A 144,179-nucleotide genomic window follows, 5' to 3' on the forward strand; every position below is an offset into this window, starting at 1 on the left:
GCCCATTTCGGGTTCCTTTGGGAAAAATTTGTAATGAAGTGGAAAGCACATTTTTAACTATCCCAATCTAATGTCCTCCTTGCTCACTAAAATTTCACTAGAAATATAGCAGTCTATTATTATTATTACTTATGGGAAATCAAGACAATTGCTAACTCCCATGATATGGCATTGCCATGGCCACAAAATTAAAGGATCTGCCAGCATAGCAGTTGCTATGTGAGCACTCATTAGAATTACTAATTTGTCACAGAACTGGAGTGGGAATGAACACCTGGAGTGTGACTTCATAAAGACTGAGCTCTATTTCAATAATTAACCTGCTGCCTTAATGTCTTTTTCATAACTTCAGATATCTAAAGAAGAAACCACCATCCACTAATGTTGATAACATAAATATATATATTTATGTTTTTAACTTTAATATGTATATATACATACATATTACATATATAAAAGAAGTTATCTTACAACTTCAAGACAATAGCAAAGCAAGAGAAAGAGCACAAGAAGGCTACATGAGTTTGCTTCCCTTTAAAAAAGGGCAAATGTGCCCCATGGCAATTATATTTACCACATTCATAAGAGAAAAATAAAAGTAAAGACACAACCATGGTGAAGCCTATTTAGAATAACAAAACAAAAGCACAAAACAGCTTGACAGACTTCATAAAAAAGGTTGAGGTGCAGAAGGACATGATGTTCTGGTGTGTTTACACATGGCGTGTGTAGTCTCTCAGCTTCCTTAACTGTTGTGAGAGAATGGTCAATTTAGTAGGAGAGCCAGTTGGTTGTGGGTCCACTGCAGGCCCACTGCTCTGAGGACATGTCCTGGGTTTAGCTGAACCAGCTACTAAGCAGAATTAAAAATAACTGCTACAGCTGAACCCAGGACAGGAGGACCAACTCAAAATGCCTCACTGGTGGGTCTTCATTTATACCCTAGTTAAACCTTATCTGCGGTCAAATATGGTCAGGTAGCCCTGCACTGGTTGAGGACCCCAGTTTCCTCACCTTTGTACCTGCTAACCACCACTGTGTGGGTGAGATAAGAGCTGCAGTGGGGAGTTTTCATGGGCTTTTGTCATGTCTTTTTTAGGGCTTTGTTAGAGGAGGTGCACCTGCCACAATGTATTACACAACTTTACAAGCAGATCTGTATGTCTGCTTTCCATATTGTTGTGTGACCACATATATATTTTTCATAAATACACAGATGTATTTTTAGAAATTTAGAAATGATGACACAAAAAATCATGAAATTAGCTAGATCTTAATTTGTCTTATGCAATGCTACCATGTCTAAATTCACAAGCAGACTTACACTGGCTACTCATAACTTTTATCTTCTTGAAGATATAAGTGTGATTTTGGCTAAAGAGTTTCTCTTTCAGTTCATAAGTATTCAAAGCATTTTAGAAAGATTTATTACTTTTACATTTTCTTTCCCTTCAAAGATTTTCACTCAGCTTTAACAACCAGTGTGAAAAATGCTTCCTTTCCCCAGTTACAGCAGGACTGAAGCACATACGGGCAGGCCACAGTGGGAAACCATCCTACGTTTGTCCTGTATTTGCTCTGCTTTGCCCATGAGGTGGACAAATCATCCCACTCTCCCAAGCCTTAGTTTTCCCAAATGTAAGCTGAAAAAAATTACACAGACCTTTTTTTCCACAATGTTATGAGATGCATGGATGAAAAGTGATACTGAGACACACATCTTCCACATGTAGAGGACTACTGCAGCTCTCTATACGATTAAAATAGAGGAGTTGAGATAGTAAAGAGCTGAAGCTTGTTAAGTACCTAGTCTACAAGAACAAAGTCTCATATTTCTAAAGGCATTCCTGATTTCATTTCCAGTAAATGGCTACTGAAATTTTGTCTGTGAAACTCAGCAATCCCTAAACACTCTGGCCACCTAGAATAGCCTAGTTTAACAGCTTCAGAATTCCCATTAAGTTAAGGGAAAGCCATATCTGAAATGAAGTCTAGTACATAATAGGCAATACTGAAACAGCTTACAATTACTGCAATTTAACATTCAATTCACATCCAACTTATAGAAAAAAATAAAGACCTAGCTATTTGTGCTGTATACCTTTGTGCATCTTCCATTTAAAAACTTGCAAACAACCTTATTATGAGACACAAAACCGAATACTTAAATGTCATATAAAACTCATTACTACACGAATGAAAAAGCTCTCTAATGTGATTGTTCTTTCTTCATAACAAAGGCAAAAATTACCAGTTCCTCAGAGTCTAAAATGAGTTCTGAGTGGAGTTAGATGAACTGATGTTGATGAATATTCACATGCACTGGTTATATGTGTAAAAGGCATACTAAACTGTAAGTTTCATACTCCTACTCATGAGATGAAATATTTTTTCTGTTACATACTTAGAGATTCATCTTACGTTAATGACAAGCATTACACAAAGCAACTTGTAGACATAACTGATGACATCCTTTTTTGAAAACAAAATATTCTTGCAACTTATAATGGTAGTTATTAGTTTAGTTTGAGTAAATTGAACTGTGTCTTCAGATTGTTCATTGCACAACTATAATGTGAGAAGACACCTTCTATGTCAAAAAAAAAATAGCTTAATACAATCATGGAATCATAAAACTGTTTCGGTTGAAAAGGGCCTTAAGATCATCTAGTTCCAATCCCTCTGCCATGGACAGGGAGGCCTCACACTAGACCAGGTTGCTCAATGTCCTTTCCAGCCTGGCTTTGAACACTGCCAGGGATGGGGCATTCACTGCTGCTTTGGGCAACCTATTCCAGTGCCTTACCACTCTCACAATAAAGAATTTTTTCCTTATATTTAAACTAAATCTACCCTCTTTCAGTTTAAATGCATTACCTCTCATTCTGTAACTACAGACTTTGACAAATAGTCCCTCTCCAGTATCATTGTAGGCCCCCTTCAGATACTGGAAGGCTGCTATGAGGCCTCCACCCAGCCTTCTCTTCTCCAAGCTGAACAGCCCCAACATTCTCAGCCATTCTCTTCATGGTAGGTGCTCCAGCCCCCTTATCATCCTCGTGGCCCTCCTCTGGACTTGCTCCAACAGCTCCATGTTCTTATGTGGGGACATCAGGACTAGTTTTGTCTCATTTGTGCACATGGCATGAATATACAAACCACAATGCTGAAGGGAATTCACAAAAGTCATCCCAGACTGGACCACCTACTCAGATACAACAGCATTTCCACAACTAGGGAAATTCAGAAATACTGAGTTTGGAATACAGTCCAGATGGCCCTTCCTGGTTGCTCTCCATATACCTGTGGGATATTCACATTCATAGATTCAAGATACAGTGTATGGGTAGCCAAGTAACAAATAAATCTGGAGAAACTGGAATACCACTGATACTTGTGGACAGCACAGCTAGTAAAGGTTTCTGGTCTCCAGAGGACCCTCCATGAGGAAATAATACACAGATTGTCCTTTGAGTGGGTATGATAATAAAAAAAATGCACTAAGTTAGGCTGTGGAAGTTGGGGCTGTTCAGCCTGGAGAAGAGAAGGCTGCAGGGAGACCTCATAGCAGCCTTCCAATACCTGAAGGGGGCCTATAGGGATGCTGGGGAGGGATTCTTCGTCAGGGACTGTAGTGAAAGGACAAGGGGTAACAGGTTAAAACTTAAACAGGGGAAGTTTAGATTGGAGATAAGGAGGAAATTCTTTCCTGTTAGGGTGGTGAGGCACTGGAATGGGTTGCCCAGGGAGGTTCTGAGTGCTCCATTCCTGGCAGTGTTCAAGGCCAGGTTGGGTGAAGCCTTGGTTGGGATGGTTTAGTGTGAGGTGTCCATGGCCATGGCAGGGGGGTTGGAACTAGATGATCTTGAGGTCCTTTCCAACCCTAACTATTCTATGATTCTAAGTTACATAGTCAGGGGCCTGGTAGCCAAGAAGAAGTAACTTGAAAAAAAAAAGAAAAAGAAAATTTATTGGAATTTCACATCTCTGAAAGAAGCAGAAAGTCCAAGATTATGCCAAAGCATAACCTATAAACACTATGAAGTGGTTTATTTACCCTTCATCACCCCTGTGTTCAATTCTGTCCAATCCTCTCTTTGATGCACCATTGTGCTGATCGTAAAATAAGACCTATTATTCAGAGAAGATACTCAATGACTATTAACATCTAGGTTAGGGCAACACTGCCTTGATTTTTCTTGATTTTAAGCTGGATGCTTCCTTATTTGGTGTTTGCTTTGGCATAAGGATATAAAACCACATTTTTAAGAATATAACAAAAAATACAGAACAGAAACTGAAAACCCATTTGTGAATACTTTAGAAGATGAAGCTATATAAATGATTCTATAGCTTTTTAGAAAAAACACAAAATTTTTGAAAGTTTTTCCTGGATTGGGTTTTGCATGCTTTTCACGTAATGCTAAGCTGCTTCAAAAAATATTTTCACAATATGGGATTCTTTAATTCAAAGCAAAAAAAAAATAAAAAATAAACTGCTATAACAATAAAAATATTTAGCTGAATAGAAACCCCATTAACACTGCCTGATTTTAGATTAGTCTATCAGTTCCAGCTGTTGTGCCTCCTCTTACCTGTGACGTAGTTTTTAATAAGGTGAAAATAGTAAGGATCAAGCAGGGTCAGATGAAAATTCAGGCTGAGACAAAAATATATATCCCTGAGTTCAATGTAATTAAGACTACTATGTGCTAACCACAGAAATGAAACTAGTATTAAAATAAGAATGTTATTTTCCATGACATAATAAGCAACATGCATATTTTAATAAATACTAACTTAATGAGTTTAGAAGCAATGAAATCCCTTACTACTATTAGGAAAACAGAAGAATTATGTTTACTTCATGTGTATTTCACTTCCAATGTTAACTATAAAACTAAAGGGAAAAGAAGGGAAAATACTAATATGGAATGAAATTCATTGCATATTTATTCTTGAGAAAATGATAAAAACCTTATTAAACAGTTAGGGCAAATGCTGTATACTAAAATACTATGTGTTTTACATTCTGAATGGAAGGAAGAGATTAATGATAAGCACTTAAATTACACAGGGCAGGTGCTCTCCGTCGGATACTAGCCTAGTCAGGATAAAATAGTATTCTGCATTTAAAAAACAGTGCGCCCATACACTCATTTCTGTTCATCGAAGGACTGCTGAAATATCATTTTAAAATAATATTTTTAAAAATTGCCACTCTTTAGCTCTTCCATGAAGGTGGAAAAACACCCTTTTCTCATCTCTTCATCATGTATTGGGCAATCCATAAGAAGAGGAAACAGAGGGTTTTACTAACCAGGTACGTATTTCAAGAGAAAAAGATCAATCTTTGGTGCTGGCAGTGCCCTTACTTGGCCAGTATCCAAATTTTGAGCTGCTATATGTCAGCATAATGCTACCTATTAAGTGAATTTTTTATCCTAAATATTTCAGTTTTCTAATTTTATCTTTGATAACATATAAGACTTTTTACAACATTTAACAATGTTGGGGTTTGAATTTTCAAAATGTTTAGGAATAGGTAAGAGTATACTTGCCAGACAAAAACATCTGGGTAATATTTTCCCCTTTAAAAGTGATAGATTGATATCTAATGATTTTCCAAAGAACTCTTTTTTATGTTTAATTTGTTCAGCATAAGATTTGCACATATTGATTTTTATATGAGTTTTAACTTGTTGCTTCTTTGATCCTGTTGATCCTGACAGTTGCACTAAAATTAATTACATCATGATTTTACACTAAAATGAAGTATGGAAGCTCTCCTTCATCTCAGTAAGAGAACAATTGTATTCTAAACCTGACTCTTGTTCCACAAACATCACAGAGATATGCCATGTTATTGGTAATTCTATTATGTTTTTTTGTTTCTTCGGCAACAAGAAAATATGCAACATGTTATCCTTGAAATTTGACACATTTTTCTCTCACACTTGCATGCTTCACAGGAAGTATGTAGGTATTTGACCTTATCTTGCTCAGGTGCTCCATTACCCCATGCGTCGCCTATTACAACCTGAGTTTCCCATGAGATAGAATGTGTTTTGACTTTTATTACAGGAATCAGTTCTAGGGCTAAAATATCTCTTTAAAGAAGTGTTATGATTCAACCTTGGCAGCTCATTTATTCTCAGTCTACTCCTCTTTCCAAGAGCATCTATAAGCGCATTCATAAATAATATTTTACCCTGAAACTGCTTGAAAAGGATGCAGAACAGAGCACCCTGTTTTCATTCTGAAAAATATGCATCTAAAATAGGCTTACTCACTTGTTCAGAGTTTCCAGGAGTTGCACATACCATTCTGTAATGACATTTTTTATCCATGGTCTTGTCACTGAATGCATTACAGAACAGTAACAATATTAATTAGCTACAGATGTAGTAGCACCGGGCTAACCTAGCCACCATCAGAAATTAAAACTTCTATCATTATGTTGTAAAGAATGAAAAGTTTTTCGGGAAAAGAGAGAGATTGATGTTTGTAATATAGGATAAAGAAAATGCATGTACAAGTATGGTCCTTAATCATTCTCTGCAGTGTGTTGCTGAGGTACTTTATTTCCAGGTGCTGTTTCTCATTTCTCCTTCTTTCAGAAGTCCTATTACTTTAGCTTCAGAGGGCTTGCTTACTTAAGGGTCATATACTGTGAGTTCAGCTGAATGAATTCTATGTAATAAAAGATGAGAGTCCCTCTGGACTTCATTTAAAGTTTGCTGCTCAAGAGGCTGGAAACTTGCTATGTCTTTGCTCTTTCTTCAAGTATTCCCCAAAGCTCAAATCACAATAGATCACTTGGGAGCTTGAAATGATATGTCTGTTGCCTACAAACCTTGGAGCAGAGAGGAGGGAAATTGAGGTCTTGACCTGTAAGTCCAAGTCTGTGTGGAAAAGCCTACTCACCAAATGCCATCTATATTAGAATCTCTCCTGCTTATTTCAGTTTGTTGGTAAATTACATGTTCAGCAACTGTTGTCCTTGAAGTCTCTCCAAGACTTACTGAACCTCAGTGTTAACCTTTTGCAAGCCTGAAAATCAACCATTTATTTCTTATTTTTGTTTTCTACCTCTTTTAGCTAGTTTCTAATCCATGGCAGACCTTTACCTTTTACCTCAGGACTACTTAGTTCCCATAATAGCCTTCTGTGAAGGACTTTTCTGAAGCCCTTTTGAAAGTCCAGACAAATTATTCCTACCATTTAATTTCATCCACTCCCAGGCATCCAGGGAACTGTAGCAGATTGGTGGCAAGGCGTGATGTTCAATGCTGAGTTCTCAGAACAGCCAAACCATCAGTAATCCTTTGTGAATGGAAATGGGTGACAGAGGAGAAAGCAGAGCCTAGGGATGAAAATGTGAAGGAGGAACTAAATTGCATCTGATGAATGACCTTTCCTCCTGGTAAAATAAAAGCTGGAGTTTGGATCAGATATGTAATTTCTCTGAGAAAATAAGTTGGGGAGTTTCTTAGAATCCAAACATAGCTAAAGTTTTCTTCTGCTTGATTATAGTCTGAAGCAGAGCAAAGGCACTAGATACTAACAGAAAACATCAAGAGCCCTCTTGTTATGGTAGTGGAATGTATTGGTGGACAAGTAATATGCCAGTTAGATTAGATTAGTCAAAAGCATGGGTTTTAAACAGATCTTAAAGTTTTCCAGTAGAGAATAAAAAAAGAACCATAAACATTCATCACCAAATCAGTGCTGTAGCAGAAGAGAAAAAACAGAAAAACGACAAGAATGGAAGAACTTAGATATCTCATTCTATGTGTTATGAATCTGCCCAGAAATAGCACGAACTTTTCACTTTTCTGTAATTAGTGGTATGTATTCCCTACTTGCTTCCTAGGGACAAGAACGGAAATCTGGATTCCTGAATGTTATATTCAGCAAGGAAACCACACAGCTATGAGCAACAGCTCTGTCAGTATGTCCTGCGAGTGTATATAGGAATGAGGAATAAGGAAGCACTAAGAGCAATAAGAGGTCTTTATTGCCTGTCACACACTCACCAGTGAAAGTGAAGTACCTTCTGAAAAGTACTTAGATCCAAATTTCAAAATTTGTATAAAAAGATCTGATTCTATTTCTTCTTCCAGACTGAGCTTGCTCAGATGACTCTTCCTGAGGTGTCTTTCTTCTCAGCTTTGCACAGGGTCTTTGCTGAGGTATCATTCAGCAATTTTTCATCACTAACGAGGACAGAGTCTGAACAGAGAATCTCCAGTAGTAATGTCAAGAGATGACATATGCCTGGCAAGGTGCAGAAAAAATGCTTTGTGGACGTGGACTAGAAGCAGCTGAATTGACTTTTTCTGAAATGTGTTACGGTGAGTCTGTCTTCAGCAGCCAGCATGACAAAGTGAACACACACTTGGGTAAAGAGGCCTTGCACAAGTCATGCATGAGTGCAAAAGGGCAAAATATTCATTTCTGAAAAACACTGGAAAGATGCCATTTGCCTGAGCTATTTTTACAGCCCTCAAATTCAGAATTTTGGATGCTTTTTCCTTCCAAAGGCATTCAATCCAATCTCCCTGCCTCCCATTTTATAACTGACATGCCTCTTCTCAGGAAAGCAGAACACCATAAAATGCTACTATTTTTATAGCCTCTATTCACTTCTCCTAAAGTTATTCGTTATGCTGTACCACATTTTCTATACTTGCCAAACTCTAAACCTTTCAAAAAAAAGCCATGAAAACATAGGGGTTGGCATACTGTTTGCCCTGTAACTCTGTCACTTGCAGATTAGCAGTTTGTCACACAGCAGCAGGAACAGGTAGGTATCACAGTAGACACTGAGGTTTTCTAGAAGTAGTGTTCTTGAAAGCTGTGTATAAACAATGCACTATCTTCTGTGAGCACCTTAAGCAAAGTGCATGTTTTTAAGCTTGTTGACAGGGATGTGAAAAGTGTTTTTAAAGGTCAATTTGCTTTGTTTTTTTTGGTTGTGTTTTTTTTTTTTTTTTTTTTTGAATGCATATTAAATCCCAGAACTGGACACAACTCTCTACATGAGGCCTCACCAGTGCTGAGTAGAAGGGAATGATTCCTTCCTCTCACCTGCTGTCAGCACTTCTAATGTAGCCGAGGACAGCACCAGCCTTCTGTGCAAAAAAACACACTGCTGGTTCATGTTCAACTTGGTAGGCACCAGAAACTCCGAGTAATTTTCTGTCAATCTGCTATGCAGCTGGGTGGCCTGCAGCATGTCCTAGTGTCTGAGGTTGTTCCTCCCCAGAAGCACGACTTGGCACTTCTTGAACTGTATGAGGTTCCATTTTTCCAGCCTTTTGGGGTCTCTCTGGATAGTAGCCCAACCCTCTGGCATATCAGTCACTTCTCCACTAGTTACTGGCCCCCAGCTAGACTTTGTGTTATTAGTCATCACCCAGAGACCCAGCTGGGCAGGACTGGGAAACGTTTGGGTTTTTTGAGTAAGTAAATGCTACTTTATTTTTCCCCTGATCACTGAACTCCTGCTTTGGTATTAGGGAGTACTTAAGTCCCTGTGCTATGGTCTCTTGTGATGTGCTAGCTTACCCTTTCTTCTAGCTGCTGCAGGATTTTTGAGCTTTATTTAGAGGGTGAGTGAAGTGACTTCACTCTTGTCTGCTGCAGTTACCATGAACTGTCCTCACAGTTGTACATCTTCAGTGACAATTTCCTCAACTTTCAGACAGTTTCCAAAGCAGTGTGAAGAAAAACATTGCCCTTTCCTACCTATTTTTTTTAAAAGCATACAGGAACAGAAAACTAAAACATATGTGCACCTCTGTAGCCTAGTGAAATTGTAGTGTTAAATAAATTTACGAGGTGCACGTGGAAGCTGCCTATTTTTCAATCAGAAATTCAAAGACATCATTGAACTTACCCTGCTCTCCCCTGTGGGGAGGGAAAAAGCAACTGTTAGTGCTTTGAAATGCTACATTAATTCATTTCGGTTTTGTTTTTATGGCCCTCTGAAAAATAACTCAAAGAGAGCAGGGAGACAAGGTTTTACTTTTGTGGTTCTTCTATATATCTAAACTGTCATGAATGGTAAAGTGGCACAGCTGTGATTAGAATGAAGAGTATGGGAGATGGGGTCATCGTAATGTATTTATAGCAGCAAGTTGTGTATTTTCCCTGTCAGAGAAGAATGGATGGGAAAGCAGTAAAGCTGAATTAAGTTAAAAATATGAAATGTCAGTTAGTATTGAGAACCCTTGATGATAGGTGGATTGATTTGAATAAATAAAAAGCAGTACAAAAGTGTTTGAGGAGAAAATATCATAGTTCCTTTCTTTCTAGTGACTGGTGAATTTATCTAAATTAAAAGTTGCACATTTTGACCTGTATTTTTCTGGTGCTTCAGATAACCAGCTTCTGAGGTTTAGTCCACATATGCTAAATAAGTGTTCTAATGAAACACTAGATGTTGGAAGGGAGAAAAGTGAAAACAAACTTAAAATGCTACATGAAATATTTGTGTGGGTGTGTTAAAAAAAGGGTAGATGAAACATTATGATTAAAATATTTTAAGCACTGCAGCAAAGGGTTTGGCAAGATCTTAAAATATTTTACTATTTCAAGTGTAGGGAACTATACTTATTTGTTAGTCACTTGCTAAGGTTTGTAACAAAGGCTTTAAAACCTGTATGTCAATTGGTCATTCCAAGCTTCCTAGAATAAGTCAGGAACTATGACTCTAAATATTTCAATTATCTGATTATAAAATAATTCAGTTATCTCAGGAGTTTCCAAAATGATTTTTTTCTTTTTGTGTTGTGTATTTTGATAATAAGGAAAGATAGGCTTCTGTTAGTCGCTCCTACACACATGATTTTGCGTATTACTGTGAAGTTGCTAAGAAAGCATTGAGTAGATGTGAAAATATTTGCAGGCTCAGAACAGAAGTGATTCACAGCAGCACGGCTGCAGCCAGGAGAAGGACTGAGGTAAAAGTGCTTTGTCATTCATATTGAATATTCAGATTTCTTTAAAAACATGTAAATTGGCAACTACAAAGCAAAAGTGATATACTGTAGGCTATATCACAAATACACTCCCAAGTACTATAGTATTGGCATCCCAGTTGTCACTTCTAATAGGCTAAAAATGCCAGCTATGATTAAAAGCTATTATTCAATACAGTTCAAGGGAAGCATAGATGATGAAAACTACTTTTAACCTTTGAACATTCTGTTTGACAGATTCAGCAGTAAGAGATACAATTTCCTCCTAACGGGATTACAGAATCACAGAATCACAGAATCCCAAGGGTTGGAAGGGACCTAAAAAGATCATCTAGTCCAACCCCCCTGCAAGAGCAGGGTAACCTACAGTACATCACACAGGAACTTGTCCAGGCGGGCCTTGAATATCTCCAGTGTAGGAGACTCCACAACCCCCCTGGGCAACCTGTTCCAGTGCTCTGTCACTCTTACAGTAAAGAAGTTCTTCCTGATGTTAACGTGGAACTTCCTATGCTCCAGTTTACACCCATTGCCCCTTGTCCTATCACTGGATATCACTGAAAAAAGCCTCGCTCCATCATCCTGACACCTACCCTTTACATATTTGTAAACATTGATGAGGTCACCCCTCAGTCTCCTCTTCTCCAAGCTAAAGAGACCCAGCTCCCTCAGCCTCTCCTCATAAGGGAGATGTTCCACTCCCTTAATCATCTTTGTGGCTCTGCGCTGGACTCCTTCAAGCAATTCCCTGTCCTTCTTGAATTGAGGGGCCCAGAACTGGACACAATATTCCAGATGCGGCCTCACCAAGGCTGAGTAGAGGGGGAGGAGAACCTCTCTTGACCTACTAACCACTCCCTTTCTAATGCACCCTAAGATGCCATTTGCCTTCTTGGCCACAAGAGCACATTGCTGGCTCATGGTCATCCTCCTATCCACCAGGACCCCCAGGTCCCTTTCCCCTTCACTACTTTCCAGCAGGTCAACCCCCAACCTGTACTGGTACATGGGGTTGTTCTTCCCCAGATGCAAGACTCTACACTTGCCCTTGTTAAATTTCATCAAGTTTCTCCCCGCCCAACTCTCCAGCCTGTCCAGGTCTCGCTGAATGGCAGCACAGTCCTCTGGTGTGTCAGCCACTCCTCCCAGTTTTGTGTCATCAGCAAATTTGCTGAGGGTGCACTCAGTTCCCTCATCCAGGTCATTGATGAAAATATTAAACAGCACCGGTCCCAGCACCGACCCCTGAGGAACTCCACTAGTCACAGACCTCCAGCTAGATTCTGCGCCATTGACCACAACTCTCTGCCTTCTTCCTTTCAACCAGTTCTCGATCCACCTCACTACTTGATCGTCAAGCCCACACTTCCTTAGCTTATCTATGAGGATGCTGTGGGAGACAGTATCAAATGCCTTACTGAAATCAAGAAAAACTACATCTACCGCTCTACCATCATCCCTCCACCTAGTCACTTCCTCATAGAAGGCTATAAGGTTGGTCATACATGACTTCCCCCTCATAAAACCATGTTGGCTGTTCTTAATGACCCCCTCATCCTTGATATGCCTAGTGATGGAGTCAAGAATAAGTTGTTCCATCACCTTTCCAGGGATGGAGGTAAGGCTGACCGGTCTATAATTACCCGGGTCCTCCTTCTTGCCCTTCTTATAGATTGGTGTGACCTTTGCCATCCGCCAATCCTCAGGCACCTCGCCCGTTTCCCACGACTTACCAAAGATGATGGAAAGTGGCCTAGCAATGACCTCCGCCAGCTCCCTCAGCACCCGTGGGTGCATTCCATCCGGACCCATCGATTTACAGATGTCCAGTTTGCATAGCTGATCCCTAACCCAATCCTCATCTACCAAAGCAAACTCCTCCTTTGTCCTGACTCCTTCTGGGGCTATAGAAATCCGGGGCCCTCGGGGAGAGTCTGCAGGAGTAAAGACAGAGGCAAAGAAGGCATTCAGCACCTCTGCCTTCTTTATATCCTCTGTCTCCAGGGTACCCACTTCGTTCAGCAGTGGGCCTATATTGCCTCTTGTGTTAGTTTTATTTGCTATGTATTTGAAGAAGCCCTTTCTATTGTCTTTAACCCGACTAGCAAGATTGAGTTCCAAGGAGGCCTTAGCTGTCCTAATTGCCTCCCTACATCCTCTAACAACTGTCCTATATTCCTCCCAAGCGGCCAGCCCCTCCTTCCATAATCCATAGATTCTCCTTTTCCACTTGAGTTTGCCCAGCAGCTCCTTGTTTAACCACGCCGGTCTCCTAGATCCCTTACTTGACTTCCTACTCATTGGGACGCTCCGATCCTGAGCTTGGAAGAAGCGGTCCTTGAATGCTAACCAACTATCTTGAGCCCCTTTACCGCCTAGTACACTTTCCCATGAGACTTCCCTTAGCAGTTGACTGAAGAGGCCAAAGTTGGCCCTTCGGAAATCCAGAACTGTGGCTTTGCTAGGTATTCTATTCCTCCCACACAGGATCCTAAATTCCACCATCTCATGGTCACTGCAGCCAAGGCTGCCATTGACCGTCACCACTTCGACCAAACCCTCCTTGTTGGCGAGTACTAAATCTAGCAGCGCTGCTCCCCTAGTTGGTACGTCCACCATTTGCATTAAGAAATTATCATCAATGCACTCGAGGAACCTCCTAGACTGTGAATGACTGGCTGTGTGAGTCTTCCAGCAAATATCGGGGTAATTAAAGTCCCCCACGACGACTAAGGCATGTAGTCGCGAGGCTACTTCCAGTTGCCTGTAGAAAGCCTCATCAACTCCTTCGTCCTGATCAGGAGGTCTGTAATAGACCCCCACAACTGTATCACCCGTGCCAGTCAGCCCCTTGATTCGTACCCACAGACATTCCACTTGCTCCTCATCCGACCCCGGACAGAATTCAATACATTCTAGTTGCTCTCTCACGTAAAGAGCCACTCCACCACCTCGCTTTGCCGACCTATCTTTCCTAAAAAGGACATAGCCATCCATGACCACATTCCAGTCATGTGAACTGTCCCACCATGTCTCTGTAATCGCCACTAGATCATAACCTTTAGCCCGCACACAGACTTCTAACTCCTCCTGTTTATTCCCCATGCTGCGTGCATTGGTGTACAGACATTTCAGGGAGCCAGTCCTAGTACCCTTTTTCCCCTGCGGGACAGGGTCTAAAAAGCTATCCTTTCCCACAAGTGAAACAAGAGATTGATAGTCCTCCTTAGCCCGCCATCCTTCAATCCCTAGCATGTTCCTCTTGGGCTTGTCCCCAACAGGCCCTGTTAAATCCCCTCCCCCCTTCCTAACTAGTTTAAAGCCCTGTCAATAAGCCCTGCTAACTCCTGCCCCAAAACCCTTTTTCTTCTCTGGGACTGGTGTATCCCGCCTGTCACCAGCAAACCAGGTGTCCCATACAGCAGCCCGTGACTGAAAAACCCAAACCCCTGCCTTTGGCACCAGTCACGTAGCCATACATTAACCTGCAGAGTCTTCTTATATATCCCTTCACCCTCGCTTGCAACAGGTACGGAGGCAAACACCACTTGCGCTCCAGACCCTTTAACCAGCCGTCCCAGGGCCCTGTAGTCTCTCTTCATTGCCCTTACGTTCCTCGTAATAATTTCGTCACTGCCAACCTGAAAAACCAGCAGTGGGTAGTAGTCAGACGGCTGCACCAGTTCAGAGAGCTTCTTTTTAACATCTCTAATCCGAGCCCCAGGCAGGCAGCAGACCTCCCTGTGGGGTGGATCCGGTCGACAAATGGGCCCTTCTGTTCCCCTCAGAAGGGAGTCACCCACCACAATTACTCTTCTTTTCTTCTTGGTTGGAGAAGTTCTGAGGTATGTGGGTGAGTGACTAGCCCTGGGTGACTCACTAGATAGATTTGCCTCACCATCTCCATTCACCTGGCCCTGAAGTTCCAAGACCTCGTACCTGTTATTCAAGGGCAACTGGGAGGGAGGAAGGGATTGTGAGGGTTTTCGCTTACCTCTCCGAGGAGGAACCTCCCTCCATCCATCCTTGTCCATTAAGCTCTCTCCTTCTGTCTGATGGTAGGAGGGAAGGGGATCCATATCTTGTTGAACCACTTCCCTCTGCCCTTGCCTTAGGGTGTGGTTCCACCAATCTATTTCACTTTCACACTCTCTAATGGCTCTCAACCTTTCTACCTCCTCCCTCAGTTCAGCCACCTGCCTGAGCAGGTCATTTATTTGCTCACAGCGAACACAAGCAGTATCACTGGCTCCCTCCAACACAAGTGCCAGGCTCAGGCATTCGCTGCAGCCAGAGACCTGCACAGCTGCATGTCTGCAGGAAGGCTCAGTCTGGATACCCACATTAGTACTCACTGCAGCTTTCGATCGTGTTGTAACCATGATCTATCTGGTCAATCAATCCGTCTACGTCCCTCAGCACTCCTTCCCCCTCCTGTACTCCAGGCGAGTCCTCTCGATGAGGAGGTTGGAACGCTTCCCTGCCCGCTCGAACTGCCGCGCAAACTGCCTCGACCCTCTGCCTCGACGCTCTCTGTTTGCCGGCTCTGTTCGCCGCGCTCCTGGTCGCCGCGCTCCTTGGGAAAGATTTTTAGCCACTCCCAGCTGGTGCCACTCCTCCTGGCTCCGCCCCCTGTGAGTCAGCCCCTCGCGGGAGCTGAGCTTCCGAGTCCTGGGCAAGTCCTGTTGAGGACTTGAGGCTCCCTCCTCAGTGGCTCTTGTCGCTCTGAGGTGAGGCTCCTGGACGCTGATCTCTCCCCTCTCCGCTCCGGTGTTGCAGGCGTCCTCTCTCAAGCTACTCACCTCAGCAACTGATCGAGAGTGGCTGTTGGTGGCCGGTTTGAATCTGATTGCTAGTGGATCTGGCACTGGTATTACGTGCTGAATATAGTCTGGTTTTAATTGCTGTTATTTTATTATACTACTGGGGATTAGATAATCTATTTAGTTGGAATATGTACATGCTTTGGACAAAATAAGTACTTTCCATTAACAGTGGTAAATCCCTTAATAAGGGCAAAATTACAATGAAGTTAATTACATCCTGAACTTGTCAGGGATTTCTGCTCATATTCCCTAAAATACATGTCTTCTGACTTTGATTTTCTTGGAAAACACATACTCATTTGAAAGAGAAAGCTTTGTGTCTAAGGAGAGAAAATGTTGAAGGGGAGCATGCAAGAGATAGGTTTTATTCTAAAAACTGTCTCTGATCAAGTAATTTCATCATCCTGTGCTTTTTGCACTTTAGATCCATTCACTAGTCTCTTGTCTATTTAGGTTGCAAATTCTTTGGGGCCAGAAGTTTTTCTGTACTGACCTCCAAAACTGAGAAACTGCTTCTGTTTCTCACATATTCAGAATGTGCAGAATCCTGTTTCATCAAATCTCCTTTGCCAAAAGTCTCTTTTTTTCTGGAGTGATTTAAGAAAAGAAACAAACACCAACATTTACTTTAATTTTATATATTTTTCTGCCAGAGTGATACTACTGGAACAGTTTACTTCCTCTTGTACTTCCCATAGGGTGCCTGCTCTTTCTTTCAGATGCATATATATATGCTCCTTTAGCAATCCTGGGGCCTGATCTTGCATTTGCCCATCAGACTTCATGGCAGAAGTTCAGGTAAGATTCATGCATTGAGCATGAATCACAAAGTCATAGGCATTTTGTGGAGGCCCCTGCTGTTTCTGCTACTATGTTCTAGAAAACAACCTTATTGTTTCTTAGATTTTTTTCTGAACATTGCTATTAACAGTCAGGATTTCACTGAGGAGTTTTGCACAAACTCTCATGGTATACTTTATTACTATTTATAACCATAACTAGCAGTTTTCTTGCTGATGAATAAATATTACTGGAAGACTTATTGTGATGAAACCGGAATTTTACTCTTCATTCCTAGAGATACAGGGATATAAGCATTTAATCTTACAGTAATGAATTATTTGATTTACCAATCACAGCAGCAGAATGTAAGCCAGTGCTTAAGAAACTGTGGAAAAAATTCCCATGGCTTTCAATGATCTGTTGCTGGAGCTCTAAGAAGGAAACTACGTTTACAAAAAGTCAGGAAATCATAGGATTATTTTTTTAATTAGTTGGGACGCTCCAAAAGTTTCATTACTTGTCTGGTTGGTGTTCAGTCACACATCCTGAAATTAATAATATTAAATACAATAAATCCAGGTTACATTGAGATTACACCAGTTAAATCAGTGCTAATATGGCTTGCAGATTTTGTTTGCTTTATTTATTAAACACTGCAGTAAAATCCTAGTGGAATTTGCCCTTCAAAAGGGCAAATTCAGAGTAGCACTGTTAATGATAGTAGAGAATTATGATTCAAAAGACATAGCTTAATTTTTTTCTTGTTTGTTATTACTTAGTGTTTTGATGAGATACAATTGTATTATTATTAATATCAAAACTATTCACTGTAAGTTATAATAAAAATGTTCAGTTCATGTGTTTGCAAATTGTTTGTAACTGGCAGCACACTGTGCTGAAAAAAAGACCCTCTTGATACTCTTTTTTTGCTACTTAATGTTTTTAATTAAACACATTTCTTTCTTAAAAAAGATAACCCAAGAAAAGACAGGAATTCAGGGATAATCTGAAAAAATAAATATGCATGTGTATTTAAATGTAGCTATTTTATTACACATTTACAAAGACAGCATACCTATAAATTACAAGCTCATAATATCTTTTAAAAGTACTGTTGTTCTATTCAACAGACAGGTAGAAATGTATTTGATACATAGGGTTTAAGATTTATCATAATCTTTCAGAATTAATTCCTTTTGCTCTGTAATAAGCTGAATTTAATTAAATTAATGGAATATTGGCATCAATGCACATAGTGTAAACATCCAACAGCTGAGCAAACAACCAACGAAAGTAGCTGCAGTAGAACCACTATGTACTGAACAAGCTGATAGTACAATATATTCTTTCTCCATTGAAATATATGTACTGATAATTGCATGTACAGACATTTTGCTGAAAAGAAGCTTTGATTACTGCACTGGCAGAAAGTCCTGGAACCAGAGAGAGCTCTTCTCCCCTCCACTGCTTTCTTCTCCACAGGTGAAAGGATAGATTATTTTGATTTATCAGGTGCCACATTTGTAACTAACATTTTTATTTTTTTTCTCTCTGACATATAGAATATCAGTTGAGTAAGTCTGGGGAAAAAAAAAAAGCAGCAAATGGCGAGTGATTAAATTAAAAGCGTAAAACAAAAATAATCTTGCAAGTTTAGGAAAAGAAAAAGAAATTACAGTTAATGCTGATCTGTGTAAAATTTAAATCAGATGCAGACTACAGAGCCAGCTCTGAGGACCTGCAAGATTACTTCATCTGGCTGTTACAGACAAAGTTCTTCTTTCAGAAACCAAATCCAGATCAGCCTGGTATCTACCAGTCCCTATATATATATATACACCATAACAGTAAAAAATGCATGCCACCATTTTGATAATTCACTAACCACCCAAGTTATTTCATAAGTACATATTTTATAAATTTATATATCTTGAGGAAGCCCAACTTCCTATAGTCTCATTGACAAAAAAGAGGGATGAGTACCTCTCAGAGGTACTGCTGGGCAACAAAAACACCTTATATGTGACACACAAAAAATATTTGGCTATTGATATCCTCACAGCAGTCACTTCTGGGAAAAGTATTTTCATTAATGACCTTCCTATAAAAAAAAAATACGCTGGAGGCAAGGGATGGCATCCAGAGGGACCTTGACACGCTTGTGAGGTGGGCTGATGCCAATCTCATGAAGTTTAACCATGACAAGTGCAAAGTCCTACACCTGGGTGGGAGCAATCCCAGGCACAGCTACAGATTGGGCAAAGAAGAGATTCAGAGCAGCCCTGTGGAGAAGGACTTGGGGGTGCCGGTCGATGAGAAAATGAACATGAGCTGGCAGTGTGCACTTGCAGCCCAGAAAGCCAACCGTATCCTGGGCTGCATCAAAAGAAGCGTGACCAGCAGGTTGAAGGAGGTAATTGTGCCCCTCTACTCTGCTCTTGTGAGACCTCACCTGGAGTATTGTGTGCAGTTCTGGTGTCCTCAACATAAAAAGGACATGGAACTGCTGGAACAAGTCCAGAGAAGGACCACGAGGATGATCAGGGGACTGGAGCACCTCCCGTATGAAGATAGGCTGAGAAAGTTGGGGCTGTTCAGCCTGGAGAAGAGAAGGCTGTGTGGAGACCTCATAGCAGCCTTCCAGTACCTGAAGGGGGCCTATAGGGATGCTGGGGAGGGACTCTTCGTCAGGGACTGTAGTGACAGGACAAGGGGTAATGGGTTAAAACTTACATAGGGGAAGTTTAGATTGGATATAAGGAGGAAGTTCTTTCCTGTTAGGGTGGTGAGGCACTGGAATGGGTTGCTCAGGGGGGTTGTGAGTGCTCCATCCCTGGCAGTGTTCAAGGCCAGGTTGGATGAAGCCTTGGGTGGGATGGTTTAGTGTGGGGTGTCCTTGCCCATGGCAGGGGGTTGGAACTAGACGATCTTGAGGTCCTTTCCAACCCTAACTATTCTATGATTCTATGATTCTATAATCATCTTTGCTTTTGCTGAGAATAAATACTAATAAACTTCAGCTGAGGAGATCTCCTGACCCAGTTCTTTGCCATTCATTTAGTCTCTGCATGTGTGTGTTTCTATCACCTAAGTGCTATTACCAGATTTATGGCAAAAATCATTGTGTTCCTATTCCTTAGAAATAGCTTTTCTATTGCATCAACACTTACATTTGGATTTTTTAATTGTAAAACCTGCTGCATACGTATCGGCATCAGTCAAAATACTCATTCTGGAAAGTAATCACATTCTACTTCCCTAAAATTGCATTTCACTAGATTCACAGGAAATTCTGTTTAGTGGTTATTATTATGAAGCATGAGGCTGTTCACAGAGTTAACTTGAGTCTTTTGGCATTTTTGTTTTCCTCTTATAAACTTCCTCAGCCACATAATTAATCCTTTTCTCTGACATATAGAATATATTACCAGAGAAAGAAACTTAATTCAAGTATCAATAGAGTATAAGATCTCTCCCTGTTATTTATTTTCAAATAAAAGTTGAATATTTTCTTACATGATTACACTGATTGTAGAAGATCAGGTGTTGATCAGATACCACATATATTATCCCAGTAACAAGAAACAGAAGAGAGAGCACTGAAAACACAACCATGAGAAAGACCTGAAGAATTCTTTAGTAGTGTTTTCTTTTTATCCAGCTGATACCAAAGCAAACTTCTATATTCACTACATTAAATACTGATTAAAATATCTTATTAAATTTTAAATGAAAATATGTGTAATTAATGTTTGGCATTGGAATTTCATGGAAAGTGAGGTAATCAGAAAAAGTACAAGTGACTCTTTTGAACAGTGAGTTTATGTAGAAAAATAGTGTTTATAAGCACTGGATGAATAATCAGTTTGGCCATCATTGAAATCTCCTGCTTGTCCACAGCATGAAATATTCTGAGAAATACATGCAGAATATTTTGGTTAGGACATAGCAGGAGAGAGAGTGGCTCCAACAAACTAAAATTTTTATTCTTTTATCTGTCAACTTATGAAGTAATACATTAAATGAAATATTGAAAACATTAATTTATACAGTGGTATAGTTAGATTTTTGGGATGTTTCACAATATAATCTTTAAAGTATTGAAATAATGAATTGTGGTGGCAGAAAAAAAAAAAAGGAAAAGAAAATTTGTGATACCATTGCAAATAGTGTGTGGTAACTTGGGTTATTATTTTATCCCTGGCTTAAAACTAACCTTCTAGACTATCATCGAGAATGCTTCCTTGCTTTCAGACTTATGCTGTAACACAGATTTTTTTGCAATCATTTTTTGGTTTAATCAATTTGATAAGTCTACAACAGATTTTTTAATAAGTGTTTCTATGGAGGTTTCACATTGCAGATGCATTACTAAAGTCATAGAAAAAATAAATGCCAGTGGTTATTAGTACAGAGTGAAAATCTTTTTTTTCATTATTTTAATTATTAAAGGTAAAAAGAAGGATGGACATTTTTATATCATCTGAAAACAAGGTACTAATTGTCTGAAGGAGAAACTAACGCAGATACAAATTATATTGGCTGCTGCAGTGAAAAAAGTGAAGTTATATACTCAAAATTCTATTTGAATTTTATGTTTTTCAGAAGCTTCAGCTATGCAAGAAAATGTAAGATGTACAGATGCTAACAATATTTTTGATTCTGCAGAAACTGACAATTCTTTTCATTTTTCACACTTGTCTTTGCGTAAGAAACAGAAAGTGGGAATATTAAGTAGATTACCCAATTTCCTATGAAATAGCAATAAGAATGGAGACACAGAAATATGTTTCTTCCTCATATTTTTATTTTTAAGCTTATTTTCAAAGTTCACATTTTTTATTCATTTCATTAATTTTTTAATTGTATTTTGCAGAGAATGGTAGCTTTGATGCCTGTTTTTACCCACCCACCCCCAGAGTACCCTGTTTTTTTTACCCATGGTTTGCAACTTACAATGTATCATTACAATGTATTTGGTGTTAGAATGCATATCATAAAATGATTATTTGTAAGAGGTATGTCCTTAAAACTTCTAGCTGAAAACCAAAAAATAGCTAAGAGATACATTTCTATATAGTTGTACCTCACTGGTAACCTACTATTTCAGTTCAGTGAGCTTGAAAATATGCAAAATAAAATATTCTAGTTCAGAGTAAAAAATAATTATTTCAGCCTGATTTTCCCAACAGACTCATAACCTATTGTCATAAAAAATCCAACCCCCAAAACACCCAACATCTGAAATTTATTCCAGCACATTTCTAGTCAGATAACTTTTAAGGATGTATCTGTTATTAAAGCATAGGACTAGCTGCGCTGATTTTTTATATGGTAAGCCTTTTTATAATCTGCTTTTAGTATAAGACTATAGTGGAGGTTTTGAAACTGCCCTGTAGGTTTTGTCAGATCGACCTATCTCACCATAGTACAACAACTGCGGTCTAACGAGAGTAGAGAACTTTAATTCCCTTGTGCACCACAGACTAGGGAATAGTTCTTATTCTGTGTTAATAGCTGTTCAGCACATGCTGCAAAGAATTATTGAAAGTTAGAGATGCGCTATCCATCTGAATACACCTGTCAGTTGTGGTACTCTTCACAGTTATCTTAATTTCGTGCTAAAGCTACCATGTCACAGATGAACCCAAAGCTATTCCTGCAAGTAGCCCATCAAGCTGGCAAAGAAAAATTATCTTCCCCAGTTCATTCTGTGGATCACAAATTCTCAGGTTTGTCTCATGGATTTTCTGGCTGGAAAGCAGTGCAAGTCATTCCCTCAGGAGCCCGATGTCATTGTTAATGCAGGACCTTGAGGTCTAAAATTGTTTAAAATCCAAATTTGCTTACAGTTACAGGGGAAAAGGCCATTTGGCACAACAAGCCTGCACTTTAAGGTTTATTAATCCATCCTCCACCCTACTTCTTCCCTCCATCCTTCAATTAATTCCCTTTACAAATAACCAGTTGTCTTGAACTCATTTATTGTATTTGCTTTAATGGCTTTTGGAATCACTTTGCATGTATTAACTGAAGAGAGTAAGTGTGAACACTTTAAGAATGGCATGCTGTTTTGGCCACAGAAAGCTGTTATTTTAATGAAAGTCTTGTGGTTATAGCCAAATGAATCACTGCCATGGTACTGGGTTTAAAATGATACTTCTTAAGTAAACAGATGTATCTCCTGGGTGTAGGATAGATTCTCTTATTTTTTTTTTTAATGTTTTTAATACAAAAATTATTCTTCAGTTGAAATAATCTCCATCTACAACATAAGAACCCTTAGTTATAAGCTTATTAATTGATTAACTCACTAATTAGAGTATGATTGCTGTTGTACAGCTTCAAATTAATTTTAAACTACTTGAATTAAAAAAAAATGCTCACAGATTGCATCTATTGCAATTCTGAATACAAATATAATAGCAAGAGATATGAATTACAATTACCAATTTAATTAGCCTTTCAGTACAGAAATGAATGTAGATAGGACACATTACATATCGAAATGTTCATATTTGGTATTTTGGTAAGAGTATGAATCACTGAGGGTAACTGGCGCTATATGAAGAAGATAGCTACAGCATATCTGGCTTGTCTCCATATCAGTGTGCTGTCAGTTGTTCACTTACTTGCTTCACTGCACTGAGCTAAATGCCCATGTGTGCAGATCTTAATACATACTTATTAATTATTTTTGGATTTCGCCTTAGGAACAAAGTACAGCTTTCTTATTAAAATGCTTTCTCTAAAGAAAACATTCATAATAATCTGATGCAGTTGGGATGCTCCCAGAAGAAATTTAAAAAGAACAGTTTTCTTGAGTATTGAAATACATTCTTATTTAAATTTCAGAAGTGTATTTTCTCTTTCTCTCTCACAAGCAAGCATATGCTCATTTGGATGAGCTGCGATATTACAGGATCTTAGATGCTGAATTTTGCTGGTATATGTATCCTTAGACATATAAGAGGAAATATATAAAGAAATTACTTCCTAAATCAGTAGCTGGCAGGTCTTCCTCTAAAGAATCATCCTGGAGGTTAGAGGACTTGTTCTTATGTCTCAGAGCTTACAAACTCTATGTCGCTTAAATATGGCACTGTTTATCAAATTCAGAAAACCAGATAATTTTATGGAGGAAAACATTTTCGGATATTTAACAGACATCTTCTCAAGAAGATGTGCTAGTGAGGAGGTGTGCAGTAGTCAGTGATGCAAAATCACACATTATCATGATTGTAATTTTGGTGCACAATTTTTGCTACCACATTGCATCCAGGACAGAGGCATGATAGAGCCAGGGTTGTCTTGGAATATCTTTGGTTTCTAATCAGATCCCAAACCATTGGTGATCATTTATCAGAGTGTCATCCCTACATCTCAGCATTCTAATAAGTAATTTTTCTTTTCACCTTTCTTCCCTGCTCTGTCTACTGGTGTGCCAAAGTCTGAGACACCAGACTGGTGACTAGAATGAGGCTTTGTTTCTGCTCCAGCTTTATCAGCAGTAGTGTAATACAAATATAAAAGTATTTCTAATGTTGCAAACATTTTTTAGGTATGCTGCCATTTGATTCTTGCAAACTTCAAAATCATAGAATCATAGAATAGTTAGGGTTGGAAAGGACCTCAAGATCATCTAGTTCCAACCCCCCTGCTATGGGCAGGGACACCTCACACTAAACCATCCCACACAAGGCTTCCATTATTATTTAGTATTAGTATTAATATTGTACTTTAATTACTAAACAGTTCTTATCTCAACCCATGGTTTTGACTTTCTTTTTTGATTCTCCTACCCATCCCATGGGGAGGATGGGTGAGTGAGAGGTTGTATGGCACTTAGTTGCTGTCTGGGGTTAAACTACGACAAGCATATCTATATTCAGTTTTAGAAAGGTTTTTATTTACAATTTCATTAAGATATTTATTAGGCTATTAGTTGTATTTTGGTTTTTGCTATGCTGACACTATCAGTTTAGTTCTTTTCACATCGAACCTGTCTAATGACACGTTAACCCAGTGAAACAACTTAGTGAGTATCTTCAGAAAAGAAAGTGGGTCAGTGTTCAGATATTCATTAATCTAATGAAGCATATGATAATTACAAACAGTTGAACTGTGAGTCTATAGCTATTCCCTTTAATACAAAAAGTCCCAAGACACTGAATCATGAGTTATATAATTCTATAACTGGATGTTTATGTAAGTTCAATAGCCTATTTCGTAAATCTTCTGCTCTCAAAAGGATACAGGTTGATGATATTTGCTACTAAGTTCTCAGATCAGCACTTACAAGGCATTTCTTAAATCTTTCTTGCCACTTGCTGTCTAGTCAATTGGAAAAATCTGTCCTGAGAGTAATTGAAAATTGCCCCAGATTGTCATTGAGTGATTTGCAGAAATACCCTTTGATTATGGTCACAGTCAGTTTTATATTTTACTGGCCATCATACTATGCTGAGAAAAAATAAATTGTCAGCTGTGGACATCTAGATAATTGGTGTAGTTTATTCAAAAAAAATATGTCTATTTCTGTAGGTGATCTTCTGCAAGGTTAGAAAAAAATCAGTACCATAAATCATGTTTCAATGGAAATATGATGGTCCTATAAGGTCTGCTAGACTGTATCCAAATGTTTATTTTGCTTCAGCAGTATAACTTTTCTTCAGGAGGTAAAAACAGCAGCTGAGTAGCACACTTTATATTACTCCCTTTCCTATTCTCCCTGCTCCCATTGTCTAAAAAATATATATATATTGTGTGTATATGTATATGATAAACACTATTTTAAGAGAATTAACCTTGAAAATGTTTGAAATGTAGTTTCATATGTCCTCCTGTTTGTGTACACACTTCACATGTCCAGTTTATCCTCAAGAACCTAGAAAGTCTTTTGCTCTGGATTTCTTGGTTAGAATGAAGGCACATTGTCACAAAGATAGGCTTGTTTTGGGATGCTGTAGTAGATATTGAGATATTGGACAATTTGCTTTACATAATTCTCTCTACCACTGAAAAACATCTACTCTGAGAATAACATAATTGGTCTGAGGTTCTTAAAAGTAAACACATGTTGAAGGGACTTTTGATTTGGAGGCCTATTAAAATCAGCGTCTCCTGATTTTTCTGAATCTGAGTATCCTGGTTATAATTAGATTTAAGTGCCCAGCACCAAGAAAACAGTTTTGAATCCTAGTTTGAGTATTTCATTTACCCAGTGGCTGATACTTGTGAAATAATTTTTTAGGGATGGGGAGGAGAATCAGAAAAAAAGGTAAAACACATGGGCTGAGATAAGAACAGTCTAATAATTGAAATAAAGAACATTACAATACTAATAAGGTAAAGGGAAATAGCAAAAAAAAAAAAAAAATTAAAAAAACCCCCAAGCAACAGTGAGGCACAGTATAATTTCTCACCACCCACTGACCAATATCCAACCTGTCTTGAGCAATGGCCCCAGTTTCTATACTGGGCATGATGTGCTGCGGTACCGAATATCCCTTTGCTAGTCTGGATCATGAATCCTGTCTTCTACCTCCCAGCTTCTTGTGCCCATCCTCACTGGCAGAGTACAAGAGACTGAAAAGTCCTTGATCAGGGTAAGTGCTACTGAGCAACAACTAAAACATCAGTGTGTTATCAGCATTATTCTCATGCTGAAGCAAAAACAGCCCTGCACCAGCAGCTGGGAAGAAAATTAACTCTATCCCAGCCAAATCCAATATAGAACAGAAGCCTAAAATTGCCCAGTATCCAGTTCTGTGTTGCATGTACAGCAGGAAAATATTGTCAGAATAAAACATCCTATAGCTACAGCTTAAAACATCTTTCAGAAGAAGAAACAGCCAACCAGTGAAAAGGATGTTTTGTAAGCCCAGTATCAGGCAAACCAGCTGCTTCAAAGTGACAAACAGGGTTAGATATTAATCACGCTTTTTAAAATGAAATGGGGAAACATTAATATTTCTCTTTTGACAACTTTCAGTATTCCAGCAAGAAAATTTTAGACAAGACTTGGGATATAAAATACTAGTAGGAAGATGGATAGTTTACTCTTAAAAGAAATATTTCCTATGCCACTTCAGTCCTTTCTTTTAGCACCTATCATTCACCAGACGCTAGTTCTGAAAATCTGCCCTAGCATTTGTTAGGCTGGCTTTGGTTTTGTTTTGAAATTGACACAGGAACATATGCAGAAAGCCTGTTATTGTTCGCACAAAGTACTGTATCTTCTGTTTATGATAATATTCTGAAAGCTGGTTTGTCCTGCCACATATAAGTAGAAAAATCACCAAAGATGTGTACCTTGAGAAAAAATCTGGTCTAAATAAAAATTCATTATAAAAGAGCTACTTATAACCAAGGTTAATTCTGTTAGCATAAATACATTAATGTGAATTGGTCTTCCTGCTTCATTTAGTATCATAATGTACCGATGGAATTAGGTGACAATAAAGGGAATGTCTTGAAGGTTTTCCCTTTTCAGTTTGGTGGTAAAAACCTCTTGAAGTAAATTTAATAACAACCACAAAACAAATGTGTTTTTGTTATTTGGTACAGCACGTGGAGTCTGGTAAGTAGTAATAAATTAAACTCTGAGACACTAATTATAAATAAACAAACAATTTTTATATTATCAAAGATGCCTGTTTTTTTGTTGTTTTTTTTTTTTTTTTTAAGGAGAAACTCCTTATATCTGAAGGAATGACACACAGTTGAATAAATCAGTTTAAATGAGCTGAATGTTGTGGGTTTTGGTACATTTTTTTGTTTGTTTTGCATTTCTTAAATCCTTAAAGAACTACAAACTGGAGAAGACTTTTAAGAATAGGAGAAATACCAAACCTTGAACTTCTGATCTAGAAGAAAGATCCACTTATTGATCCTGAACAAGTAATTTCAGGTGTCTCTGCCCAATTCTCAAAGTTTAAATACCTACTTCATACTTGTGAGACTGTTACTTACCGTCACTTTGCTCAAACATAGACACAGTAGGTACAAAATTGGAAGAAGTGCTCAAAGTTGGCATTGGATATGAGAACTGCTATCTGCAGGACTTCCTAGTATAACCCTGATAAACATATATGAAACCCTGACAAGTATATTGTGAAATTAATGACTTATTAGTGGCTTCAGTCTCTTTCTCCTTTCTTCCTACCAACAGTCTAATTATTTCAGGTCATGTAAAATCTGTGGGTTCCTTCAAGAGAAATGCCTTGCTCTTCTGACAAGTAGTGGGGGTCCACTTCCTAGTTTTCCCACATAAAATGTGTATGTTATGACTTTAAATGTCCATGAGGTAATACAACACCCTGACCAAACATTGCACACCATTTTCCATGAAGGGGAGAAGAGGATAGTCATAAGGTCTTCTATTAAATTGAAAACGCCTTTTAATGAGCTGTTTTCTGTGACATGTGATGATGCAGTTAGCAAAGCTCCTGTGCAGTAGCTGCTCTCTAAAGACAAATCTTCTTTCACCTCTGTGACATTTAATTAGTAGGTGCCATCAGTAATCTAGAAGTAAAGTGGCTCTCAATTATGTTCTGCTTATATACTCCAGGAAATGTATTCTGCCTGAAACCTAGACCTTTACAAAGATATCCTCCAGTGCCTATTTCCTGACAATCATAAAACATTAAAAGTTATTTCTGGGGGTTTTACTTCCTTTTTTTTATTTCATTTGACAACAGCAAGAAGATGCCTGTAGAGAGAAATAAAAGGCCAATATGAGAAAAATTACAAGGATTCCCATGAGAATGGTGAATAGTATAGAGAACGAATGTTGGTTTAGGCTTTGCCTAAGTCATACTTCCCTGTGGATAGGAGAAAGGTTTTAGCCAGTTAAGGCTGCCTTGGAAAAAGCTGTCATGGCAATTAGAATATTGGAAGAAGCAGGAGAAAAAGAATTAGGCCTTGGTCACCAGAGATGGGGTTCCACTGACAATCTCTTTGAACATAATGTTTCCTCTGAGGAGCTGCAGGAATCCACATTTCTAGAAAATCAGCAGGAATGGAACTTGCAGAGTAGACAATGCTTAAGTTTCAGAAGAAAGCCTGGACTAATATGAAAAAAAAAAAAACCAAAACGAACTTGTGGAAGATTTGCTTAAGCTTTGATGAAATTCTGACGTTTAGGGAAGCACAGATTTGTCAATTATTGAGCAGACAAATTGAGGTATGTGTATGGGTTCACAAGGTACAAAATTGCCTTTAAAGCCTTTAAAAATACATTTAAATTTAAATTACATTTTAAATGTAAATTACATTTACAATTTAAAAATACATGTATTTACTTCTTACTGTATCAATGAAGAAATGAATGAAGCGATTTCTGTCATCTTGTGGCTTCAAAGTGAAACATCATTTAAAATGGGATAATTCATTAGCTAATTAAAAATAAATTAATAGGAGATTAAGAAATTAATAAAAACAGGAAAAAATGTTATAATAGCTGCACCAGAAAAAATTCAGAAGCATGTATTTCTTCTTCTCTAATTATATGAGTTTTATCTGACCTATTTCTCAGCAAATACCCTACTCTTGAATAGTTTTGTTGGAGGAGACTACTAAACTGAAAGGGGTATTTCTTAAATAAAAGCCCGTTAAATACATTAATAGGAGCCAGTAACTGCAGCTAAAAGAGTATGTTTATTTCTCTTTTTGTTATGATTTATCAGACACACCTCAATAAATCTGAATCATAGCCTAAGCTGACAGGATAAGTAAACAATATGAGAATTAGACCTATAAAATCTGAGCAAACCCCCAACATTTCCATCAGCTGGAATAGAATGGCCTCCACTGCTTTTTCCTTTTCTATCGCTGTTACTGTTATAATTTGCTGGCAACGACTAAGGTAAGAACATTACAGCCAATATCCTCCCTGTAGGCATTTAAGCAGTTTACATAAATGATGCACATCACTTCTGCCAGCTTAAGGCCTTGAGCCTCAAAATCTTTTTCCTTGATGTTTGGTCGCTTGAACAAAAGCACAATACATTTGCAGCTGCACCAGAAGGCTGGCTGTCCTGCAGCTGGGGCCAAGAAATCACAGCTGTGTGAAGTGGCATGTATCATAAACAATTAGGCAAGGGGATCATGTTTTTTAAAGCCTTCATCCCTCAGATGCACAGTTGTCAGAAAATAATGAAATGCCTTCCTACCAAAGAATAAGGTACCTTGGAATCTGATTAAGCTGATGAGCTGGTTTAGTAACAGGTTGCAGTGACATTCACCTCCCTGGCATCACTACCTGTAATAAAGCTGCAAGAATTTAAAACCTCTGTGGATTATTGCTCCAGCTGCCACTGAGAAGAAATCCACTCCCCAAACCCTTGCTGGGACAGAGAAAAGAGAAAGAAAAGGCTAAGCTCTCCTCATGACTTTTCCAACTTAAAGGTTAAGCCAGATGATGAGAATGTGGGGGACTAAATATCTTCATAGCTCCCAATCTGTACAAGAACACAAGATATTTATTTTTAAAAATCATTTCTGAAACCTTTTGATTCGTGTTTCTACTTGTTAGTACTCTTCACCTAGGACAGCAGTTTTGTCAACAATTGGTTTAATAGCAAGAACAAAGCACATTACTGAATGGATACTCACTGCAAATGTTCCATACTAGGATCTCATTCAATCATCAGATGTTGAACTAGAAAGTCCCATGCTAGAATTCAGGTCCTCAGGAGAAGATCTGAAGGAAGGGGTCTCCTGGTGACTTTGGTGAAGTACTCTATCTATGAAGAGAGAACTAAGCCATGGATCAAGATGACTGCAGACGCAGTCATAACAGTAGCAGAAAGCTGAAATATACTTTAAAATACTAGCTGCCATGTAAGCATGAATGGTTATTTTCCAGACATACATATTCCATTCAGTTGGAGAATGTGATTTGTAGAACTGCATTTCAACAAATACATCAATGAAAGAAACCACTGCTTCAGAAAAATAAATTCTTGTACTGCTAGTTGCCTTAATAATAACAACAATCATAGCAACAGCAACAAGGTGGGAAATACACTTGTGATGGCTAATTCCGTTATTTCAGCACAACCATTAAGAATGACACCCGTTTGTGATGGTGAAGAGACCCTTCCTAGGTGCATCTCAAAACAACTCAAAAGACAGCAGAGCTGAAGGGAGACTGAGTGCCTGTTGGTGAGCAGCATCTTGTCTGTCTTGTGGGCAAACAGCCGCAGGGAAGGGACAGAGCACGGTTCGAGCTCCAAGAAATAGGGGATGGTTTTCCTGTGGTTTCTGCCCTGAGACCGCAAAGAATCAACTGTCCCAGGAGCAAACTGCCCAAAGACAACAGACACTGCAACCGCACCACACTGCGCCCTCTGGGGCACAACATTAATTAAAGGGGTCTGGGGCCTCACCTGACCTTATAAAAAAGGAGCAGCAGTCCTGCAGCTGGGTGGTGTGTAATGGTCTGCTTTGGGCTGCAACTGAAAGGTTTTCAGCTTGCAGACTGAGAAGATGTCTCTGGATTCATGGGGCGGTGAGCCGACTTCTTTTTTTCGTTTCTCCCTTTACTTCGGATCTTTTTGTGGGAATAAGAACTTGCCAAGGTTTTTGTTTCTCCTGACGCAGTTCAGGTGCGTTTACAACGAAATGAACTGTTGTTTCATTTTTCCACCTCTGGAGGGCCTGCCGCAGCTTCCGCGAACAGCGCAGTGCCGTAAACGATTTGTTCCTCACACACTCTCGGGGTGGGACGGACGCTGTTAAAAAGGGTGAGTGGAAAGTAGAACTGTGACGAAGTAGGAAGCTAAAGATAATAGATAGGTATTTAGTGGGAGAGCTCTTACACATGCACATTTTTATCTATGTAAGTATGAGCAGTACTCGGTTGTATCTTGAACTTCATTAGTCCTACTGCAGAAGAAAGATGCTATCAACTGAAAGTGACACACACCTGAAAATGTTTTTTTTAACTTTAGAAATATTCAAGTGTTTGCAGGCATGGCTTTTTTTTTTTTTTTTTTTTTTTAATTAAATTGCTTGTTGCCATTTCCACTTAGTAGAATACAGCTGTCATTATAAAGTATTAGAGAAAGGATGTGTATGATCATTAATTTTGAGAACTCAAATGTACAAGGTGAAATTGTAGACCCAGGGAAGTGAATGCAAGGTTCTTCACCCAGTGAAATCAGATCCTAACCCCTTCTGCTCTCTTTATCAAGAAATGTAGCCTGGTATCTGATTAAAATATCTTTGGATACCAGACTTTGATTATAATATTGCTTTTAAAGTAAACTTTATTTACTTATTTAATCACTGAGTATATCAAGACCAATTTTGAATATGTTGCTATATATCCTTCCTTAAAATACGGAGTGTGCTTAAGAACAGAAATCTAAAATTGATCTTTTTGCAACTCTGTTATATCTTTTCTTTGTGAATTTTTTACATTATATGCTGTATAGCACCTGATGGTCTTACTGACAAAGCAAGCTGCCCTGCCTCTGGTGTTAAAAAAGCAAAGATCAAAGTTATTCCTATTTGTTTTAGTAACAACAGAATTTTCCGCTGTGAGCTCTATGTTTTTTATTCTTGAAGGTGTTGTATGAAGCAGGAAAAACAGTTTGACTTTCAGATACTCAGCAGAGATTATGCTGAAAGCAAACAAAATCCTCTTTCAAACCACTGCAGGAAGGAAGCTTGGTTCAAAATTCACCAAGGAAAAAGGAACCTGGAATATAGGTTGTTAAAAAGAAAGCTATAGTTCCCAAATACCTTAAGGAACATGAAAAGAAAGATGATATGTCAATATTTGGATTTCCAGATTGTTATCTCTATGTGTTTTCCTATTCTGTTTGCAGTATACTGTTATCTCTATGTGTTTTCCTATTCTGTTTGCAGTATACATGTAGCAGTTTTGCAAACATTTACTCACCTGTTAAAAATTCAATGAATAAAATGTTTCCAGCTTCAAAGCAACATATGACAGTTGTCTAGTTCTTTTTCTGCAGAGTAAATATACATTATAATTGTAATAAGCTTCATCTAGTACACTATTCAACAGGTTTTTCTTTCTGAATTAAGAGGAAAAAAAAGTAAAATGTACAGTGAGTGGCTTTTAAAAATACCCATAAAAAAAGGCATAATAGCAATAGTTGTAATAGGCAATAGACATAGTAGTATATCTCTTGGTCTGTGAATTGATTCAGTAATTGCCAGGTAAATTCTTACCATGATATAAAATCAAAACTGTATTTGCAAAAGGATTTGCTTTAGGAAAGATTTCTAAGAGGAAGAAATAATACGCTTAAATCTACCATGATGTAGTTCAATGTCACTCATGAGAGTATTTCTTGTGTAAGGGATAAATCTTCAAAAATATAGTGCAGCAAAACTGTTATGAAATTGTGAGTTTTTCCCATTACAATAGTTTCAGAACATGTGAAAGTTTGGTTTTTTCATTTTTTTTGGGTTGTTTTTTTTTTTTTTTTGTCTGTAATGCAGGATAGAGTTTATCAGTATTCCTATTGATAATAAATGAGACCTCTTGTTTTAACTATGTGCTGTCATGCCTGTAGAGTTTTCCCATACAAAGCATGTGGGTTAAAGGATACACTGCTATTAACTTAGAAACTGGATAATATAAACGGTTCCCACCTTTTCCCTGATTCTTCAACCTGAGCTTCATAGACCACCTATATGATGTTATACATATAAATATGTATATGTGGACCAGAAACACTGTATTACTTTTGATCTTCTATACTGTGCCTCGCTCCATGAGAAATGATTGATGTTTGCTATTTTAATATTTTTATGTGAGTTGAGAAGTGAATTTGCTTCAAAAATGTATCTGACAGCAGGATTGCTAGCTTATCTGGGATATATAGATAGATAAGAAACTGATTTCCTTCTAATGCCCCCTTTGGATGTAGATGGTGAAAGGACCCAAAATGCAAATTGGGCATTTAGAGAAAAGGCAAAATCACAACACTGAATAACAAGACTGAAGTTACACAGTGATCTTGAAGCCTGAGCATCCTTTGGCTAGCGAAGTGCCTATACTGAGGAGAAAATCAATTCCCTCTCCTACAAAGTTATTTTCAGGTTTCATGAGTGTGGTTTAAGTTCTTGAGTAGAAAAAAAAAAAATTGCTTTCAAAACCTCTTGAAGAAAAATAAGTGGAAGAGCCCCACCTGCAATTCAGAAGGAATCGTCCAATAGCTCAGCCGTTAGCTCAATCTAACTGGAATAGGTGAAGCCAGTTCATACCAAAGATTTAAGCTACAGATCCCCATCTATGCAAGAAGTACAGACTCGATTGGTATCTCAGTTGGATTCAGGAAATATTTTACACTGCCAGCTTTGTTGCACTTAAAAAACCCCAACAAAACTAACAAAATTTAAATGCATTTTTTAGGGTGCTTTGTTGAGCGTCTCAATAGGTTCTAATCTTAATCCAAAGCAACTCCATTCTCTTCTGTATCATGAGTGCATGAAAAGAATTATTTTCTTTTTGCCATTCCTCAGGGCAAATTTGTCTTCAAAATATTCTTATATCCAGGCAAAAGAAATATTTTATGTAATAAGCTGTTCTTTAATATCTCTGGTCCTTTCTCCAAAGTAGGATTCTTATGACAGTGCAGGATGCTATGACTCTGACTGGCGTTTTACAATACATCCACTTTACCTGGCTGAGCAGAGCAAAGAATGAGTTGCTGTTGAACTCGCTACATCATTCTAAAATACTAGTCATATCAGCTTAATGTTGCAATAATTGTTCATTTTTTCCTGTTTGTACCATGCAGTTTCTCTAACTGTAGAACAATTCCATCATTTCTCATTTCATTTCATGGAAAGTGTTACTGTTAGAGTATGAGTTATCTCTATTTTATAGTGTCTATCATTCAGAATGAAGTTCAGTACCTGAACTTTGCAGCCTCCAGCATGTTACCAGGTGCCATCCAGGTAGATCAATCATTTCTAACACATTTAACTTCAGTCCTGCATTTTCCTTCATAAGTTGCAAGGTCACCTTAAACCCTGGAAAAGGCCTAAAGAGCAGTGGAAAGATGAATGAGCAAGGAGGTGGTACATTCACTGTTGCTATAGGCTGATTGTTTCCAAGCACAGTTCTATCTAAAATACTAATAGTGTATAATAAAAAAGTAAAGCGATTTGGCAAAATCCTACTCTGGTCAATCAGATCCTTCTATGCCAGGAATATGTTCTCAGGTCCTAGAAAATGCCATTGTAGCCGAGTACCATTTTGCCCTGACCCTATCCAGACCCACATGTGAGAAAGAATCTCTCCACAGCTTTCTGGTTCTTCCTTAGATTTTCAGGGAAAACCCAACAGTTTATTATTTCTAATCTATTGAGAAAGCCAAGTGTTAACCTGTATAACCTAGTATTAAATAAAGCTGTTGACTGGTGAGGTATGTATATTTGTGACATTTCCAGCTTCAGTGCTCCTTTCTGTACTCGAGTTTGTGGGGTTTTTTTGAACACTTGTGCCTGTTCTGGAAAGATGAGAGTAGTGGAATGGTAAATTTTCCATGAAACTATTTTCTCAAAACTATTGAGAGTAGGTTAATCTACAAAGGACAGAAGGTCTTCACAAAGCATGGTATCTCAGCAGCACAATAGGGGATGAAAGTCATTGTGACAGCTGCTAGGTAAGGCACACTGTAAGGAACAATTGATACATTGATGGGATCTAAATTAACTGTAAGTACTTGGGGAAAAATGTCCCAGCTGTCATTGTGAACAGTTCAGATGAAATCTTTCCCCTGTGTTCAGCCATGATTAAAAACGAAACAAGATGTTACAATGTGTTAAGGAGAGAATAGAGAATACTTCTGAAAATGCTGTAAGGCCATTCTATAAATCAGTGTGTGCGCTCACCTTGAACCATGTGCTCAGTATTATCACCCCATCCTGAAAAGGATGTATCAGAAATAAAGAATAGGAGCTCTGAAAGTCTGTCTTTTCAGGGAGATTGTTAGGTCAAATTCATTCTTTGATTTATACCTGGTGCTGTCCCTTTGAAATCAAATGTTTCCCCAGGTTATAAATCACTACACAATATGACCTATTTAATTTAGTGAAGGGATGCATGAAAATGCTTATGATGAAGATAGACAAACTAGTGAATGGCATACTGCAGACAGAAGCTTTTATTTGTCTTGCTGAGCAATCTTTGCTCTAAAATGATCAGCAACACATAAAAGCAAATACAAGGTTATCATTTTTACATGTAGAGTAGGCATCTGATACTTGCTCCATATGAAATATATTATCTTTCCCATCCTTTTCCTGCTGAACAGTAATTTGGGGGCACAGAAGTAGAAGAGGAAGAGGATTTAAATTTCCTTAATCAGAGGAATCAGACTTAAGAGTCAGCATGACAAACTGATTCTGGGAAAACGTGTAAAAATGAAGGGCATCTCAGAACGAAGCACAGGAAACTTTACAACAAACCTATTTGACACCATTGATCCAGAAGGAAAAGATAAGGTCATGCAGCAATGCAAAATAAACCAAGCAACACACCCAGGAGTTGATAAGCAGGGCAAAATGGACTTGAGCAAGATTTTGAGAAACTTTATAGTCTTTAAGCAACACAGGGAAACATTCTCAAATTGTACCCATTCCCATGTTGTGGTAGCAAATAAACATCCGGTCACTGAACAGATCAGTAAGTGTCTTTAGGTTTTTAAAAGCCTCTGCAACCTGTATTTACACTAATTTGTAGCTAGTGCAAGGTAGAATATTTAGGTACTAATTAGAAATCTTTGTTTTCTCCACTGTTTGAAATGTCTGAACTGAATCAGATGCTATTCCTCTAGCAAGTCACAATAAGGTGGTTATTAGTAATGAAAGCTGATCAGAGAGGGATATACTCAGACTGTGAATCTAATTCGTAACAGGCAGGAGAGCACAATTTCAGCAGGGCAGAAAAGGAACATTTCATTCTCTTGTTACATGCCTCGGCAGGGAGAAAGCCGGAACGGAGCATATCACAGAGATTCTGAATCTCTGTGCTGGATTATGTGATTTACTGGAGAAGGGAGGTGGAGAGGGGAGAGGAGGGAAAGCAAAAATAACCCTAAAGACACCGCGCTCCTGGTTTGATTAATAGATTCTGTGACCCGTTTATAATGATGGTTCATATTCGTGACTTCACTGAACAGAGGCAGAAAGGGGCAAGCCATGGTTCAAGTTTAGTCTTCCCACATCATCAGTTTTGTTTCCTGGAATACCAGAACCTGAGAGACCCCATCTCAGAGGGGCTGTTGTTCTGATTTCCTTTGCATGGGTGTATACAAGGTAAGGAAGTGTTTCCCATCTGCATTGAAGTTTAAACCACAATGGACAGGACTTTTAAATTTAGTTTGCTATCAGGTAACTTTAAGTAGAATTTAATATGGCTGTACATTTTTATTTCTCACTTTGGTTTACTGCTTGTCTAAGTTGTTGGATTTAAATTGCAAATAATTCTGGTTTGGGGTTGAAATAAAAACTGTGTGTTTCCTCCTGCTTTCCCACTAGGTCTTGGCTCAACTATTTATTACAGTGACAGGTATATTCATCATGTGTGTGTGAACAAATTTCATCCTGTGGGCTGTGCATAACAGTTGGTTATGGTCACAAGAGTCACACAGCCATGTGGCTGACTGTGGATGACATACCCTCTGTAACTGGAGAGAATGCCTGAACAATTCCAAGCAAGTTTGATTTGCTCAGGGGTCTTCAGGGAGCAAAAGGCAGTAGAACAGAAGCAGGCTTCCAAAATTTGTTTAGGGATCTAGGAAGTAGTTTCCTTTTTTATTGCAGGACCATGATACTATGTCTGTGTAAATGGCCTTGGTTGTCAAGTGAAGATTTGCATAGACTTTATAAACATTAATGATGCATTCCCTTGAGAACTGCATCAGTCCAACAGTGTGTGCTGCGAAAGTGAAATAGCCCTTGTGGCATTCTTAACAATGTCCCTTACCAAAACCAATTACACAAGTGTGCCTACTGTGTATGCAGAAAACTATAGCTAGATATCACTTGATAACTCTTGGCAAACGGACCATTCAAATATTTCTCATGGTAATTGTTGTCTTCCTCAGTAAGGTCACAGAAGGTTTGCAAGCTGTGTGTTAAATGTGCATCTCAGCTTCTCTTACACAGAATGTAGCACATTTTACATACACTTTTTCAACGTTCATGAAATTGAAAAAGTCACTAACTTTTCAGCACTAGTTTTGGGAAGTCAACCAGAGAAGTTTTGCATGACAACAATAATTGTTTCAGTTCCTAAAAGCAGGAACAAACTTGACAAAATATTAATAACCTTGACACCTCTAAAGTACTTCTGTTTTGTCTCCTCTGTTCTCCTTTCTTTGAAGCATTTATAAAGAAAATGTGACACCTTTGCATAAAATTAAAAAAAAAAAAAAAGTATTTTCTTAAGCTGTATTCTACTGTCTTCAACACAAATGTATTTTGGATAAAAACAAAAAATATTCATCAATGTTATTACAGTGAACTTAGCACTTAAACTGTGACAGCTGAGCTCTTGTAGTGAAGTGCCTAGGCAACAAGCTGTAGCAGGTGCAGACTATAAACCCAGTTGGGTACACCTCATACTATTTAAAATTCTTTATAGAACTGCTTTGTGAGTAAGATTTCAGGAGAAGGAAGCAAAAGGTGAAAAATCTCTATAATAAAGTTTCAACACAGTTTCTAGAGAGGGCAAGCATAAAAGTTTACAGTTCCCATTATGGCTTTCTCTGAACCAGAGAAACCCTTGAGATTATAGTAAGGCGGGTATGCCAGGGTTATAAATAGATTTATAGGAAGCACTGGTGCAGTGAGTAAATGGGCTGTTGCTTCCAGCAAGCTCCCAGGAGTAATCACATACGGGCTCTGCAGCTTCTCCAAGGGCAGGCATCTTGACTAGTGTGTCCTACCAACAGCAGATAGCAATGAACTGTCAGCAGGCTCCAGAAATGCCCTGAAGCAGTTAAATCACTCAAGCTCTTTCTTGCTGCAGCAAGTATCTAATCTACACAGCCAGATATGCTCTCTGTGTCAATATGTAACCTACACATGTACCTGTTGTTTTTGTGATGTCTATTTTTGTGACTTTTACGTGGGGATATCTCGTGGAAAACTTAGTTAAGTAGACTAATAATGAGAGAGTACATTTGTTTGTTTGTTTGTTTTTCTCCTTTCTTTCTTTTCCTGCTATCCTTAAAATAGTATCTTTTCTGCATATTAATTTTCGCATGGGTAGATGTTCAGTTCTGACTAACCATCATAATTTAAAACTGGGCAGTTTGTGTGGTAAGGATCCAGCTCCTTGCATTCCTTCTCTTTCTGAATTGCATTCAAGTTGTCAAGTGGATCTGAAACATCAAGAATAGGCCATGTTCTGTCCACGTTCCACTGTGAACCTGCAGCTGTGTCCTACAGCATCTCAGCTTTGATAAGAAACTCACACTGTGAAAGCCCCCAAGTAAATCTGTTAATACCATGAGCCTGAACAGAAACTCTCAACAACATAGGTTACTTTAACAGTTAAAAGAGCATTATAGAATCACAGAATCATAGAATAGTTAGGGTTGGAAAGGACCTCAAGATCATCTAGTTCCAACCCTCCTGCCATGGACAGGGACACCTCACACTAAACCATCCCCCCAAGGGCTTCATCCAACCTGGCCTTGAACACTGCCAGGAATGGAACACTCACAACCCCCCTGGGCAACCCATTCCAGTGCCTCACCACCCTAACAGGAAAGAATTTCCTCCTTATATCCAATCTAAACTTCCCCTATGTAAGTTTTAACCCATTACCCCTTGTCCTGTCACTACAGTCCCTAAGAAAGAGTCCCTCCCCAGCATCCCTATAGGCCCCCTTCAGGTACTGGAAGGCTGCTATGAGGTCTCCACACAGCCTTCTCTTCTCCAGGCTGAACAGCCCCAACTTTCTCAGCCTGTCTTCATACGGGAGGTGCTCCAGTCCCCTGATCATCCTCGTGGCCTTTCTCTGGACTTGTTCCAGCAGTTCCATGTCCTTTTTATGTTGAGGACACCAGAACTGCACACAATACTCCAAGTGAGGTCTCACAAGAGCAGAGTAGAGGGGCAGGATCACCTCCTTCGACCTGCTGGTCACACTCCTTTTGATACAGCCCAGGATATGATTGGCTTTCTGGGCTGCGAGCGCATACTGCCGTCTCATGTTCATTTTCTCATCGACCGGCACCCCCAAGTCCTTCTCTGCAGGGCCGCTCTGAATCTCTTCTTTGCCTAGTCTGTAGCTGTGCCTGCGATTGCTCCCACCCAGGTGTAGGACATTGCACTTGTCATGATTGAACTTCATAAGGTTGGCATCAGCCCACTTCACAAGCGTGTCAAGGTCCCTCTGGATGGCATCCCTTCCCTCCAGCATATCAACCGAACCACACAGCTTGGTGTCATTGGCTAACTTGCCGAGGGCACACTCAATCCCACTGTCCATGTCAGCGATGAAGATGTTAAACAAGACCGGTCCCATGCAGCTTGTTTACTTCTGTGGGTGTTTCATCACTGACAAAAGGATGCTCTTTTTAGCACTTCATGAGTTTCTGTTGCCCTGTTGGTTTTAGCCACCTATCATGTCATACTGGTGACGGGTGCTTATTGCCACCAGCACACTTTGATTTGATGCCTCTGATACCTTTTTGTACTATCACTTTTTTCTACTTGTTGTCTTAACTGAGGCTAAGTCCCTCTGAGATCAAGTATACCAGCTCAAGAAGGAACTGCATAAGCAGACTGTCAGTGGAGCAAACTGCCTCTTTGCTATAAACCAGGGAAGACAGGGAATTAACTGTTACAACACAAACAATGTATTTCTTTCTCTTACTTGCTCAGCTGTTTCTGCTGTTGCTGCTGGTGGTTGTTTCTCTCAGCTATAGAACTAACTGTGCTGCTACAACGAAGTATGATTTTGTTTATTAGCCTGAAAAAAACTGTGAGTGCACAAGAGGTGAAATACCATGCCTTTCTACAATACTAATGCATCCTGACTGAGTCCTTTTATCATATTCATAATAGGAATAAAAAAGAACATTTGCCTCACATAAGGGGAAAGCTCTTCATGTAACGGTGATGTTTTTCAGCTGTTACCCTAAGCATCCAGGGTGAATGGTATGGTTTGTTTGCACAGACAAGAAGTCTCAGTGCTACAAAAAACCTCTGGTAGCTAATGTACAAGAAGAATTTACTACAATTGCTATAAATAAGAGTTTTCCTGCTCAGAGTGAGCAATGTCTTGTTCAAGACTGTGTTAAGCTTCTTGGATATTTATTCCACTCAGGTGATATCTCGGTATAAAAATTTCCAGACAGCTAGCTGATTATGATAAATTGATTGCACTTGTGGACAATTTTTTATGTCCATTTCTTTTCTCTCTATAAGAAGACTCCAGCAATAACTTAGTTATTAAAATAAATGTGGAATTATTATGGGAAAATGCTTGCTTATTTGCTGCATTTATGCTAGGTCATGGCAAGGTCTGCATTGCTGAACGATTTGAACATCTCGTAATCTTGAAATTTTTATTCTCTCCACAAACCGTTGAACAGCATTAATATCCCACAGCTGTTACAGATAAGGAAAAGACAGGATGAAGTATTTAGAATTTAAAAAAGAAAATCGGCTACCATTAAGTCTTTAAAAATCAGAAAGTATTGTTGTTCAAGATAAAGATTAATAAGTCTCATTTAACAGGACTGATATTCACATATCATGTCTTAACATTTTCATGAAGAGTTTACTGTTGATGAAGTAATTTTTCAAAAGCATTAAGGATATTAATGAGTTACTTTCAAGTGTTTCAGAATTATCGGAGTTAGAATAAAATTCAGCAGCTGGGCAAAATATTAGGAAAATATCTGGTACACAGTATATAATTTTAAAATTTCTTTCTAAAAATAAAAGTGATGCTAATGTGAAATTCTTTTCTGAAAGTGTAGTGTATGTAGAGTGAGCTATGTGAAAAATAGAAAAACTGTTTTACCAGTTTCATTTGTTATCATTTCATATTTTGAACTGGGTTGTTTATGATCAGCTGTAGAAATCCAGGCTGCTGTTATTTCAGCGGTTTGGGGTGAGGATGACAGGATAAAAAGTGGCAGCTACTGTGGTTTAATTTTAGCAGTTTAAAAGATAGTAGGTATAAATAACTTTCTCCATGCAAGCCTTCTTATCTGGGAAAAAAACCATTTCCAGACAGGTTTAAGTAAGGATGTTAGGGGGAGAGGGGGAAATCATGCTGAGAGTCTTGTTTACCAAATAAGAGCTTTAAAACAGGAAAACAGGACAGAAAGAGATTAGACACAGAAAACAAAATGCAGTTTGCAGATCCTCCAAATATCAGTACATCCTTCAGGGTTTGGTTTAAAATGCGCTGTGGTTGTGTGTAATCCTACATCAGCAGAGGATTCTGGGACAATGCTGAGCAACTTTTCATCCATTAATTTTTTTTCCCCAGTCTTTCTCAATGGACCTTTTTTAGTTCTTTTGTAGTGGTTGAAGAGATCTAGTTTGTAATTAGTGTATCTGTAGGGATTTTGCAGATGAAACTTTTGCAATTCACACATTTGTCTTCTTCAGGAGGTTATTAGACTAGAGCACAGATCATTTATCTCCTTTTGCAAGTTTCTGACAAACCTTTCTTTGTTCCGTATGGGAGTGCGGGAATTGTAATATAGGCAGAAAATTGACCCTGCGTGAGTGAGTCTGTGAGAGTAGGAATACATCTTAAAACAACAAGGAAAATTCCAATTTGCAACATTTAATAAAGCATGTGAAATTGTCAAGAAAAAAAGAGAAAAGGAATTATACATTATAGTCCATTAAAAAGAAAAATAATGGATTAATCTTGAAATAATTTACCCTTGGTGTTGACATTGCTGCATCCTTTCTAAACATAAAACATTTGGGTCAGCCTTGAAGTAGAGGAGAGTAGACAACTCTTTGCTTGTGGTCTTACTGCTAGGGAAATGTGGCTGCTTTGTGCAGTGTCCTGCTCAGAGGTATATTTTGCTTTAAAAAAAAAAAGGTGGGGGGAACACAAACAAACAAACGCTAACCCAGCTCACTGGACCTGTGAGACATGATGTCTCTAAATTGTGCTATTGTGCTTTTCTATTCTCAGTTTACTGGAGCTTGTCCTTTCATATCTTAGGTACGAGCAACATCTACCAGCTATTGCATAGCTTCCTTAAATTGAGTCAAAGATCTTGTTGATGAAGCTCATGAAATTTACTGCTCTGTCCATCATATTTGAAAAATCATGGCAGTTGGGCGAAGTTCCCAACGACTGGAAAAAAGGGAAATGTAACCCCCATTTTCAAGAAGGGGAAAATGGATGATCCAGGGAGCTATAGACCAGTCAGTCTCACCTATGTGCCTGGCAAAATCTTGGAGAACGTTCTCCTGGATGGCATGCTAAGGCACATGAAAAACAACAAGGTGCTTGGTGACATCCTGTCTGACCAGTCTGGTGGCCTTCTCTGGTGGCGCTATGGAACTGATGGAGAGGGGTAGAGCAGCTGATGTCATCTACCTGGACTTGTGCAAAGCATTCGACACTGTCCCTTGTGACATCCTTGTCTCTAAATTGGAGAGAAGTCAATTTGATAGGTGGACCACCCGGTGGATAAAGAACTGGCTGGATGGCCACACGCAAAGAGTAATGGTCAATAGCTCAATGTTCAGCTGGAGACCAGTAACGAATGGTGTCTCTCAGGCATCTGTGTTGGGACTAGTCTTGTTCCATATCTTTGTTGGTGACACGCACAGTGGGATTGAGTGCACCCTCAGAAAGTTTGCCGATGACACCAAGCTGTGTGGTTTGGTTGATAGTGCCGGAGAGAAGGAATGCCATCCACAAGGACTTTGACATGCTTGTGAGGATGACTGATGCCAACCTTATGAAGTTTAACCATGCCAAGTGCAAGGTCCTACACCTGGGTGGGAGTAATCCCAGGCACAGCTACAGGTTGGGCAGAGAAGAGATTCAGAGCAGCCCTGCAGAGAAGGACTTGGGGGTGCCGGTTGATGAGAAAATGAACATGAGCCAGCTGCAGTGTGTGCTCGCAGCCCAGAGAGCCAACCGTATCCTGGGCTGCATCAAAAGAAGTGACCAGCAGGTCGAAGGAGGTGATCCTGCCCCTCTGCTCTCGTGAGACGTTACTTAGAGTATTGTGTACGTTTCTGGTGTCCTCAACAATAAAAAGGACATGGAACTGTTGGAACAAGCCCAGAGAAAGGCCACGAGGATGATCAGGGGACTGGAGCACCTCCCGTATGAATATAGGCTGAGGAAGTTGGGGCTGTTCAGCCTGGAGAAGAGAAGGCTGTGTGGAGACCTCATAGCAGCCTTCCAGTACCTGAAGGGGGCCTACAAGGATGCTGGAGAGGGACTATTTGTCAAAGACAGTAGTTATAGGATGAGGAGTAATGGGTTCAAACTGAAAGAGGGTGGACTTAGTTTAAATATAAGGAAGAAATTCCTTCCTGTGAGGGTGGTGAGGCGCTGGAATGATTTGCCCAGGGAAGTTGTGAATGCTCCATCCCTGGCAGTGTTCAAGGCCAGGTTGGATAGAGCCTTGGGTGACATGGTTTAGTGTGAGGTGTCCCTGCCTATGGCAGGGGGGTTGGAACTAGATGATCTTAAGGTCCTTTTCAATCCTAACTATTCTATGATTCTATGAATATGTCATCACAAACGTGGAGGTGGGATCCATTAACAAACCTGCTTTCAAATTATTCAGCATTACAAGTCCCCAGTTCCTAAGGAGGAATTAGTTCACTCTTGATGGTATGAGTATGTTTTAAACCCACCCTAATTCTGAGGTTTGTGAATGATTCTGCACCCCTTCACGTTTACATGTTAGCTGTCACTTTCAATTGTGCGGTGATAGTCTTACAGAATTTGGGTCACATTACTCAGAACTGAGTAGTGTTTAATGATCTTTTGCTTTCAGAATTTTGCTTTTGCCACAGTGTCTACTTAATTTTAAGTCAATTAATGATTATTTTTATTGAATAAGAAATAGTAGTAGTAGTATTAATGACTACTGCAACTTCATTTACACTTTTTGCAGCTTCACTTATGATCCCAAAAGGAATGTGTTGTCTTTATACCTAAATTCCCTAGCATTGCTCTTCACATGGCTAAGTTGTATTTTTCCAGTACACCTTTCCTCCTTTCTCCATCTGTTTTCTAAGGCACACACTGTAAAATATTGTAGGGCAATTATCACAACAGTAGAGTCTGAAAATGAATGACAGTGTAAGATTAAGTTATGGAAAATTGCTTTATAGATGGCTCCATTATTTCCACCACTAGACAAATACCTGATATAATAATTAATAGGCATCAAGCATTTAAAGCAGTATGTTTTGAGCTGGTTGAACATCTGGTAGGCAGCATCTTTTTGTTCAATAAACCATGCTGAAGAAACTTTTGGAGGAGCAGGAAGTTCACTGATGATTGCCTGACCTGATCCATGGGGGCCCTTTGTTTATCGCAGGTTGCCAGGTTGTCTCCCACTTGGTCATTGAAATCACTTAAAATGAAGCCTGTATCTGTTACTGGAGGGTTGTTGACTGTGCTGTTTATTTCACTAAGGAGTTATTATGTCACTTTTAGTCATAGTTGCATAAATGTTATGATGATAATAGTAGAAAACTTTATCTCTCAAAGTGGCAACTGTTATTTTATCCCCTGGAGCAAACTGTCAGTGTTCCTAAAGGTCTTGTATTAAATTGCACATCTAGCACTATTTTGTCTGAATTCTAATTTCAGTTGCTTACGTTAAAAAGTGTAGGTCTGAACAAATGTGCAATAAATTAAGGTTATGTTTTGGATTTTTTTCATCTAAGAAAATAAGCTTTTTCAATTAGTTCAATTAAATCAAAACATGTCCAATCCACTTTTCTGAAATACAGTAATAAAACCTAAAATAATCAGTAACTTCCAAGATTTTAGTAGTGTTCAGAGAGCTCTTTCCTATATTGCAAAAATTTCAGTAAAGGGTGAAGTCACAAAATGTGGATTGGGGCTCTACTCTTTATCATTGCATGTTACATGACCTGGTACTTGCTGTAGTACTCATAGAATCGTAGAATGCCAGGTTGGAAGGGACCTCAAGGATCATCTAGTCCAAACTTTCTAAGTAATGCATGACCTAGACTAGATATCCTAGGGAATCCACCAATTCCTGGGGAGATTATTCCAGTGGCTGATGGTTCTCACTGTGCAAAATTTTCTTCTTGTGTCTATTCAGAATCTTCCTGGGAGTAACTTGTGCTCACTACCCCCATCATTTTCATGTAACTCCTTGTAAAAAAGGAATTCACCATCTTCTTTGTAGACACCCTTTAACTACTGGAACATGGTGATAAGGACCCCCTTAAGCCTTCTTTTTACTAGGTTGAACAAACCCAGTTTTCCCAGCTTTTCTTCATGTGTCAGACTTCCCAGTCCTTCTGTCATCTTTGTGGCCCTTTTTCTGGACTCTCTCAAGCCTGTCTACATCTTTTTTGCATAGTGTGGACTACAGCTGAGCACAGTATCACAGTTATGGGCTGACAAGCACAGAGTGGGACAATGACAACTTTTTCTCTGCTGGGATGCCCTTGCTTATGTAATCCAGCATCCTGTTGGCTTTCTTTGCTGCAGCGGCACACTCTTCACTCATCTTGAGGTTGTTGTCCACAAGAACACCTAGGTCCCTTCTCCAGCCAAGCAGAGCCCAGCCTGTGCTGCTGTCTTGGATTGTGTTAGCTAGGTGCAAGACCTTAAACTTGTCCTTGTTCAACTTTGTAAGGTTCTTGTTAGCCCACTCCTCCAGCCTCTCCAGGTCATCCTGCAAGGTGACTCTCCTTTCCAAAAGGGTCCACTTCCCTGCTCAGTTTGGGATCACTGGCAAACTTCATCAGGGCACATTTGATTCTGTCATCCAGATCACTTAGATATTGGCTGATATTGGTTCATGGCCCATTAGTGACAGGTGGCCAGTTTCAAAAGGAGCTGTTCAGTACCATTCGGAGTGCTGCCTGTTGGTCAGTTCCCCGCCCACTGCACGGACCATTTAAGACTGTAACAAATCAGTTTCTCTAGGAGGAGGCTGTGGGAAACTATCAAAAGTCTTGGACTGATCCAGGTAGACTATGTTCACCACTTGCACTACATCAACTGAGCAGTTACTTTGTCATAGAAGGTAATCGGGTTTGTCAAGCATGATTTGTCTATGGTCAATCTGTACTGGCTTTTCCCAATCATGTATTTCATTTGAATTGTGTTAGCCTGCGGGAGAATTCTCGCTATAATCTTTCCAGGGACTGAAGACTGAGCCTGTAATTTCCTGGATCTTTCTTTGAGCGCTTCTTGTAGATAGGAGTGGCATTAGCCTTCTTCCACTCTTTTGGGATGCCCTCTGATCTCTGTGACTTCTCAAAGATTATGGAGAGCGGCCGCGCAATTATTTCAGCCAGCTCTCAAAACCCTTGGGTGGAGACAGTGTCAGGGCCCATTGATTTGTCGGTGTCAAGCTCCCTGATAGTTCACATACCAACTCTTCCTTCACTGATAGTGGATCTGTGTTTGCATCAACCTGGATTTTGGATCCCAAGACCTGAGGCCCAGCAGTGCTGGTAAAGGCAGAGGTGAAGAAAATTTTGAGAATCTCTGCCTTTTCAATGTTGTTGGTAACGAATTCACCTCTCTTGCTTAACAGTGGGCCAGGATGTTCCTTTCTGTTTCTGCTTGATCTAAAAGTACCTGAAGAAAACTTTCTTGTAGTTTTTTGACATCTAGGGGACAGTTTCAGTTCAAGCTGGGCTTTTGCTTTTCTAATTGCCTCTCTGCAAACCCTGGCAATGCCCTTGTAGTTCAATTGGTTTTGTGCTTCCAGAAAAGTATTCCTGAAAAACTCCCAGTACTCACTAGCTGCTTTATCCTCCATGAAGGTTTCCTACAGAACCACTCCCAGCTGAGCTCTGAGTGAGCTGAAGTTTTGCTCTTCTGAAATCTAAAACCTTCATCTTAGTACACTCAGCTGCATCCAAATGCCACAATATTATGATTACTGCAGCCAAGGCTATCACTCAGGAAGGTACTACAAAGCAGGTTTTTTCAGGTTCTCCTTAACGTAGAGTGCAACTCCTACTCCTCTTTGCTGTTTGTCTTAAAGAAAAAGCCTATGGCTATCCATCTCAGTCCTTCCCACTTTCTATCCCAGCTGCCAAAGTTAAATCGTAAGACATGATTTTTTAATTTTTTTTTTTTTTTTCTTTTCCCTGTCATTAAGACTTCTTTCAAGGTGTCTAAATAGCCACTGCCTATGTCAGGTTGTGGGGAGATGCCCAAATAGGGGACAACGAAGATCATCAGTGTAAGAGTGTGATGTCAGAGGGAGCCAACAACATGTCCTTGTCTCCTGTCAGCATTGAGCTGCTTCCACACACCCAAGTTTAGCTACAGCAAAAGCTATAAAAATGAATTACACTGAACTCAGAGTTGAATATTAAGTTGCAGAAACAACAAAATTACATGACTTGTATATTTGGTAATAAATCCTTTAACAAGATTTTAAATGAACCCATTGGATTCTATAGCTACTTGAGCAACCTAAAACTAGCTGGGTTTGGTTTGTAAAGGCAGAATGAATACTCACTTTTTATTAAGAAAAAAAAAAAAAAACCTTTTAAAAATGAGAAACTGACAGCTTAATGTATGCTTTTTTTCCCCAGATATTTTAACTTATTCATAAAACTTCACTAAGGTAACAGATCTACATATAGGTGTAAATACATGGATAGCAAAAAGTTTAATTAAAGATCCTTGCCAGCTTACTTGCACCTGTTTCAGCACAGTTTTATTATCAGGATAAGTCTTCTATGCAGTAGCAGGAGTGAGCTAACCTCTCTCATTTTCCTGGTTTTGTTTTGGGTTTTTTTGTTAAGTTGCATGTCGAAAAGAATAGGTGAAGTCCCAGAATAAAGTTCATCTAATTAGTATACTGATTTTTTGTTTTGAGCTCATTTTCCTCTATGCTACAGCTTGTAATTGTTCTGAATCAGATGAATCTCATGATTCCTCTTCCACTTACTATAATTCATATAGCACTTTACTACTCTTAACTGGCTCTTTAAATAACTCTCCTTGATGCATGCACATATCCAATTGCAGTTTTGATCTGAACAGAGAAATCAACTCATTCCTTTCTTCTTCCTCCTAAATACCTGTTAGCACTGCAGGCAGCTTTGTTCTGCATGCTGCTACAAAATGTACAGTTTCCACATTCTTGATCAACTGGTGTCTCACAGCACTCAGCACAAAACACAGGGATCTGCTCTTTTTCTAGCAAAACCTGCACAATCTCCAAAGAGATAATTTTTACTTAAAATGACAGGGTTTCTTTGCAGCTTGGGTTGTCTTTTGGTGCATGGTAATGTTACAGTAGATGAAAATTAGTAGAAAATTGTACTCCCTCAATACATAGGGTTTATTTTTGCATTTATTGGGAAAATAGTTACCAGCTGCAGATAACCTCTTCTACTTACTGCTTCTATAATGCACATCTCAGCCTAGCTTCTTCCAGGTGCCTCTAACACTACTCACTCAACTCACAAGAGATGTGAAATTATGTCTTCCTAGGAGGAAGCCCATTTTAAGCTTGCTGAATGGCAGGGGAGGGTGAAAGAATGTTCCTTGACTTACCGCTTAACTAAAAGTGGTCATATGATGGTATCATTGCTCCTATCCTCTGACTCTCCAGCTGCCAATATCTTTTCTCCAAAATAAAATCCATATTACAGCAGCTACTATATTTCTAATCAACATGATAATTCAATGTTCTTCCCATTTCCCTCAGGACCGATAAGAAAAAACATCGAAGTGACTTTAATTAACTAGTTATTCAGCATTTTTTTTTTTTTTAATCATTAGCCTGCTGTCTAGCCACTAGTCTCATAACAACTGTAATTATGGAGTAAACTAAGCTATTGATACGGCCCATATTTAATAAACAATTCCAAAGCAAACTGGATTTAACCAGAATCTAGTGGGTCAGTGCGTGACTGCAGGTCAATAAAGCCTTACAGCAGTCTGAGTTCACCTTGTTTAAAACTGTAGTTGTGAATCTGAAACTAGTCTCTATGACATGTCACATTACAATGAACTCTCAGACACTGTAAAAATCAAGATTAGATGTTTATATTTAATAATGGAATTTCTTAAATGCAAGAGGAAGAAAGTATTTTCTTTATGATAAGATGTCTAATATTAAAGCAATATCAGGAGAAATTTAATATTTCTGAGGATCATTAATGAGGTTTTAGAAAAAAATCCAACAACTATGAGAGTATCACAAATCATAGACTTTTTTTTGGGGGGGTGGGGGGGAAAGAGATTTATTTTGTTTCTTTCTGTGATATACGTGTAAGAGACAGAGTCCATATTCATCTATTCAAAGTATTCATATGAGCTGTTTCCTGTAATTTCTGTACTGTTCACCAGCAAAGAGTATGGGTAAGTGACTTTGTCCTTTGTAATCCCTGAGTGTGAAGAATCATCTGAGATGTCTAAAGATGAAGAAATATCTATCCCTAATGCAAGTGATTCAGAGAGAGCTTTTCCCATGCAGTTTACTGCAGTGTCATCTGTCTGCCCCAAATCTACCTCAATGATTTAAGTACTTTTGGCATAAATACAGTTGCATGTCAAAATTACAAGCTGACATCTGAAATGTGTATTTCTCATGCTCAGACATATAAATAATAAAGATTAACTTATTCAAAGGGATGCAATAATGTAAATTAATGATTCAAACTGAGTATTTATTGGGTTAAAGTCAAGTTTTGGTTATATCAATAATTATAGTGAAGTCATTAGATTGCATGTAAAATAAATTCTGTTTTCAATAGCAAAGATTTTTGTGTTTGTTTTTTTTAATAGAAATGTAAATCTGTAGGCTGGCCTTATAAAATAACAGTAGGGTTATTAATGTGCTTTACATTTCTATTCAAGCACAAAAAGGAAAGGAAGGAAAGGAAAAGAAAGAAAACTTGCCTATTTACTGCTGTTTTGTTCTAGTTAACTCCAGGCCAAAGTTAGACACAAAATATATTGCTAGGAAGGACATTTAGGTGTTCCTATGTTCCTACTAGAATTTGGCATTCAGAGTTACACATTATTTCATTTTTTTAAAAGTGAAAGAGTGCTATTCATGGTACAAATAGTGCTTTATTATTAGCACATAAGTGTGTATGGCATCTTGAAGATCCTAGGCTCTTGATCATGTCGTTACAAAGAAATCTTTATTTTACAGAGTTTTAGCTCCTCTCATTCCGGACAACCTTCGTTAATTTTGAGTAGGTATCTTCTATCAAAACCCACATACGTCCATGTTTTTATATGGAAAGTGTACGGCTGACACTGAGCTGTACTAATCAGTCAGTTGCAATTTACATGCAACTGCAGTACTAACAAATATTGAACAAAGTTGCAAAGGACCATATGCAAATGCCTATTTCTTTTCAGACACTGACAAGTATTTAAAAAGAAATTAAATAGCAAATTTTATGTTTTGACAAACATGAAAATGCAAACTGATGCAAATTGCTTGCTGCTGACCTAGGAACATGATGGCCAGTTGCCTAACCTGTACTCAAAAAACAATATTTAATTTTATAGGCTCTTCACAGGGAATGCATTTGAAATTTCTGTTGCTGCAGTATAAAACCCAGAATGAACATATGTTTCTCAAAGCACTTCAATCAGTTCTTATTTCCTAGGCTGGCATCTTTGTCTATCAAAGCATGAAGCCTAGAATATATTAGCAAAGTATTCATTATGTTTGAAATTTTCAAACATATTTCAATACCTAGCTGTCACAAAAGTGGTAATAAGTGCCAGTCTCTAGCAAAAATCATTATGTAGCAATGCTTTAGGCATAAACGTGGTAAGACTATTCTATTATTTCTTAAGAAAAATTACTAAAATTAATGATATAAATCATGTTACATATAAATGAGTAGAACACAATATCCTAATAGATCAATTCTCTAGGGCTAATTGTGAGAGTGTATTATAAATGCAACATGAGATCAAACGTGACTGAATACTTCTGCATCACTACCAAAACCAAATTCAACACCATGTTTTAATTCCATAGTATATATATAAAAATATTAATCCATGAACTTGTCTTTACTGCAAATAGAGACAAAATAGAGAATAAAGTTATTCTTTTTTTTCATGCACAGTATTTAAAATTCAGTGTGCTGGAGGTGCCTACATTTGTTGCTTCCTTATCATAGAACCATCATGCTATCTATCTCTAAATATGCAGAAATCAGGCCTTATATTTTTAAGATGATGGAAGTTATAATAAATTCTTATGTCTGTGCAGTTTAAATAACAGTAAAAACCAATAATTTTTTTTTTATTTTTTTTTTAACTATGATCGCTTAACACCGACAAGCCAAAGGAGTATTCTATACCACAGCATTTCATGCCCAGTATATAAACTGGAGGGAGTTACCCAGAAGGCTAGATCACTGCGTGGGCTGGGCTGGGTATTGGGTGGTGGGTGGTGAGCACTTGTATTGTGTGTCACTTGTGTTATTTTTTCTTTCTTTCTTTTCCCTTCTTAGTTTTGTATTCTCTCCTCTTGTTATTTCACTTATTATTAGTAGCAGTAGCAGTAGTAGTTTTATAGTTTAGTTATTGGACTGTTCTTATCTCAGCCCATGGGGTTTAAGTTCTTTTGATTCTCCTCTCCATCATGCCCAGAGGGGAGAGGAAGGGGGTGGGGGTGGGGTGTGAGTGAATGGCTGCATGGTTCTCAGTTACCAGTGGAGCTTAAACCATGACACCAGAAAAGTGTTTCCCCCTTCCTCCCTCTTCCCTGAGTTTTACTGCTGATCATGGCTACATGTGGTGGGGAATATCCCTTTGGTCAGTTAGGGTCAGCTCATCAGGCTGTGCTCCCTCCCAGACTCTTGCCCGTCCTCGGTCTACTCACTGCAGGGGCAGAGTGGAAAAAAGGAAGGCTAAAGAAGAAAACGTTGACACTGTGCTAGCATGGCTCAGCAGTCAGCAAAACAGTGGTATGTCATCTACACTGTTTTAGTAACAGATGCAAAGCACAACACTGTAGAGGTTGCTATTAAGAAAAATTAACTCCATCCTAGCCAAAGTCAGGACATAAACATATTTATTAAAATGATATTGACAGATCATAAAGATTCTTTTCTAAACATCCGATGATTCTCTTTGAATCCTGGAAGAGATTTCTCATAACCAACCAGAAAGCTTTATTTCAGTAATATGAAGTGGTTTAAGTAAATTAAAAAAAACTTTTATCAATCCGCATTCATCTAATTGGGATATAAACTGTAAATTGTTAGTGATGGTTTATTGGTATATGACCACAGAGCTCTAAGAAAGAAATTAAAGTAGATGATATGAACTTTTTTTTTTTTTTTTTTTTCCTTTCTGGCAAAGAGCTGTTTTTATTAAGCATGTTTGAATGGTGTAGTGTAACTGTCTCCCACCTCCACTGCGGATTATCCTCTCTATTCCCCATTGCCTTAAAACAGCAATTAGAAGTTCATGAGAAATGTCCAGGAACAATGATATTTAAAGATCCATTAAGAATCCATGCAGCTAGGAAGATTTAATGTTTATTAAAACAACAACAACCTTTCAAATAAATAGTTCAAACTTCATTACTCTATTACGTTCTTGAACTTCTATTTTCTGCCTCACTTCACTGTAATTGCAAACTGCAGTAATGACACTGAATGTTTCAGACTAAAGTACATAAAAACATAAAGCTTTCACATTACAGTGACAGTGGTTGAGATTTTGTAAGCAGATTTGAACAGTTTTATTTTTTATTTGCCTGCATATTTCTCACCTCTGTGCTTGGCAAGATCATAGAGCAGATCCTCCTGGAAACTATGCTAAGGCACATGGGCAATGAGGTTAAAAAAAGGGAGCATCTTTAGTTTGAATGCCATAAATAAAATGTTCAGAAACCACACAGCTCGTGATACTTAAAATTCAACACAAAAACATTCCTTATTGGGTGAAAAATTACAACCACTAGGTTTAGTATAACGTGCTTGCCTTGTAATTACACTGCTTAGCAGTAGAGATTAAATGGTTCATTGGGTGACACACAAAGGGTTTATGAAGTCATAAGGCTGTATTGACTGGGAGAAGACTTCAGCATGTACTAAGGGGGCACCTCATGTACTCATGGCCATGGAGCTGGAGTGAAGCTGTCTAGGCTGGCTGCATCAGCAAGTTATATGAGGGCCACAGATTCATCTCCGTGTACATCTAATTTGGCATGGAGTGTTGACATGGATACACAAAGCAGCATTTTTTTTTTTTCCTCGTGCTTTTCTCTATAAATACTTTATTAAGGTGGTTAAGATTAGCCACCTGCTCAAGCTGCTCTGACACAGGACCTCTTCTGGAGACCAGTATAGACTGTTACCAGCCAGCTCAGTTGCTCAGTTCACACACCAGTACCAACAGCCATGCCCTCTCCTCCTGTGGGTCTGGCATAGACAGGTCACTAGCACATGCACGCACACATCACACTCTGAGTCCACAAGCACATTCATGGGTTTCCTGAGCCCAGGGCCCTCACTGAAAAGACTCAGAAGAGTTTATTCAAGCATTATTTCTTCATTTTCCAAGAAAAACAACCACTTTATTCAGAGTGCTAGTTCAGGACTATTTGAGAAGTAATTTACTACAGTGCCTACAGACACAGCTTTGTTCAGTCCATCAGTCTGAACAGAGACCCTTTCAGTCTTGCTGAGTGGATCTGGCTGTCTTTCTGTGGAGTATATGTTTAAGAGAGTATTTCATTTACCACAAATAATTTAAACCATAAATGAGATTAAGGTTTTGATGCTTATTTTGTTGAAGAAATGTCTTGTTGAAATGCATCTTGAAATAAAAAAAAAAAAAAAAAAAAAAATCAATGCATTTTGCGTTAAATTGTGGGGGAAAAGGCACTTGATCCTTGTTCTATTTCTCCTTAGTCCTTTGTTGTTCTCCTTTGAGGGGAAACACAAGAGATGTGGAAGAGCTGAACACACCAAAAATGTTTATGATGTCATTAAAACAAAGTTTATTTAGTTTAACAAAAAAATAAGTAAAATTGCTGTTTAAGCTAATCATTGAAAGAAGTAGGCAATAATCCTAAATGCTTTTAATATTCGAAAAAAATGCACAGCTTTTTGAAACATTATCCTAATGTTAAGTTGCTGTAACACTTCTCTGTAAATGTTTTGCATTAACTGCTATCAACAGGAGCACTGCCAGAGCTTTGACCTACATGAACCATGTAGCAGGGTATTCATTTCCACAGCGGTTACTGGTGGGAAAGCTACAAGAGGTACTTCAGCTGATACCCATGTCTCAAAACCAAGAATAAATATAAACACTGTTGTCCATGGATATTTCTTCCAGGCTTTATCTATACCCCATGTGCAAAAATGTCAAATAACTGCTCTTCATCAGCCCTTCGGAAAGTTTCTAAGGGAGGTTTTCATCCTGATTAAAAAAAAAAAAAAAAAAGAGATTTTGCAGTGGTGATTTGTCCTAATCTTTATTTCATTGATACTGTACTACTACTGTACAGTACTATTGACAGAGTATTCAGCTTTTTGTGGAATGTATGGAAGTTGAATGGAAATCGCTACTTTATTCTTTCACTTAGTAAGAGTACTTTCACTGCTTGTAAAGTGCGTTAGCAGAGGGCAACAAATGATACTTGCCTAGCAGCCAATCAGAAATGTACATACATATACTTATCTCTCTTAATTTTCATTTTTCAGTTCTTCATTGCAATATTTTTTCCTTTCCTGCCTCTTATTCTCCTTCCTCCCTCCATTCATCCCCCCCACCACACCCCTCAGCCAAAAAAACACAAAGGATGCTGAATTTTAGTCTTGTAACAGCTTAATGTTACAAACCTGTTAAATTAAGAAGCATTTGTGGGCAACTTCCATTTGGGCCTTTAATGACAAACAGTAGTCAGAAAAGTACATTTAGAAAATGTGAAATTATTTATGTAAATATAAATGTTTAATGGACGTGGTATAAATGAGTTTCATACTGCAATTTTTTTTTTTTTTTTTTCCCCTCCACAACAGTTCTATCTCTAATCTTTAAAACCCACTGTATTCCTCTTTCTGGATCTATAGTTGACGGAAAATATGTTAATCATCCTGCTTATGCTTCCTCATATCCTGAACTTATTTTCTTCTGTCAGTTCCATTCATGATTATAACTTAATGATAAGAGAAACCATTTAAAACTTCAGTTATGAAAGCATGTCTTTATTAATTCCCTCCTGGCTAACTGACTTCCTCTCACACTAGGAAGTTAAACATCTGACAGTATGACTGAGCTTCAGGAGCTTCAATTTCCATTCAAAAAAGCCTGCTTTTCTATCTGCTTTTCACATTCTTGTTGGAATTTATACTGATTTGCTCCCTTTCTTACTCATAAATTCAAGGATCCCCGAGAGATTCAACCTTGAGCAAATATTTACATCTGTGCTGAACCTCTGACTCTTGTTTCAGTTCACATTGTTTTGTGTATTGTATTAACTGGATAGGTGAAGAATATACACCTTTTTGGGGGCTGTTCCTTTGGGCATCATCTTGCTAGCTTGGCTGGTGAGACAGATCAGAGCAGTATAGCACAATGCTACCAGAAGATTTAGGCAATAAAAGTAGGTTAGATTTTGTGAAGTATATTGTTACAAAACAGCTCAGAAATTTTCCTATCAGTATTGCAATGGGAAAATCAGAAAGTACAACACATGGTGGAATGAAAAATTTATGTAATCATTACCTTCATGTAGGTAAAATTGTGTGCCATGACGACGGTACTGCAGTTCAAATGCAAGATAAAAATTCCAGGGAGTTGACTGGGTTACTTTTTTCCTTCTTTTTTCCTCTAAGATCATACCTAAACTAGCATAAAAGACAATACAGAACAACGCAATTCAAATGCAAGTGCTAATATAGTAGGAAATAAGAATTATCCTCATTTCATTATCTACTAATCTTTATTTCAGGGTTGTGGGTGGATACTAGTGCATGACTTGCAACAAATTTATGTGCTTTCTGCTAAAAATATGTAACTGTGATTTAAGGTAATTTGTTTAAAAGCCTAATGAGGTTGACATTTAAAGCAGGTTCCTGCCACTTCTGTTGCCTCTGGCTTCACTGAGATAAAATAAAATTGTGGCAGGTGACTCATAAAATGAGTTGACCTGCCAGGGCAGAACAGACACTCTGAAATGTTCATATGGAATGATGTTATTTTCATGCTTTATAGGGTATGGTGGTGAGTTTTTCATTACTGCTTGATTTGGGCAAAGGGCAAAAGAACCTGGAAGGACGTGGATTGAGGCTCCTGTGTGGAAAGGATGCGGTATGGGGGGGAAGGGAGAGGAGGAGGGACAAGAGAGTCATAGCAGGTGTGGCAGAGAGGGGAGCAGTAGTGGGGAACATACAGAGTCCCTGCAGGTGGAGGGTACAGTACTAGCCGAGAGCAGAACACACTGGAAGAGGATTTGGATTTGTTGGGAGGCAGCTTTGATTTCCACAGTTGGCCAGACCACACCAGATAAGAGCATCTCCAACATGAGCTTAGAGGGTGGGAAACTTCTACTGACTTCTACTACTGGCAGTAGAATATCAGTGGAGGAAAATTACTTTTTTAGTAATTAAAATAAATCATTGTCCATGGCTTTACATGCCTAGTTATTACCTCTAGATTTCAAACTTATTCACACTGAAAAAGAATGAGCAAAAAACAGTGGAAAGTGGACTCAAACGGAATGATGTTATGGCAGTGGCAGACCATAGGAGGTGTTACCACAGTTTGGCAAGTCTTGAGTGTTCATTCTAGAAGAGAGTATAATGGCTTTTATACGTTGCCCTGTCATCTCCCTAATAACCAAAATGTCTTGCTTTAGGAAAGAGGATGATGGTGGATGAGTATCTAGCACTTCAGATCTGCACTCTTGAGCTCTATCTTTAGATAAAGAGATAGAAATTCTTCCATATAGTAGAAGTTGCAAGGACAGCTTTTAATGAAGACAGGGGAAGTGATATCAGGCAATGAAGATACACGTAAAAAAGAAGCCTAGATAGATGAGTAGGAACGTATTGACAAACATTTTTCATTGTAGAGCACGATCCAAAGCATTGAAGGATATTATTATTAATCTTATTTGGGGTTAAGATTCCTCGATTGTGTGGAAGACAACTTCCTTCTGCAAGTAATAGAGGAGCCAACAAGGAGAGGTGCCATGCTTGACCTTGGGCTCACCAACAGGCCCATTGAGAACATGGTGTTCCAGGGCAGCCTTGGATGCAGTGATCATGAGATGGTCGAATTTGAGATCTCCAGGACAGTGAGAAGAGCGTGCAGCAAGCTCACTGCCCTGGACTTCAAAAGAGCAGACTTTGGCCTCTTCAGGAACCTGCTTAGTAAGGTTCCATGGGACAAAGCCCTGGAGGGCAGGGGGCCCCAAGACTCTTGGTTGGTATTCAAGGATCACCTGGTACAAGCTCAGGAGTGCTGCATCCCAACTAGAAGGAAGTGCGGCAGGAGGGCCAGGAGACCTCCTTGGATGGATAAGGAGCTGCTGAGGAAAATTCAAATTAAAAAAGAGGTTTATAAAAAGTGGAAGCAAGGACAGACAGCCTGGGTAGAGTACAGGGATGTTGTCCAGGAAGCCAGTGACCAGGTTAGGAAGGCTAAGGCCCAGTTAGAATTAAACTTGGCTGGGGATGTTAAGGATAACAGGAAGGGATTCTATAGGTACATAGCAAACAAAAAACAGACTAGGGACAACATAGGCCCCCTGAGGAAGCTGTTGGGGCTGTTCAGCCTGGAGAAGAGAAGGCTGCGTGGAGACCTCATAGCAGCCTTCCAGTATCTGAAGGGGGCCTATAGGGATGCTGGGGAGGGACTCTTCATCAGGGACTGTAGTGACAGGACAAGGGGCAGCGGGTTAAAACTTAAACAGGGGAAGTTTAGATTAGGTATAAGGAAGAAGTTTTTACTGTGAGGGTGGTGAGGCACTGGAATGGGTTGCCCAGGGAGGTTGTGAGTACTCCATCCCTGGCAGTGTTCAAGGCCAGGTTGGATGAAGCCTTGCTTGGGATGGTTTAGTGTGGGGTGTCCCTGCCCATGGCAGGGGGGTTGGAACTAGATGATCTTGAGGTCCTTTCCAACTCTAGCTATTCTATGATTCTATGATTTTGCTTTAAATATTTATTTAATTTTGTTTAAAAAGTCCTTTCATTTATATATTAAAGGTATCTTTTTGAACACGATATGAAAGGTAAACTGCTGGTGTACAAGAGTCTATGGACAAAGTCTGTGCTAGCAGAAAAGGACTGAAGCAGCTAAGGAAGTGCTGAGAGTGACTAGCTCAGGTGGCTTCAGGGGTTTTGAGCGGAATAGGATGAGAATAGAGAAATAAGAAATGCCTAATGTTTACTTTGTGTTCTGTACTGGTCCTGTGTTAGGCTTGATGTTAGCATTAAGAACAGTCATATACAGTGTAATATCTTACATTGCTTGATCATTTATTGACTCATGACTATAAGCCTTAAAGGTAATGATATCTGAGGTAAGGAGGTCTTTTTGCTCGTATTTGCCCCCTCATCTCAAAGAGTCTGCTCAGAAGGTCACAACATGGACAGCAGTCTTTGCAAGAAGACCTAAATAGTTCATTTGGGCTCCTCTTTTTATAAGTTCTTATGACACCTTTGACTATTTATAATGTACTTTGCAAACAATGCTCTTCTCAAATCAGCAGAGTGCACAGTATTCAAGTAAGAATAGTTTTGGGTTTCTTTTTCCTCCTCTATCTAAAGATGATGTGTTCCAATTTAACCTGATTACAGTTTAAATTCACGTGCAGCCTGTGTATAGTTTTTAGACTTTTTTTTCACAGGAATATTGCCTTGTCACCAGTCTGCACAAAATCATGCTTTTATAAGGGGGGGGGGTGGTGGTGGTGGTGGAAAAATAAGCTCAGTGTACAGTTCCATAATCATTTTTTGCAGTGAAAAATAATCAGGGGAACACATCTGTTAAAACACCTGAATTTTGAATGTTTTTCTAGCAATCATAAAATTATTTAAATATATTAAAACAGTGATTTCACTGGACTGAAATGTGTTGGTAAGAACTTGGTTACAAAAGCACCATAATCCACCTCAGGACAATAACTGACAAGATGAATGTACTAAACAGAGGTGTGTTGAAAACAGACGGAAATTGCAAAGTAAATAAATTCTTTGTCAAAGTTTACAAGCTCAGAGCCACATTAAGTTTTGTATAAAATTTGACCCAGTGTTTAAATACCTGGACGATGACATATTGAAGTTAGAGTTCCCAGTGAAGCAGTGTTGTGTATCTGACAGCATTTATATTGATTTTATCACCAGATAGCTACAATGTGACAACTGATGGATTGTAAGGAACACAATTCATTAACTCTGTATACCTGTGTCTTGCAAGTAGCCTTTTTAATCTGCTCACTTTTTAACACCCCACTCAATAATTTATCTCAAGAGCATGTGTGTCTGGCTTCTGCTTTAATGATCTTTCCAAATGGGGAAATCAATGGCATTAAACAGACATGGAATGGGATGTAAATAAGCAGCTATAAACTTACATACATAGTTTTTGAAGTATTTTTGATCCAAGAATATAGTATAGGAGCCTGCATTTTTTTATGTTGATGATTATTCTTCCAATTTATATAGCTTTTTTGAAAATGCTATTACTTTCTTCACTGTTTCAGTAATATATTTAATTTTAGTTTGCTTGAAGGGAGGAAAAAACAAAAGAATGAATAGAATAAAGTATTGGCATTTAAGGAACTTGAAATCGCATTCTGCACTTAGCTGTTTTTGTTGGATCAGTTGTAACCAAACTTTAAACCAAGGAAATGAGGATCAGAAAAAAAAAAAATCAAACTAATTGGCAACCTCATCATGTTTTGCCAATGATTGTCATCACACTGGGAAAAATTTCAAACTAGAGGCACCTGGTAATGAAACAGACCTGTGTCATTTTCTATTTCTGATTTATATGCTTTTGCTATTTGAAACACATGCATGTAATTTCTTTGAATGGTGGGACTTTGACATTATTCTGATGATTACTGAACTGTTAAATTGATCAGACCACTGAGAATATGTATGTGTTTTAAAATCAGCTTACATGCCAAATTTCCTTTACCTTTATGCTTTCCCATTACCCTTAATTAAATCCCTTTTGTATCCATTGCCTCCCAAAAGAAATCACTAACATCTCTCCTCCTCATCGTGGTAGCACCTCCAAAATTTACGACAACTAGTGGCTTCTCAAGCTTTTAAACACTTTAGGCAAAATTCACTGCATGTGATTTAGAATCATAGAATCATAGAATAGTTAGGGTTGGAAAGGACCTCAAGATCATCTAGTTCCAACCTCCCTGCCATGGGCAGGGACACCTCACACTAAACCATCCCAAGCAAGGCTTCATCCAACCTGGCCTTGAACACTGCCAGGGATGGAGTACTCACAACCTCCCTGGGCAACCCATTCCAGTGCCTCACCACCCTCACAGTAAAAACTTCTTCCTTATACCTAATCTAAACTTCCCCTGTTTAAGTTTTAACCCGCTGCCCCTTGTCCTGTCACTACAGTCCCTGATGAAGAGTCCCTCCCCAGCATTCTTGTAGGCCCCCTTCAGATACTGGAAGGCTGCTATGAGGTCTCCACGCAGCCTTCTCTTCTCCAGGCTAAACAGCCACAACTTTATCAGCCTATCTTCATACGGGGGTGCTCCAGTCCCCTCATCAAACTCGTGGCCCTTCTCTAGACTTGTTCCAACTGTTCCGTGTCCTTTTCACATTGAGGACACCAGAACTGTACACAATACTCCAAGTGAAGTCTCACAAGAGCAGAGTAGAGGGGCAGGATCACCTCCTTCGACCTGCTGGTCATGCTCCAATATCATTGGGAACAGGTGGAGTTGCATGAGGAATGAATTTGGCTGCTAGGACTTACTGAGTGACCTAAACTGTTTATGCATTTTTGTTTTGTAAATCTGATTTCTCCAGCAATGTCAAGAAAAATGCAAAAGCAAATGCTAAAGATGTTAGGATCTCTGCAAGGTGTAGCCTACCCTCAATTCACACGTTCACGACTGGCAGTGACAGTGATGTCTGCCATGGATCAGGAATAGTTATAAACATGTGAATTGGTTGAAACTTCTATTTATCTAAATATATTTAAAATTCTTTCCCTACAGACATTTTTACTACCTGGCATGTGTCTTGGAACTGAATTGCTACTGCCTTATTTTAGTTTTGTTCTTTTGTAATGACATTAAAAGCAACACTTAATCAACATAAAACTAGAAAAAAGTGACGGTGAATCAGGCACAATTCACTTTTCTGTAACTGTTCTCTTTAAAAAGTTGGGAAATACGTGAGTATGAAAGAAGCAAATGATTGCAAAAATTAGTAGTTTCCCCTAAAAGATTGCAATTTCTCTTATTTTGTTTTATTTTTTTTGCCTCTACACATCTTGGAAAAGATTGGGTTGGAAGCATAAAAATAATCGTATTGAAAGCTTTACTCTGAGAGTAAAATGCATGTGTAACACAATTGCTGGAAAAACAAAATGACAGAGAAGCAATATGCCTGATTAATTCTGAAACATTTAAAACAATCAATGGAAAACCTGTTAGAGCAGCAGCTTCTGATGAAACATAGCACTTTACAACATCAAAATAGCCTGTAGCTACATTTTTGAACTAGAAAGCTTATAAATGTTCTTGGTACTCTACAAACAAATTGCTTTGAGAATGACACTTGTTAGATTGCTTTGAGAATGACACTTGTTAGAGAAAGGACTGCATATTTCTTGATCTGGTCCAGGAGAAGAGGAAAAAGTGTGACAGCTGGCTTTGTGGACACTTGAACACATTTCCCTCTCAAGCAAAACCAACATCCTTGTTATAATTAAATTACATGATACATATTGTTAAAGAGTCATCTCTATTAGTTCTTAAACATAATGAATTGTTTTGAGGTCCCAAAATGCTGTCATTTTATAAAATTGTTTTCCACTTTGTACATCACTGTCATTCGAAAAATTAATCATAGAGAGTGTTCTAGCTTCACTCTGTTACACCACCCCTCTCCCCTCCCCTGTCATTTAAGCAAATGGTTTGCTAGGATTGATTTATAGATATTATGTAATATAAGATAATGACATATAACAATATTTCATTACACAGCAAGGTTAATTTGAATTATGATTTGTTCTCCCTGGTAGGCAATGGGAGATACTTACATTCAGTAACTGCTGCAGTATTTTACATCAGCATTTCAGTGAATTGCAGCATTCTGAAAAATGCAGCATTTAGCTATCCTGAATATAGAAAGCCTAAGTGATCTGCTAGATTTTAAAGGCATGTGTTGTTTAAGTGTGATTGGTACAGTATATGCTGAAAATCTGCTACTTGAGGGGAGTCAAAAAGGCAGTAGTGCGTGGAAGAATTGAATAAAAATTGATATGAAACAGGAATAATGTTTGGTATTTGGGAATTACTTCACTGTGTGGAAACGCAAGTGTTTGCAAGACAGCTGCTCTAATGTAGATCATAAACGATCATAAAATTAGTGCACCAGACAGAATCATAGACCTGATGAACTCTTCATGAGTGTAACAGAAGTGGCAAGAAATTTGAGATTTGAAAACAAAATCAGGATCTTATAATCTTCAACATTTCATTTTCCCTATAATGGTTTACATTTCAGTGTCACTATCATTTAAAGTCTTTGCAAGATGAGACTAAATCCCTGTCTGCATTAAATGAGACAATTCTGAAAACACTGCAACACACTACAGGGGGAGGTGAAAGCGAGGCAAAATGTGAGGTCTTAAAGACAGCCTCAGATACTGGCAAGTTTTGTGGGGTTGTTTTTTCTTTTCCTTCTTAAGAAAGTATTAACCTTTCTAAACATGAAATATATGAGGACTTCATGCCCTTAACAAATGAATGAGTATAAGAGAGAGAAATGGAAAGCAGACCTGGGGGAAAGTTTGATCCCCGGTTCTTAATAGATACACAGAATACAGTGCCAGTATAATCAGACTGAGTCTGTTGGAGAAGAGAGATGTGTGGCACACCAATTACTGACAGCAGGGAAAATTGAGAGAAATTACATTCAGGGGAGTGTGAAATGTGAAAGTCAAAGAAATAAATTAGATGTTGTATGACCTCTAGTGTAATATGTGGAGAACTAATACATTTAACCTAGTTGTAATCATGTCATAGCTAGACTGCATTAGGAACTTTTTCATTTAAATTTTCCTCTCTATGGCTCTGTGCTCAACTTTTTGAAATGGAAAATAACACGGCAACACAGGCAGCTCCAGGGTTGGCTTTAGAAAGTGAAGCTATGAAAGTTTGTGCTGTGCAAAGGAGCCAAGACCAGAATTTACTAATCATGCACTACTCAAATCTGGTGACATTAAATATTAGGGTCACTGGAGGTTTCCTTCAAGAAGAAAATAGCCAATATATCTGCTGCAAACTATGGTACATTGTAACAGCCAGTAGACAAAGTATCTACAAAGTAAAAATTATCTATGTGGAATTATACTTACTAGTATCAGAAAAGGGGAAGGAGTGGTTTAAATTGCTTGAAGATGTGATTGGAAAGCCTAAAGTATAATGAGACTTCTTTAAAGAAAGCATGGATTTTGGCTGACATCTGTCTTAAGGCTCTAAAAATGGTAAAAGCTGTTACTAGAGAGAAGAAAAAAGACTTTGGGAAGCAACTGATATGATCATGCTGAAGCGTTGAATGTCCAAAAGTCTGCCTGATAATCTGGTTTAAGTATTTCAGGACAGTTTGTGTCTGTTACTTTCTCTTCTAAGCATCACAGGCTTGGAAAATTTTGTCTTGCTCTTTGCAAACCCCTTTTATTTCTTGTCTTCAGGATAAACAACTGCTATTCTTTCACTTTTCCCTCCTGATTTCTGCAGATCATTCTGCTTGCAGCCCATTTGATCTGTGTTCCTAATATGGTTAAGATGATCAATCATGGCTTTCAGTGAATATGAAATCAATTTCTTAAGATCCTACCATGAGTTCTTCTCAAGCAGAATTGTGACTGATCTGCCTGCCTGAAAAAGAAAACCAAAACAACATTGTAAGAACGTTAATAGGTAAAGGTACCTTTTAAATGTACCTTTTGGAGGTGGTATACACTTTGTGGGGGAAGGAAGGGAAAAGTTAATATCCTGTGACAATTCACAAGATGTGTCTTTTGTGCACAGAGATCTCTATCACAGAATGAAACAAAAGCTTTGCTCCTGCAGGACAGTTGTAAAGGTGGATGGGATAGCCCAGTTGCTTCAGAATTAGCTTAATGTGTCACTAATTAGCTTAGTTCACAGACTGGATACAATCACTTCAAAGGTTTTACTGTGTCACTGGTGGTTGTTAATTGTTATAGATGTCGGTTTCAAAAATGAAAGTTTTAGGACCTGTACTTTTCAGAAAGCCTGGCACAAATGGTTGTTATACACTTTAGTACTGATTAAATTAGAGTCCCGATGCTACTAACTAAACCTCCCCAGAAGACTTTCCAGGCCGTGAATGAGTCTGAGCAATCTGGCACTAGTCACCTCTTGTATTTAACTAAACTTTGCTTGATCACACTTAAAATAGGTAAAAAGCAGTGTTTCATGTCCTTATAATTCTTGCATTAGAATGGTATCTTTTCTGACATAGGAAATATAACTTCACTAAGCACATTAAGCGTAGTTTTGAAATCACTTGTATCTAAAATGTACCGCAAACAATAGTCAAAGGATTTCCAATTACTTTTGTCTGAAAGTCTGTTTGTATCATTTGGATCAAGCACAAATATAAAATTAATACATCTTTGCCAGCTCTTTCTTCACAGATAAGAAATTAATTTTGGTCTTAAATTTGGAAATTATTCAGATTGGTTATTTTTGTCCCATCCCTTGAACTATGCTGCTTTTTTTCAGTGGAAGAATCAACTTTCACAATTGAAAAAGGGACCAACTTGCTCAGCCGATCCATCTATTCTTCCATATCTCAAAGCCCAGTTTTCATACCATACTGTTTTTCTCTCAAAGGCCCTCATGTTCTTTCTGAAGATTTACACAGTGGCACTGGCTTTGACAATGAGGTGAGGGTGTGAGTGGTCTTCCCAACTCCTAGCAGTAGCTGTTTGTGCAGGTTGCCATTCCCTCCTGACCCCAAGGATGAGGGGTAGCCAAACTGTCCTCCTGCCTCAGACATACCATGAGCTGTGCTCCACATGCTGCCCATCACTGTGCATGGGTCCTTCTGTATGTCTTGGGTAGAGGTATGAGAATCTTGGAATTCTGAAAACATGGGAAAATACATATGACCTGCTACACATATCTCATTGAAATGATAGAAAAAGTGAGGTTTCAATTCTCAGACCTATTAATTTTTATATTCTCTATATTCATGTCATATAGTGGGAGAACTTTGTTTCCTCTGTGTATTCTTTTGTACAAATTTATCCATTTTTTGCCAGCAAAACACAACAACTGAAAAATACAGAAATTAATCTGTCTGTACTGTGAGTAACTAATGACCTCATTTGGAGCAATTCTACCTGCGTATAATCTTTGCTACTGATGTATAAACTTCCCCTACTCAGCTGCTAAATTCTTTTCTTAAGCTTTCAAAAGACCTGTGGATAACTTCAACAGATTTTTCTGGAGAGGACTGTAACAATACTGTTTTTACTAAGGTAAAACTAGCATAACAGTAAAGTAAAACCACCCGAGAAAACAAAAAGATGGGCATAGAGGAAAGAAAGAAAAGATGGCAAGTAAAAAATACAGAATTACTTTGAAAGAGGACTAGAGTATGGCCAGGACATAGGAAACTATAATTTCACTGCAGCCTACAAATGGAAGAAGACATTGAGCTTCAGTGGTAAAATAAGGCCCTTAAAAAAGCCACAATAGGAGCTAGAAGCAGACTTAGCTCATGGAGGGCTGTTTTCCCTTTTAGGCTACTATCTCTGGTCATTTAAATCCAATTCTGGTGACCACTAAGCTGTCTTAGAAAGACTATGTGAGAACCTGAAACTGTTTCCAGAATGCATGATTAAACTATCATCTGGATCCAGGCTTACATGGAAGTTGACTAGCATGAAACCTGGAATAGAGTATTTGGCTCTTGCTCTTTCACTTCTGCGGACAGCAAAATTTCAAACATGCTGTAAGATTCAGGTAATTCCTGGATATAATCATGTTTTCAAACGTAAACTTTCTTATTAAAGTATTTACATTGTTACTGTCCACTATATGATTCTAACAATGGCTGTTTCTACCTTCTGCCATGTAATACGGAAAATCTGCTTTTTAACATGTTTAAACAGTACTTTAGCACAGCTAAGTAACTGACTCTTTCATCCCATGCAAAAGAAAAATAATGATTAGAGGCTGCTTCCATGATCCCCAAAACTCTGTTGGCAATGCTCCATGCTGTATGAGGCATGTTGTAGGGACTTTGAGGATGCACTGGAAGAGAAATAGCCTTCTGAGAGAATGATAATTAATCTGACAGGCCACTTGGTATCCTGTGGTGAAAGCAAACTTCACCAATTAATCAGTGTGACATCCAGAGGTCATTCACCAGCTCTTCATACATCTTTGCATTTCTGGACCTGAAGGTGAGAAAATGCTAATAGCATTGACCTCCACTGAAAGATGCTGTTAAAAAAAGACCAATTGTTGTTTCGGTAATTTGAACTGAAGGACAGTAGGTGGTGCTGTCTGTGCTGGCTCATTCCTGCCTATGCATTCTGTTTTCTACCAGAGAAAATGTCTGTTCTCAGCGGATTGCGTCAGAAAGCACAACCTTCTTCCAACAGAGTCACAGAACTGTCTCAGGTATGAAAGAGAAACAGCACAGAGAAAGTTTCAAACCTTAAGAACGTTTGCATGGAAATTTGTAAAACTCATGCATACTTGTAGTAGTCCTCTGGTTCTAGGTTTGCAGTAGTCTGCCTGTAATGTAGTTCTGGACCATGTGGACTTCTCTCCGTCCAAGCAGGCCTAGACCACACCCTTGCAGGAGGCTGGTCCATCCCAGCTGTGGGACTTCCCCTTTGTCCTTGTTGAATTTGATGAGATTTCTTTCAGCCCATTCCTCCAGCCTCTCCAGGTACATATAACGACTAAGCAAATGGCTTTTGCAGATTTCATGTTGCTGTTCTGAACCACCTAGATAACACTGATCTAAAGATGCTTCTGATGAGGTGCAGACTAGAATTTTCCAAAGCTTATCAGCAGAGAAGGTACAGCTTGTTACTTCAAGAGTCAGCAATTTGCTCACAGAAATGAGTGAAATTAGTAGAAATTCAGCTCTTTGACTTAATTATTGCACTGACTGCTGCACATTGAGGGCATGGCAATGTGTGGCTGTTTAATGCCATGTTAGAAAGCAGCACTGGGGAGAGCATACTTCTGTGACATTTTGTAACAGTTTTCCAGTATCAGATGTAATAGACCAGCACTACCTTCAGGGAAAGGTCTAGGGGCCACTCTGCCTACTTGGCTGAAGAGTGTGCTTTCATAGCTACATGTAAACTCTTCCATATATCTTGTAAGTAGGGACTACCTAATAGGTAAAATTTCAGAGTGAGCTGAGACTATAGTATTAAACATATGCCAGACTTTCTGAAGTTATATTATCTAATAAATTTTCGGTAAGCCAGATAGATAAGTATTCCAGTCTGTATAAAATAATTATGAAATTTACAATCCTCTTTAGTTATGGATGTCTTATGAGCTTTCAGGACTTTTTATTTGCTCTTTTAGCCTACTAGTTGACTTGCAGTAGGGTTTTAACAAACACATAAAACATATAAACTGAAATTCCACTTAGGCATAAAAGTTCTTTACTGTGAGAATGATCAAAAGCTGGAACAGGTTGTCATAGGGGTTATGGAGTCTCCATCCTTAAGGATACCCAACTGGCAACTAGGTAACTTTTTGGCCCTGTTTCAGCAAAAGAATTGGACTAGGTGATCTTCAGAGGTGCCTTCCAAACTCAGTTATTCTTTCATTTTTGTTAGAACTGCCAGATATGAGAAGATGTCAGTACTGGTGTTTCTTCCAAGAAATCCCAAATTCCAGTTTTGTAGAAATGTGTCCACATTCAACCCACATAGCTTCAGTAAGTTCAGATATAGAAACCTAAATGTTTTGGCAGTTAATAACAACATGGAGAGAAGCACGGCCATAAAAATGTTGAAATCTGCTTTAGCATAAGCACTCCAAAACAAGGGCAGGTACACCAAAAGCAGCAACATTATGCTACAATTTTGCAATAGCTATTGCTTTTTAAAGCATATCCAGAAAAGTTACTTGTCACAAGACTAGACTTGAGGTTTTGATCTCTTATTCATAGTTTAAAGAAAGACAGCTAAGTCTCTTCTCTTTTTATTTTCATCTGTTCTTGAATAGTTTATTGTTAAAGTTGTAAAGCTTTGTCTTTAATGGGTACATGAACACAAATTATGTATCAAAGCAGCATCACAAGCAGTATATATCACTTCAAAATGCTTCTCTGAATGTTAAATTGTGCCCCTTAATTGACAATTCATATAAAGAAATCTGGCCATGTCAAACACAAAATTCCAGAGTAATTCAAGTCCACGTGCAAGTTTTATCATACATAAGTCATGTAAGGGTGATTGTTGACTTATACAAGCTTGTATTTTGGCAAAAGGTTAAAATATGGCTTATTGAAATATTTTTCAATAAGTCCTTAAGGAGAGAGGTTTAGGATTGACAGAGGAGATATATCTTAACTTTTTTAGGCTATTATGATAACACCAGGTTTTATGTAAGACAGGTGTGAAGGATAAAATAATGAGCAATGGAAAGATGACTTGTCTGTTATAACCCACACCTGCTGTTGCACATCATGGAAAATAACCATCTCAATTATCAGCTTGGCACAGAGAATAATGTTTATGAGTCATAATTAAAGCAAGTTGTTTAAACTGATTTTGCTGTGCTTTATGACCAGTAACCTGCAGGTGAACATCAGGTTTCACTTTGAAGACCTGCTTCACAATTTAAACCATATTAGCATTTAACATACTCCCCATGCTCCTTTGTGCATTTAGCAAAAAACTCTCTGTCTTACTCTGATGAGCAGGAAAAATGCAGCTAAAAAGAAATCTTCAGTTTGAAGGGACTATTTTTAGAGGCCCCTCATTCTGTCATATTTATTTATGTTACCTGCTTACTATATTAACAACTTTAAAAAGTCTTTTGAGCTGCATCACTGTATTTGTCTAATTACCTGCCTTTTCGGGAGCTATCAATGTAAAACACTCCAAGCACTAGAATGAAGTCATTAATCAAATTGCAAACTGTCACAGGGAGCAACAAAAATTGGCAGGAATAGATGGTGGGTGGTATGAAAGTGTTTCTGGCAAAACTTGACTTGTGATGTTTTGCAAATAAGTCACTACTTCACGCACTTATTGCTACCATTTCTCATCTCTCAAGTATCTGTGTAGGAATACATAGGAAAAGACTTTCTCAACTGCCAGCACTGTCCAGGCATGGGAAGCTTGTTCAGGACTGGAAGTGTTGCTCCTGCCACCCTATGCAATGTTGGCAGAAGCTCAGGGCTCACATTAAAATTGCAAAAGAGCCCTTCTTCCCAAGTACAACTATGTGGGTTAGCAGCAATGTGCAGATTAGGAACGACAGCTCCATTTTGTACTTTTCTGATGCTGCACAGACCTCTGCAAAAGTGGGTGTATGTCCTGGTTTCAGTTCTCCTTCCCATCCTGTCCTGGTGAGGGAGGGAAGTGGGGATAAGTGAACAGCTGCATAGTGCTGCGTTACTGGCTGGGTCTAAACCATGACAGTGTGCAATGTTTAACAGCTTATTTTAAGAAAGGTCTTATAACATCATGAGCTTTAGATATATACGCAGCTCCTTCAGGTAGATCCAGAACCAAAGAGCCAACAAATTCTGTGGCTTCCCCTAGGATTGTGCATATCATGTGCTGCCTCTCATGGTCTGAGGTTACAAAGTAGTGTTTCTGTCAGTGAGAAATATTAACAGTTTTTTTCTGCTATTCATTTATATATTTTTATAAAACTTTTATTAATTTAAAATGTCTTTGACATGTTTGCCCTTCTGTCAAGTTTGAGTGAAAACGACTAGTAAGGTTAAGAGTTTTAGGGAAGTGAGACAAGAAAATACTTCTAAACATTCCTTTTTCATAGCAAGTCAGGTTAAAAATTACTGATTTGATCCCACATTTTGTATATAAGCCACCACCACAAATATTAAGTTTTATCGTATTCTTCTTAGTTCGGAGACATTCTCACTCTTCCAACTTTGTGCTGTATCATGACATCTCCCTTCATAACTAAAACCTGTGAAATGGAAGACTGTGTGTAGTTTAGTTTTCCGATGGCAAGATTATCTGTAAGAAGAAAGCAATTTTTTTCATCTAATACTAAGGAGATGAATTCATATTTAGTCACTTTCCAGTCCACTTTCAGATAACTTTAGCAATCCAATCAAATGAAACATACACTGTAACTTAAAAGGAAATATATTTCGAGGGAGTTTTCATTAATACACACTTCTTCCATAGAATCAGAGAATCATAGAATAGTTAGGGTTGGAAAGGACCTTAAGATCATCTAGTTCCAACCTCCCTGCCATGGGCAGGGACACCTCAGACTAAACCATGTCACCCAAGGCTCTGTCCAACCTGGCCTTGAACACTGCCAGGAATGGAGCACTCACAACCCCCCTGAGCAACCCATTCCAGTGCCTCACCACCCTAACAGGAAAGAACTTCCTCCTTATAGCCAATCTAAACTTCCCCTGTCTAAGTTTTAACCCGTTAGCCCTTGTCCTGTCACTACAGTCCCTAACAAAGAGTCCCTCCCCAGCATCCCTATAGGCCCCCTTCAGGTACTGGAAGGCTGCTATGAGGTCTCCACACAGCCTTCTCTTCTCCAGGCTCAACAGCCCCAGCTTCCTCAGCCTGTCTTCATATGGGAGGTGCTCCAGTCCCCTGATCATCCTCGTGGCCTTTCTCTGGACTTGTTCCAGCAGTTCCATGTCCTTTTTATGTTGACACCAGAACTGCACACAATACTCCAAGTGAGGTCTCACGAGAGCAGAGTAGAGGGGCAGGATCACCTCCTTCGACCTGCTGGTCACACTCCTTTTGATACAGCCCAGGATACGGTTGGCTTTCTGGGCTGCGAGCACACACTGCAGCCTACTCATGTTCATTTTCTCATCAACCAGCACCCCAAGTCCCTCTCCACAGGGCTGCTCTGAATCTCTTCTCTGCCCAACCTGTAGATGTGCCTGGGATTGCTCCCACCCAGGTGTAGGACCTTGCAGTTGTCATGGTTTAACTTCTTAAGGTTGGCATCAGCCAGCCTCACAAGCATGTCAAGGTCCCTCTGGATGGCATTCCTTCCCTCCAGCCATCGGAACCACACAGCTTGGTGTCATCAGCAAACTTGCTGAGGGTGTACTCAATCCCACTGTCCATGTCACTGACAAAAGATATTGAACAAGACTTGTTCCAACACTGATCCCTGAGGGACACGCCTCCTTACTGGTCTCCAGCTGGAACTTTCAGTTAATATAGTGCTTTGAAAACAATATATTGAGTAAGATATGCTTAATTCAGTGCTAGTGTGTTAATCATTTGTGAGTGGCACATTAGCAGTCCTGTTTAGATGAAATAGTCTTTGCATGAACATTATTCATCAAAGCATATCATTCCCAATTCTTGTCAGATATCAGATATCATCAATCAATGGGTATAAACTTACTAAGGAAATTAAAATTGTATGATAGTATGTCTGAGTCCTCTAATGATTTTTAATCTAGTTTAGGCCTAACTGAATTTTAACAAAATTTCAGAAGAAAAAGGTCTACCAGAGTTCTGGATTCACTCTACTAAAACTTGAGAAGCAGTCTGGTGAAGGATCAAAGGTTTGCTTAAACCATGATGTTGATCAAGAGGTTTATTGCTGAAAAATTGGCAAATAGTAAGATATTTCCACCTGGCTCTCTAGCAAGACTAAATCACTGGGTACTTGGGTTGCTGGTAGGAGAGTGGGGGAGAGGAAAGGATGAAAGAGAAAAAGAATTTTCAGCTTGGAAAACATCCTTCCAGAATTTACCCGTTTATTGTCCAAAAGATTGAATAGCAGGCTGACCTTTGGCAGTGTTATGACACTTTTATGCATCAGAGTTATGAAAGATTCAAGTTACGTTGGCTGTCACTATTTCACAGTGTCTTGGATGGTGGCTTGCTTTAGAGTAAAATAAAAAGTAGCAGATGGGGACTCAAAGGCCTGCTGTCTGTATGAAGACCTGTTTTCAAGCTGAAGCAGCACTAACAGATGCATGGCTTGATTCCCTCTTTGAACCAAGGAAAGCAGGAGTATGGTTTTGAAAAGATATCAAGTTCTTGTTTCTCGTGAACAGCATGATATTTTTGATGATCAGAGAGTAACCTGAATCACATTATTCGAATGAGGTGAAAAGTGGTGTTCTGTAATTGAAAGATGGTGGAATGAGTGCATAGAGACAAACATATATCAAAGATAGCATCGTACGGGTACCGGTGGTGATAAAAGGGTAGAAAGAGATCTGCAAATGATGATAGCAAAACAGAATTAAAGTGCCCAGTGATTTACAGCAAGTCTTACCTACATAGTAACGTTGTAGAGAAGTAAGCAGGGTGTGATTGTTTCGGAATTGGGTGCCCGTCTTTCATTTTGCAGTGCTGGTTATTTATTCCATAGTTGTGCAGGAATTAGTACCACCCACATGTGAGTTAATAATTTTACTCACTGGAGCTTTGCACCAGGTGATTGCACTGGGGCCATGCACTGCTTATGTGTCTGGTGCCTGGTGGGATGCTGTCCCCACTAAATCCTGCAGATGTTTGTGGCTCTTGTTGTTAGGGATGTGTTAGTGTTCCAGTGTTCCTCCACTGCCTTAGGTGTTTACTACACAGAAGGAAAAAAATAAGGTTGCAAAACAGCTGAGATCTGCACGCACAGAGGGTAAGAATGAGACCAGTGAGAGCAGAACTCAAACTCATTTGACTTGTTAAAGGACAAATGAAGCGGGGAAAACAGGCATGAAGTCTGACACAGATTCTGCCAGAACTCCACAACTTCAAATCCGTATCAGGGTATGCTTTTCTAGGATTGTTTAAAAATATTTGATTCAGTAGAGCATTTTCACAGTGGAATATTGCTTTGTGCTGTTCCATTGCTGTGGTTTTGATTCAGCAGCAGGCACCAAGAAACTGGATTTACAATCTTTAGGAATTATATAGAATACCCCCAAAAGAGTATGGAAATGTAAATTAGCAATGAAATTGTAGCTATTTTACTCTAAAAAATTGTGTCCAAAATATTGAATTAAACCAATAACTAAAACCATCATCAACATAAAACTTTGTAGTAGAAATCTTAATAACGGCAGATTATATTACATTACTGGGTAATTTATATGCACAGAAATGTATTTTAATCTACACAGTGAGCCAAAATGTTCAAATTTTACTGTAAATAAGTGAATTTGAATAAAATTTAAATTTTGATTTTTAATTGAGAAACAAAAATGACAAGCTGAACAAAGCATAACAACCTTCTTTCTATTACAGACCCTGTAATATCTTCTAATTTGTTGCGAGGAAATCAAACCAATTTAGTCAGATCTATCTGTTCTTTGTAACTAGCAAGTTAGTAACAATAATGTAATCAATATGGTCATCAGTTAAATCAATGTGTTCACATTTTAGGCCTTGTCTGGAACTTAAACTGCCACTTTCCACAAAGGAAGCAATAGAACACATAGACCATAGATCACAGATCTTCTGTGTAAAAGGTCAAGATTTACCTTACTCCTCTCTCTCTCTCTCTCCACCCCACCCCCCCACCCCCCCCCAGTTACATACTGGGTATAAATAATAATTAAAAAAAAATAATTTCTGAACATTTTTGCAAACTCAGAGATTGCACCGATACATTTGGGTTCTGTCATGATTTAACCGCAGCTGGTAGCAAAGTACCAGGCAGCCACCCACTCATTCCTTCACCCACCAATGGGAAGGGGAGGAGAACTGGAAAAAAGGTAGAAGCCATGGGTTGAGATAAGAACAGTTTAATAGTTGAAATAAAGTTAAATATTGTAATAATAACAGCAATGACAAGAATAATAACAACAGATATAGAGAGGAAACAAACAACAACCCAAGTGATGCACAGCACAGTTGCTCACCACCTGCTGACCATCACATAGTCCATCCCTGCCTGAGCAGTGACCAGCCCCTCCTGGCAAGTTTCTGTACTAAGCATAACATGCTGTGGTATGGAATACCCCTTTGGCTATTTTGGCTCCGGTGTCCTGTCTGCTCCCTGCTGGCTTCTTGTGCCCCTCCTCCCTGGAAGAGCGTGAGAGTGAAAACTCGTTGAAGAAGGTAAGCACTGCTGAGCAACAACTAAAACATGGGTGTGTTATCAGCATTGTTCTCAGACTAAAGCCAAAACACAGCACTGAACCAGCTACTAGGAAGAAAATTAACTCTGTCCCAGCCAAAACCAGGACAGTTCTCATTCAAGAAATATGAAAATCTTTATTTTACCTTTTCATTACTTGCCAGAAGTTTCTTGCTGGCCAAAACTAACATATTTGCTCTCTGTCCAGGCTAACCAAGACATTGTATAGCCAGTAGTACTCATGTTGGTCTGTGGTGTTGTAGATTTACTGCTGCCTAGAAGCAAGGAGAACTACAGTTGCAAGGTGTGTCAGATTAGTGCTAAATCCAGTCACGCAGATTAATTATTATGGCTTGCTCTGGGATGTGTTTTAAATCTCACTCAAGTTCATTATGTTATAGTTGGAAATAAAAAATTAGATTTAGAATCAAGGCCGCAATTTCTTCCTCTCCTTCCCCCCCAGTTTTTAACTAAAGCCAGCTTGCATGTGTTGAATTTCATACCTATAGAGAATATGATGGATAAAATCCCCTACACTTCGTAAATAGAGGAAGCAAAATGGCTCCCATTATAGACAATGGATGAACATTTATTTAAATTAAACATTTAAATGTGGCTAATTAACTCATTAACCTTTACCTTAACAATTATATTTCACACTGTGCACTATCCTGCTACTCTGCTGTGGTTCGTGGGATTATTAATTGAATGTAAGTCCAGTAGTCTTGCAAAGATTTCCTATTAATTCCACAATTATCATCCACGATCTGGGGGGAAATACTCAAGACTTTGTCTTCTGATAGATGTGGGGTAATGTTTATCCTTGCAGGAGCATTCATTCTGTTAGGACCACAGAGTTGTGAGGTATTTAATTAGAGAGTCTGTTTATAGAACTTATGAAACAAAAGACGAAGAATTTTGTGACAGTGATTAAAGTTTCCACTAGGCCAAGGTACTTGCCTTTTCACAGAGCTGTGTTCTTTTCTGCCATCTCAGAATGAATTTCCTGGTTCTTGCTCAGAGTTCTGCTGTGCTCAATCCCTATTAAAATTCCTGTCTTAACTCCTGTCTTCTGTGTGTTTGTCCTTCCTTTCTGAATCAACATATAATCATAGAATAGCTAGGGCTGGAAAGGACCTTAAGATCATCAACTTCCAACCCCCCTTCCATTGGCAAGGAACACCACACACTGAATCATGTCACCCAAGGCTCTGTCCAACCTGGCTTTGAACACCGCCAGGGATAGAGCATTTACCACTTCCCTGTTCCAGTGCCTCACCACCCTCACAGTAAAAAAAATTCATCCTTATATCTAACCTGAACTTCCCCTGTTCAAGCTTGAACCCATTGCCCCTTGTCCTATCACTACAGTCCCTAATGATGAGTCTCTCCCCAGCATCCTTGTAGGCCCCCTTCAGGTACTGGAAGGCTGTTCTGAGGTCTCCACGCAGCCTTCTCTTCTCCAGGCTGAACAGCCCCAACTTTCTCAGCCTGTCTTCATACAGGAGGTACTTCAGCCCCTTGATCAATCTCATCGCCCTCTTCTGGACTTGTTCCAACAGTTCCATGTCCTTTTTATGCTGAGGACACCTGAACTGCACACAATACTCCAGATGAGGTCTCACAAGAGCAGAGTAGAGGGGCAGGATCACCTCCTTCGACCTGCTGGTCATGCTGCTTTTGATGCAGCCCAGGATACGGTTGGCTTTCTGGGCTGCGAGCACACACTGCAGCCTACTCATGTTCATTTTCTCATCAACCAACACCCCAAGTCCTTCTCCACAGGGTTGCTCCGAATCTCTCCTCTGCCCAACCTGTAGCTGTGCCTGGGATTGCTCCCACCCAGGTGTAGGACCTTGCAGTTGGCATGGTTAAGCTTCTTAAGGTTGGCATCAGCCAGCCTCACAAGCATGTCAAGGTCCCTCTGGATGGCATTCCTTCCCTCCAGCCATCCAAACCACACAGCTTGGTGTCATCAGGAAGCTTTCTGAGGGTGCATTCAACCCCACTGTCCATGTCACTGACAAAAGATGTTGAACAAGACTTGTTCCAAGACTGATCCCTGAGGGACACCCCTCCTTACTGGTCTCCAGCTGGACTTTGAGCCATTGACCACAACTCTTTGTGTGCAGCCATCCAGCCAATTCTTTGTCCACCGAATGCTCCATCCATCAAATTGATGTCTCCAATTCAGAGACAAGGATGTCATGTAGGACAGCATCAAATGCTTTGCACAGGTCCAGGTAGATGATTTCAGCTGCTTTGCCCCCATCCATCAGTTCCATAGCCCCATCATAAAAGGCCACCAGACTGATCAGACAGGATTTCCCCTTAGTGATGCCATGCTGGCTGTCACCAAAACCTTGTTGTTTTTCATGTGCCTTAGCATGCTTTCCAGGAGAATTTGCTCCAATATTTTGCCAGGCTCAGAGGTGAGACTGACTGGTCTGTAGTTCCCTGGGTCTTCCATTTTCCCCTTCTTGAAAATGGGGTTATATTTCCTTTTTTGCAATCATAGGGAACTTCACCCAACTGCCATAATTTTTCGAGTATGGATGGATTTCATAACGTCCCATGGAAAAAGTGCCTCAACTTGTCTCTTGAGCAAGGTTGCATAATGGACAGGGCTGCATTCGGTGGCTCTCACTACTCAGAATTCAGGTTCCTGGATACTGTGTTTCCCCATGTTCCAGTGTTGAAGGCATCCTCCCTGGAGCTATTCACCACTGCAAACCACAGACTTCTAGATGAGGATCAGGGTACCGCTTCAATATTTAGAAATTTTGACTTGAAAAGTTCTTTTGATTAAAGAAACCACTTTCAATACTCTATGTATTGAAATTGTCTAATATTTTGTCCTCAGCTAATTACACAGTGACTGTTAGTCTATCAAATAACTGCCCTTGCTGAATTAGTATAAATACCAGATAGCTCAACTGACCTAGTGCAGAGATGATCAGTTTCTCCTGTGGGACATAACCCCTAGCATGGTCTGTGGTGCTTAAAGGCACAAGATTTCCCACAGGAATGTGAACCAGTTTTATAGTAATAATATAACACACTGTTCCTCAGATGTGAACATTGTCAGACAGTCTCTAAGAGAGAAAACCTCTTAAATCACCTCTTTCTGGAATCATAAGGAAAGAAAAAGTTAATTACTGCAGCTGAAGATGTATAATAGCTTTGTAAGTGTAACTATTCTATGACAGAAACAATTTCAGAAGTTATTGCAAACACGTTTACATTAGATTTATGTCTTCCAAGTTTTTGCTCTTTTGGCTTTCATCCAGTTCATCAGGTACAGTCTTCCGTGTCTCTTTTTATAAGCTATTTTTTCTGTTTGCACAGAATGAGCTATAGCATTTCAAGATTTGCTATTTGTTGGTCTGATTGAAAATATCAGACACTGTTCCATAAAACATCACAAGCTTCCTGGTTTTGTCATTTAGCACTCCTCCCACTTGTAATAGTTATCCACTGATGGTTCCTCTACCTGTTTTCTATGAAATGTCACATTCATCTCAAAGTAGATTCTAAGCAGTCCCTGAATTCAGGAGAGAAGAATATTGACACTTTTACTGTACTTTTCATCACTTCTGGATGAAAAAAAAAGACATTTAGAGTTCTATTGTGTAATTCTAATCCAAAATTCAGGTTGAGAGAATATCATCTGGCTTGGTATACTTCATAGGAAAAATGTCAAGCCTCTTTAATGCCATGTTCAGACACTGGCTTGGAGCAGGCTCCAAAGAAGATGAAATATCTCCTAGGAACACTATTGGTTATTCAGAAATTTTAAACACCAGCTCTTGTTTCTTAGAATGCAGCTGCTGGTGTTTCCTTGACCTACCTTCACTTACCCTAGCAGAGTTACCTTCACTTACCCTAGCAGAGTTACAGTACAAAAATACTGAAAAATAGAGTTTATGTTGACAGGACAGTGTAAGGCAGTGCTTAAAAAAAAAAAAAAAAAAATTCCTGTTTTCTGTGGAAAGGCCTTTTGTTGTCCATCACTATGATATGGCATTGTTTGAATTTTGCATCAAGCTACTAACAGTATAAATGAAATTTCACTCACATGCTTTTGTTAACTCTTAGAGGCCCTTCACATCTTATTTTTCCTGCCTGTGACATCAAGCAGAGTGTAGTGAAAAGGCAGAGCACACTTACAATCTTATTTTGCAAAGCTTCCATAAGTAACCCACTTGTAGTTTTGCTCATTGACATATACCCATGCTTACCTAACTCATGCTACTGATATTTATAACCAAAAATTGTTGTCTATCTTGTACACTTGCTAAAGAGATACTGGGTAGTACATAACATCTCTGTAACAGACTAAAGAAATAATGCCAAGTAGAAACACTTCTGTTTATTCAGACAGTGTTGTCCCTCTTAAGGGTCTCTTTCACTTTGATTTACATTCCTGAATTCATTCTGCATATAGATCTGACGTCAGAAGTTTTTCTTTTGAAGTATTTAATTTTTTAGTTCTTATTAAATCCTAGTTCCATTTAGCCAAAGTACACGAGCACTGAAACATTAATAAGGATGCAGTTACATTTTAGGAGTGCTAAAAAGATTCATCTCTCTCTCTCTTGTAGAAACAAAGGACTTCATTCTACTTTCAGACTGTGATAAATAATTATCAAGAAACAGTATGGTGGAATTGACTTTGAGAGCCTCCTGGAAGCTGGCCCCACACTGATCATTATCCCAAAACAGACAGATAACCGTCCTGCACATTATCCCAAATCTCTTACCCTATTGGGGAAGCACACCCTACAAAAATTCAGCCCAAGCTACAAGACTGCTGTGGCATTTTATCACCCTGATCCACTATTTCCATATCCTAAGAGGTCAGAAAATTAAGGAAATTGTGAATAAGCAGGTTTCTATGATTTATTTATGCAAAGGTGTAATCCAACCTTTTAGTTGATTTACTCAGTGTAAAATATCTCTGGTTTAGGTATTACAACTTTTTCTGTCTACTGGATGTCTCTAAACCCAGCTAAACATGTTCTGCTGCTGGTTTGATCTGAATCTCAAATGCAAACGTTGCAGGATAAACACTTCTGGTTTGTCTTCTCTTTCTAGGCAGAGACGCAAGATAGCCAGAAGCAACAGCTGCTGAAGTCAGGGAGTTGTTCACTCACTGTAGCCAAGGAAAGGTTTCTTGCCACTGTGCAGGGGACAATCTTGGGTAGTTCTACATCTTAAAAAACTCCCCTGTCTACTAACCATTTTTTCATGTTCAGATGACTAGATGCTAAACAAATTAATGGAAATATTTTGTTTAATCAGATTATTTTGTTTCTAATTAGAGAGAAGGGAAGCATTAAATAGCAAAACAAAAAAGCAAAGAAACCCAGGAAAGTCAGAGATGCGGTTAGTGTGACAAACTGTTTCAATTCAAGGTCAGACTGGTTTTATATTTCACACAATCAAATACAACAACTTTTGGTTTTCATTGGGCTTTATTTTTAATGCAAAGCCACTGTTCATTATGCAAAGCAGAAAAATAACAATGCTATGCCTAGATGAATCTCAGAAGCTCAGTATCATTAAAAAGAACTTTTGGTGGGGATGTGAGGACCCAAGAGTGAAAACAAACGTAAATTTGTCTGTATCAAGTTGTCTAGCAACTAGATATAAAAGAATCCTTTTGAGTAAGTTCTGCAAATTGTCTATTTTTTAGCGTCAGTTTGTTCAGGCATCATTAGCCAGCTACACAGAAGCTGTGCAAGTTGTATATGTACAACTTCATAGCTTCCCAACTAGCCTCCGTGTTTTTTCTCACCAGCATTTTATACCTGTCTATATAAGTGATTTTCCTCTTGACACCTTGAGCTGCTTCTATGCCCCAATTTAACAGTCCAGCCTCTCTCTGCAGTTTCTCATTTTCTTACAGACTTTTTCACAGCAGTATGATCCAAAGTTATACAGTTGTGCCAGCTCAGAGCTATACCTGAATCCTTGGTAAACATATTGCCAAAACTGGTGTTATGTGTGGGTTTTGTCATGTTTTTCTGTGTGTGCATTTTGGTTTTGTTGTTTGTTTGTTTGGGAGATTTGTGTGTGTGTGTGTTTTGTGGGGGTTTTGTTGTTTTCTGTTTTCTTGATTGGGGTTTTTTGTTTGTGGGTTTTTTTTTTTTGTTTGTTTGTTTGTTTGTTTTGTTTAGAGTAAAATCCCAGGATTGCTGAAAAAGCAGCTCATATAATCACACTGGTTTTGCCCCCGTATTTTCCAAGGCAACTGTATTTCTTTCATTTTTTCCCACAACTTTTCCCCTTCAGATTCCCTAGCACATAACTTTCCTTCTTTAGTAGCCACATTTTATACAATAAAAATAATTTTCCTCCTGAGATTATGCATAGAAAATTTTGTGACATTCAAACAAACAAGTGCTGTAGTACAAAAAAAAAAAAAAAAGGAAACCACATTGAAGCGGAATTAAACCCATGTTTAAAAAACATTTGTTCCTCTTTTGGAGATTGTTCTGTACAGTCTCTGGCAGGACCACACATCAAAACCTCAGCCTCAGCTGGCAGGGTAGGTGTTGTTCCCTTCCTTTGTCTGCCTTCAGCAACTGACTTTCAGTTCAGGTTTACTGTAACCTGTTTCTCTTCACTCTTCTCCCTTGGGGGAAAAACCACAGAGCTGCACTCATTGAGGATATGAATTCTCTCAAGAAACAGTTGATTCAGTCTTCTCAATTCTTTTCAAGATTGTAATGACTTAGGTAAACAGCTGAAGATCGGTTTTTTTTTTCCCCCATACTCCCTTCACATTGTATTTTCAAATAAGCATCACTTTATTTGAGGGTTTTCAGCTTCCTTGTTCTAATCTAATGGCTAAGCTTTCTCATGACAAGATGTTAGGTAGAGGTATCAATCTGAATCTCACTTACTGTCTTAAAAAGACAGGGCACATTTTTTATACCTCCTTCTAGACTGTAGGTCTGCTTTATATCAGATATGATTTAATAGACTTTTTAAAGCTAGCCTGTCATTTGCCTTGCCTGTATATGAAACAAAGCATATTTACAACCTCCACACCTTAAGAAGCCTTTCATTGTCCCAGAAAAGCATCTCTTCTTAAAGCATCTATTCAAACATGGATACTTTTTGGAAATCTTAAGGCCACTTTCCTTTGTATAGATATCTTAAAGTTTGTTTGCTGTTTTTTTCTTTGCTTCTTATCAGATCTGAGAATGGTGTATTACACAGCCACCCTGCAGTATGGAAGGATTTCAGAAATATATTGGTCTGCTCCAGAATCCATCATTTATTAATCACTGTGCCTGGTGCTGTTCCTGACATCTATTCTCAGTTACAGCCTGGATCTCTTCAGAAGCAGATTTTACATTTCTTTTTTCTTTTTTTTTTTTCTAATATATTTTTGTATCCTACAGCAGGAATGAAGTCAATCAGCTTCAATCAATGCTGACACTATGAAACCAAAGCAGTACGTCAAAACAGGAAGATTTGAGGGCAAGTTTGCTTTATGAATGCACAAATAATAAACTCTAGCTGTGTTCGCCAGTGGCTGCATCAGCTACACAATCTGTTTTATTGGTTTGTTTATAGGTTGAGGGCTTTTCTGTGTTTATATATATATGAATTCAGTCTTACATAGCTAAATCGAAGATTTTTGCTCATAGAAAGAGTTCTGTCTTCGAGATGGAAGATCCATAAACACAAATCAGTTTCTTTCAATAGCTAAGTGAGTAGCAGATATTGTTAGGAATTTCACAAAACAAGCCTCTACAAACCTTTTTTGAGAAAAACAGAGGCTTTGCAAAAGAAAATATCTGCTGCTTCTGGGCATAAACTGGTTTGGATATTCATTCTTTTTTAGCAATTTCTCTAAAATATGGCTAAATAGTGGGTTTCAAATTGTGGCATATTGTGCACAGATGTCTCAAGTGCTACCACTGGCAACTCGGTTAACCTGCAGAACTATATTGTTTTTCTAAGAAGGTCTGTCTGTGTCCTGGTTTTGCCTGGGACGGAGTTAATTTTCTTCCTAGTAGCTAATGCAGTGCTGTGCTCTGGCTTTAGTCTGAGAACAGTGCTGTTAACACACCCATGTTTTAGTTGTTGCTTAGCAGTGCTTACCTTCCTCAAGGAGTTTTCACTCTCATGCTCTTCCAGTGAGGAGGGGCACAAGAAGCTGGCAGGGAGCAGAGACAGGACACGTGACACAAACTAGCCAGAGGGATATTCCATACTATAGCATGTCATGCTCAGTATAGAAACTGGGGGCAGGTGGCCAGGAGGCGCCAGCCCATCACTGCTCAGGGATGGGCTGGGTATTGATTAGGAGGTGGTGAACAACTGTACTGTGCATCACTTGTTTTCTTGGGTTTTATTCCTCTCTTGTCTATTTTGTGAGTATCCACTGTCTGAAAGCTGGATGAGTGCATGTACAGTTCTTTGCCTACCCCAATGGTGGTAGCTTTAAGATATAATATATTGAATAGCCACTGAAATACTGAGATTGAAGATAACAGGAGTTAGTCCATGGATAAAAATTATTTGGATTAAAGATAGACTATTCACATAGTGTAGCACAGATGAAAGGAGAACTAACAGAAGAGGAAATAGCTCAGTAAATTCTTAATTGCTGAGTAACTGCAAGTATGATAAATTCTGAAAGCAACTTCATTTTTTGCTTTGTTTGGGTTTCTCTAAAGATATTTTATTTTAATAGGTGCAAAATCCAAGCACCTGAAATATGTATTGTGCACCTCAGGGGTGTGATTGAACCTCTGTTGTAATTGGTTATTAATACTTCTCAAAGGTCCTATTTCTGTCCTTTCTCAGACCAGAGGTTTTACCTGTGCTGACAAATGTTGGAATAGCGGCTGCAACTTCGCCTATGATAAATCAGCACTCACTGGAAAGAAAAAAAAAAAAAAAAAAGGAAAAGGTGAGAGAAGTAGAAATCACTCATCCATCCCCATTTTGACCCATTATAATGACTTCTCTATCAAGCCATTTTCATACTTTGAAAGTTTACAAGGCATAGAGAGATGTGGATTGCATTAAAGTCCTTCCTACATTTCTCGTCAATTTCCTGTATTTGAACTTAGGCAGCATTTTGAAGGTATTTCAGGGAAATAGCTAATTGTGAAAGATTTCCATTATCCTTGCTTAGCTTAAACCTGTGGAAATGTGTCTCTGATACAATTTTTAGTGCTTTTAAGTTAACTTTTTTTGAGAAGTTAGCCCTTTTGAAGACTTTTATCAGTTAAAGATGAGAATAATTGCATGGAGACCCATGTGTAAAGAAACACAGGATGTATGTGTCCTATGACACTTGAAAAGTTGTGCTTTTTCCACACTTTTTGGTATTTTCTCTGTTATGGAGACACTACATTTTGGTATTTTCTATGCAAAGATTATGACACTTTTAAATATCCTTTACAACATCAAGCGTGTTGTTAGATATGGTTATCTGCCACATATCAGTAAAAACACAAAGGACCAAAGCTAATACTTTTACTAACATACTTTTCACAAGCAGGGAATTTCTTGCTACTGCATTTACCTTTATTATTGGAAACCTGCCTTTTAGTATATTTGACCCACTGCATGTGAAAAACATTTATTTGTCTGCCAAAAAGCAAAATGAAGTGAAATATATTTTTTCCAGGCTCATTATGATTCTGGTGGAAGATACTGCCTGTGAACCAAATAAGAAAAAGAAGGGGGAACCCCCCCCAAAAAATTATTTTGCAGAATAACCTTATATAAATGGCAATTAAGTATTTATAATTTCTTTGTTAAGTGCTAATTATAAGACATCTGTTCATCTAGTGGACGTACCTGGGCTCTGATTATGGCTCATTTTATTGCCCCTAGAAAGAAAAAGTCAATATTTTGTTCTGCGTTGTGAGGGACCTAGAGTATTGCCCATGAGATGTTGACACATATGCATATGTAAAATCCTAATTTTTATTGAAAATGAAAATTCATAAGAAAGCTTGATCCAGAACTCAAGGCATTTAGTCTCGCACTTAAGAATGTACATTTATGAGACAGAAAACTAATGGGCAAAATGCTTAGTATAGCCACTGCAATTTGAAACTGGAGCACTCCTGTATTTTCAGAAATACAAGCGGTTCTTTTGCTTTGCTGTTAGTTTGACTTTCCCATTCAAACTGGTCAAGCATAGAAAGGACAGCTCCTCCCATTCTACAGGTTATTCATCATGTTTTATGTTATAAATTCATCAGTTTACTCTCTGTCCTTCTTGTTCAAGTTAATGGATGTACTCTGGGAACCATGGAGTGCATCTAAGTAGATACTGAAATCACACAAGAGTCTGTGACTCCAAACTTTCCAAATGCTGTGGAACTGCAGTTGAGGTGGAGGTTTCTGATGAGCATTGACATTGTCCAAAGGGAAAGAAATCTGAGTCCAGAGTCCCTGTGGAAGTGGACCCACACACATTTTTTTGTAGTATGGATGAGCTGTCACCACAACTCCAAGTTAGTCTTTCGACAGCAGTGCATGATTGATACCTCCAATCGATGATTTGAATTTGTAGTTCTCACCAGGGATTTAACCATATCTGCAGCCCTAATGTCTAAATATAGCCCTAATATCTAAAGACTGATGATGCCCAATGTACTTCATCCTTCTTCTTCTGGCCATTTGTCACCTTATGTGGCCTGATCTGACTGCACCACATCCAGGAGTCATCTTCAGGGCTTTGCATTATTTGATTGAGCAGAGCCCCACTGTTCTTCATATAGCTTTATTGTAAAGACGGAAATGCACTGCAAAATTTGGTTTTCTTACACCTCACAGATCTATCACTGCTTATAAATTGGTTGCAATAAAAAGTAGAAAACGACAGCTGACTACCTTCAGTTATTATGAAAATTACAATATTAGGCTTTATCACTGCCTCCTGAGATGCTTTAAAGCTTAAATAACACGTAAATGCAGCTTGTCTTACAACTGATGTGAATGATAATGGCTCTTTTGCTCTATTTGGCCAAAAATAATGATAATGGTGCAAATGCTGGTAGATAAACGATCACATTTTCCCTCCTCCCAACAGCATTTCAGTCTGAAGTCAGACTCTGCTATTTTGTTTTTATAGATTAAAACAGAATCCCATACCAAACAAGGTGATGTGAACAATTATTATCATTGTTAACTTCACACATACACAGCTGAAATTGGCTTGAGATCTCATCACTGCTGAAAAAGATAAAACCAAACATTATGATAATCCTTAGCTTTTGCTGCATCACATTATTCAGTCAGAAGCTTCACAATGGCTTAATATCTGTTTACTCTATCCACTCATTTTTGTCATTTAAACAAAGCAATTTTTTTAAATTCTTTAATTTTAATAAAAAGTGGTTAACAGATGTGTTTGAGAAAAAAATATTTATTTCCTGTGTGAATATCCTTTTAGAGTATTTTAGAGAATGTTTTCAGGAGGAAATACTAATAAATGCATGTTTCATGCAGAATATTTTTGTTCCATGCCTAATGAATAGCACCTTAGCACTTTTTATGATGTGGAGAGGAAGAAATGTATTATCTTTGTGTCATATGTTTATGCATTGCTTTGTTCGCACAGTGAGAATTTTCATTGCTACATCATCAAACATTTATATGTTATAAAAGCAACTTACTCAGGGTCACTAGGAAATACTGCCCCAGTGAGGTACAGAACCTAAAACAATTGCCATGCTTCCTAGTCCAAAGCTGTAATTACTGGCTATTTCTTTCTTGCACATTATATTAGCCATGAAATATTCAGTAATGACAGATCCGTCCTATTCTAATATGAAATAGGGTTTTTGGTTTATCAATAAGAAATTTTAAAAGAGATGGTGTGAAAATGAAGAAAAAAATTTTAAATAAGAGTTAAGGTTCATTGAAATTATTTTTTACCAGTTGCTCTCTACATTGTTATCCACATGTTCCTATAAAACTTCATGTTATTAAAAAAAAATATTATAGAAAATACAGCCAGCTGGGTAAGAATCTGCATCCTGAATAACTGAACTCCATAGATTCAGAGTACAGGAAAAAGGTAAAAGCAGGTTAATTCAGATATGAATTTACTGCGTAAATTTATAATATTATATTCAGACATGACATTTATAAATGGAGTTATCCAAAGGTACATGTATCTGGGGCCCTGTGAGAATAAATAGGAGGGAAAATAGTTGAATTAAGCCTGCTTTCTTTCCTTGAAATATCACAGAACAAAATTTTCAGAGTTGTACAAAATCCCGTAAGAATCTTACACGTAAATATCTAGGACAGCAGAAAATAGATTTGCTAAGTTATAAGCAGGATAATGCTTTGGGTCCCTGAACAGAAAATGACGACTTAAAAGTATAGCATTTGTCATTTTACGTGTGTTTCTTCTTTGACACAAACTATCTTTCCAAATATAGGCTGCAAGACAAGTTTTATTGAGCAGGAACTTTTTTTTGTAAGTGGTATTGATATCTAATTAATTATAAAACAACATCTGTTTCTTAAAACAATTAATTACTGTGTTTATGAGGTGTGCAGAGACTTCATGGTTCAGATGTTCTGATTAGTAAGATTTCAGCCTGAATCTTGAATCATGGACATGAGATAAGAATTGATATGAAGGAATATCTCAGATTTGAGAACCTAAACAACAGCTCAGGAATTCTGGCTGTTGGGAGTCCTTGATACTGCTGACAAAATTGAATTCTTTTTGTTGGGTTACTCACTGCCTATTTTTGAAAGTGGTCTTTTGGAGGATTTGGGGGTTTGGGTTTTTGTTTTGATTGGGTGTGGTTTTTTTTTTTGTTTTTTTTCGGGGGTTTGTTTTTTTGTTCTGTTTTGGTTTTGTTTTGTTTGTTTTTTTTTTTTGTTTGGGGGGCTTTTTCGGGGGGTATTTTTTTTTTTTTTTTTTTGATGTCAAAAGGATGTGCGATTCTGAAGCAAGCTATCACAAGGTTTCGGAGCCTCAAGCTAAATAAAATAGTTTTAGTTTCGTCTCTCAATTCATGATACTAGGCTTTGAAAGTAAGAGCATAGAAATTTGTAGTGAATAGTAGTAGTGAATAGACACTCATCTAAACACTCTAAAAAGGCTTTTGGGAACCGTGAATGTTCACTGTGAAGGCTGAAGTTGGAAGTCTCCATATCTGAATGCACTTCTGCAAAGCATTGGGATGACAGTGAATCTTTCATTTTTCCAGTATAAGCAATAAAATTGTGACACAATAACATTCCATAAAATAGAATTGATTTTAAACACTAGTAACTATTGCAGTGATAGTATTTTAAAGTCTACTACAGATACTTTTGTCTGCAGGCAGTGAAAAAGGACTAATTAAAATGAACTGTAATGCTGTTCAACCAGCATGTGATTTGACATACTATAAATTCATTCCGGTATTAATTGAGAATACTCCTTTTTTTTTTTTTTTTTCGGCTGTTTCAGATTAGTAATGAGAAAGGAGTTAAAAACACATGAAGGTAATTTATTTGCTCTTTCTACAGTACTGACATTTTTCACCTTAATGAGCACTTAAAATGTAAATTATACAGTCAGCTTAAAAAATAGAACAGAAGATACGTGTGAGGCTTTTTCTTATTTTTCACATCAAAATTAGCTGCAATTATGATAAAAAAATTTCCTTGTTCCACACCAGACTTCACCAAAAAGTACTGGGCATCATGAAATACCTTAAAACTTTGAGGGTTCTTGCTGTTATTTTCCTTGATTTAGATCTGAAAGTTATGAACAATTTTTTTTACTTTTGCTGAAGACAGAAAACTGAATCAAGAATATTTTCAAGTATTGCCTTCAGTGTTCTGGGATTTGGTTTTAGGTGGTTTGTTTTGGTTTTTTCCAAATGTGGATGTGTTACTGAACCTAGGCATGGCATCTTCTACTGCAGTGTTGAAGAAGAAACCAGACCTCAGGGAAGCTGCTTAACCTCCCTGCTGACCCGGCCTAACTCCTTTTATTGACATCTAGTGTGTAATAACTTCATGTTTTATAAAGAGCTTTGATGTATTGAAGTGAAATACATCAAGCTCTTTAAGGATGAGGTGGTATTGACAATTATGATTACACGTTTTGTAAACCTCTGACAGGAAAGAAATATTTATAGCTCCAGTGTTTTTCACCAATCTGTAGTTCAAATTAGACCTCAGAGCTCCATGAGCTGGCTTTTTTTCCTGACTGCTAATTGATGTTCTTCTGCTCTCTGGCTTATGAAGAGAAAACGATGCAACCAAAGAAACTGAAGTACCTTAAAAAGAATACTTCACAGTGGAAACATTTGAGTTTTTCCTTAACATTCTGGACAGCTACCTTCAAAGAAAGATGACCAAGATCTGTTAATATTATACATATTGTAAATTTATTTTCGCAATAATATGAAGGTTATCAATGCAGCTCTGTTTTAGAAGATGTGATTATCTTGAAGTTACTTGGGAGCAAGTTTAAAAAGGTTTAGTAAGGCTACAAAAGTGAAAAATATTAATGTCTGTGAAAGGCAATATATTAAGAAAAAGCAAGTGAAATTTCACCTAAAGGATTTGACTCCAGGAGCTGGTTTGCTTGTTTTCAGGATATCTAATAGTCTCCAAGAAAGTGCATAGAGTCTATGAATAAGTATAAGGAAAAAAAAAGAAGAAAAGTATTATCAAGTTAAAAAAAGAAAACTTCATATTTCTTTGATAAGCAAAAAGTTTTTAAAAACTAATAGTATTATCAATACATCACCATAGATGTTATCTTATTCTCATCTTCTAAATTAGTGTCCTGGGAAATTTCATATTTTTATACCAAAGATACAGTTAGCACTGATAAAGTTCAAGAACAGTGTTCCAGAGTATCTTGTAATACGCTGAAAAGTTTTACAGAGTACTCTTTCACAAAGAATACACATAATGCTGAAGGAACACGCCTAGAAATGAAGCCTGATCTTGTGATCAAAGCTAATCAAAGCTACTGTAGTATTCTGAGTCCATTTTTCTGGTTTTCTGCAGAAATTCCCTATGATTTTGATAAACAGCACTTCTCCATGTGTGTTTGCTTCCTGCAAGTGAAATTCATGTAATAAAATTTCCTTCCATTGTTGTCCTTGTCTGCTTAGCTTGGAGGATGTCTCTTACAACATGGTTATAAGCCTAACTGATCCCTCCAGCAGTTAAAACATAAATCAAATGGAAATGAAACCAAGCATTAGTTTCATTGATACTACTAATAAAAATGGTTCCTGTAAGAAAACCGCACAATTTTTAAGCCAATTAGATTGCATCAGCAGATATGTTTTTTCCTTTTTTTTTTTTCCATGTTAGACACGACCCACCTCATCTAGCATGTCCTCTTTTTTACTGGCCCAGTACTTCTGAGATTAGTGCACTCTATCAATAAAATAAACCACTGATTTAAATGTATTTAAAAAATGCACTTCAAGGTTATATTGAAAGTATATCTTCAGTATTCCTCTGAGACTCCCACTTCTAAACTTTAGCTGAAGATACACTATGTAAGGGGGAAACTATTCCCACTTCTAATTCATACTATAAAAATAATTATTATCCAAACAAACAAAAAAAATTTTTGGTATAAATCTTACTGTTATTTTCATTTCCAGATTTTTAAAAGTAATGCATATTTTTTCATGTAAATATGAGTATATTGTTTAATTGATGTTTCATACTAAACACTTACTGAAATATTTTTATTCACAATATCATTAACTTTTATAACATACTTTTATTTCCTGAACTTTTGGGAAATTCTGTATTCGTGTGATTGCCTGCTCTAGGGTAGCCAACTTAAAATATTGTCCTTATCCTGTTCCCCTCTCCCCTTGCCAATCCTGATTCAACTTAACTTAACTTACTGGTCTTTTACACAAAATGCTGCTCAGTGAATTAAAATTCTAAAGTAGAAATTAGGTAGAAAAATTCAGATCTTTTCTTACCAAGTGTTACTCTTCATCTCTTTGATGCCTTCACACTGTAGTGCTGTAGACATGGCTTTTTACTAATGACTTGAAGTTTCATGCAGATATTTTGGGTGTAATTGTTTGGAGGGGGGAGCAAACACCTAAGCAGTACCTTCAGGGGCATCTGCAATTCTGGGGTTAGCTAATTGCCTGTCAGCATTTCTATGGCATCTGTGCTCAGCCTTGTACTTTATTCTTATGCTGCTGCAAGCAAAGAACTGAAAGAAAAATCAATGTTTCATTTTCAGAGCTGCTTTTATTAAATATACCAAAAGAATTTTTTTTTCACTTACTTGTTTAGAGCTCCATTGAAATTCTGTTTTTTAAAAATTATATATACTATAAATGAGTGCACATTTGAACATATGTGTTTTCACATGTAACTGTACAGACACAGCCTGCAGCCTTATGTTTCTAGGTGCCCTGGAGGCTGTTTTGAACTTTGTGATATATCACTAGAAAATACTGAATTGCTGTAGAAAAAAACATTTCCTTTCTTCAAAATTCAGGAATGCTTCCAGCAAGTATTGTAGAAAGGAGAAAATGGACAGAAAATCTCAGGACAAGATTAATGTACTAATTTCCAGCATGAATGAACTCTACAGAGTTCTTGAAATGTATTCATATTTATCTTCTGATTAAATCAATATTTGTCCTCAGAAAACTATTGATAGTTTCAAGATTTTTTACAATATTTTCAATTACTCTCTTTTATTGATTTCATGCTAAAAACTCAATTTTTTTTTTCAATGTTGACTTAAGCTATGAAGCTCTAGCATTTTAAAAATGTTTTATGTGACTCCAGTAATATGACAAGTCCCAAATATTTCATAGTGCTTTGCCAAATACCACTTGCTGGGACTTCTGTGTTAATATGTTTCACACAACGCTCAACCATAGTTTACAGATAATATTTCATTATAACTTCTGTGCCTTTATCCATTCCACTGTATTGAAGAACCTGAGAATTGAAACATAGTGTTTATTTTGTGGGATATTGATATGTTTCATGGCTGTGAAGCGATGTAATCAGTATACAAGTGCTGATGGAACTTCTATGCTGTCTTTTCAGATTGACTAGGATGAATCATAGAATCATAGAACAGTTAGGGTTGGAAAGGACCTTAAGATCACCTAGTTCCAACCTCCCTGCCATGGGCAGGGACACCTCAGACTAAACCATGTCACCCAAGGCTCTGTCCAACCTGGCCTTGAACACTGCCAGGGATGGAGCAATAGAGCATTCACAGCTTCCTTGGGCAACCCATTCCAGTGCCTCACCACCCTCACAGGAAAGAATTTCTTCCTTATATCCAATCTAAACTTCCCCTGTTTAAGTTTTTACTCACTGCACCTTGTCCTATCACTACAGTCTCTGATAGAGTGTCCCTCCCCAGCATCCCTATAGGCCCCCTTCAGATACTGGAAGCCTGCTATGAGGTCTACATGCAGCCTTCTCTTCAGGCTGAACAGCCCCAACTCTCTCAGCCTGTCTTTACACAGGAGGTGCTCAAGTCCCCTGATCATCCTTGCGGCCCTCCTCTGGACCTGTTCCAACAGTTCCATGCCCTTTTTATGTTGAGGACACCAGAACTGTACACAGTACTCCAGGTGAGGTCTCATAAGAGCAGAGTGGAGGGGCAGGATCACCTCCTTTGACCTGCTGGTCACACTCCTTTTGATGCAGCCCAGGATACAGTTGGCTTTCTGGACTGCGAGCACACACTGCAGCCTGCTCATGTTCATTTTCTCATTAACCAACACCCCTAATTCCTTCTCCACAGAGCTGCTCTGAATCTCTTCCCTGCCCAACCTGTAGCTGTGCCTGGGATTGCTCCCACCCAGGTGTAGGACCTTGCACTTGTCATGGTTAAAGTTCATAAGGCTCACAAGCATGTCAAGGTCCCTCTGGATAGCATTCCTTCCCTCCAGTGTATCAACCGAACCACAGAGCTTGGTGTCATCACCAAATTTACTGAGGGCACACTCAATCCCACTGTATGTGTCACCGACAAAGATATTGAACAAGACTGGTCCCAACACCGATCCCTGAAGGACAACCCTTGTTACTGGTCTCCAGCTGGGCATTGAGCCATTGACCACAACTCTTTGCATGCAGCCATCCAGCCAGTTCTTTATCCACTGAATGGTCCATCTATCAAATCGATGTCGCTCCAATTTAGAGACAAGGATGTCGTGTGGGACAGTGTTGAACGCTTTGCACATGTCCAGGTAGATGACATCAACTGCCCTACCCCTGTCTATCAGTTCCATAGCCCCATCATAGAAGGCCACCAGACTGATCAGGCAGGATTTCCCCTTAGTGAAGCCATGCTGGCTGTCACCAAGCACCCTGTTGTTTTTCATGTGCCTTAGCATGCCTAGAAGTAAGAAAACTTATAGTTTGATATATTTTCAGTAGGCTCTAGCTATAAACCCTGTTATACTGTTATGCTTCAAAAAGTCATAAATCAAAATAAGCTCAGTTGCAGCATCTTGAGTTTAAAATGAAAACAAATGTAAATGTTGATTGCAGGTTTTCCTAGCATTCTCAGTCTTCATACAAAACTATGTCTCTTCTCAGGCTCTTAATACTATGAGTACATGGGGAATTGTTTGCATTGAAACTCATCATGTTTGTATTCTGTTTTTTCACAAACTAGCTAAGTCAAAGTCTCCAGAATTTGAGGACTGTCTGTGACTATTTACAGTACAGACAGCTTCATTATCACAACTTACAGAAGATAGAATGAACTAGACTAGACTAGACTTGAATACTTTAGTTGGAAGGGACCTACAGTAATCATGTAATCCAACTGCCTGACCTTTTCAGGGCTAACTGAAAGTTAAAGCATGTTATCCAAGGCGTGGTCCAAATGCCTTTTAAACGCTGACAGGCATGGGGCATGAACCGCCACTCAAGCCTGTTTCAGTGTCTGACTACCCTCTCTGTAAAGAAACGTTTCCCAGTGTCAGGCTTGAACCTGAATTACCTTCAGAATTTCTAACAGGACAAGTTCAATAAAGATCATCACTTCAGCACCATGCTCTGAATCAACTACACACCTAGAGAGGAGCAACCAATGAAAGAAAAACCTCTCTTAAAAATTTATTGTCGAAGGTCATGCCAGAAATTAAGGGATGACAAAACCGAGCCTGATTGTGGAGTCTAGGGTTTCACACTCTCTGGGTGCCAGGGAGCCTTACAGAGTGCTTTTTACCTGTGTCTGTGTATATCTGTCCTCTCCACCTGAGTACTGTATTGCAGGGGATGTTTGCCAGCCTCAGAGTAGTGCTGGAGATCTCTGGGGAATTTAGGGTAGAAATTTGAGGCACTTTTATCCATAGCTGAAGGAAGGTGAGTGAAAGCAAATTAAGGTAGTTTGGTCTTCTCAGAGGTAGGGCTCTTAGCACTCAAGACTACCAGTATAGGCTCTAAGGCTAGGAACTGGCTTCCCCCCATGATCAGCCCTTGCAGGGACATTAGTGGAAGACAATGAAAAAGCTCTTAAGGAAGGCATGAAACTGGGCAAATCTACCATAGCAGGGACATACAGCTTGTGAGAGTTGACCTACTGTGTATGGTACTGCCTTTGAATTCACACATCTGCACTGAGCAACTGAATGACTTCTAACAGCTGTGACCTGAATAACAAAGTTCTCTTGAATCAGCACCCTTGAATAAAATTTCTGTTATTTATTTTGCTTTTGCTACTCCTTGGTCACCTCCACGAAGTTTTTTATCCAAGGAGATGCTGCTCTGGCATTTCATTTTAGATTGCTTTTGCCCCTTGACTATATAGCATCTCACAGTCAACAAGACAGAATATAAAATAATGGCTATGTTTTTGTTGGCAGAATTGCTGATGCTGTTGCTGGGTATATGTCCACTGGTTGCAGTGTCACAGCCGTGCTATTTCCAAATTAACTATCATATGTACATATGCATATACATACACAGATACATATAGAATTAGTTTAGTTTTAATGGAAAGTTTTTTAGTGTCTGTGTAGATATATGTATGAATTTATGAATGTATGCGCATATAATGCAAATGCATAATGCATAAAATCCTGAATTAGGTAATCTAATATCTGCAGGCATCTTTTTCCTTCCCTGGTTTAAAGAACCTCAGTAGACTAATGGAACAAAACAGATGTTAGGTAGCATGTAAAACTGTCAAAGGCTAGTTTCATATTTGCTGTTAAACACCATTAAACAATATATTTCCTGTTATTTTTTTATGTAAATGACCAGTGTAGTTGCCCTTGCATAGGCATTTGTAACAGACATTAAGGTTCATATGAAGAAAGAATGGGAGAGTCTGGGTGTGGAGGCACCAGAAAGAACAGCCTAAAGTGAGAACATCAGAATTTAAAAAAATGTCAGATCAGTCACTAAGAGGCACATCAGAAAACCTGTACACAGTTCAACGGCAAGGTAAAGAGGTCGGATGATAAGCCTACATTCAGCATCACCTATCTGTGCACCTGAATTAACTCTAGACAAATCACTCAGCCTCACACTTCTTTGCTCTTTGTGAGTGTTGTAAGCATGAGATTGTTTGGTAAGTGAATGAGTGAGTGAGTGACTGAGTGAAATCAGTTCTGTTTTAAAATGAAAATGCCTTTCCCTTCTTGGTCTCCCATTGATCCTTGTGACCTGGCTGTTACAATGCTGCAACATAAATTGCTGCAAAGTGTGGCCTATATTCTTGGCCTACCACACAGTTATAACAGGCTATTTTTTGATCCTTTATTTTGTGCAATTTAGGTTTTCAAGACTTTTAAATTTTGTGGGCAGTTATGATTTCTCTGAGAATAAGGCCTCAGAGCCTTGTTGACATCAGAGAGTCATATTAAATCAATATAGTTTTAGAAGTCTGTCCTAGGTGAAAAATAAATTGAGTTCAAAATGTTTGCTTGTCAGGACAGTGCTTCAGAAATAACCTAATCTTGCAATCTCAGCTCTGTTCCAGCTTCTAAAACTTGGTGCAGCTGTGGATTTCACCTAGTTCTGTCATTTAAATGTTGTCATTAGACTGTGATAGGTGAGGAAAGATTCTTAATACACTGTTTATCTTTTCTTTTTCTTTTTGTTTTTATTTAAGCTCCATTCAGATCAAAATATTTCTCACTTCACCTCATTTTTCATTACAGTTGAAAGGTTTCTGTATATAATTACTGGCTAGTGAAGATAACCTGGATTTTTTATTTATTTGTTAGTTTTCTGCAGTTTGTTACACTGTGCATCTCTCAGCCAAAAGAAAGCAAGGCAAAAAATTTTAATGAATTGTGTATATATCATCTGTGCATTTTAGTTCCTGATAAAGGAGGTTTCATTTATGTATTATTTAGCTAACACACACTTCTTTGACTAAGCCAAAGTACCAAGAAAAATAAACAGAAGACTTAATTGAGGTTTTCTCTGAGATAATTAACTGAAGGACTTGTAAGATATGAGCAATGGTTTGTTATTTGGAATGGGAGAGAAAACTTATTTCATTCAGCTCAGGATCATTCCACAACAACTGCCTCTATAGGAAAAGTAATTAAGAAAAACCTGCATTTTTGTGATTTCCTAATGATCAGAAATAACCTTTATTTTTTAATTTTTAGTTAGAATTCTAAATATTATTACTATGGTCTACTTGCTAAAGAAGTATTGTGCTGCATTTAAGTTTTGATGTAATATAATACAAAAAATATTTCCATTAAGTGAAAAACTGAAGTCACTTTTATGATAATATTTACTTTAACCACTTCTTACTTTAACCAATTTACTTACTTTTAACTGCTTTCTTTAAATGGCAGATAAATCTCATCAGTTCTGTACAAGAAATTCTTTTGAGAGACTACTCTTGAAGGAGATGAAGACAAGTGCTCCTTAGCGATAAATTTTTTTGTTCAGGGAACAATTATTTTCAAAAACATCTCCCCACTTAGGAAATTCATCCTCCAGGGAAAGCAATACTGTATATTTCATTAGGATTTCAATCCTTCTTCAGTCAGCCTCCATTCCTCCTGAGAAAAATAACGTTTCCTTTTAACAAGGGTAAGCGTTTTGCTTCTATAGCACTAACTTTTTCTCCTTTGTATGAGATTTTCATTTCACTCTTCCATTAATTGCAAATCTTGAGCGTTTCAAGGGAGTAGAGGGATTTTTTTTTTGTTTGTTTGTTTCTGCCAGTTAGGTTCATGTTGATTTAAATGCAGACATTGAAGCAGTTTTAAGATTATATTGTAAAACTAGGAAGTAATGATATGTTGTGGATAAGAAAGAGTCCATGAGGTTAATGCAAAATATGTGCAACTATTTAGAAAAATTGGTGCAATTTTATGGACTACTAATAATGACCTGTTTGTATCTGTGCCTTCAGAAATTCTTCATTATTCTCTGAATCACTCTTTGTTTTAGGAGAATCAAAAAATTGTCCTCAAACATTTGAAATTATATGGAGCATGGTGTGCTACCTACTATAACACAGATACGAGAAGCTCTTCATCAACAAATGAAGTATAGCTGCCTCAAAAATACCAAACTTGTAGTAACTAAATATTGTGTGTTTTCATAGCAAACATTATATTGAGAAATTACAAATGATCAATGTATCAAAACTTCCCATTACTATAGATAGAAATTAGGGGAAAAGGCTCAAGTAACATGAATCTCTAACTGACACTTCACTTACTAGATCCTCACATAAACTCTGTGTACTGAGAGTCTTTCAAGTTTCAGAGCTTAGAAAATCCTGTGATGCATCCCTCCTCATGAGTGCTGCTACATTCTGAGTTTCACAATTCACTTTCATTCCTTCCATAAATCTCTTCAGCTGATCTTGAACCATATTTTTTGAGTAAGTGGACAAATTTATTCAATTGGTGAATTTATCGTCAAGGCAAATTTCATATAATTACATCATTGGCTATATATAGTCAGAGAATGTTTTTATGCCTGTTATCCAGAAGCTATCACTTATTCCCTGGGAGAAGCTTTAATTTCTGCCAAGTTGTATTCCATTTTTCCAGGCATTCTCTTCACTTTCATTCTGACAAAAGAAACTCATACTCTTAATGAAGAGCAAAACTCATGAAGAGGAAACTGGATGTTTCTCTGGGCTTTTCTGAAGCTTGTTCATAAGGATTTGCACTGGAATAAACATAAATTTCCAATTTATCTTATGTCTGTCAGTAAGTCAAGTTAAAATTAGTTAAATGGTCTTTCAAGATTACCTCTTGCAAGAAAATGCATTTTAGAGAATGACATAGCTGTAGTTTGCCATCTCCACCAGTGCTGATGGAGAACATGATCAAAACCACTTCTGGGTAGGTGTGGTATGACTGCAGACTCTCTGTGCTCAAGTAATTGGGAATGTTTACATGTACTTTTATCTAGGGCGATATTTTAAAGATTTGTTTCTTTGCTCCTTGCAGTGTAACAGATTTGAAAATTTCTATAGTATATTTGGTGTGTGGATGGATAAAATCCTGAAGACTAGATTTAGATAATATAATTTCAAGTTGTGTGCTTCAGCAGGATAGGTGAAATTGGTTTTAATTGTTCTATGTTACAGAAGACAGAAGTACATGTGTAGATTAAAGGGGAATTTACTGTAATTGATGAAAAATATCATGTCAAATCAAATGCTATTACTCCCTTGATAGTATAAGATCAAGAGGTACCTGAATTTTCCAATATCTTTCTATTAGTGTGGAAGACTGTACATAATCTTACAAGGAAATTTCCAAATTATTACAGTTATATTCTCCTTCAAGGTTTAGCACTATACAAGAGAATTTATTTCAACACTTATTTCTAAATGAAGGTTTTCAGCATGCATAAAAGCTTTTGTTTAAAGGCAGATTTAGAAATCAAATTATTATTTTCTTAATAACTGTTCAAGCATGTTCATTTGTCAAAGCATGTCTGTATATATCAGTTCATGTCAACTTTAATGGAGGACAGGATGACAGGAACTGAATGTTTCAGTGCCAAATACTATCATGTTAATTTTTATTTTTATTTAATAGAATTTCTAGGTAAGTGCTTTCTGATTTTAATAACTCTTATCTATATTCCTTGTGATTTTATTCTATGCAAATCAAGTGGGTTTTTTTTGCTTCATTTTATTGAGATTTTGGAGGGGCTTGAAATACAATATTGTGTTTAGGCACTTTTAAAGCTGTGATAATTTCCTGAGATTTAAGAAATATCAGAGGTACTTTTTCTGTCTTTTTACACATAATAAGAAACAATTGCGCATCAAAAAGTAGCTCTTATGTTTTAGAACACAGCTTGCTAGAGGTACAGCAGCATTATTTGTTGTCTTCTTCCTTCTCTGTTTTTCCTCTTCAGGTTTGAAATTTTTATATTGCTTGCCACCTCCCAAAAGGGGAAGTCATTTCTGCTTCTGATGTTACTTTTCTTGGTTTTGTCTTGCTTGTCATCCCTCTTGTGTATTCCTGAGCATGTGCTGCCTATTTGCAGTCCCTGCCTGTAAATAATGTCACAACTTTTTTCACTTTTACATGCAACTACACAGATCTTTCTTTGCCCCATTGGAGGTTACATTTCTTACACATATATGTAAAATTTTTACACATTGTTCCTGGCTCTGTCACAGTGCTACAAACTGAGTAAAATTCAACTTAACATTAATTGTATTCCCATGAGTGCTCTTAAAACTTAGTGATAATTTGAGTATCTTTAAGGAAAAGTGTCAACAAAAACCTTTGAAAAGGAAGAGTGAACTCTAAAAAAAGCAGAAGTGATGTGTATCTGGTATGTAGAAACTTAGATAAATTCACTGAGTCAAAAGCACACATCTGAGCCTGTGCTTTAATGCACTTTTTACTCGTTTAATATCACTGTTGGGAGTCCTATCCATCTAAGGGTCTTGGTCTAAGTAGGCCATATTGACAAAGTACCTGCCACCTATGTGTCATATTTCATGTAACATGAAAGTAGTACAGTCCAGTAATGTGTCTCAGCAAGTCTAATGACATCTGTACCTACCTGTTAATGGCTGCTGCTCTTCAGATATTGCACCTAATAGGAGTAGATTGTAGTTTAAGACACATGCAATTTCTGAAGTAAAAGTATGTTGGATTTCATGTTGGACTCAACAGCAGGAATAAAACTTTAGCTCTTATGGAAGCGTTGTCTGATAACCTATGAACTTTTGGAGTTCAAAAATTCCAGAGGGAGACAAGTCCTGAAATTCAGCACTGAGTTTTATTCCAGTTTAAGGCTGATTCACACTACCTAGTTCTTCTTTTTCAGTGCCTTCTGTCAGCAGAGGTCAGTCTGTCTACCCTTATTTTGCTGATGGAAAATAATGAGGGACAGAAAGACAGAAATTATTTGTCTAAACTTATACAACAGGTGCAGGTGGCTTTGAGTTCTTAATTCAGAAAGTCCAGTGCTGCCAATTGGTTGCATCCAAGTTACAATAGGCTGCTTGAATTCCCACACATTTCTTACGATCTTTCTAATAACAACAGAAACACACCTTGAATACAAAGTCAAGGATTTATTGCCAGTGTAAGGTCTTAAAAGCCTAATCACAGCATAACTATAGTTACAATGGTGCTAAAACTGCATTTAAAATGATATGTGCCTATACAGACTTCCTCACCTCATCTGATGATATGCTCACCCTTCCACTACTCATCTGGGTCCTGGTCTCAATGGCCTCAGTCTGGGGCTGGGCTGGAGGGCATTACAGTCAGTTATTGTCACCCTGAGTCCCTTGCCAGGAGGCCAGGAGAAGATGTTGACAGCTTCTTACTCTTTGCTATAGTGCTCTTTGGAGTAATTTTTTGTGTTTTTCCTAATCTGATCTTATACACTCTAATATACTTTTATATTTCTGCTAACCTGGTTCTTTTTTTTTTTTTTTTTCTGATTTGTAAGTTCAAAATATATTTGAATTTGATAGAGTGAGTTTTATCCAGCTCCCAAGGCTGCATTCCTTTGGTGACCTGTAATTGGCTACTGGTGAGTTGTTATTAACTTGGTGCCCTCAGTTAACATCCTTTATATTTTCAAGGCCTCTGTTATCATCCCCCACGTCATCCTCTATACTAATGGTTGGACTCAATGATGTTACTGGAACTTAGTCAGGTTAGAAAAGCTTCTAAATGGCCCTATGATTCTGTTTTAGGTCATGGGTAGCTTATTCTATACAGAATAACTTCTCATTATCAAGAGCTAATAGCTACAATAATACAGTAAATGTCACACCGCAAGATTGTATAAAACCAGGTGTGATGGTATAAACCCAGCTGGTAACTCGGTACCACTCAGCTGTTCACTCACCCTCCCTTTTTCCCCCCACCACAGGCAAGATGGCAAGAAGAATCAAAAGAATGTAAAACCCAAGGGTTGACATAAGAACAGTCCAATATCTAAAGGACAGTATACTATTACTATTAATAATAATGATGGAAATAACAAGGGGAGAGAATATAAAACTGAAAGGCAAAAGGGAAAAAAAATCAAACCCACAAGTCATGCACGATAGAATTGTTCACCACTCAGCCCGACTCAAGTTTCATACTGCCCTTCCAGGTAACTTCCCACAGTTAATATACTGGGCATGACGTGCTGTGGTATGAAATACCCCTCTGGATAGTTTGGGTCAGGTGTCCTGTCTCTGCTCCCTCCCAGCTTCCTGTGCAGAGCATGAGAGACTGAAAAGTCCTTGATGAAGGTAAGCATTACTGAGAAACAACTAAAACATCAGTTTGTTATCAGCATTGTTCTCAAGACTAAATCCAAAACACAGCAGTCTACCAGCTACTAGGAAGGAAAGAAAAATAGCTGTTACAGCTGAAACCAGGACACCAGGTAGAGAAAATGTTGACAACAGTCGCCTAGTTATTAGACAATTGCTGTTTCAGCTAAACAAGCTAAAGCAAATATCAGGACAGGCCCAGACAAGCTCTGGAGTCTGTGTTGTCAGCTTAGCACAAAGTCTGCAGCGCGCCATAAGAACACCGCATTTTCTGGCTTATACAACTACCATGAGCCTCAGACCTGTGGAGTTCACTTAAAAAGTGAAAACTTCATTTTATGAAGATGAGACTTTGCTTAACAACCTGAGGCAAAACCAGAAGTGTGGTCTATGTAACACAAGGCAGGCTGCCAGTGCAAACGAAGAAGAATAGAAACAGGATGAAATGGTGTTGTCAGTGTTATCATTTAATAAAATCCCTTAGAGTTCATGCATAAACCAGACATTTTGTAAGATATATGACACTAATGAGTGTCACAATGGCAGTTAAAGTAGTTCAGTGTCACTCTTATGAATAAAAGCGATATTCATAATGTCATATTTTTATGTCAATTCATAAATGACAAGGTTACAATTACAAAAAATTACCAGTGTGGTCCTAGGTCAGCATGGTACATCTTGTGGCATCTACAGCATTCACCACCCTGCCATTTAGCTTGGATGGGGAGTTTAAATAACATGTAACCCAACCTATAACAGAATATTATTCATTACTCATTACAGCTATGCTGTGCCAGGCTGCAGCAGTTTAGGTCCTGAAGCTTTAAGTCTTTTTTCTGTCTTTTTTCTCTGAACCAAAGTTACTGCCTGCTTACTGCTCAGTGGACTTTTTGGAGTAGGAAAAATGTTGAAATATGTAGGAATATGTTGAAAGATTTTTTTTCTGAAAGGTTTTTAGATTCAGGATGAGATATCGAATATCTAAATATTCCTGAGGAGAAGAAACCGCTTGAATTCACAGATCCCTGTCTTTTAAAATCCTGTTTATTTCAGACTACACATGATTTTTATTTGCCTTTCATTCAATTTTCTCTAAGCCTTACTCCCAGTTTGGTATCCAAAACGCTCATTCTGCAACAACCTGTGTGTGAAGAGGAACAAAATGATTCAAAATATACATCTTCAGGACTTTCACTTCTCTGACACTCTGCCTTTCTTTTCCCAGTGATAGAAAGGACCTCTTCAAATTTATTTCCCATATTCTGAAAGCTATTGTATATCAGGCACACTAAACTGCCTACCAGTCAGATTATTTTAATAGAAAAATAAACTTTAAAAGAGACCCAGTCATCCATGGATGGCTGTTAAAGACAGCAGAGGTTAGACCAGAATCAAAAGCAATTATAACAGAATAAATCTAAAATAATGAAAAAAGTGCAATAAGATAATAGTAAGGGAAGTGAATAGAGCAGGTAAAGAATTACTACATCTCTTCTCCCTGAAGCAAGCTGACAGAAGAATAGAAATAATTTTCTATAATGAAAAGGTGTATTCACGTTTTTAATGAAATATAAAGAAAGAAAATACATAACAAAATAATTAGACATTTAGAAAACACGACCTTCAAGGAAAGATTGAAAGAGGTGAGATAGCTTAGGCAAGGGAAGACTAAAGGAAGGTATGGGAACAGTCATCAAATGTGTAATAAGCTGCAAAAAGTATTGAAAAACCCAACTATTCTTAGGTGAATAAGAGTAATGTGCTTAATCTGCATCCAAGGGATAACGAAGTTAGGAAAAGGACAGTGAAACATTGGTGGAGACAATTTGAAGACAACATGCTTGGTAGTATTTGCTTCCTTTAAAGTACTGAATTTCAGCCTATATAACCTCTTGAAGTCATTGCTAGCTTTATTTTCTGTGATTCTGTCAACAAGACAGTAGAGGTTTCTAATGAAAAACTACCATTTGCCTGTTAGCCTGTTACCTCTGAATGAGATTTGAGGAATGTTCTTTTGTTTAATTTTGCTTTTCCAGACCGATGTTGCCTAAGACTACATTTTTGTTCCTAAAGTCTTCAAAACCAGTATCTAGTTTTGTGGATACTGTTAAGAAGTAAATTTGAACGATGCATAGCTAGTGACTGCCAAAACTAAAAGCTTTAAATAGCTGAAGTAAGGTACTTGATGCCCTTTCAGTGACTTGAGTTTCTCCACATATTTACACATTTCAGAATAATCAGCACTACTGTAGTGGTGTTAAATCAAGAAACAGGAAAAACTTTCTGACATTAGTTTTTGCAAAAGGCTCATTCTCTTTAGAACAGTCTGGTGAGCCGGTTAAACAGCTGTTCAAGAACCAGAAAATATGGTCTTACTCAGCATGTAATGAAAGAAAACAATCTCAATACTCCTATCTTTGGCAAGGATGAGATGTGATGATATTGTTACGTTCAAACATTATTAATGTTGAGATATTTCTGTTCTGTAGATGTAGCTCTTACTCTTGTATAATGTTATTATGTATAGCATAAATGAAACTAGTTGCCTAAATGCATAATTTTATGACTACTTCAGAATAAGTAGAATTTTTTAATCAATGTGCAATAACCCATTTAAGCCTTGATGGGATGTACTGACAGTTGGCACATGAAAATATGAGGCCTTATTTGAGGATATTAGTTTTAAATAATTGTTAATTCTGAAAATGATATTGGGTTCATCTGATGAAGTGAAAACAAGGAACAAATGCTTTCTATAAATATAAAAGTGTCAGGAAAGCCTATAAAGGGATTTAGTAATTTATAAATGGATTATTTTACTTCCTTTATTATCAGTATCACAGTAGGAACTGCATTAACAGTAAATACAAAGGAATTCTTTTTTCCCACCAATCAATATTCATAATGTCTTTCTGTTTTATAGAATTCTCAGCCTTAAATAAAAAATAAATTTAAATAAAAAGACAAGCATATAGTTTATAAAAGCATCTAAGAGATCCTTTTGGATTATATTCATTTCACTGCCACATCCAAAGTTTGCTGGCTGAGCTCTGGAGGACACCTCTAAAAACAACATCAGCTTCATGAAAATTTGCTCACATTCAGCTAGGAGCTAATGACTGTTGGTTCAGTAAACTTTCTTTCAGCAGTTTGATCCATTTGGGGACATCTGTCCTTGCTCTTCATGCGGGTATAATCTCACAGCATTTGTGTATCCCTATCAAAATGATACCACGTAGAATATTTGGCTAGTGCCATAGAAATCTGCCTGATTTTTGAAGAAAAAGCTTATTTCCTGAGGTTTTACTTGGGTTTACAGTCCATTTATTTTATATTTGACTTGCTGTAAGTATAGCATCTCCCAGAGGTGTACTGAAGCAGCTGCAATATTTCGCTGCCTAGTACTTAAATTGCCATTTGTTCAAGAGCTGAAGTCTACAGTGAATTGTAGCTTTATAGAGGTCTGAGATCCACATTATCAATACTCCATTTTACACACAGAAGGCAGCTGTTTCACTTTCATATTCATTTAATATTTAACTGGATGATCCTTTCCTCTTATTTGAAAAGGAACATTTCTCCTGTTATCAAAGTCCATTCATTTTGTTAAACCAGACTTAGCCATATTGTCTTACACAGAGCCATACTGAAGCTCTTCAGCTAAACTTAGACTAGAAAATTGAATATGTCTGTGGATGTTCTCTTGACTTAAAGCCAGCTGCAACAGAATTATTTGTGTCTATGCTAAATCTGTAGCTAACTCCCCAAAACAGCATGGCCAGAGCTAAGCAGCCAGGGGAAACACTGGTCCCAGAGCTGCATGCTCCATGCCTGGCAGTGACTGGAACAGCTCTTGGGAGGCTTCATTCAGATGAGTTCCAGGGACTACTCTGATAATAGAGCATTACATACAATCATGCTCAGTGCTGATCAGCATTTCCTGACTCCTTTTTGTGGATTAAATAGTAACAAATACTACTTAATGCATTTATTAATGTTCTCACTTTTCCTTACAAATTCTGTCCTTTGTCTCCCTTACTAAACTCTTCAGCATCCTTCACGGGTAACAGTATCAGCAGTTACAGGAGCAAGGCTTTTTTACTTTCTTAAGATTCACTCTCAGGGGAGCGCTGGAGTTGACAGAAATTTTGGACTAACACTCATTATACCTGAAGAAACCCTAGGAAATTAACAGAGGAAGGTACCTGGCACTATTCCAGCTCTCTCTACCTCCCACATCCTTTAAAACAACAAACACAAACATCAATAGTATTTTCAGACACTTAATAAAAACAGAAAATAAAACCAACCAACTTTTTTGTTTCTGGTGATGGCTTCTTTTTTAAGATACATATTGTGTATAGCTACAATTCTTCACAAAAACAGTGGTTCAGATAAAACCTTTCTTTTCATTTAGTGCATTCATTGCAAACACAGACTTCTGTGGTGTTAATTAGTATTTATGTCAAGAAAATCAAATTTGATCCTAAGTTTATATGAGTCAGTGAAGATTTATGAACTTGAAAAGTTCTGGCTTGTTATGGGAATACATTAATTATTTATTTCTCATTGGTTGAAATGTATACCTTCATATCTGCTGTGCTACAGCATGGACAATCACAACTAGATCACATTCAGAATAAATACAATTAGTTTTGAGGAGCTGGTAGGCTTTATTTAGCAAATCTGTTCTGATTTCTAATCCTTTTTTTCAATAGATCAGTGCAGTTTTCTCTACTAAGTGAAGAACTAAGCATTACCCTCAAGTGTTAAAGAGTGACACTGAGTGTATGTCATACCTTTCAATGTCATCTTACATTCTGAATATTTACCAGATGGCTCAAATAAGGTATTTGATGGAATTCATTACCAATCAGGATGTTCTTTTCTTTTTTCTCTCCTCTATGTTTTTTTTTTGTTTTGTTTTGTTTTTTGTTTATTTGTTTTTGTTTTTGTTTTCGACAACTATTTTGTGTCAAGTAATGCTCACTTATGTGGAATCACCCAGCAACTGCACCAAGGCAGAACAAGAAATTGTACTGGTGTCTCCACTAGTCTTAGCAACAGAGTAAATGAAAAGTCATTTCATGCTGAATGTTCAGAGCAGGGAGAAAATGATGCAGAGAGAAAACATGAAGGAAGTGAAGCAAAAGCAACAGCTGAGCAAAAGCTCCTCTGTGTATTTGTCTATTTTACACTCATTAAAGTTGTATTTTTATCTTTCTCTCCTGCTGCCTTTAAAAAGTTTTCTGATGCTGATCCTAAAATCTTTCTCATATTTTATTGATCATCTGGCAGCCATATCTTTGCTCATTAGTCTTCTGAAATCATGCTGTAAACCCAGCACATTCCCGTAAAAATGTATGTATATTTCATAGCCATCATCAGCCCACACTCATCTGATTCATTAATATGCTTTGTGAAAGAGTCTTTCTTTCATATCTGCCCTTTTGATCCCTTAAAGACCTGCAGTAACATCAGTAATTTAAAAATTTAACAAGATTTCTCTTTCCTTACTGATCCTTGTATTGAATATTAGTGTATCTCACCAAATATTCATATTCACATATCCTCCAGATATCAGCATGGGCTCTAAACTCATATGAGATGTATGCCTGGATGTGCAGCCCCTTACCCAGTTACAAGGGAAGTGATAAGCACACAGTGTAGTCATTTGCTGTCCTGGGTTCGGCTGTAAGTTTTTTTTCTCGTTCCTAGTAGCTGGTGCAGTGCTGTGGCTTTGACTTTAGCCTGAGAACCACACTGATAACACACTGATGTTTTAGATGTTCCTAGGTATTGCTTACCCAAATCAAGGACTTTTTAGTCTCATGCTCTGCCAGTGAGGAGGGGCATGGGAAGCTGGGAGGGAGCAGAAGACAGGACAAGAAGACGGTGCTGGGGGGGGGGGATGGAAGAAATGGAGGAGTGAGCGTCTATGTGGTTCTGAGTTACTGGCTGGGCTTAACCTATGACATAATTTAATTTATTGATTTATAATATAATATAAACTATATATAACAGATACAAACATTATATTATATATACTATATTCTATATTATATATAGAATATAAATTTGACACATAATTTAATGTACTTGTCCACAATACTTAATGCACAACACTGTATCTGATGATAAAACTGACATTACATTCACCCTTCACCAATGTAACAAAGGGCAGCAAATAAAAAACAAGCAACTTTCTGTCCCACATCCATTGAAGAGAGAGTAAGAAATAACGAACCTGAAATCACAAAAACATGTTACAGCCTGGAAAGCAGGAAATATCTGCTCAAAGCAAAGATAAAGAAGATCATAAATTCCTTTTCTAAGAAGGCTGAAGAATTTGCATGATTGTAGTAAGTCAGGTCAAAAATCTGCCTTGGCACACAGAAACCTTCCTCTGAACATGAGGGTCAATTCAATCACCACTTAAGGTCCTGTCCAGAGATTTCCCTAACATTTTATATCAAACCCTTCCTTCTCTAACTGCCAGCTTTGATGACACTGAAATTGCAGTGGCAAGCTGAAAGAATGGAAATCTTTTATGCAACAAACCCAGTATTACCTTTGCTTTCTAATTCAATTTTTAAATGACTGCAATGTATATAGAGTCAGTAGTTAGGAGAGGTCACTTATCTACAGCTCTGAATAATGCATAAGTTGGCACTGACTGAACTGCAAATCTTGGATGGCATGACACACAATCCTGTTGGGAGGTCTTATGTTAACAAGCGAAAGCTTGTCTTATGTCTAGTCTTGTTACTTCATATCATCTGTTTGGCTTTTAATTCTAACAGAATGCTCAAAAAGAAAATACCAGCTTAAAATTTAGAAAACAAATGTTATTTAAGTATAATTTCCATTGTATTTCTCACCACAGAATTTTGCTTTTTCAAAAAATTCTGCCGGAAAACTCTGTGTTTAAATCATGTCACTCCAAAGCACTTATTTGTGCCATTCACAGCTCTTTACACCTTCCCCCACTTTTTCACTAGCTCTTTGGAATTTTAATAGGAAGCTCCATGAGAAGATTGCAGTTTAATGAACCTGGAGGTGAAACAATTAGTCTGTTGCCTTAAAAGCAGTATTTCAATAAAATTATTCTGCACCACTGGGACTGGCATTCTTTCCAGACCTGCTATTTAAATTAACATGTTTTATGAAGGTACACTGAAAACGTTTTATTCTCTGGGCCTATCAGTTTAGTATTTTTCAGAGGTTAACATTTCTTTATCAGGGCTTTAGATTAAGAATGGTTAGCAGTTATATTTACTGAAGTTCCTGTTAATTCTTCCACCTTAAGTAACTGGAGTATAGAATCATAGAATCATAGAATAGTTAGGGTTGGAAAGGACCTCAAGATCATCTAGTTCCAACCCCCCTGCCATGGGCAGAGACACCTCACACTAAACCATCCCACCCAAGGCTTCATCCAGCCTGGCTTTGAACACTGCCAGGTAAATGCCATGTGGATGAAATCCAGTTTTTCCTTATTAGGCTTCTTGGCTGGCTATTATGTAAACAACTTAATAAATACACATAATACAAATCACCCTGGCTTAGTCATTTGGCCAGACAGTAAAAGGGCTATAGTAGTTTCTATAGTTGTCACAGCTGTTGCTAAGTGAATTGACAAAATCATGGTATTGAACATCCAACAGCCTATCACACAAAATCTCAGCAACATACTTTAACCAAATGCAGGAAAAAAACATATAGTAGAACTCAAATATCTGCTGGCTAGATTTTCTGCTGGGTGCTATCTTGGTGCAGAGGGAGGCTGCCGCTGCAGGGAGATTACATATGTCTGACAACAAGTTTTGTAGCCTTCTATCTCTCAAAGGAGAAGCTCATCCCCAAAAGAGCTGGTCATTCCTGTCCTCAATCAGCCAGATACCAGAGAAGCCAGATATACCAAACAGTAAGTTTTTTTTTTCCCCAGACACCAAGTCAGGGGTTTTTTAAAGTTCACTAAGGTCTGCATAGGAGTAATAGTATTAAGAATTCAGCAGACTTCATAAAAGTCTTTTATCAACAGTCTAATTAAGCCTATACACTTAACATCATGTAGAAGAGCCTCTGTTCATAACACACTATAATAGGGGTAGCTGCACTTCATAATATATTATTTAGGTTATTAGCTGGGAGCAAAGAGGAAATGTAGGCGTAGCAAATATGAGTGGGATATAGGTTTTGTGGTTAAAAAAGGTTTTGAGATTTTAAGATATTAATTTGGACTAGTGTCTGGCTTAATTTTTTTTATTTCTACACAATGCCTCTCCTAAGGACTATTTTGTTAAGCCATTCATCAAAAAATGCTGATTCATTCAAAAATTTGCTGCCTTGTTTTAGCAGACAGTGAGTCCTCCTCAGACCACTATGAATCACAGCATAAGGGTTTCTGTTTTAAAAGCAGTATCCACCTGAAGAAGAGAAGGGACCATTAAGGCAAGAGAAGGTTTTATATCTACCTGGTCAGGTACAGTAGATGTGAGAATTTTCTGTCTGGAGAAGTATGATGTATCTCTGATTGTACTTGAGGATTTCTCTCTATGTTAGTTTTTTGCCAGCACAGTGCTTGTTCCTACTACTGCAGAAATAAATCTCCCTTTTCTTCCCCAGACAGCCTCTCTTCAGCTTTATGTTCTTTACTTTTGTAGAGAACATAAGGGATTTACCAGAATGTTTCCATCTTTTTACTTAAGGATATAGAGATTACTTGGAGACAGACCAAGGGGCTTGATATACTCAAGAAAGCCAAGAATTGATCCTTTAAGTTTTCCAAGATTGACTGAATCTGTGGAAAACTATGAGGTTAAATAGTGACAACCCTGAAGGACATTTTGCCCACAGAATAGTATTTATCCTTTGTGTTGTCTGTAGTCTTACAATCCCCATGAGCAGCTGAGTCCTCACTCCTAAGCTATGAGCAAGCACTGCACCAAGGCAAAAGTTAGTTGAAGGAGCCATGAAGAAACACTGCTACCTATACAACATGAGAAGGAATGTTGTTTTCTGCTGGGGATTTCACTCATACTGGCAGTTGCAGAGTTTATTGCAAATGGTGAGAGTCCAGGGCACTACAATGCTTGGACATACAGCTTTTAAACAAAGAATATTGAGAATCTAAGAGAACCAAATTACTTTGGAAGAAAGGTTGCTATTAATAAACTTAAGAAAAACAAACTCATTTTTTAAATGGTATCAGGTTTCCTCTCTAAAAATGCAGTATTTTATTGGAGAAACCTTGCAATATGTTTAAAATGCTTATCATGTTGGACAACAAAGTGTTGAATTGGAAAACCTAGAACTTTCCAGCTCAGCTGTGCATTTCCTATATATCTGTATGATCTAGTAATACTATCTTAAATCTTCAGCTTTTAAAAAAATATTTCTTTTGCTTTTCTTCTGACAAATGCAAATTACTTTGACTATTGGGTGCTTTTCGGTATATACAGACCTTCTTGTAATATGAACTACAATAAAACTGGTCTTTCATTTGTGTATTTCATGTATTTCTGCTTGACAAATGAACTCTTTGGCTAGATTTATCATACGGGGTAATGAGCTATGTAAGTTTTCTTTATACTGGCAATGAATATAAGGTCCAAAAAGATGCCTGGAAGCAGCTGAACTTCCAGATGCACTTATGGGGCAAAATACTTGTGAGGAGATCGCAGAAAGTTTGTAAACCAGTTTCTGACACACCATGTTGTAGGACACAAGTAGTTTATTATTAAATGGCATGGGCTTCTGTCTCCTGCTTGTCTTGCAGATGTCTGAGACAAAGCACATAAATAAATGAGGATGCCAGCTGATGACTTCTGGCCTTTAAAAACAGATCATGTATAAAAACATTTTGAGAGTTTTGTGGGGCAAATAGACCCTTCATGAACTGTCATGAATTAGGCCAGATCTTGTTCTTCTTGGGCACAAGGAGTCTTTATCTAGTTTTTCATCAAGCATAACTCCTGAACTAATGGATTCATTAATGCAAAATAAAACTTTAAATGTAAGAGTCTTCTATTGAAAATATATTGTGTAAAATTCATTCTAATTTGGGACTAGACTGAAGTCACTATCTCACCAGTTTGAAGGAATCTCCACATGCAATCTGGCAATAAGAACAGACCACAAAAAAGATGCAGTTACAGATTACTAATTCTCATATTACTGAGGAAGTTGACAGTCAGCCCTGTAGGGGATTCTTCTGTGATCTCTGAGGCTCACCTCTGTTGCAGCCTCTGAAAGTCATTCCTTTCATGCTCATGATAAGATGCTGCTTATTCCTTGTAACTGAGATTTCACCTCTCCTGAAAGATGTCTGGTGTAATAATTCAGGGTTGCTACTGTTTCAGAGCACTCTTAAATCTCTCTTCAAGACCACAGTTGAAATCTCTTCTCAGTCTTGTCTGTTGGCTTTTCCACACTGTTTCTACAACTAAAATTCATTCCCATTTCTGGTCTTGTTAATGACTGACAATCTAATTTAGCATGACTTTCCCCCATATAATAAAAAAACTCTAAACTACAGAATGAAGCCAAAATGCCTGAGAAGTCCTTCAGGGACCTTATTGAATTTCATTGATTTGTACAATGTACAATGCTTTGAAATCATCTAATACAAGAGTTTGATGTATTCTTCCATGTGACTGATAAACACTCAACAGACAATGCAATGAATTTTTAATTCTGTCTTACCCAGCCATAAGTAGAGGAAGAAAAGGGAGAATTAATATGCATCTCCTCTCTTAGGTCTTCATCATTCTCTCTCTCTCTTAGGAAGGGCAGTTTTCTAATCTGTTCCCTACTGCTGCATTGACATTTTTATTTTTATATTAGAAAGAAAAGGTCAAAACCTCCAGCAACTAGTTGGTTTAACAAAGTTGAGGGCAAGGTGAATACCTCCCTAAATTAGCTTAGCACAAAGGAAGCTGCTGTTCAGCAGTAATTTCCCACTTGTAAATAGAAGTATTCTTGAGGGAAATATGTACAGTATGTAGAGGGACTGTGGATGAAAAACATTTACGTAGCCAAATACAAAACCAGAATTTAAACTGTTGAAAAGACATCTAGAAAAAACAAAATCGAATAAAGATAAAATTAACAAACAATACCCAGTTTAAACTAAGACCTTGAAAACTTCTTTTTGTTTGGGAGGAAAGCAAGTTTAAGCACACAGTGCTTATTATTGTTCTTATTGGATCCATTATATCATGCTTCAAAAGAAGTAAAATTCAAATTTTCATCAGTGAAAGAACACTGAATATGACACTTCTCAAAGGAGTTAACAGTGACTATAAAAAAGGAAAAATTATTGTAGTGGAGATGTGCATATATAAGTAAAACAGTCATCCAAGGTTTTGAAAAATAAAAAAATTATGGAAAAATACAATGATTTCCTGTGGGCACCTCAGAACATACAAAGCTGCATCCAATCTTCTGCTTTGAAGATATTAAATATAGTTCATCTGCTGTAGAACATCAGAATACTATATCACACTTTGAAGTTCTGTGATCGTTATGTGTAGTCAGCTCTTTTTCTGTATATTCCAAATTTTCTTCTTCATTATTTTGCACACCAGACAAACTGCCATTAACTAACATGTAAAATAAATTCCTTACTCAAGCTGTCTATCTTTGTGCTACCATAACTAAATTGGAAGAATTCTGGTTTGCAACATGTCCTGTTGCAAGATGATTAATATTTGGGGTTATAAACTCAGTGGCTTTTTTTATTCCCGAATAACTCACCTACATGTGAGTTCATACAAATGCTAATGATTCTACCCACTCATAGGGGGAAAATGCTGACTCAGTCACTCACTGTCAGTGCACAGGTGGAGAAAGAGTTATAACAGGCATGTATACACAACAGTAAAATAAAAGGCAAATAATTACAAGGTTTGTCGTGGTTTTGGCTGGGATGAAGTTAATTTTATTCCTAGCAGCTGGTGCAGTGCTGTGTTTTGGATTTAGTCTGAGAATAATGCTGATAACACACCGATCTTTTAGTTGTTGCTGTATAGTGCAACCAAGGACTTTCCAGTCTCTCATGCTCTACCCAGGGAGGAGGGGCAGAGGAAGCCAGGAGGGAGCAGAGACAGGACAGCTGACCCAAACTAGCCAGAGGGGTATTCCATACCACAGCATGTCATGCTCAGTATAGAAACTTGGGGGGAAGTTGTTTGGGACAGATCAGTTTTTACTCAGGTTGGGCTAGGCATCAGTTAGTGAGTGGTGAGCAGCTGTGTTGTGCATCACTTGTCTTTCTTGGGTTTTATTCCTCTCTCTCTGCTTCTTCTTTTTCTTCTTATTTACTTAAAATTTACTTTCTTATTATTAAACTCTTCTTATCTCAACCTGTGGGTTTTAGCTTTTTCCGATTCTCCTCCCCATCCCACTGAGGGAGAGGAGAGTGAGGGAAGGAGAGTGAGCAAGTGGATACATGATTCTTAGTTGGGTTAAACTACAACCAGGCTTTACGGAAATACACTGTAGTTCTGTGCTGTCATGTTGTTTATGATGCTCTCATCTGTCAAAGATTCAGGTTGACTGTATGGGCATATGAAAATAATTGTTATTTCTCTCTCTATTTGATTCAGTAATGTAAGGCGCCAGCTCAGTTAGATGAAGGAAAGGTGGGGGGAAAAGAGAAGAAGATAGGAGAAGAGAAACATTTCCGGATGAGTAAGTTCCTATCTTTTTTTTGTAGCTATCTGCCTACAAAGTGAAATAAAATCACAACATGGTCACCAGTAGTATAGAGAATGGGATATTGCTTTGCACTAAAAAAAAAATAATAATAAAAATGCCCAACCAAAAAAACTCCAAAAAACCCACGAAGATTTTCCTCACTTACGTGGCACACTAAAATAAAAGAATTCAAAACTTCCATTATCACAGACAGAAGCTTATTATTAATGTGTTTTTCTTTTTAGAGCCTCTTCACTGAAATAGAATTCAAAACCCATGCTGTGACTCTGCAATATTGTTCACTGCAAGAAACTATTTTGTTCTGCTTCAGAGGCAATACATTTTTATGTTTAATTTTGCCCTGGGTATATACAACACTTGTTTATGTCCTTAAAATGTCTCTTAAAGAGACTGATTTCAGTGCATCTCTTGTAAATCCAGCTATGAAGATTTAATTCTCTCCCTCATCCAGCAAGACAGCATTTATATTTTATTTTGGTAGCTCATATGTCTACTGGGAAACGGACATAGAATCTAATCACATACATAGAGATTTATGCATATATTTATTTCATGTTCTCAGTGTAGCTTTAATTATATAATTTTACTTAAAGTTTTATTACTAACTTCAGATTACTCTTTAGCCTGAAGTGCTGTTACCAAATTTACATCTACAGTAAATTAGGTTGATGTTTTTCTGAGAAAAATGCCAGTAAATGGAGCATGAACGTTTATAAAGACTTTTATTTGGCCTGATGGTACTTCACAAACGCGCATAACCTGGCGCTTAACACATATGTGTAGATATGATTGTGTGTCTGTACTTCTGTTTTCATTTATCATGGATGAGAGGAAAGCAGGAGCTGGGTTTAATTCATGTGCCCAATATGAACAACAGGGACCCTGGAGGCAAGCCTGCAGGAGATTGTCAGCCCAGAGTATTTTGCTTAACATGAATGCTGATTATTACACTTTTTTTTCTCTTGGTAAAAAACATTCAAACAAAAATAATGCTGTTCTCATTTGAGTCTTTCTCAGCATTATTCTGCTTGTTTCTCCAGTCCTTCAAGTATTTGTGCATTGAGTTAATACCCTGTTGTGGTTAATATACTTGTAACAGGAGAAATTTCCCCCTTCACCTTATCAGGAAATCATTACCCTTTCCAAAATCTAAATCACACTTTATTCCAAACACACTGTGACCAAGTCACCCATCAACTTCAAGGAGTAAGTTGTAGGTCAATTGCGCTATTTGTCTATGAAAATACTGGCGTAATCATCAGTCTGTTTAAACCTGATATTTATGTATAATCCATGTAGCTGTTTAATAGTCAGGCAAAGATCATAGAAAAAAGTTGTAAAAATATTGTCAGGCATGTATGACAATGTTTTCTTTGCATTGTTTCGTTTTCATGGTGAACAGATAGGAAAGAGTACATCCAAAAATTTAATGAGTCTAGAAGGTGGAGCATAAATAACAAAAATTTTAGGAAGATTATCAGCAAAGAAGTTTCTTACTTCATTAGGCTTTCATTCTGGACAAATACCACCTGCTAGTGAAACTCTCAAGAAATGAAAGTTTTGCTTGGGTAGATCCATTATTTAAGATAAGCACCTGCAGCTGAAGCTTCAAATTTTAATTTTCCATTGCTAGCAGATACTGTCAGATGTAAGGGACTACCACTGAATAAATTTTTTTTTTCAATTAAAATTGAGAAAATAGTAATTTTAGCCTTAAAACCAAAGTTATGCTAATATTCTTATGCATTTGTTTTCTTTGTCTTTTTCTAACCAGATGCATTTATCTAATTCTGTGTAGTTTCCTGCAGGCTGGAATTATTTTGCTATCAAGACAGTTGCCCATCAGTGGATAAAATATATTTATCTGAAAGAAGTGCAACTTTCAGTATATGCCAAAACTAGAACTGAATTATTCCATTATAAAATGAAGTGGTTCTTCATGAGTAATTTTTATTTTAGGACCTGTCAATATAATTTGTTATCAAATTTTGTATTTTACACTCACGTATATGTTTGATAGTTCATAAAATTGTTTTATTATTATTCTTCCTATAGAAGGCATAATATATTTATCTAATATCACATAATTGGTTATATCCAAATTTTAAACAAAATTTCTATTCTTTTATAAAAAATAGGTAAGCAGGAAGCATTCTGTATCTATGTAGAATTGCTCCCTACACTCTCTGAAGCATGAGTCTAACTTTGCCGCTCATATTTTGCCTGTTAAATTTTCTGATACATTTTCATGCAATTGTGGTGTTTGACAAGCAATGATATTGAAATTAATTTTGAACACAATATTAAGGGGCTGTGAGTAGTAAAAATTAAGGACAAAGATTGCAGAAGAAACTGCTGAGAATGAATGACAGGATTATTAAGCTGCAGGTGGAATTCAATGTAAGTAAAAGTAAAATAAAGCACATGGTGAAAACCAGTTTAACTTGACTAATACAACAAAGGACTAAAAGCTTACTGCTTATATTCTGGAATGAGATCTTGGATTATGTTAGGTAATTCCATGAAAAGTGTTAGCTCTGTGCTCAATCATTGTCAGAAAAGTAATTGAAATATTCAGAATAATTAGTAGAGGAATAAGGATCAAAACATCATTAGGCTTCTTAACAAATCCAAGGTGAACCCAGTACCTTGTCAATAGTGTGCCTGGAATTCTGATCTTACCTCCAACAAAACATATTTGGGAGTCATCCAGATCAAAGAACAAGAATGAATAAAGGTCTGTATAAATAATTACTAAATAGAGAAAGACCCTACAGACCGCAAAACAGAACCAGGAAAACAAACAACAGAATTAAAATGCAGACACCTCCCCCACCCCCCACCTCGGATTCTACATATGAATGAAATCTTTCACGTGAATTAATAAAAGTATCACAGGAAAGTATTGCTATCCACTTAACTTGTGTTTTTATGCATACCTAGCAAACTGCTACTGGCTATTGGAAGAGACTAAGCTATTATCTGTCTCTGTTTTCAGTCTGGTTGCTTTTGCACCTTGCAGGTAGTTTTGCAGATAAAGTGTGAGACTGTATCATGGATTTATTGAATAGTATCTTAGTTTGGTATGTGGTGGTGTTACACTTTTCTCAGTCACTGTAACAGCAGGCACCTCTTCAGCTTACTTTCACATTAGTTGAAGTTCTACTCCACTTACTTTCAAGCAACCTTCCTTGAAGTCATGCTTTCTGGAGTAGACTTAGTACAATGGGGTTTTGATTGTAACATATTTAGATTAGTAGCCTTTGCATCTGACTTAGCATATTTGTTTTATGCTGATATCCTTGTATATTTTCATACAAATTATGCATAGAATAGTTGAAAAATAAATAAAAATAAAGCAGAAAATGTCAGTGTCCCACTTTCTCTTCATTATGCTGTTGAGAACTGTGGAGTTATTTCTCATCAGTGAATTTACAGTAAAGTAAATTGGTAATACTAGACCCTGATATGTAGGTTTCAATATTTGCTGATGAATATAAAAATATAGTTTATGTCAAAAATAGTTTATGTCATTGTCCCACATGAAATATTCCTTTATATTTACTGACTTCCTGTGGTAACAAGGTTGATATATCAGAAAAAAAAACGTCTTTGGAAGTTAGGAGCTGCATAAGTTATGTGTTCTGCTAACTTTGGGAAGGCAATTTTTACCTGCTAAAATGTTAATTCTCGAATATTTTCAAGTTTACAAGTACTTTGGGTTTAAAGTTATTTGGTTAAAATCTCTGTTGAATGATTATGTCAGCATAGGCATTTATTCAAAGAGAGAAAACAAATGTGCCAATCTAGTAAATCCTCTGTATTTTATAAAAATAATTATGGATGGTAAGCATGCTCCGAAGCAGTATTTGCTGGCTATAAGTCACTGACCAAATGTCTGTTAGTATAATACAATACAGAAACAAACTGCAGTTTGAAGTTTACTTACGGATTCTCTATGACTAAGTGGTTCCACCATTTCCTCTATGAAAAACATTAGCTGTTTTGTTCATTTTTTAGAACTTTAGATCACCTTTCCATAGATAAATGAAAATGGGGCTCAAGAAATCTTTTAAACTCAAATGTTGTAAATTGTTCATTCTCACAAAATAATGGGAAGACTTTCAAAGAAGTCATTGGAAACCAACTATTCTGGGCTACCTCTTAAAGCTGTATGGATCAGCAAGACCCACAGAAATGAAAGGTATGGCTAGGAAATGTTCTGCTATCTTTATGCATGCTGTTAAATGTAGAGAGTGTATCTTACTGTCTCACAGTCTTAAGGCTCACTGAAGTCCAGTGGAAAACAGTCTGTCTTTATCTTTCTGGATTTCTCTAGACTTGAACCTGGGCTTTGACATTAACCAAAAAAAAAAAAAAAAGAAAAAAAAAAAAACACCACAAAAAAAAAATGGCAATATGTGCCAAACTACATATCTCTGGCTCAGAAAGAGCTAAGTAGGGGATTTGTCCTTTCACGGTTTTGACCCATGTAATCTCAACGCAGGCCAAATCCCAAAGTCCTTAATTATCTCAGCTCCACTGTTAGCCTGGCCAAACTCCCACTGACTTCAAGTGAGATATAAATTAATGCTTCATATTTGGATCAGAATAAATGAAACTGAAAAGCTATCCGAATATAATAAATACAGCATAGAATATGTGCATCAGGTGATTGGAGTCTTTTCTTCTGTGTTGTGATTTTTTAATGGCAAACAGCTCATCCTACAAGAGCTGAGGGACACATTCCTAAAATATTTCTGTTGATACATGAAATTAAATCCTAACCTTTAAAGTGCTTAAACTGTGCTTTTCCCAAGCAGCTTGCAGAAGGTCACATCTTTGTTAACCTTTTTTCTAATAATAGGCATAAACAAAACAGCATGCCAAAATCTATAGATTATAGCTATTAACAGCAGAAGTGCACATTACACTTTAGGTTCACAAGGTTATTTTTATGTTGTACTTAAAAGAAGAGAGACAGTTTTCACTGATGTTAGTGGAGTAATATCAACCATCTTATCTGAAATTTCCACAGTATTTATTTCCTTCCTGATTTAGTAAATCCTGAGTGCATCAGACTTAATTTATGAGGCTTGAAATGAAAAATATTTCTCTTTCTAATTCCAGATTGCATTCAAATTCACAGTTAAGTGAAAATTTTGACATAGAAAGCTTTTAAAAACATATTAGTAATTTTTAATTGCTTTCAGACTTTTTTCAAGAAACTGCCTAACTTGGGAAAGCAAGATCTTTATACATCATCTTATAAGCAATATAATGATCTGTTGCAAGTTGTGGTAGATATACCCTTTTTGCGGAGAAAAAGGGGATATACCCTTTTTATATCTCACTGTGGATGAGATCTACATATCATGCATAAAAATACTAACTTGGGCAGGGCTTAATAGTTGAATAGCACTCTTGTAAATAAACTAAGAATATTATTTTAGACTAGGCTACGTTTAAAGTTACTGAGAGACCACACCTCTCCCCACTCCCAATTAAATAAGCAAGTAACATTTAATATTGTAATTATCCTTGCAAAGGAGTGTCCTGCAGTAGGATATTAAATAATCTGGAAGCGCTGGCACTAAAATTAAGCATTACATGTAGCTGATCCATCGTGGTTTTCTCTGAAAGAGAAAGATCTATTAGGGACCCAAATATAGTAATTTTATCATGAGTTAAGAATTTAGTTTTAAAAGAGTGTAATCTTCCTGAAATTTGAGCTTAATATTTTTCAAGGTAATTTTAGCTTAAGACTTGGAGAAAATCTTGAAAGTACCTATTTGGGCACAAATACCACCAGAATAGAACCATTTCATAGATAATGTTTTTCATAAATGAAAAAAATATAAACATGAGAACAGCTGATTTTGTTCTGTTCAACAGTCTCCCTTTTAGTTAGTTAGGAGTCTATATTCACTTTAAAAAAAACCAAACCAAACCAAAATAAACCTTTTTGGCTTTTGGCAGGGAGTCTAGGAGAAGCCAAGGCCAGATGAAAAATGGGGTTGTTTGCAAACAACCCACATCACCAGGTTCTGTGGACATAAAAACCATATCTATCAATCTAGCAAGTCATTCCTTCCTAAGGCTATTAATGACTTGAGCTAATGAGAGACATAGAGTACTATTTATAGCGGTGGTATGCCTTCAGTTCTTTCTTTATAGCACTAATGAGGCATTTCTTAGCTTCTGAAGGGAAGAGATTTTAATTCTTCACTTTAAAATCATGGCTGGGCTCTGTAGCAGCAGATCCAAGCATCTGGTGGGTCATTTGCTAGCTGTCAGCAGCAGAGACTATTTGTTTTCTAGATCAAACCACCAGAATATCACAGCCCTTTAAATGGGGCTCTGAAAAAAATAAAACTTGGAGGGTCATAAAATTTTACTCAATTACATGACAAAATAGGCTAAATGATATGCACATCACAAAATTAGGACAATCTCCAATTCTTTCCTTCATTGATTAACAGGCTCTTTTTCTGTTGCATATTTAAGGCATTATAGTAGGCAGCTCCTGGAGCTATTGGGTTGCTTAGAAGACATTAATTTTTCACATCAGCTTTTCACACTTTTTTCAGCTGCAAAATTACTGGTAGGGAACAGTCCCTCTGATGATTGTCTGAAGACACAGTAAAAATATTTGAGTGCTCACTATCCTAAACGTGTTCTGATGGAGAACTATGGCAAGTAGTTCTCCATTAGAACTCAGCATTTTCCATGCTGGGTTCCTCTTCCCTTTTCTGGCTACCAGAGGTCCAACTGAGATGTATCAGCATCAGAAGTGTGGGAAGGAAATGAGAGCTGTATTGAGTAGAGTAGACTAACTGTCCTGGGTTCAGCAGTAGCAGTTATTTTTCTCCTTCTTAGTAGCTAGTGCAATGCTATGTTTTAATTTTTTGGCCTGGGAAGAGAGCTGATAACACCAATGTTTTTAGTTGCTGCTCAGATGTTTGGTCTGGCCAAGGACTTTGTGAGTCTCATGCTCTGCTAAGGAGGAGAGGAGGCTAGGAGAAAGCAAAGACAGGACACCTGACCCAAACTGACCAAAGAGGTATTCCATACCACAGCACGTCATGCCCAGGATGTAACGGAGAGTTACCCAGAAGGGTAGGGACTGCAGGGTTGGACGAGGTATCGGTCGGTGCTCGGCTGGGGGGAGTGGGGCGAGTTATCAGTCAGCTGGTGCTGAGGTGTTGTATTCTTTCCTCTTGTTATTTCCTTTAGCACTATTATTATTGGTGGTAGCAGCAGTGATTTGTGTTATACCTTAGTTACTAAACTGTTCTTATCTCAACCCGTGGGAGTTACATTCTTTTCGATTCTCCTCTCCGTCCCTCCAGGAGCAGGGGGAGGGCAAGAAGGGGGGAGTGAGTGAACGAGGTTTGTGGTTGGGTTTAAACCACTACACTAACTTAAAACTGAATAGCTGGAAATTTCATTTTGAAAAGAAATTTGGTCTTGTCAAGACTGAAAGCAAGACTTTTTCCAGTTTCTTTGGAACCTTTCAGTGCTTGCTGGAATGCATCCTTTAGCAGCCATGTAGCAACAGGGATGGTTTTCCACCTTCCCCTTGCAAATTCCTCAGATCTGATGTGCCATCTAAATGTCTCTGCCATCAAGCTGAGGTCTGGGGTAGAAATCAGCCTCCCTGACGTGGGGAAAGCCCTTTGTGTAATTCAGCAGATTATGCCTCAGAATTCAAACACAAAATTTGGCATTAATTTTTTTCTTTAGAAAATTCAGTATAAAAGTTACAACTTTATTAATAATAACTTTTTTCTGTCCTTGAATTGAAACCTCAGGACAGACTTGGTCAAATGGGTCTCTGATATCACATAGAATCATAGAATAGTTAGGGTTGGAAAGGACCTCAAGATCATCTAGTTCCAACCCCCCTGCCATGGACAGGGACACCTCACACTAAACCATCCCACCCAAGGTTTCATCCAACCTGGCCTTGAACACTGCCAGGGATGGAGCACGCACAACCTCCCTGGGCAACTGATTCCAGTGTCTCACCACCCTCACTGTAAAGAATTTCTTCCTTATACCCAAGCTAAACTTCCCCTGTTTAAGTTTTAACCCGTTAGCCCTTGTCCTGTCACTACAGTCCCTAACAAAGAGTCCCTCCCCAGCATCCCTGTAGGCCTCCTTCAGGTACTGGAAGGCTGCTATTAGGTCCCCATGCAGCCTTCTCTTCTCCAGGCTGAACAGCCCCGACTTTCTCAGCCTGTCTTCATACAGGAGGTACTTCAGCCCCCTGATCAACCTCATTGCCCTCTTCTGGACTTGTTCCAACAGTTCCATGTCCTTTTTATGCTGAGGACACCTGAACTGCACACAGTGCTCCAAGTAAGGTCTCACGAGAGCAGAGTAGAGGAGTAGGATCACCTCCTTTGACCTGCTGGTCATGCTGCTTTTGATGCAGCCCAGGATACAGTTGGCTTTCTGGGCTGCGAGCACACACTGCAGCCTACTTATGTTCATTTTCTCATCAACCAACACCCCAAGTCCTTCTCCACAGGGTTGCTCCAAATCTCTCCTCTGCCCAAGCTGTAGCTGTGCCTGGGATTGCTCCCACCCAGGTGTAGGACCTTGCACTTGTCATGGTTAAGCTTCTTAAGGTTGGCATCAGCCAGCCTCACAAGCATGTCAAGGTCAGCCTATCTTCATACGGGAGGTGCTCCAGTCTCCTCATCATCCTCGTAGCCCTCCTCTGGACTTGTTCCAACAGTTCCATGTCCTTTTTACGTTGAGGACACCAGAACTGCACACAATACTCCAGGTGAGGTCTCACAAGAGCAGAGTAGAGTTTGACCTCACTGAAGTTTACCGTGAATGAATATTACGCATTGCTCTATTTGCAAAAAAAGTATCATTAATTAGTTAAATGATTGATTATATTGTTTTCTACCAATAACTCAGCTTTTGACAGCAGGATGGCATATTAACAAATACTCTCTCACTTAGTAATACTACATCATAATACCATCCAACCTGATTTTCCCACACAAGCATTCAACATAGCTTTTAATGCTTTTTCTCACTCAATAGTATACCATTGTATTGGCCCATTGCCAGATGCTGCTGATCACTACAGCAGCTTCCACTACAAGCCTAACAAAAGACTGAATTACAAAGATGGAAGAGCAGATCACACTCATAGACTTAGCAGTCATTCTGACAATAATCAAAACTAGAGTTCTGTATGTGTGTGTGTGCATGCGCGCTTGTGCACTTGCTCCAGCAGCTCCTCAACCTATCTTATCTTCTCATTCATCCCTGGCTTGGCCTTCTTTTGACTTTCATTATCTGAAAGGTAAAGGAATGATGTCCCACGGAAAAACTGCAGGACACTTTGGGGGAATAAACTGATTTATGCAAAAACATTGTAGTTTCCTCTAATTGATTTATTTATATTACAAGTATTGTAGAATAATTAGTATTACTTATTGCTATTATCCTTATATGTTTGAAAGGAAAGGTAGGATAGTATTATTTTGCAAGTATTTCCTTCTAAATTTTTAGACTAAAGAGAACCCTTATTGTTAATGTAAAAATAATGCATGTACAAGAGAAATGCATGGATCTTTATGAAGCATGAGCAGACACTCTTCCTAAAAGCTTGTCAGTATATGACCAATATTTTCACTTCATAAACTAGTTTTATGAATGACAGAAGATATGAAACCACTGTTTCTGTCAGAAAAATCCTGTGTTCAAACATTATCCGCAAAAAGCTACAGGTACTCCTGCACTTAATCATAATTTTTTTTAGGTATTCTTTCAGTTAAAATTTCCACTACAGCTGGAGAAAGAGATACTTTACACTTTTCAGAGCAGTTTGTTAAAGTTACTTATTAATTTAGTAATCACCTGTTATCGCTTAAAAGTGAGTAAATGAGAATTTACAATAAGCTTAAGATAACTCAGAATGCAGCTGTTAATTTTGCATTCCTGCTCCTTTGAAAATTAGAATCTAAATACCCAGATAATGAAACCAGCAAAAAAATATAGAAGTGTGACTCACTTATTCACTTTTAAGAAAGGCACAACTAATACTATTTATCTCTTTTTTGTGTTTTTATTAATGCTTAATATGCAACCTTACACTCCATAGAAGTGGCAAAACCATATTTAATTATGTTTGCCAGGTGCTGCACCACCCAGTTCTTAGAAGGTAGGCGCAGGGACTGTGAGAATGAAGACCTTGGGCCCACTGTAGGAGAGGATCTGGTTCAAGACCATCTTAAAAATCTGAACGCACACAAGTCCATGGGACCTGATGGAATCCATCCGCGGGTCCTGAAGGAGCTGGTGAATGAAGTAGCTAAGCCACTGGTCATCATATTCGAAAAATCATGGCAGTCAGGTGAAGTTCCTGACGACTGGAAAAAGGGAAATATAACCCCCATTTTCAAGAAGGGGAAAATGGAAGACCCAGGGAATTACAGACCAGTCAGTCTCACCTCTGTGCCTGGTAAAATCTTGGAGCACATTCTCCTGGATGGCATGCTAAGGCACATGAAAAACAACAAGGTGCTTGGTGACAGCCAGCATGACTTCACTAAGGGGAAATCCTGCCTGACCAATTTGGTGGCCTTCTAAGATGGGGCTACAGAAATGATGGATAAGAGTAAACAGTTGATACCATCTACCTGGACTTGTGCAAAGCATTTGACACTGTCCCATGCGACATCCTTCTCTCTAAATTGGAGAGATATCAATTTGATGGATGGACCACTCGGTGGATAAAGAACTGGCTGGACGGCCACACACAAAGAGTTGTGGTCAATGGCTCTGTGTCCAGCTGGAGACCAGTAACGAGTGGTGTCCCTCAGGGATAGGTGTTGGGACCACTCTTGTTTAACATCTTTGTCTGTGACATGGACAGTGGGATTGAGTGCACCCTCAGCAAGTTTGCCGATGACACCAAGCTGTGTGGTCCGGTTGATATGCTGGAGGGAAGGGATGCCATCCAAAGGGACCTTGACACGCTTGTAAGGTGGGCTGATGCCAACCTTATGAAGTTCAACCATGACAAGTACAAGGTCCTACACCTGGGTGGGAGCAATCCCAGGCACAGCTACAGACTGGGCAAAGAAGAGATTCAGAGCAGCCCTGCAGAGAAGGACTTGGGGGTGCTGGTCGATGAGAAAATGAACATGAGCCGCCAGTGTGCCCCTGCAGCCCAGAAAGCCAACCGTATCCTGGGCTGCATCAAAAGGAGCATGACCAGCAGGTCGAAGGAGGTGATCCTGCCCCTCTACTCTGTTCTTGTGTACTCTCACCTGGAGTACTGTGTGCAGTTCTGGTGTCCTCAACACAAAAAGGACATGGAACTGCTGGAACAAGTCCAGAGGAGGGCCACGAGGATGATCAAGGGACTGGAGCACCTCCCGTATGAAGACAGGCTGAGGAAGTTGGGGCTGTTCAGCCTGGAGAAGAGAAGGCTGCGTGGAGACCTCATAGCAGCCTTCCAGTACCTGAAGGGGGCCTATAGGGATGCTGGGGAGGGACTCTTCATCAGGGACTGTAGTGATAGGACAAGGGGTAACGGGTTAAAACTTAAACAGGGGAAGTTTAGATTGGATATAAGGAGGAAATTCTTTCCTGTTAGGGTGGTGAGACACTGGAATTGGTTGCCCAGGGAGGTTGTGAGTGCTCCATCCCTGGCGGTGCTAAGGCCAGGTTGGATGAAACCTTGGGCGGTATGGTTTAGTGTGAGATGTCCCTGCCCATGGCAGGGGGGTTGGAACTAGACGATCTTGAGGTCCTTTCCAACCCTAACTATTCTATGATTCTATGATTCAGGTGGAGAGGATGTTGCCATAATGAAAAGACTGCTCCATTTATGTCGAGTAACAGTGACGCAGAATTGAAGCCAATCCATGGAAACTTATTCCCAAGAAGCACGTCACTGCAAATCTGCACTCTGGAAATATGCTGAAAAGAGGAACTAATTAGCAAATAAGTTGCTTCCACTGAGTTGAATGGCATCAATCACATTCTGCAACTGGGGCAAATCGGCGTCAAACAGCCTGCTCAGCTGCTATTGCTTGGTGAATCTGTTCCCGAGGTGCCCAACAAGCTACCAGCTGCAGCACTGTGTAAAGGAAGCCTGCCTTTTGTCTTGCAAGACATAAGCGTATTTTTTGTACTCCATTTATAGATGTGGAGTTTTTCTTTTTGTTGTTCTTGTTTATTGGGTTGGGTTTTTTTACTGCAGGAGCACGAGCTGCAGTTCCATGATTAATACTGAATCTATTGCACTTCCAAATCACCCAATCGTACAAATATGAAACAGATCAAAGTGCCTTTCAGTTAAATGAGCTGTATCACCCAATATAGACTTTGTAGTGTTTATACTTTTACGATGACTTTGTGTCAGCTGCTGCAGGACTGGTAATACCTGATCTGTCAGAGAATTTGTTGGCAAAGTGTTAATCCATAAATATTTTTAAACAAATTTCAACCAGTACTGTGAATATATAGCATGCCAGTGTTTTGTATCATGCAATTGACCTTTTTCATTGCTAGAAAGGCCTTAGAGGTGCACTTACTGTTTTGTCAAATGACAGACAGACCCTGCACTGATCACCTGTTCTGATAGAGGAGCTGAGTGACAGCAACAATTGAAAGGTACAAACCAACATGCCTGAAATGAATCTGACGTATGTCCACATCCATCTCAATCACCATCAAACATTAATCTAGATATGCAATCGATTCAGTAGCTGAAGAGTTAGTTCAGGTATTTCCCATGCAACTTCACATACTTTTGAAAAATCTTCTTCCACTCCTACTAAAAATTCAACCACCTCAACAGGAGTAGACGCAGGCCCTGCATATTGAAGATGTCCTGGTTTTGTTCTTTTTTTCCTGTCTGAAAAGAATATATGAGAAAGGGTTACAAATAGCCATAATGAGCCATAAAGTAAGATCAGAATAGAGAAGCATATCACATGAAGTACAGCAAAGCCTGTATGTGGGCAGGTGCGTGTTTTTGAGGGGTCACTTATTTCTCTGCCACTGAATGGCTTTTTGCTCTGCACTGTCATGTAAATTTAAGCTTGAGGTGGCGAAATGTCTAAATTGGCAGTAGAATATTTTAATTTCCATGAATGCTTTCAGTGACTGCTTACTCCCATCACTGCTTTGTATTCACGAAAGAATCAAGTCCTGTGAGTGTCTGGCCCAAATAGCAGTGCCTGCATTTGCAACTGAATAAAACATCTGTATTCTCTTCCAACTAGCCATTTTGAGATTTAATTTCCTAGAGTCATGCCCATACACATAGGGCTTACAGGCAAACCTCCTTTTTTTCTAGCCATAATGAACTGCCAATCTAAAGTAAAAATCTCTGACAGAGTCCACATCTCTACTTGCACAGGGCTCCTGGTTTTATGTGAATTATAGGCCATAGTCAGCTTCTGTGGAAATTGCTCACAATGTAAGACTAATTCTGAACAGGCAGCTCTTTTTGTTTCTCACTGAAGTGCATCTGTGGCTTTCAGCCTGTTTTATTTTGGTTTTAGTTTTTAGATTAATAGTTTCTTAGTGACTGACAAAAGACTGCTTCCCTCTTTACAGCATTACCACTGCTTAAGATGCTTACTGGTTTTGTTTCATTCAACTTAGGTGAAACCATAAAGCTTTAAAAGTGCTTTTAAACAGTTACATTGTAAATGTTTTCCTTTGTAGCAAAACAAAAAAGCAAAAACTTAAGGCTTTTAAGAGATTTCCAGCATCATTTGTTATTTGTTTTGTTTTGTTTTTCCTCATTCTTTCAACCTTTCAACCTGCTAAACAAACATCAACACATTAAATGGAGGTGGAGGGGTGGGGGGCAAGGAAGGGGGGTAACATAAAAGTGCATTTTTCCATACTGGGTATAATACATAGGAAAGGTATCATAGTCTGGAAAAAATTACTTTCCAACTATCCAAAAGAAAAGGTGTAGACCAGACACTGGTGATATGGATAACATCTGCCTGCAGCACCAGTGTGTTCCTCTCTGGACCTGGAGAAGTGCCCTTATTGTAGTCTTTTTTTCTCTTCAGCCCTTTGGCTGAGACTGCTGGTGCAATTGCCTGCATAGTTAGCGGTGATGTGCTCATATATTAAATCATCACATTTCAGTCTGGTTTGTAAATGCCAATGGGATAATAAAATTGTTCTTTTGCAGCCAGTCAAATTTCAGACTATTAGCCTACCAATGAAAAAGTTTGTAGTCAAAGAACACAAAAGGTTATTGACATGTGATCTTCAAATTTTTGTGAAATTCAGCATGCTTAATTTTACCCTACTAGAATCTATTGGAACATTTTAGTGAGACACATGGTGGAAAAGCTTGAAAAACTGCTGCTCAGTCTCAGTGAAAGATAATTGTCTGCACTTCAGGTGACTCATAACTACTTTTTTCCCTCCTAAAATAAGAAGCCTTCCATAAAATATAAGCAATTTCCCTTTTCACCTGCTTTCCGCACTTGACAGATAAATTGCTGTAAAAATCCTTTAGAAGAAACATATGATCAAGTCTCCCCTTCCATCTTCCATTAGCAAAATAACTAAGTGTGCAAAGATTCTTAGAAAAGCAAACAAGCAAAGAATCCAAGATTGAAGTTAGAAAATCAATGTAAGAACATTCACAATTTTGTTATTTTCTTTTATAGAAAGGCACAGACCTTTGGGTGGGAGAATTTTTACAGTTAGTAAATCAACGTTTGCCTTGCCTTTTACAGATCATTGACCACTCAAACTGCAATCAAGGAGAAGATGCTCATCTACATTTTAATACTGGGTTGTTTTGGTTTTTTTTGCCCTCTCCCCCCCCCCTTTTTTTTTTTTTTTATGTCTCCTCAAAAACTACTTCAGAAATACCTTTGGTGCAGTCAGCCATATCTGAATGAGGCTATGATTTCTGCTGTAGAATACTAAAAGTAGAATGGAATTAAACTTCCACTAGAAGTCAAATGAAATCAGGAGTCTCTGTCTGAAACTCTGATTGTAAAACGTTAAACTGCAATAGGTAGATTGAAGTGATAGAGAAGAAGCTACTTTGCCAAGCTTTTATTGGGTGTGTGGAAAGTCAGAGAGAAAAAGTTCAATATCCTGGAGAGAAATGTAATTCAGTGGGATGTGGTACATAGGTCTGCAAAATCTAGGAAAAAGACCAGCACAGAAAATTAATCCAATAATTCTGTATTTTAGCATAACAGTTTGTGTTGTTGCATGACTGCACAGGCCAGTTTTCCAAAGGATGTGATTGTACTTTGATTAGGATTCTCTTATTAAAATACTGAAGTACTTAATATCTTACAGAGAATTTAATCTTGTGGAATGTTTGCAGATGATCTTCTCTCCTCCAACCCTTTTTCTCGATTTTCCTTGTGGTTTGGAAATTTTAATTGCTTAGAGTTATATAAGGAAGATATGAGGAAGGTGTATCTTTGACACCAAACCACTCAATACCGGTGTAAATATTAGAAAGGTATCCGAAAAATGAATACCCACATTTTCTAAGGAAATGTTTCCATTTAGGGAGAAAAGCTGTCAGCGGATACATAAAAAGAGTGCGTATAAGTTCAAATTCTCTGAAGAGATGAAGGACCAAACTTCTTGAGGTAACACCTCTCTGTACATGGTCTTTTCACTTAGAAGAATTAGAGCTAATGTTTCCAAAAGGTTTCCATCATACATTATTGAAAACCTTAAAATGCATAGATTTGATAGTAGAAAACACCTAAAAGAGATTAAAAAAAATTTTTTGCATGGATTGTGCAGGGGAACATTGGAGCAGTTATCTGTGCAGTCATTGCATGTCTCATTGTGTGGATGACTCATCTTTAGTTTTGTACAATTCAGCTAAGAAGCACAATATTGTTTCCTTAGTGGTATCTTTAATTATCAATTTTAGCAAAATCTGTTTTTCCTTATTCAAGAAGTCTTTAAAATCTTATTTATTTCAACCAATGTGCTATAATCAGTTATCATCTTCATTCTCAAACCTGTTAACAAGCTGAAATTAAGGTGAATAAGAGGATAAAAACATGGTTCCTTTTAGAATGTTTACAGATATCAGTATTATCAGCATCATATAAAAGTGAAGAAAAATAGCATTGCTAAACAAGGCTATGTTTGTATGTATGTATATATACATACATGTGTGCATATATTTAGCATAAAATTTTGCTTTTAGAATACTAGGAGTTTCAGTGCATACCTTCAGAAAGATTATTGACAAGCTACCTTTTAAAAATTAATGCCTGGATAATCTATTTTCACTTCATGCACAAAATAATCAGTCTTCCTGTCCTCTGCAAAATTCAGAGATTGCTCAGCAGAAGACAAAATATTGATTATTTTTAATATAAGACTTTTGATTTCCTGTAAGTTACTACATAGTAAAAGAAAATCCCTAAATTATCTAGCACAGCTGTTTAGCAGAATAGTGAATGCAGCCCAGTTTCTCTATCTGTCTCCTTATCTAAAAATTACGTCCCCCAGAAGTGGGTAAACTGCCCTCAACTATGCTGCATGATTGCAGTAACCATCAGTATCTATGACATGTTCATAAACAACCATATTATGACAGCCATGAGGAAATTTTCAAATCAGTGCTCATTTATATCACATATTGAGAACTCTGTATCAACATTTAGCAACACCTTTCATACTTCGGAAGCTTTAAATGTCTATATTGATTTGGGTCAGAAGAATGGTATTAAAAGTACTGAAGTACTGATAGAAATTCTGGATTTCATATTATCTGTTTCTTTAGGCAATACTTCTAAATCTTCATGATCTCATTTGAAGAGATGGCATTGGGGAAAGGTTTAAGAAAGGGGAAAAAGATGGGTTTTTTATCTTCTTGTGTTTGAGACTTTCAGTCTATGCTAATGAGATAAGATTTACTTTGCACTTTTCATCTTAAAAAAACATAAATCAGAAAAATAACTTTGCCATTGTGGACCTTATCTGAAAGAGGTGCTTTCTGAACATTACCATAATTGGAAATCTTTGATGTTTGGTGCTGTCCAAGGCCTTGTGTTTTGCTGACACAAGAGAAGTCTCTCTGGCTCCCAGTGCAAATCAGAACAGAGCCACAATTCAGAGCTTGCCTTTCGCTAGTCCTGAAAGCTCAGAAATGGTGGAGAAATGGTCACCACTAACAGCGTGTGCTTTGTCAGCAAACTGAGATGCTTGCACTGTTTAACAGTAATTCATTCCCTTTTCACCCAAAAGTTACTGAAGGAACTGAAAATTCAGTGCTCGAAATGAAATGTTTGCTGTATACATTTGTGATTGCTTATGTGTTTGCTGTATTTTTAAATAGACATTTTAAATAGGATGTTATTATGTGATTTTTTATTAATTTATCATTCCTCAATTAGTCAATCTGTTATAAATTAAATATGTATTCTGTGGTCTCATATGAAGAGATTGAAAAGTAAACATAGAATAAATATGCATAATTCTAAATTAATGTGTGCATTAATTTAAAAGTCAGATAATCAATAAAGGGAAAACTAAAATAAACACAATTTTAAATGCTCATGGCAAAGTTATTGAAAGGATAAAATTGTCTGATTTCTGAAGCAGAAATTGGGCAACATTGTGTGCTGGCTCATAAAAATGTGCAGGTCAAACTTTGGGTGCAGACACTGGCACAAACATAATTTGCAAAAGTGGCAGCAGATAAAATAATACGTCACTTGCAGCAGCAGAACCTCCATGGTCTTTGTTTCAAACAATGTGCATGCCTGGAAGGAGCTGCTCCTCTCAACTTGTCAACTATCTGTCTAGTGTCCAGCCCAGCAGTGACTAAGGATGTACACAGTTTCATCTGCAAAATCTGGGAATGGATGAGCTACCTCCCTGGGAGTCAGGAAAAAATAATTTTCCTGAAGCACACTGCTAGAGCAGGGTCACTGAGAAGCTGCTTCTGATAGCTGTCGTGGCTTTTAAAAGGCAGCCACCAGAGCTGTATTTTAACATAAAAACTGTAATCATGACTTCTAACTTCAGGACTGATGCCCTGAAGCAAAACTTTTTACGTGTTCTGCATTGTTAAAAGAGCAGCAGAGATCAAAATGTGCAAGTTTGGCTACTCAAGGAAAAAAAATGAAGGGATAGTAAGATCCAAATAGATGTCAGTTGCCTGGTAATCTACTTTCTTCACTTAGGGCCTGTGAGAAAGATTTAGTGGAGACTGTCAGAAATAAATTGTTATGATGGGTGACTAACTATCACCGGCTCAAATAGATTGAAACCTAGGCTTATATTTAGAAATGGTATATTTTACATATTCTGCATATTCTAAAGATGAGGGAGAAACCCAATCCACCAAACATATTTTATATATGTGTGAATTACTTAAAAGTTACTCTAATCACTGGAAATCTCCTATAAAATGCCATAGATAAGCACATCCAAGAAAATGATAATCAAAATAAAATTATTCCTGGGGAATGGGATGAATGGTTAAGTAATGAATGGTTGCTTAGAAGGCTGAAGAGGTGGTTTGCAGTTCCCAGCAGAAGGAAAGAAAAAAAAGCAGAGTTAATATCGTTTCTCTTCTCTCCATAATGCCTCTGAGAAACAGGGGTTTATAGTTCTGTAAACAAGATTTTGTGTCTCAGAACTTAAGGTGATGGTGTCAGAAATATAAATACATTGTTCTGTAAGTGTAAAATTTAGAAATGTTTTCATATGGTGCACATCTGAAAGGAATTCTGTTCAGATGTATATAGAAAAATACATTTTTTTAAGAAAGAGAAGGAAAAACATAGAATAAGGTAATAAAATGACAAAATGATTCTGCACGCTATACTCTGTTCTCCCTTCCTGCTTTAATGAGGTAAATATTAAGGGAAAATACCTGAGCTTTGGGAGAATTATGGTAATTTGTGTACACGTGACATATTTTCTAATTATTTTTTTTACCCTGTGGATTTGAGTGTACTGGAACTGTAATTATTGCTTGCTAATTTTTATATTGATTTATTCTGGAGGTAGTGTTTGGCTGTATGTCTTTAACATTTGCAACTGTCCTGTAACTGCCAGTTTTAGTGTTAGTTTTGTACTCCAGCTTTCAAAAGGGAAATAGGACAAAAATTGCATTGTCTTTTTCTGGCTTTGGATGTATGCTGTTCACAGTGCTGTTACCAAATTCAGAGGCTAACATTTCCAATGGAGTAACCTTAATAAAAATATGCAATATTATCCAAAGATGCAAATTAATTTATTATCATCATGTGAAAGTGTTATTGAATATTCTGGTTTAATGTGAATACTGTTCTATTCTATTGAGACTGCAACAAATACTGTATGCACAGATTCCCTGATTTGCTCTACATCAACAAATTCTTTTCTTCCTTCTGGAATATTTCTGCTGCTAATTTTATGTGGACTCAATTTGTTAGTTCTCAGGCACTGTAGCGTCCACAGAGTTAGCACAGAAAAAATGCAAATGCAGCCTGTTTGACTGTTCACCTGTAATTTTTGCCGGGGAGAAGAGAGCAAGAAATTGGTTCCCACCCTGTCAAGGTGGAAACCTCTCTGGTCTTAAACAGCAAGTGCTTCCATTAAATGTCACATTTCTAGTACTATTCCTGCAATTTGTGCATTAGTAGCATAGTGTCCAGATTTCTTTTACCTCTACCCTTTAGTGGCAGATGGTACTGGTAGGCTGCTTCCTCTTACAAGCTCACGTTCAAGACGTATCCTCCCTGCCACCAGCCCCCCACAAAGTTCTTTGGTGCTTTCAAAGGCCTTTCTCTTTCTACAGTCCTATAGCTACACATTTCATTACATATTTCCTTCCTTCTCTACTTACTTTCATTGAATTGCCATAAATGACACCATAAAAAAAAATCATCAGTAAAGGATGGGAAGAGGCCAAAACAGACGGAATAAGTGACAGGAACTAAGGGTGTTCTATGGGAAAGTAAGTCCCTTCTTCTCCAAGAGAGTTAAGAATTTGTATTTCACCAGTGAATGTCCAATTACCCTTAAAAATCTGTGGTCTTGCATTACTGAATCGTTGTGAACCTGATTAAAAAATGTGTATTGAAAAACTGCTTCCAGAGGGCAAATACCTTCCAACACCTACACATATTTTGTCTGTGCCTAATTAATTTCTCTAACAAACATTTCCTGCTGAGGAAAAGAATAGTGCGTGAAGCATGACACTTGTGTTGGAATGGGTGGATGGGGTTTCATCCATATTTTAAATCAAAAACCATTAGACTCTGGTGTCTAAATGCTTCAGAAAGTATAATAATTCTGGATAATAGTGCCTATGGGTTTTTATTATTTATATTTCATTACCATTTCATTTTAATGGAAAAACAAACAAACAAACAAAACCCCAACCAAAACAAACAACCAAAACAAAACAAAAACAACAACAACAAAAAGGTTTGTTGTGTCTGAGGAGTGAAATTGGCCACTGTTAACTTTATCTTGGAAACTGAGGACATAAATGGGCAAGAGCACTGCGTTTCTTTGAAGTTTAGAAGCAAACCTGTGAACTTGATTGAAAATTTTATAAAAAGTGAGACCAAAGACCAGAGGTTGATATGCTCACAGTAGTGTGTGCTGCTTAAGAGATGTCAGTTGGAAACCTGCACATGTACAATAAAAAACAATTTAAAATGTCAGAACAATAGTGATGGAGAAATCCTCCCTAATCTTGATCATGTCCACATCTCTGACAGCTGACACCTCCTTCAGAGGTTTGAAGGAGGTGGACATGCAACTCTTAAATCCTTTCTTTGTGGAAAGAATGAAGCTGGATTAGTGCCTGGTCGTAGCTGATCCTCGCTGGTACATCTGTGTGTACAGCAGAAATATTTTGATCTTTACTCTCTGATAGTCAAGGTTATTCACCTTTCCTGCCACAACCTAAAGTTTCCTGGAGTGAAGCAATTCATAATAATTAAAATGCTATTGCTGTAGACAGGAACTAGCATTCCTATGAAGGGAAGTCTTTGAAGGAATTTTATCAGGGGGAAAAGAAGACAAGCTAATATGTTTTTATACTAAACAAAACAAATACTTACAAGACTATTTCTTACTAACGGCTATTTTATATTCATTGAAATCGAGCATTGTAGAATGGAGTTGTTCTGACATTTTTTCTGCTTTTACTTCACTGCTGTCATGTACTTTGGAACAGACATTTCAAATTCTATGTTTGTAGATGAACATGCATATTTCCAAAAATTAAATATCCTTGTTAGTGCCCATGGGCACGTATCAACTTAATAAGGAAACATGAAATAAAAAGGCTTTAATTCATACATTACTTGGGATATTCAGAAATTTAAGTAGTCTGCTCTTCCCAGGATTCATCTATAGTTAGTGCAGAAACTCAGGAAATAACTAAATTACAGCAATCAAGAATGTGATCAGCCTGATTAATCCTCTTGATTTACTGTAGAGGGAACAAAGGAAGATAAGCCTCATCAGAAATACTGGCCTTCAGGAATTCTTTCCTAGCATTATTTGCATCCATAAAATAATTCAACTCAGTCGCATAAATCCCAAAGTTTCATTTATTAAAATGATGGCTATGTAAAAAAGATTTAGGGAAATGCTGTACAAAATAGTTTTAGGTGCATATAATAGAACTGATGGTCATTCTCTTGCCAGAATTTAAAGTTCTTTAACTGCTGTGGGAGAATAACGAGTGTCAGTATAATTTGCAGTGTATTTTGGTAAAAGAACTAATATGAAGTGGATGCCTTGTACCTGACAGATGAATTATTGAAAAAAAGAGTTGCGCAAAAGAGATTAGCATTCACAGTATTTCTATAGAGAAAAGTGCAAAAAGATAAATTACCAGAATCCTGTGGCATGTTAGTCACACGGATAGGCATCAGACATGATATCATCAGACATCACCACTTCTTAAGTCCAGAGTGATGCTTGAACATGACAACATGTAACAGCTTCACAATGAGATGACCAAGTAGATAAATTGGGCAGCAGTAGTTGCTCATTTCCTCCAGGAAATAGCTGAAAGTGCTTAAAACCAGTGGTTTACCTACTTAACCTTGTTCTCAAGGACATATCATAAAAAACTTTCTGTTGAATTATCAGGAAATATTATGTAAAAAATGTGAAGAAACATGCTGCTTATTATAACTTAGTCCTCCTTTTAAAACTGCAAGATATCACCAAGGCCAAGAGCACTGCAGAATTTAAAAATCAATTGGATAATTATAGTGATCCATGAGTTCTCATAGTAAAGACTAAACAAAGACTAATTTCCTCTACCTCAATAAATAAACACATGCATGCCTTGGAAGGGATAATAAATTTTCAACCTTCAGGGCATAAGCAGTCTCTAACTAATAGTGTTTTGGAAGAAATACTCAGGAAGATATACTGTATCTAAAGCAGACTTAATGGTTACTGACTTAATGTATTACAAGCTGCTTAGCCATTAGGAAATCAGAGTTTGTAGTGGTACCTAGTGGTGTCTGCAGCACTCTCCCTGAGCTGCCTGATCACTGATTGCCTCACATAGAATTTCTTTACCTTCCTGGTAAAGTGAAAATATCATTAACTTCCTTAGCTTCCTACCCAGGGCCCTTTTGAGACAGAAGTTTGCTCTCCTGCATAGAGAAGCTGTATGAATTTGCTCCAGCACACTGTGGAGAGACAGAAATCATATTATTAATTAGTGGGTTATTATTTCATTGTCTGATAATATGAGATTCTCTTTGACTGCAACATACGCTGAAAGGCGGAGAAGACTGTCTGATATAGCCCTTATTAGACATGGAGAGGAGACTGCTTCTGCTACCACATGGACAGAGGCTCAAATCCTAAACGTAATAGGCACTTAGCAACAGATTTACGATTACTGAAAAATTTATGTAAGTAAAAATGGGGGGGGAGGGCAGGGGAGAGGGGAAGGGGAAAGACAGAAAAATCTAATTCACGACATTTCAAAAGATTCTCTACAAATTTTATCTCACCCCAAGCCAATGCTAACCAAAGACTCCCCTTGAGTGCTTCAGTGACACAGCATCCTACAGCTCCCAGGAGCTACAGCTCACACGCCTTCCTCCAAGGGAGTTATGCCAGGCTGGCCGCATCTTCTGTGTGATAAAAATGTCCTATTTAAAATTTTGTTTTGTTTCATTTCTTAAGTGAATGCCTAGGTATGGAAGTGACCATCTATATCATCAATTCAGTCATTTCATAGGAAACTACTTCAGTTAATCTTTTTTAGAAAAGGATCAATCTCTGTTTACATGATAGGGAACAGACAGATTTATTCCTCCTCAAAGTCCTCTTGGAATTCCATCTTTTTCCTCTCCCTCAGTTCTAACTAAAATGTAGATACTCAACATTTGAAGCACTAAATAATTTTCTATATGTGTGCATGGGGCCCAAGACTGTTGGTTGATATTCAAGGATCATCTGCTACAAGCTCAGGAGTGTTTCATCCTGGCTAGGCGGAAGAGCAGCAGGAGGGCCAGATCTCCTTGGATGGATAAGGAGTTGCTGAGGAAACTCAGGGAAAAAATAGGCTTATAAAGCATGGAAGCAAGGACAGATGGCATGAGAAGAATACAGGGATGTTGTTTTGAAGCTAGGGAAGAGGAGACAAAAGCTAAGGCCCAGTTAGAATTAAACATAGCCAGGGATGTTAAGGATAACAGGAAGGGATTCTATAGGTACATTGTGAATAAAGGACAGACTAGGGACAACGTGAGCCCTCTCCAGAAGCTATCAGGCGAACTGGCTACCCTGGATTTGGAGAAGGCTGAAGTTCTTAATGACTTCTTTGCCTCAGTCTTCACTGGCAAAGGCTCTGACCACACCACCCAAGTCTTGGAAGGCAGACACAGGGACTGTGAGAATGAAGACCTTGGGCCCACTGTAGGACAGGATCAGGTCCGAGATCATCTTAAGAACCTGAATGTGCACAAGTCCATGGGACCTGATGAAATCCATCTGTGGGTCCTGAAGGAGCTGGCAAATGAAGTTGTTAAGCCATTGTTCATCATATTTGAAAAATCATGGCAGTTGGGTTCCAGACGACTGGAAAAAGGGAAATATAACCCCCATTTTCAATAATGGAAAAATGAATGATCCAGGGAACTACAGACCAGTCAGTCTCACCTCTGTGCCTGGCAAAATCTTGGAGCAGATTCTTCTGGAAGGCATGCTAAGGAACATGCAAAGCAACAAGGTGGATGGTGACAGCCAGCATGGCTTCACTAAGGGTAAACCCTGCCTGATCAGTCTGGAGACCTTCTATGATGGGGCTGCGGAACTGATCGACAGGGGTAGAGCAGTTGGTGTCATCTGCCTGGACTTGTGCGTTCAACACTGTCCCTCGTGACATCCTTGTCTCTAAATTGGAGAGACATCAATTTGATAGATGGGTCACTCGGTGGATAAAGAGCTGGCTGGATGGCCGCACACAAAGAATTAGTGGTCAACAGCTCCAAGTCCAGATGGAGACCAGTAACAAGTGGTGTCCCTCAGGGATCGGTGTTGGGACCAGCAGGTCAAAGGAGGTGATCCTGCCCCTCTACTCTGTTGGAACAAGTCCAGAGGAGGGCCAGGAGGATGATCAGGGGACTGGAGCACCTCCCATACGAAGACAGGCTGAGAAAGTTGGGGCTGTTCAGCCTGGAGAAGAGAACGCTGCGTGGAGACCTCATAGCAGCCTTCCAGTATTTGAAAGGGGCCTATAAGGATGCTGGGGAAGGACACTTCTTTAGGGACTGTAGTGACAGGACAAGGGGTAGCGGGTTAAAACTTAAACAGGGAAAGTTTAGATTGGATAAGGAAGAAATTCTTTACTGTTAGGGTGGTGAAGCACTAGAACAGGTTGCCCAGGGAAGTTGTGAATGCTCCATCCGTGGCAGTGCTCAAGACCAGGTTGGGCAGAGCCTTGGGTGGGATGGTTTAGTGTGAGGTGTCCCTGTCCATGGCAGGGGGGTTGGAACTAGATGATCTTGAGGTCCTTTCCAACCCTAATTATTCTATGACTCTGTGATTCTATATGTGTGCATGTACATACATATATATTTTTGCAGATACTTGTGTGTGTATAGAGTACATATGCAGCGTTTAGAAAATTAATTGTCAGTGTAGGTATGATCTGCAATTACCTTTCCAAAACCTCTTGTTTTCATCTTTCATGCTGTGATCTGGCTTCCTGACAGCATCAGGAATGTGTGCTTAATGATGCTCAAAGAGAAAAATCCTAGGATGTGATTCACCCATAAGGTTCCAGGTTGCCTGGTTAAAGTGCAGTAAGGCTGCAAATGCATTTGGAAAAGAATACAGAACAGACTTGGAGCAGATTCTCCTGGAAGGCATGCTAAAGGCACATGAAAAACAACAAGGTGCTTGGTGACAGCCAGCATAGCTTCACTAAGGGCAAATCCTGACTGACCAATTTGGTGGCCTTGTATGATGGGGCCAAGGAAATGGGGGATAGGGGTAGAGCAGTTGATGCCATCTACCTGGACTTGTGCAAAGCGTTTGACATTTGCCCACACAACATTCTTCTCTCTAAATTGGAGAGATATCAATTTGATAGGTGGACCACTCGATGGATAAAGAATTGGCTGGATGGCCGCACACAAAGAGTTGTGGTCAATGGCTCTGTGTCCAGCTGGAGACCAGTAACGAGTGGTGTCCCTCAGGGATAGGTGTTGGGACCACTCTTGTTTAACATCTTTGTCGGTGACATGGACAGTGGGATTGACTACGCCCTCAGCAAGTCTGCCGATGACACCAAGCTGTGTGGTTCAGTTGATACGCTGGAGGGAAGGCACGCCATCCAGAGGGACCTTGACACGCTTGTGAGGTGGGCTGATGCCAACCTTATGAAGTTCAACCACGACAAGTGCAAGGTCCTACACCTGGGTGGGAGCAATCCCAGGCACAGCTACAGACTGGGCAAAGAAGAGATTCAGAGCGGCCCTGCAGAGAAGGACTTGGGGGTGCTGGTTGATGAGAAAATGAACACGAGCCGCCAGTGTGCCCCTGCAGCCCAGAAGGCCAACTGTATCCTGGGCTGCATCAAAAGGTGCGTGACCAGCAGGTCGAAGGAGGTGACCGTGCCCCTCTACTCTGTTCTTGTGTACTCTCACCTGGAGTACTGTGTGCAGTTCTGGTGTCCTTAACATAAAAAGGACATGGAAGGAATTGTTGGAACAAGTCCAGAGGAGGGTCATGAGGATGATCAGGGGACTGGAGCACCTCCCGTATGAAGACAGGCTGAGAAAGTTAGGGCTGTTCAGCTTGGAGAAGAGAACGCTGCGTGGAGACCTCATAGCAGCCTTCCAGTACCTGAAGGAGGCCTATAGGGATGCTGGGGAGGGACTCTTAGTCAGGGACTGTATTGACAGCACAAGGGGTAGCGGGTTAAAACTTAAACAAGGGAAGTTTAGCTTGGATATAAGGAAGAAATTCTTTACTGTTAGGGTGGTGAGGCACTGGAATGCGTTGCCCAGGGAAGTTGTGAATGATTCATCCCTGGCAGTGTCCAAGGCCAGGTTGGATGAAGCTTTGGGTGGTATGGTTTAGTGTGAGGTGTCCCTGCCCATGGCAGGAGGGTTGGAACTAAATAATCTTAAGGTCCTTTCCAACCCTAATTATTCTATGGTTCTGTGATTGCTTCCCATTTGAGTAGTCGGGCAAAGAAGTAGGTCTCTCCTCAGGTGTAGCCAGGAAATGAGGAAAATATATGGTTCCTGATAATCTCCTGGCAGTCTGTGCTGCAAACATTGTTTCTGTTACTGCGGTGAAACACGAAAAATAAGTGCCAAATGCCCCCTTTCAGAAGGTAGACTTACCTTTTATGCATAGTGTCATTAAAATTAATCACCTGAGAACTAGTTCATAATGTCTACAGATATGGAAATAATAAAAATTAATTGACTGAAAGTATCCATGAAATATTTTGTGCAAAGGTCATTAATTTACACTCACTGAAACCTAGAACTTCATGCTTGAATTACCAAAACACATAACCAATAGGACGAGTACCAGGTACTTATAAAGTAACTATCTATGATTAAGAATATACACTTTCTGAGTTTTGAATCCTAATTCTAGGAGGGCAGTGGTCAGAATTCAGGAAGTTGGTTACCTTGACAGTATCCGTGAAAGCCGTATCCAAGGTAAACAAAGCAGCAGGTCAGTGCTATGATCTGAGCTGCTGCTGAGACAAATACCCACTTGCAGTCTACAAAAGTGGGGGTTTGTGGAACAATTCACTCACTTTGCAGCTTCCCTGTGATCTGTGCTGCAGAAAATGTTTGAGATGCCTATAACTCTTATGATCAATTGATCTTTGAGTTACAGGTGAAATCACAGAAAAATAGCAAAGGATATCTAGTGGATTCTGAAAGGGACTTTCAAAGTACTCTTTGTCTCATTTCTTAAGTAAAAGTAAAAAGACAAGAAATTGGTCATTATAACACCTGCAGCTAGAATATTATTTAAAAATAAAGCATAAAGGAGAGTATTAATTATGTGTAATGTATTTCTTCTCTTACATCCAAACATAACTATGCTAACTACAGGAAGAGCTACATTTGCAGGTTGGACTTTCTGAAGATACATTATCTTGCCACTAAATATGACCTACTAAACGAACAATTAGCAATGCTACTTCTTTTCGAAGAAGCAGATTCTATTCTGGTGTAATTTTTCAAGTCTAATCCACAAAAGTGATGGAAAAGGCTTATTATTTTTTTATAGTTTCCACTTCACAGTTGAGATTTAATTTTTATGGAGAAAGAATAGGATCAAATTTTAGATACTGAAACCTAAATACATTTTCTGGATCTTGTTGCTGGGTTGTGTTTTGTTTTTTCTGTTCTAATTAGTAGAAAATACCTGTTTATAGCCATTGTCCCAATCCAATAACGCAACTACAAAAACCTGTTATTTTTTTTCACAGAAATTTTTTACCACAGGAAAATATTCTTTTGTACTATATGTCCACTCAGGTTGTTTATAAATAATGATAATTACATAATTTCTGGTTTATTATAAATTAATTTCACTCTTGTCCACCCATTAGTCTGTATGTATATCTCCCAGAACCTAAAACCAGTTTTACAGAGAGTGGTTAGTCCCAGCTTCAAACCTAAAGTAGTTAGGCATCACACTCTATACTGAAATAAATGGAATAAAACCCTACAATTTTTTAAATGTTTATGGTTCTCATATAGTGAATATGGTCTTAAAGCACTAGTATGGTCTGGTTTTATACAGTCACCACCTGACGTTTTCAGATAATGATTTATGCAATCAATTTTAGGATAATTGCAGTACCTGTGTGATAAATTATTTAATCATTGACACTTGAATAAGTATGTACATCTTAATAAACTTTATGAATGAAGTAATTAATGGGAAAGGCAAGTTTTTCACCATAGTGGCATTGAAACAGTGAATGAATCCTAGCATTATCACTGGATGAATCGTCAAGAGGTTGATTGTAGATCTGTGTCTGAAGATGAAATATTCCTGTAGTTTTGGTTCTAGACTAGAACCAGTACAAATTTAGGGTCATTATAGATAAGTCACTTCATTTATCTAATTTTTCTTTTGGCATAATACTCATCATTTAATGAGATGAGGTTCTGTTTCTAAAATTTCGTATAGGAATGATGTGTTATTATTCTTTTAACATTATTGTTTAGGAGTGATATACTTTGACTGCACAGTAATTGCTTTAGAGTGTCATACTGACAATACAAAAGAGAAATATTTGGAAATTCTTTCTTTTGTATGCACTGCAATAATTGCATGTAATTAGGACCAAAACCACTGAAAACGTCTGAATGGACTGTTTTTACTTCTAATGTTCATATTTGTAATTACCAAAATAGAAGTACTTTTTGATTTAAATTTCTTCTCTCTAATTCTATTCTACTGCTCTTTGTAGTAACTAAATATATGCAATTTTAAAATAATTAGACTATCGTGGAAATTATATTTGAAAAACTGAACTTTAAAGAATCCATTCCTGAAAGACAATTATATACTGAAAAAATATGTACATTTAACATTTTTATGTTGCACTTCTACATTGTGGACCATCATAGCTTGATTTGTGGATGTATATTAAACTACTCATTTACTATTTCACAGTTTCTTTTCTAAAAGAATGATATGAATATCCCTACTATTTTGCCATTCTTCTGTACATGCCTTTTCTCAAAAGAGCCTCCACAATCTCTTACTTATTTCCTCATATGTTCCTTTCAGTTATTGAAGGGATAACCCATTTTCTTCAAGCTTTATCTGGCTTTAGTGATTTTTAACTTACCCGTCATCTTCACTGATAGTCTTGCACTTGTACCATTTAGCAGTTGGAAAGTATGGTTTCTTTTAT

Source organism: Lathamus discolor, chromosome 3 (genome assembly GCF_037157495.1).
Source record: "Lathamus discolor isolate bLatDis1 chromosome 3, bLatDis1.hap1, whole genome shotgun sequence".
NCBI classification, from domain to species: Eukaryota; Metazoa; Chordata; class Aves; order Psittaciformes; family Psittacidae; genus Lathamus; species Lathamus discolor.